The 144,179-nt window shown below is 34.7% G+C and overlaps 7 protein-coding genes and 2 pseudogenes across 9 annotated transcripts; 7 read left to right on the plus strand and 2 right to left on the minus strand.

Moving 5' to 3' along the window:
• Positions 1-21,248: 21,248 nt before the first annotated feature.
• LOC100368062 (medium-chain acyl-CoA ligase ACSF2, mitochondrial-like) lies at positions 21,249-22,964 on the plus strand. The gene has a single exon (XM_002731093.2). The coding sequence runs from the start codon at positions 21,249-21,251 to the stop codon at positions 22,962-22,964; it is 1,716 nt and encodes a 571-aa protein (XP_002731139.2).
• A 1,202-nt stretch (positions 22,965-24,166) lies between these two features.
• On the minus strand, positions 24,167-32,030 carry LOC100371561 (very-long-chain 3-oxoacyl-CoA reductase-B-like; annotated as a pseudogene). The gene is made up of 11 exons (XR_014929929.1): positions 31,945-32,030; positions 31,435-31,792; positions 28,316-28,362; positions 27,663-27,738; positions 27,248-27,417; positions 26,156-26,200; positions 25,795-25,829; positions 25,527-25,608; positions 25,196-25,260; positions 24,819-24,968; positions 24,167-24,499 (listed from the first exon to the last, which is right to left on the minus strand). The product of XR_014929929.1 is annotated as a very-long-chain 3-oxoacyl-CoA reductase-B-like (transcript).
• Positions 32,031-33,706: 1,676 nt separating this feature from the next.
• Positions 33,707-37,801, plus strand: LOC102803489 (very-long-chain 3-oxoacyl-CoA reductase-B-like). Its single transcript, XM_085501899.1, has 10 exons — positions 33,707-33,890; positions 34,453-34,499; positions 34,900-34,975; positions 35,195-35,370; positions 35,949-35,993; positions 36,145-36,179; positions 36,512-36,593; positions 36,880-36,945; positions 37,098-37,247; positions 37,688-37,801. Exons 1-10 carry the CDS (start codon positions 33,707-33,709, stop codon positions 37,799-37,801), a joined length of 975 nt encoding a protein of 324 aa, XP_085358025.1.
• Positions 37,802-40,088: 2,287 nt separating this feature from the next.
• On the plus strand, positions 40,089-45,229 carry LOC102803605 (very-long-chain 3-oxoacyl-CoA reductase-B-like). Its single transcript, XM_006814850.3, has 10 exons — positions 40,089-40,272; positions 40,802-40,848; positions 41,250-41,325; positions 41,583-41,758; positions 42,068-42,112; positions 42,254-42,288; positions 42,605-42,686; positions 42,926-42,991; positions 43,144-43,293; positions 44,090-45,229. The coding sequence occupies exons 1-10, from the start codon at positions 40,089-40,091 to the stop codon at positions 44,201-44,203; spliced, it is 975 nt and encodes a 324-aa protein (XP_006814913.1). The 3' UTR covers positions 44,204-45,229.
• Positions 45,230-45,280: 51 nt separating this feature from the next.
• LOC100371713 (very-long-chain 3-oxoacyl-CoA reductase-B-like) lies at positions 45,281-56,107 on the plus strand. Its single transcript, XM_002733457.4, has 10 exons — positions 45,281-45,497; positions 46,724-46,770; positions 47,690-47,765; positions 49,172-49,347; positions 50,605-50,649; positions 51,448-51,482; positions 52,283-52,364; positions 52,480-52,545; positions 53,591-53,740; positions 55,103-56,107. The coding sequence occupies exons 1-10, from the start codon at positions 45,281-45,283 to the stop codon at positions 55,223-55,225; spliced, it is 1,017 nt and encodes a 338-aa protein (XP_002733503.2). The 3' UTR covers positions 55,226-56,107.
• An 8,065-nt stretch (positions 56,108-64,172) lies between these two features.
• On the plus strand, positions 64,173-71,516 carry LOC100371403 (very-long-chain 3-oxoacyl-CoA reductase-B-like). Its single transcript, XM_002733455.4, has 10 exons — positions 64,173-64,418; positions 65,029-65,075; positions 65,911-65,986; positions 66,503-66,675; positions 66,914-66,958; positions 67,345-67,379; positions 67,583-67,664; positions 68,435-68,500; positions 69,884-70,039; positions 70,552-71,516. The coding sequence occupies exons 1-10, from the start codon at positions 64,253-64,255 to the stop codon at positions 70,660-70,662; spliced, it is 957 nt and encodes a 318-aa protein (XP_002733501.2). The 5' UTR covers positions 64,173-64,252; the 3' UTR covers positions 70,663-71,516.
• Positions 71,517-72,198: 682 nt separating this feature from the next.
• LOC100371253 (inactive hydroxysteroid dehydrogenase-like protein 1) lies at positions 72,199-81,051 on the minus strand. Its single transcript, XM_002733454.4, has 7 exons — positions 80,828-81,051; positions 78,237-78,359; positions 77,420-77,530; positions 76,869-76,969; positions 76,590-76,706; positions 75,869-76,090; positions 72,199-75,070 (listed from the first exon to the last, which is right to left on the minus strand). The coding sequence occupies exons 1-7, from the start codon at positions 81,036-81,038 to the stop codon at positions 74,891-74,893; spliced, it is 1,065 nt and encodes a 354-aa protein (XP_002733500.2). The 5' UTR covers positions 81,039-81,051; the 3' UTR covers positions 72,199-74,890.
• A 7,569-nt stretch (positions 81,052-88,620) lies between these two features.
• On the plus strand, positions 88,621-90,856 carry LOC144349577 (zinc finger protein 862-like; annotated as a pseudogene). The gene is made up of 6 exons (XR_014930040.1): positions 88,621-88,866; positions 89,049-89,132; positions 89,745-89,895; positions 90,008-90,199; positions 90,305-90,558; positions 90,683-90,856. The product of XR_014930040.1 is annotated as a zinc finger protein 862-like (transcript).
• Positions 90,776-91,827, plus strand: LOC146740916 (uncharacterized). Its single transcript, XM_085501900.1, has 4 exons — positions 90,776-90,856; positions 90,963-91,118; positions 91,211-91,409; positions 91,523-91,827. The coding sequence occupies exons 1-4, from the start codon at positions 90,776-90,778 to the stop codon at positions 91,570-91,572; spliced, it is 486 nt and encodes a 161-aa protein (XP_085358026.1). The 3' UTR covers positions 91,573-91,827.
• Positions 91,828-144,179: the final 52,352 nt, after the last annotated feature.

The following is a 144,179-nucleotide window of genomic DNA, read 5'->3' on the forward strand; positions in this document are numbered from 1 at the left end:
TTTTCAACATCCAGAAGGAGCTATATTTATAGCATTTTACAACAAGCAATTTAGTTATTTGAAATAACGTGGAAATTACGTGGCTTTGCACTTTTCTAAATAAAAATTATTGATGAATTATTCAAAAGAAATTAAAAAAAATATTATTTAAATAAATTATGACTGGAACAAAAACAGTGCAGCTAACGTCACGTAGTTCTTCTCAGGGTTACATGCAAATTATGTCATTATTAACAAAGCTTCACTCTGTGCAGTGCCAGCGATGTCAATAAGTTACCAGTGTTCAGACGGAAATCATCATTCAGTAGTAATCACGCATTAATCACGCAAAATAACACCTAAATTGGAACTTTACCAAGCCACAATATAATTATGAAAATCATAATATAATTAAAATAAGCAGCCTGTCGGCTGAGGTAGCTTCGCTGTTAGCAATGCACATTTCAATTAAAGAACTGAAATCATTGTAAAATGAACAATATGTATATTATTAAAAAAATTGGACTTGCTGTTTTCAACAAGAAGTCGAAAATATCACTTTCTACAAAAAATAACAGAAATATTCATCAAAATTAGAGAATTGAAGATATCGTCATGAAATGAACAAATCTGAGAACGGCCTACATGTAGTAACTATATATGAAATATCAAAGCAACCAGACTTGCGGTTTTTAACAAGAAGTCTAAAATGACAAATTTTTACCAAAAATTGCAAAAATATTCACCATTATTAGAGAATTGAAGATATCATCATGAATCTAAGAGAGGTCTACCCAAGGTACATATACACCATGTATCAAAGCATTCAGGCTTGTAGTTTTCAAGAAGAAGTCGAAAAAGTAAAACATTGACACGGACGGCGGCGACGATGACGGACGACGGACAATTACTCATATGTTCCACTCTGACAGCGGAGATAAAAATATTAGAATCAAATTAGGTTCATTTGATAATGATAAACTGACCGATGACGCCACTAGGCGCGATATAAAGGGGGCTATGATTTGGTTGACTAAACAAGTCCTAAGAATGTTTGTGTCGATAGTTAAACTAATACTACAATACGATGTACGTAATAATAATAAAAAATATATAGTCTGCTACACAGACCAGATGTTTAAGAGTAAGGTAACTGTGACGAAAACGTGTCATTGTTTGCAACCATCACCATGCTCATCTGAAACAATTAAACTGTACTTTCATTGTATAATATGGCTTTTCTTGCTTGTACTTTACCTCAAGACTGCTTTAATTGTCATTGTGTCTGGTGAAATCTAATCAAATGCGCACAATAAACATATACATATACAATATACATATCCTGGCGAGGTGAACAGGAAAGATGATTACCAGTTATTTCATGTTTATAATTAATTAATTGTAATGTTTACTACGTTTTAATTCTATTTCTGGTCGATATGCTTTGAGAATAGTCTGGTTTGTTTTCTAAGCAAACCGGGTAATTATCGTTTTTACCATAACTTGTAGTTTGGTAATGTTTAAAGGTGTGCTTGTTTGTGTCACATTATGCATATCTGTCTGTGTGATACATTCTTGGATGGGTAAGTTATCAGTCATGTACCATGACAGTTAATAATTATGAGAGATATCATTATGTCATTATATCTTTTTTAAATGTTATAATCACTTACAAAAGAACAGTTGATTATATCGATTTCAATTTCTAGAGTACAGTGACAGGCATTGTGTCTTCACAAGTTGTAGGGTTTCTTAATTGCATTGCTGGAGAGTTTGCCCATGGTCAACAGTTAGTACAACTTTACAGGGTAATAGCTGATGACTATGGTCAGCATGGCACATCAATATCATCCAAACAATATAAGTGTTGCAATTGGATTGAATTATTGGTTGGTTCAAGTTAAGTTACAACTTTGAACCTATTTTAGATAATAAGTACGATGCATTTTGATATGGATTATTTAAAATAAAAGATCAATAATTTACTATTTTCGTTTTTGTGAGATGATCTTGGCAAAGCAGCTCAATAATATTTGGAAATGTTTTCTTGGTGTGGGTCTTCATACATTCCGGAATTTACAACGAACAAATTATTAACTGGCAAGGTCGGTTTGTTAATTACTAAAGCTTCCATTCTTCAATTATTTGCTTAAAAAGGGTCTAGTGGCTTTGGTAATATCAATCGTTTATTACAACGAACATTTAATCCTGAAATTAATGGGGTTTGCCAAGCCTATTTTTAATTATCGAATAGAATATGGGTATGTAGATGAGATGTTATTAGCAATAACATGTTATATTACATAGTAAATATCATGAGTCAGTACCAGGTTATGCCGTTATTAACTGAAATCACCAAAATGGCAGTATAGTTTCAAGTAACTGTTTCAGAGTAACGCATAAAAATGATGATTACCTTCTGCAGTGGCTTGCACAACCATATATCAATGTTGACAATGAAGGGGTTTGCCATCAAATACCCGAGAACTGAGCAGACACATTATTCAATTTTCAAATATGCCCTGATTCAGTAAATAGGTGAATAACTTATGTCTATGAATATGGGTGTATAAACCTGCTCTGCTATTTTGTTTATACAATAATAAAACACCTTGCTGACAGTCTTTACATAGTAAATAGAATTTGATCTGTATTTATAATATTGTCATGCTTTTTTTGATCGGACAATGTATTCATGACTGCATTCAGTGATAACTGTTCAATATAACTGCATACATGGCATACATTAGTAAACATGTAGGAAATCTTAAACATTCGCTGAATGGAACCACCGATTTCATAGAAATGAATTCATGATGTTAATATAATCATAACGCATTTCTCTATTATTAACGTGTCTTTTGACTTGTCTTTTGACCTATACTTATACAGTGATATATTTTCACAAGGTCAGGGGGTCAAATATAGACAACTGACTTACTAACTGTTCACGTTCATGTTCTCGTAAATAAAACCAAGAAATGATCATGAGTTCAATGTATTCTTCACACATTCCCCAGAGATACATAAAATTAACCTTCAATAATCTATTCTGTTTTGTGAATATATACTTTGACATTCGACCTTTAAGCTTTATGTCTCCCGTTATATACTCAAGTAAACTGTTCACAGTGCTCATAATAATAACATGGCACATTACAATAACATGACACATTATCATGAACACCATTTAAAGCATGTATCATAAATTCGGACAATATTCCAAGACAGATAAAAATCCCTGATCACTTGAAATTCAATCTCCACTATTTATAGATACGAAACATTATCCACCTGCAAAATGTAAAACATAACGGGTCTAAGGGGTCCCAATTCTGTTAATATCAGTGTAAGATCCCCCAGTCAGACATGATAGAACATTTTCATAATTGTATGTATAATGTAACAACTATATAGTGTTACTCTCTCCAGTACCAGATGTAGATGACTAAAAATATTTTTTTAATGAGCACTATACAGAAGACACAATTTTTAAAGTTGTGTCCTGCATGGAAAGGCTGTTTTCCCCAACATATATATGATATTTTTCTAATGTTCAATGATACAGATAGACAAATATATACATAGTTATGCACATATTATGAACCTTATTTGCAATATGCAACTTTGCAGCAATTTTCGTGGTTGTTATTTGATACATTTTGAATAATATCTGATGCTGCCTATTTATTCCGTTATATATATATATATTCTTTAAAAGATTCCTCTCATTAGTAAATAGCGCACTCACTCAATAATAATTAAAATGAGTGGTTGGTCAAAAGTTTGATGAGTCAGGTGCATCTATTGGCTGAGCAAATGAGTATAGAAACCATTAATGCTGTAGGGTGTATTGGGAGGGGTGGAAGATTTCATGTTTGTAATAACTGGTTGTAATGTGCTATCTCGTTGTTTTCAGGATGTAGCCTGATATTCTTTGCTTTCTTGGTTGTTCAATTATGGGTAAAATGTGTGTGATGGGTGGAAAATGTGATTATTGGTTGTTGAGTCATTGTTTAGACACCCTGCAGCTTGAAATGGTATAATCCAAATCAAAATTTGACATGGCGGTGTCTTCTAAAAACATGCATTCAAAATGATTTATGTTTATTTATTACTGTTGTAGATCCTAAGAACTAGCCACTGAATATGATGTCGGGAATAAATGGTATTCTGAACGAGCTTTATTAATTATTGCTGGCAATATTTCAATTTGAATTGCGAGCAAACTGTGACAACAAATCTAGTCGTTGTATTGTTATGCTTCTAAAATATGTTTTTCAAAAATCTTGAAACAGATTCAAATATAAGGATATGAATTGTAAAATATTAATATGAAATGGTGTCCAACAAATTAATTTGTATATGGTAAATTTATTTTAAAGAATTCAGTGAAAATATTATAAAATAAATAAATTAAATAGAAATATGTGTATTGTTGTATGCTTGGCTGGTCCACTCAAAAATATAAAGACGCCAAAGTCGAAACTTAACAATTGACCCAACTTGGTAGTTTTCGATTTACCAAAATATGTTATTTGAACATTAATACATATAAAGTGTAAATAACTTACACGACTGTTCACCATTCATCATGTTATATTGAGAGAATAACACTGAAATTGTATATATATTATATCTAGATAGTATATAGATAATAAATTACAAAACACGATTAAATTCAGTGTCAAAAATGAGATCTCCTGTGAAACAGTATTTCACATTTCACTACAAGGCTGGACAAATGTGATCCTTTCTTTATTCATGCTTTCCGCTTTATTTTAGAAACACAAATGTTACACACATTAAGTTTACTCCGTGTGCCATCTCCATCAATTTCTGTAACTGACAATGTTAAAGATGCAACACATGTTACCTCGAAAAAAATTGTGCCAAAATTCGACAATATTACAGAGTCGCAATTCAGTCCAAACAATAAGGTATTTGATATTGATTTTTCGTTATTGAATGAAAACTATATGTATATATATATATATACATATGCAATGCGATGATCGGAAATAACTTTGTATACCTTTGGTGAACTGATTTCACACATACCTCAAACATTAAAACGTCTCAAAAATGTTTTTGCCTAACGACAGTTTAATGAATACCTGGAACCATCTGTGAAAAGAAATCTGACGATGATGAACCCTTCAAGCGAACTGAAGTTGGTACCCACTAATTACGACTTGAAACTTACTGATAACCTCACAGTGAGCCAAATAAAAGAAACAATGGTGAAGTATTTACAAACTGTTACGTACAAGTGTCAGAATGATACAAGATATGGAAAATCTGGAGACGGTGGATGGAACATTTGCATGGATGTCGGTATTCTTCCTAATAACTGCATTGTCTATTCAGTTGGGTGAGTTATATTAGCAGTAAGTCTTGTAACTTGGTAAGTAGATAACGTTGGTTAACATGTTATTCATTTCTTCACAGAAGGCTGGACTTCTTCTCCACAATCACTTTCTCACCGTGACGTTGATTGCGTTGATAACCACGAATCGCTAATAAATTCAAAATTCGAACAGTGGAGAACACGTTGACCTCATGCGCTATTTATAACGTATTGCGAAGCAATATGCTTTGTGTCGGGAACGCAAGCGATAGTGCGCCATCAACGGTGCTTATGTGTGAAGGGTGATGTCACTCCTCGTTGCGCGAGGTGTTACGTCACTCCTCTTCAAAGCAGACACCACAAAAATGTAAGTGGTTTTTCTTAGTGTGGTAAATTGTTGAAATAATACTCATTTCCCCTCCCTCCCACCCATTATTTGGCCCCACACTCAGTGACGTTAAGTTTGTCATTTGTCATTCAACAAGCTTGATTTGCTACTTTTAGTCAAGAGTTAGGGATTTTAGGAAAACTTTATTGTTTATTCAATTAACTGGATATGTTACATTGTATTCAAATTTTTTTAATAACTTTGTCGTGTATTCAAGCAATTTGTTCACTTTACCCAAATAGTTGTTGAATAGGGTGTTTGAATAAGCCGGCCACAACTGGGGTATACAAGTTGCCGTAACCCAGTTGTGGTCTATTTTTCAGGTGTATTTTATTGTGTAAATGGGTTCCAGACAGTTACACAAATGAGCAAATTATCACAGGCTTATGAGCAAAATCGTAGCGCCAAGTGCAGGACGCTGTTTGTTTACCGGGTTATAAAATTAAAAATACAAATAAAATTTTGTAATAGCAATTACCTCGCAAAATTAGGAATATAAGGGGCATGGGTTGCAAATATACATTACCTGAATCATTCCATAGGTGTGTTTCATTAATTGAGTGATTTCAAAGTGTCTACTAATCGAGCCAAACGTATATAATAATATATTTCACAAACCACGCACGCACATCTGTGGCCATGGGTGTATCTCTTTACAATTATTGTCTGCTACTCATTAACATTTAAATAATGAGGTCAAAGGTCAAATACCAATCTTCATTTGTTTTCATGGTTGCTATGATTTGCATACACTCTGACGTTGAAGGTCTTATACATGGAGAGTAACTTTACAACGTTTTCCCACAAGCAAATAATTGTATATTGTAATGGAGTTGTCAATGTTAATAATTAAAAATAAAATATTTAACGCATTTGTTACCAATCATAATCTTCAGAACTGTCATATAGTTCAGGTTACCCTGTGCACTTTGAGACGTTTTGCATACAAACACATTTTATGAGATTACTTAATAGAATCATCTGTATAAAACAGCATCAATCATTGCACTGTTCTTGCCTTTACTTCAAGGGTGCCAATACATATTTCAGGTCAAATTTCTAATTCATCTGGCATCGTGCATGAAAACGTATTTTTTTGCTGGCTTCTGATACTTTTAGACTTCATCCTTGGTATCCGATCATAAAACTTATATACTGGTGAATTACCAATAAGACAAGTTTGAACAAAGCTTGCGTATGCTTCATCGCCACATTTGTATGCATCAATTAAACTGCATCGAACATCCACTGATGCAAAAACTGCGGCTCACAGGTTGACTAAATCTGTTCCTGTTGCCCAAAAGGATTTATCCAACTGTTCTGAAAAATATCTACAATGGTTTCAACATCAGTTTCATCTTGTAGCATTCTTGTTCATGCAAGATCTTTATGTAGTGAAGTTGAAGATCAAGTTTGTGTCCCATTTCGCATTTGTGGTAATGCAGTTAGTCTATATTCAGCAGGCATAGCGTGGCTTTCTTCTCAATTTCTTGTATTATCTTAGATCGAAATTCTCGACACATTACAATTACATTTCATGTATACTTAGGCTCCTTGACAAAATATACAAATCCTAGAGGAGGATGGTTTCCCACAAAATCGTCTAACTGGATCATCATGTCGTTTCATTTCATCTTTGTGTTGTTAAATCTTTAAAGCTATGATATCTCGTTTCATTGCAAGATGTAACACTATATTCATAATGTATTCATGTTATTGTACAGCTGCACTTACCAATGTGGTCTATGTTTTGCTCTATGATTTGAAAAATACATATAAGGTAAATTCTGGAGAAAAAACATGTTTTTTATTGTTAATGTAAGTTTATTATGAGTGTTATTACTATGAAGTTATCACGAGGATACCTCGTATGCACGAAGACAATCCAGTGGGAGTATCGACCGATGCCTAGCGGAGGTCGATGCGACGGCGTACTGTTATTATACATTTTTGTTGTGTTCAAGTATACATCACGAGAATGCCAAAATCCCAAACGCTTAGAACAGATTCAGCGATCTTCTTTGTGTAGTGTCCTGTCAAACCCTGGTGGCAGCCATGTTTGTTTTAATTATTAGATACCGCATACGCGCGTAATCATTCCACATTTGAAATTCGCATTTTCTTATATGGTAGGATGAAAATACCTCGTAAAATACCGTAACAATACGGCACACTGTAACTTATGGCGTTACGGTGACAGATGTATAACAATTCATATTATTTCTGATGTTTGATGAAAATTTTCATTAATCTTACAGCTGATATTAATATTTTAGTAATGCTGATTGCAATTGAACATTATTTCATCATTTAATTTATACTTATATAAAGAATATGATCACTTCTTATTTATTTGAAATTAATAAAAATTACCGATGCTTTTATAATGCGATAGTGGTGAAGGCGCCAAAACTTACTGTATATGATCTTAAAATGAATACAATTTCACGAGGGTCATTGATGTTTGACCTTCATATATCGTGTGACGTTTAAGTTATTGGCTTTTTTGCAATTCAACTCATTGTTTGATATGAATGTATGTAATAACAAGCCAAAAGCACTAATTTGTTTTGAATTTGTAAACTAATTCCCAATCACTGTCTCCTGGAAATCTGTTATATAAAATATAAAATGGAACACAGTAATTATGGCTTACATTACCTCTGAACACTCTTATTTGTTTGAATCCGATCAGTATATAGAAAACACTAATAATATCAAGATGGAGAATTGTTATTAAAGTTTCTTAATATTGAAAATAAGATATATAAACAATATTTATTTTGATACATTTATTGCTACGAATGAATAATATTTCCGCTTAATATCAAAAATTACAAGCTGTGGCAACTGCAAATGTGTATCACTAACACTGTCATTACATTATACACGATTGAGCACATTTTATACATTTGGTGCTAATTTTATATATGTTAAGTTCATCAAAGAAACACATTATATATGTACCTCCCAATGCATGGCGCAAAAACTTCATCGTATTCTGTCCCTAATCATCATTTTAATGTATCAGCTTTTGCTAACAAATATCTGTTTTCTATCATTATAGTATTAATAATGACTGGTCGTTTGACGATGCTATCGCTAAATATGGATGCAATGTTTACTCATTTGACCCTACGTGAGTGTGTTTTTTTTTTCTTATTGAAATATAAGTATTATTGCTTACATGTGAAATGTGTACATGGACTGCAAAACTTATCCTCTCATCTTTATATGATCTCTGTCGTTTCGAAGAGATATCTCTAAACATACACAATACAGGAATCTCGAGTGATGCCATAGTTGGATTTAGCAAGGATTTAACCGCCAGCGTGACAAGCGATTCCACGTACAATCACATGGAAGATACAAATATTTCAATCAATGTCGGCACAATTTTGGTACCACAATGAGCATAGGCGTGTTGAAGCATCTTGGCAACGTTCTGCCTTTTTCTAATAGATTCTCAAAACAACATCCATGTTTACCTGAACATGCCACAAGGGGGCCACAAACGTTCTCTGTCTAAATAATCTAAATATAAGTTACAAGGTTACAAATTACCAGTGTTAATGTTCTAGATCAAAATTGATTTTTCTGGATTATGTTGATTAGTCTCGGCTCGTCTAAACTGGTATTATCAAAAATTACGATGATTATACATAGCTGAATGTGTATGTCCTCAAAGAGAACATGCCCATATTTATCACGCCCATATTTTTAGTTCCCACAAGTCAAGCGTCCAGTCTCTACTAATCGAGCCAACATTCACAAACCAGCAACAGAACTTCCACAAAATCGATACATAGTTGAACACTGTCAGGCTTCATTCCTATATCGCCTTTTTAGTGTGAGTCACCATGTCTTGAAAGCGGTGACTTCAAAATGAAGACATAAACAAGCAATTAGAAATAGATATGCCGATTTACAAGCATTTGGAAAGCAGGTTACAAAGCGTATGAATAGAAAATTATCTTCTGAAGTGTCGTAATATACTGCAGTGGGAAAATCTGGTCTGGGGTCGTGTTGTACTGTCAATCTTGTGAGTAGTCCAGCCACTGATATCAGACTCAGTCGGGAGTCGGATGATAATACATGAGGTTGCCACATTGTGAATACAAATAAGATAATAATAAGATAATAATAAGATAATAGTTTTGTTTACAAACGAAAGAAAAGGTCATTGAAAAGTAACGTTTTCTAAGTAGACAATGCTAGTGACTAAAACAGCTCAAAAAATTATGTCAGCGATACAGAACACCATACAGAGTCGGAAAGTAATGTTAATTATAGAACAAATTACGGGTATAAATACCCAGTGGTGCAATGGCCAATCGGATCATGCTATTGGCGGAGCACTTGTAGTTTAAATTAAATTTGTCAGTGCTCATGTCGTCTTGTTAGAAGTAGTAGACTTTTTGTTAACTCCATGTTATCCGGTCTATCACATGATCAAACTATTTTGGAACCGGGTCTCATAAACGCTTGCGTAAATATCACCCAGCAAATTAACAAAAGTACACGGTATCCCAACGCACACCATGTTACACAGATAAGATACATAGTAGCCACCTTTGCAAGAGTGCTGTTCAAAAGAATATTGTACTTGCATGATTGATAGACGACAATGTTTGATATAAAAGATAAAATCCAACCAGCTTCACTGTCCAATACCCACATCTCAGTTTTACATGGTTCTTATTTTGTCCAATGCGGTACATAGAAAGCCAACTTTCAGACTGTGTACATTTTAGTACATTATAAAATAAAATTGCATATATTACATGAATAACACAGATTGGCGCAAAGTGGCTTACTGGTGGTATACTTGTAGACTTAGCTATATATAGACCTAAATTGCCACCAGTTATATATATGCCACCGGTTATTATATTCAGATAATATATACATACCACAATGTATATATGATGCATCTTGCAATATTCTTACAATACAAGCATAGGAGAACCATGCCATATCATCATAATTTTTTCTTTCATAGAATGGGTTTAGAGAATCATAAACATTCAGAACGTGTCTGGTTCTATAATATTGGTCTATATGGAGATAACGTAGATAACTTACAAGTTCGTGGGAGTTACTGGAAAGCTAGAACTCTATCCTCAATAAGAGAAATGTTACACCATGGAAACGTGAGTAAATCGAGATATTAATTTCTAGTATATATGGAATCATATAGGAATATAGAAACACACTTGAATATGTATATCACACCAAAAGCCATGTTTTCTTTATATTTTTAGACAATTTAACCTTTTGTTGTTTGTTATTATATATGTTATGTTCATACATTTTTTGAAATTTTATCTCATATGGAACACGTCATACAAAATCAACGCTGTTTGTGGAATACATCACATCAGTCAATACATACACATTTTTACAGAATGTCGATATATTGATTCTATTGTTTATTTGACATTTAGAAACATAATACGTACATTGCGTCTTAGAATAGCTAGAATGAAAGAAACCATGATTTCAATTACATAAATCGGTTCTTCAAAAATTCCGAAATGGATAATTCAATGACTATTGCTGCAAAAACTGAGCCAAATACAGGTGTTATACATAACCATGATTAACTGTTTTACTCATATAGACAATTATCGACGTGCTGAAGTTCGATATTGAGGGTGGCGAATTCCTAATATTCCATCAACTGATCAGAAGTGGTATTCTCAGTGATATAAAAGTGATGGTATTTGAACTTCACTTAGCACAGATTATGGCGTCAAACGACCGAGATATGGTCTTAAACTGTTACCGAGCTCTTAAGATTGCCTTTGAACAAAATGGTTTCAAGCTATGGAGATTGCATGAAAATGAAATTATGGCGAAGAAGCACCCTGAATCGCCGTTTCGTTGGGTCGAATTGTATTGGGTCAATATGAAATTTATCAAACAAAAAAACTAAACCAAAAATGCCTACTCATGTATTGTGGAAATTCTGATGTAATGTCTAATTATTTTTATTGGTGAGATTTTACTTGTTTTGCAACGCATGCACATGTGGCCATTCATTAATAAAAAGTGCTAAACATAAGTAGAATTTGTTATTTTATTATTACTAATCTCAATGATTTTGCTATTGGCTTTTACATTTGAAACAGCATGGTTATTCCTGCTAATGGTAACACACAGGCAAAACTAAACTAAATGTTTATAACCTTCCTGACGTACAGAAAAATAAATTCAATTCCCGAGCTTTGCAATGGTTATTTGTTCAGCAGAAACCTCTCACCATGGTACCTATATTCACCACTTGTAGAATTTAAAAATGTATTGTTTGGGAGATAAATATTGAGTGTGGCGCTGTTTGCGAAACGACAACACAATAAAGCCATTCCAGAGCTGTATTTACCCATCTGGTTTAATTTTGTGCGCTTTAGAAGCATCGTCATATAAAAATAGCTAAAACTGCAAAAGTTGTATTCAGTCCATAGAAATTAGTACTTTTTACTTGATGTTCATATATGTATTATTAAATGATCACTGTATTTACATTATACCTGCTTTATGTTTAAATATGACTATTTGCAATCTAAGCGACTGTAAAATAGTACGTTTATCGAAATTATATTGAGCGTAATATCATCGTGTTCTAAATCGTCATCACAGCAATATATATCCGATATGGATACGTTATGGCTTTCGCTACCATTAGACAGGTAAACAATATAAATGTTTTTCACACAGAATAAGTTTGAAAACCAACAAATACATACATCTGCATCATTCACTGTGAATGCCAGGGGTGATATAATGTTGATCACCCCAGCTTTCATTGGCTGAGAGGAATTCATTTGCATAACCTTCAACATAGACATATCAGCATCACATAAGAATTTGTAGTTATACAAATGTTAAATTTTGTATTATTATTTCCTAATCAAATTCCGCAACATTCATATCAGCTTTATGTTGAAAATTGTTTTCAGTGAAACATTCCTCTATGTTTATTTGAACCACATTGTTTTCAGTCTTCGTTTTCGGTATACAAATAGATACAAATTATAAAAGGTATAACAGATATAGATATAATTATATAACATATAGCGCTAACGTAAAAACTCGCCTAACTAAAATACGGATTTACAAATACCGATACTTTGTTAATAACATTCTTAATTCCTTTCATTTTTTCTCCAGTCATTCTTTCCAGTAAAACTATTTAAAGAATGAGAATGAGATGGAAATATTCATGCAAATAATTAACGTCAAGGCGATGGCATCCAAAATATATCGGTATGATGACAACTGTATATTGTCTAGGAATTCACTTTTTTTGATATCGTTTTATGATAGAAGTTTCTAGTTGCATGTTTAGAGTAGAAATTCGAAAATTAATAGATTTGTCACAAAAAACAGTAAATATCGTGTAATTATTATATATAGGTATTGAATACTTCCATGCGCCAACCCGTTGAGTCTTGTTTTCATTTTAATTCATCATTGTTCATTAATACAAATTTTAATTTAAGTGAAATGAACTAGCTGTTATCAGAATAGTAAATTATTATTAATTAATATTATTTATAGCTCAATTTATTTCTTTTAAAAATGTTATACGTGAATATAGAATTGATAAATTGACTTTATTTAAGGTAGAGATGCAGGTTCGTGGGAACTTGGGAGTGAAATTTTTGTTTAGCTTTTTATTATCCAAACAGTCATGGCTATAGACTGTTAAAATTTTTTAGAATTTTGAATAGTGGAACATTCATAAAAGACGATTTTAAAATATAGATAACAGGTGCAAACATTCTCCCTTTTGAATGCTTAGCAAGATTTAGCAAGGCTGTGCATAAATAATAAAAAAGAAACATGGTGAAAAAAGTAATGATGGGATCTCCATATTATGCACTATATTTAACTTTTTACAAAACGATAATACATTTAAATTTGGAACTGTTAAAGCCATTTTAATTATGAGCATTAGCAAACTCCTTACTGAGTAAATTGTTATGCAAATTAGCAATTATCTCAGCTTCTTTTTAGTGCACATCCCAGAACTTTAAAAAAATAGCTCCTAGACGCTTTGACCTTTTATTTTGAATTTTTCACATTGATTGACAATGTGTTTATCTTCAAAACGCCGTCGGGGCATTGTTTTTGGTTGAACAGTGTTACAACAATCGTACAGACAACTAGTCTGGGTGTTAATTTATGCATAAACTTGAATTGAGCTGCTGCCCAGGAAAATTGCAACTGGTAGACAGTTTTCAAGACGGCACTTTCTTCATAACAAACATATGTACCCGTAAACCAATTTTGACAGGAAACAGAGGCATGGTTTAGAAGCTAATTTGTTTTAAATCACTTTTGACCAAAAAAGCACATTTTTGTGCATATTTCAAACTAAAGTGTCCATACAAAAAATACTTACAAAATTTTTAAATTCATACAATAAGCTTTCCGAAAATATGTAGTTTTGTGGACAAGGGAGGTCATTTTGGTTTCCTAATTAACTAATTAAACTACCTGTCAGGTAAACTGCATCTCTACCTTAATTGTAATCTGCAACTGTCGTGTCCGATAAGATACCAGCACCCATACATATGTTTTGCATGTATTGTAGCGTATGTAGCTTATGTAAAGATTGTCATGTGTAAACAATACGCAGCATTGTTGTGTGAGAATGACAGCCTGAACAAATAATAAAAAATAGGTATAAATAAATATTTCAGATTGGTATATCACGCGTGTCGCATGTGGGGGTTTGATCCAAGATCAGACATTAACTCGTATAGTAAAGCATACAATGAGTGTCAAATTGAAGCTACTTACAAAGGACAGTAATTGTATCTACAAATTGACCGAAGAAGTAATCACACATTCGATAAGCAATCAACGTCAAGGCCAGAGCTAAATTTAGCCTGTGCGAGGCTATGTTAAGAGTGGGTTATATATCACCAATTTTATGGTCGATGTGTAATAAAGTTGGCATGCTATTGGATAAATCGGAACTATTTAGTGAGTCGGGGATAAGCCCAATATGTCAAACACAATCATGAATGTTGAACCATGCGTGAATATCAGTTTATGTTGAAAGAAGGTGGTTTATATTCCTTTTCCAACTAGGACAAGATCCAGCATTGTCACCAACGACATCCTAGGGGTAACTATAAATAAAAGTATTGCAATGTCAATATTGGTCACGATTAGCGATCGAACGTGCAACATCAAGGATGCGGTAATGGCTATAATGAAAAATATACGATTTGTAATGGTCCTTTGAATGTCATGTGATATACATTGAATTACAACACACAAGTAACATGGCGTAGACATTTTGTATTAAAAACTCATTGTACTTGCTCATTGTGCTAACTTTTGCTGAATCTCTCAGCTTTATCGTTTTCAATGTACACTACTAAAATGCAACTGATAGTTTGACTAATAAGTATTCTAGTTACATTTCGCTATGATTTCACTAAAAATCCATGTCTCTTCTATCCAAATTATTCCTTTTGGTAAAAAAAGAGAAGGACATTAATACTAACACACAGTAACAGAAGTATGGCATTCCAAAATGTAGGGGAAATATTATCAAATTTTTATGATAACTGCATTAAACATGACATAGATGATAATGTTTCTATAAATGTGTTCATTAGATATTATGTTATGATTTAAGATAACATATCACACAAGGTTGTGGTTGATAAGTTATTTTTTAAACCGAAACCTACTAATCTGAGTATTTGTTAAAAATATATATATATGCTTTACAGTTGTTTACAGGCCAAACAATACTAGTCCATGCACTAGCTTGTTTAGTCTTGTTTACCTGCTGATTTATTGGTGTACAATATCTGCTTTAATTTAGGTGCTAGTAATTTCTCATAAAACAGGTAATTAATTATTCACAAAATATTATTTATATCATAATTTATTATCTTCAAAGGAATGGTATGCAAATACGATAAATACAAATTCGTTTAAATACGACTTTATTAAAGGGTATTCTACATTCGTTTGTCCGATCAGAAGCTTGCGTCTACCAATATTTTTATTATTTCGCAAGAGATAAACATTAACTATATGGAGAACAGGTGAGTAATTAGAAATTTGTATGATATCACGATATAGTGTGTGGATGACTTACATCAGATTGGTGTGTGTTGGGTAATGCATGTCGCTTGTGAGAATTATATGAGATTGGCATAATTTCACTCAGACCAGGAAAGTACAATTGATAAAAGTAATTAACATCTTCATATTGATTGTAACAAATATCTTTATATTGATGTGAAACAATTTTACTCATGCCGTATAGTTTAAAAATTGTTGAATATTCCTAATATGTGAACACAAATGACTACTCGGATGTTTCGAGTTCAGCCATTACCTTAAACAATAGAGTACTCGGATGTAAAAACGTTCTAATCCTATCTGCTTAGGGAGGCTTGATAACGTTCAGAACACCACGAACAAGGTAAACCAGTGAATACTAGATCATAAACACGTAATTAAAAATTTGTGTGTGATAATATTTGTGTGTGTTTAATGTGAAAGTAGAATTCAACAAGTTGCTTAAGAAAATGAAGTTGTCCAACCATACGGAGTAGATATCATTTCCATGCAATACGTGACCATGATAATTTGACTTTTCACTGGCGACTTACTTACTTACTTACGATCATTATGGGTCACATTGTTCATTATTGGGTTACAATGTGATGAGAAAACAACTATTTTCAGACACATGTAGACAACAAGTTTTATACTGTGTCACTTGTATACATACATTTATATTGCAAAATGTTTTAGAATTGCATTGTGTTGGATACATAATCTCAACTAGATCTGCCGTTTCCAACTTTGTTCTGCCCACAAATATGTTATAACATATACTATCATGTTATTCTTTATACACTGTGTGGTATTCTGGTATTACAAAATATGTCTTTTTTGCATCAAATAACGCACCCCCTCCCCACTGCAAAACGTATAAAAAAACATGGCCTTTATATACATTGCTTCTAACAGTGTAACGACGACGTAAAACCTTTAGGGTTGCTAAACACTTTATTACCTCGACCAAGGAGGTTATGTTTATATCAGCGTGTGCTTTGTTTGTCAGTATTCTGTCCAACAATGAATGGGTAAATAAATATCACAAACAGTATGTGAGATAACTAAGATAACGGGGAAAATATGAGGCTGTTTTAAGTACATAGTTTTCAAGAAAACGTTTGAACCTTGAATGTGACTTTAGGTTTTTGCTAGCATACAGTGGGTCGTTCGACAGATCCACTATTGAGTACGGCAATGAATGTGGATATTGACAGTTGGTTCAAAAAAGTCATTATTAGATTTTGACCATGTATTGTAGGTAACTCTTGGATATAACGTTCAAGAGTGTGTGCATAGCGTCGAAGTTTGTGGTCGAATGTTAAAATATTAGTTTGCATTTTATAAAGTTAATAAATATCTATAATGTGTAGTTTCCGGAAAAAGGCGAGAAGTGTTGGGTGTCGATAATGTGATTAACGTTTTTGCAATTTAGACAGAGGGTCAAACATACTGTTTACGTAATTGTAAGTAAGATTGTAATCATCTCAAAGTAAAACCACGATAGTCTAATTCTCTGATTGTTTAGTGAATAAACTAAGGCTCAATTTAATCACTCTATCAACAAAATTAAAGCTTATATAAATATAAGCAAAAGAAAATATATTTAGACAATAGAGTAGACGTTTGCTTTCAAGTTGTTAATATTATTTCACCTGTGTTAGCAATTCAGCTTGAACATCATTTCATATATGAACGCTACGTGTTTGTTCCGTACATGTCTTAAAATTGAAATAATGGATATTACTGGCATTTAACCTGATTATTTATATATTCATGGTATGTTTAGAATTTCTGTATTTACTATTTGAATAACGTGTTTATATATATCTGTGTTTTTATATTATCAGATTATGAAATTATATGCCAGTTTAAAACTCCAGTTAAATATAATTAGCTATAATCAACATAATATATTTATATATACAAACAAATAATTCACCATAAAACATTTCCATGCAAGCAGCCTGGAATTAATTACATTGAACACTTGTGCTGGTAAAATATATATATTTACATTACTTTTTTAATAAACATATGACTACTTGTTTAGTGAGTATATACTTTCACGATTTTTTTTTTTATTTATTGTTTCAGATTGAGAAAAATTACAATATACGAATGGCGATGGTGTGTAGTTTGCATATATCAATTTAAAAGGAAAAACTTTTTCTCCACCATTTCCCTCACGTCATAATATTCACAAAAGATTCCCGTTTATAGTCTACACTTTCCTTTAAAAGATTGGGACAAGAGTAGCCACATTTCTTGAGTAAAAAAAAAATTTTCTCAAAATTAGGGTTCATTTCCAGAAATATTGCAGAATATTTGCGTCATACGCTATCGAAAAAGAACTATTGCTCAAAATGTCAGCGCACTTGATAGCAGTACCGTGATATTGAATATGCCCAATTGAAGCAATTTTGTTGAACATTGTCACACATTAGATTTAAGTTATGACAGTTTGTTTAGTAGCTAGTGTTGAATTAGAAGCAAAATACGTCCACAAGTCAATCACGTGTAGTGTACACATTGTGCCTCGGTAAAGATACACATGTGCTATTATTAGAATGTCTGGCGAAAGTAGACACAAGTGATCTAATTTACAATTGGGAGTCTATTTTAATCATGTGATCGATCTGACTCTTGAAAGTAATTTGTGATTGTATATAAGTGTTTGCACGGTACTGAACTACGTGAGGGCGATGTTTCGTATGGTGTATATCACTGGTTGTTTATCATGTTGTACTTCTGCATTCGATGATGAATTACTACTTCTAATTTAACGGATATATACGGATACTAGTATTCAGAGCAGGGCGTCGATCCATTCTGAAAAGTGAGGGGGACACTTTTGTGTCCGCGTAAACGGCCAATGTCCTCGCTTGCGCGAACAGGGGGGTGTCTGAGAAGGGGGGACTGCCCTATGCTCCGACACCCATATGTTCCGACACACAGTATACTTGTGTCAAACTTAATCTGACTAGCCGTGCGTGACCTTTTACTACCTTGATATAATCAGGATGTCCTGTGGGTTAATACTGGAAATCCAACTGTAGTGTAGTCCGGCCATGATGCTCGAAAGTCCGTGAAGGCGGGATCTTGCATAATGTTATCAAACAAGGTTGCCCATTGTATCATTCTAATACTTCGACAATTATTTGACAATATCCGTGCCTGTTGGATGTGGTTCCAACCTTAAATCCTCCGATTGCCTAACTATCGAAGTTTTAGATCGATAATTATCGGAGAATTATTTAACCTTTTTTTATGAAAGTTGTACTTCGATATTCATCAGTCGCGGAATTGCAAGGTTGCCGTTTACATCCGGTAGCACCTTTCCAGGTTTATATACATATTAATTAAAATCATTTATTTATTATGCGAGAGATGAATAGGCACTGCGTTTAGCATTCCGTAGTGTTTGCATAAGTTTTTGAGATTGCCAAAAATACAAAGGTTTCACAATATCTCTTTCCATTTCTATATTGTGTGTTTTCGGCCAATATTCCTTGTTTACCTCCACACGTTATACGTTTTCCTATCAATCTAAGACATTGATAGGTCTCAGAGAATTAAGCCACCACCCAGCTGTAGACCCCGTCTAATATCAATCTAAAACATCGAGAATTATCAGATATTTATCCGATAATTCAAATGTACAATAGGCCGGCTTCCTCTAATGCGAGGATATTATAAGTTTATAGTACCTGCAAATTTGATGCATAATTCATCGTTCAAGGTTAAGGTCCATATTAGACAGATTTCCTTAAGGAAGTCAGAAAGCACTATTCTATTCTGTTCTTCGTTGTTCCATTGCATTGTTCTGATACATTGTATTTTACGTTTGTGTAAATTACCCAAACTTCTTTGCTACATATGTTACTTATGTAAATCTTAGGTCAGGCAACGTCTCGCCATCTATTTGAATTCCATTTTTATCTATATGTAATTTCTTGGCAGTGTAACAGCGTTCTCTTAAAAAAATAAATAAATAAATAAATAAATAAATAAATAAATAAATAAATAAATAAATAAATAAATAAATAAAAAAATAAATAAATAAATAAATAAATAAAAAAAATAAAATAAATAAATAAATAAATAAATAAATAAATAAATAAATAAATAAATAAATAAATAAATAAATAAATAAATAAATAAATAAAATATTGAGAAAGCATAAAAAGACTTATTTTCAAATAAATGAATATGTCGTGACTAATTCATTTTATCATAGACAGGATTTGCCCAGAAAATGCCATTTGATGATTTTGAATAACGTATAATAAAGTTAATGAATTAATAATGTCAATAAGTAATGGATTATACGATGTAATATTTGTACGCTACACCAATATAGCTTTAATTTGATATATAACATGATGGTGTTTTTATCCAATTTTGGCTTCCGACCACTAGCGTACATATTTCCATTGAAAATATGGCACATTCTGGCCGGCTCAGAATTTATTGGATGATTGTCGAACATAAAAGTACTAAACAATGTAATTTAGGTCTCCCCGAGTACAAGTTGTCAGGGGCCCACATGAAGACTGTCAGGTACATAGTTTATTGTTGATCTGAACGTTTGGCAATAAGTAAAAAAATAAATATTTTGCGTCTGAAGCTTGATAGGATACATCGCGTCTGAGAATATTGCCGACGATGATCACAAAAACACCTCCATGAAAGCCCATGGCCAGAAGAGTGGCAAGTATTATAATCCGGCATAGTTATTTTTTAATGTAAAGAAATGTAACATTGTGTTACAAAAGGTGGGCGTAGAATAATATTTGAAGAAGAATAATGATATTTTTTTCTTATAGTAAAGAAATAAAAACGCAGTGAAATGTCAAAAACGTTTCTAACATTTCGTAGGTGTCAGAACCTATTAGCATCTCAACATAGGGTTGTCGGAATATAGGGTTGTCGGAATATAGGAATGTCGGAACATAGGGGTGTCGGAATATAGGGATGGCGGAACATAGGGGTGTCGGAATATAGGTGTGTAACCCCCAGGAGGGATGTGCCCCCCTCAGAAGGTAGAAATTTATGAAAAATGCAACCAAAATGAAGTCATTTGGTGCATACTTGGGGATTTTCATTCTTGATCATTAAGAATACAGTACATGTACACAGAACCAAAGGCCTTACACAAACGCAGGCTTTGATATAAGCCTATTATTGATATTTGGGTAGGTCTGGAAAGTGGAGGGGACAGTTGATATTGTGTCCCCCACCCTTCAGAAAGTGGGGCGACGTGTCCCCCCCCCCCATGATCGACGCCCCTGATTCAGAGTGTATTTATTTTTGCACAGTAAGTTTCATTATCAACGTGCAATTGCAGTGAATTAGATAAACATGATTGTATATCAAATAATAGGTTATGCCTATTTTTTTTCCTACAGTACTAAATCAGCAGTAAAAATGTTGAGTGGAAAATTAAAGAAGAGTTACTATCACTCAACAACCAATGTTCCTCTAGCATCTGTTACAACTAGAGATATGTTGAACACTGTTGTAAAGAAGACACCAGACAAAGTAGCATTTATATTTCCAGTAGAAAAGATACACCTCACATTTGCTGAATTACAAAACCAAGTCACTGCCTTGGGAACTGGGCTTCTTTGCTTTGGGTTGAAACGAGGAGATACTCTGGGTATTTTTTCGTCCAGTGCACCTGAATACATATTGGTACAGTTTGCTGCTGCACTGATAGGAGTGGTATTAGCACGATTTCACATCGGCTTGCCAAATAATATGCTGAAAAATGCTATAATTAAGAGTGAGTGTGTTGCTCTGGTAGTTGGTGCCAAAAATGACGAGGTGTACAAGCAGTTGGAGGAAATTGTTCCAGATTTGAAAGCATCAGATTTTAAAATATTGCAAAATAATGGCAAATCAAAACTTCAATCAATAATTACCAACGTGGCGGCGTCTCAAGACAAATGGAAGTCTATTGATGATATCATGGATATAGGCAGAACAAACCCCGAAAAGGGTAAACGGCTACTAGAGGAAACCAGCAAAATGCTGGAGTTTGGTGACCTGTATACCATTTTCTACACATCTGGTAGTACTGGGCCATTGAAAGGCACTCTCCATACTAATGTCACAAATCAAAACATGTACATGGTATTCGCAGACAGATATGGATGGACGAATAACGACATTCTTCTGTCGGCGTGTCATTCATTATCTCATATCGCTTCAGAAATGTCTCACATTGCTCCACTCATACTGGGAATGACATCAGTCATACTTTCCCCTGGTACAAACATAGAAGATAATGTTGCAGTTATACAAGATGAACGTTGTACCGCACTATTTTCTACCTATCCTGGTCTTTATAAAATGCTACATTATGGCAACATTGATCAATATGATTGTTCATCTCTTCGCTACATTCTGACTGGTGCAAGCACAATTCCACCAGACTTTATTCGGAAAGTCAGTACAATATTCCAAGCTAAAGTACTGAATGCATATGGCTCATCTGAAGCCGGATTAGTCAGTGGGAGAGATATCATAGCGAGTGAAAATGAGGTTATTGATAAAGTTGGGCGCCCAATTGGTCACACTGAAGTTAAGATAGTGAATCAAAATGGTGGTATAGTGCCAATCAATACACTTGGTGAGCTACTCGTCCGCAGTAATTTTCTATTTCGTTCTTATATTAATGATGAAGTCAAGACAAGGCAGGTTAAAAGCGTAGATGGATGGTATAAATCAGGTGACACAGCTAAGATAAATTGTAATGGTTATATTACTATTGTTGGAAGGCGCCAAGATATCATCATAAAAGGAGGACAAACAATGTACTATTCTAGCTTAGTGGAGTCTTTATTGAGTCATCCAAACGTTATAGCAGCTTACATAGTGCCGGTGCCAGATGAAGAATTACAAGAAGACTTCTGCGCATGTGTCTCATTGATTGGCAATATTTCACTGTCTGCAGACGAGTTGAAGACCTACTACAGTAGTAACATTGGAATGTCGGATTATATTCCAAAATATGTGATCATTTTTAATGATTTTCCGAAAACATTAGTTGGTAAAATAGATCAGAAGACGCTGTGTCTCGAAGCGTTTCGTAAGTTAGGTTTGGATGAAGACTGGCTTATGCATGGAAGACAAGCATAAGTATGTGCTCACTCTAGTTTACGATCCCTAAACAGAGAAATTGTTAAGTAGAAACAATTATAATATTTTAATTTAGTTTTGAGAAAGAGATATTTCATTAAATTGTCTGTTAATTATTATATTAGAATATTCCCTGGACCTGAATAGTTCGGTAGATACACTTCGCAATTATCATGTGCTATTTTATCATTACTGAATCGCTGTGAAAAAAACACTTGGTAATTAATATTTAACATTAAATTAATTAACATTGTTGACATTGTTAATTAACATTTGGCTGAAAATGTGGCTAGAAAATTGAAAAATGTGTCGATTTCATGTGATTAAAGACATATTTGCATATAAGTAACCCATCAGGCATGTAACTCTGAATTACCAGGCAAGGCAATCACCAGTAGCTGATTTGTGAATGTATATATTGTCGTGATTTTAATCGAACATATTCTGCTGAATGCTTGGTGTTTAAATTTTGGGGGAGTTTTTGTATCAGGTGAAAAGTGTTTTTGGGAAAGTCAGTAAAGTTGGCCTGAAAACTAATAAAGCAAATTGCAAGTCAAAACATTAAAAAGATAATTTTAAAGCCGAAAATGTTCGTTTAAAGTTTGTAAAATATTGCTGACAAGTTGTAAAAGTTAGCTGAAGGAGAGTTGTTGCCTAGAAGTCAAAAGTATGTTAACAAATCGAAAAATCGTACTTCAAAATTAGCCCCTTTTCTTTCATTTCATTTTCCAATTCTTCAACTGTTTTTTATCTTGGGGGAAACTTCAGTGATATTTTCACTGCTGAGTGATCCTGGACTTATTACAACGTTATTAACACTGTTGAAGATCAGCAAACAACCCAGTATGCTGTGTATAATAAGAGGTCTGCCAATGCCGTGAAATTTTTTACGCCTAGATTGAGTAATCGCCAACAATCCAATTTATGTTATCTATCAGCTTGTTCATGGTTTTCCTGATTCCTTTCAAATTATATCAATGTAATTTATATGCTTTTTCTTATTTTGCTTTCACCACAATGAGAAAACCATTGGTCTAATACTGGGACAATGTTGGGTATATACTTTATACAAATTGACATTTTTCTTGTTGGATATACTGTCTTTATTTTGTGTTAACTCGTTTAATAGTATATTAACACTTGTGTTCTTATAAGTTACTATTCAAATAAAGTTATGAACACAATACTATTGTAATGCCAAGTCGATGTGTCTTAGAAATGTAATTGCAATAACACTACAAGTACATTGACCTTGTCTAATCAAATGTCTACCACATCACCTTTGATATGTTGCACGTAAAATGTCTGGCCAACGCGTTTTTGTGAATGGCACTGCACTATAAACCATCATTTCACATTCAACTTAAATGAATTCCATTCCCATTGACATCATCGGGTCATTGACATCATTTGCTGCTTTAATTTTTATTTTTTTGTTTTAATTCAGCTTCCTTAAAGTATGAATGAAATCGTTCCCCAGTTGCCATTACCAATTTATATTTGACCCATTCTGGTATTCTTTCAAATAACCATCCCTAAAATGAATATCAAAGGATTCATATGAAAAAGGTATATGATAAATGTTCTCAATATTTGTTCTCTATGTGCAATGTAATGCATATTTAGCTAGATAATAATATGTAGTCGTTCTCCAAACATAACTATGATTGTATAATTTAAAAAAAATATTCGCATAGAAGCGTAATACGTTGCAACTACAGGTGTTATTCACCAACTTTAACGAAATAATCTTGAACAATCTAGAAATTGTGACAATGAATTTAATCAAACGAGAATTTATAGAAGCGAGCGGCTGCAACAAATGATAGAGATAGTAAATACTGGTGACTTTACCTGTATTGAGTGAGCAAGGTAGCCATTGGTTCTGTGTTCTAAACCAACTGTCTGCAGGGCACTTTTAGTATAGTCTGTTGGCGTAGGTATCATTAGATTAGCATTACTTATACCACTCAGCTTAGTGGTTACAAAAAACGGCATTACCGACTGCAAGATAGAAGATAAAAAAAGGGTTTTGTATATGTATATTATTGCATATGCTTAATTATACATCCAAGACATGACAATATTATACCAATGATAACAATAATCATGTATGCAAATTTATGCAATGCCTCTAACTCAGGCGCGGAATTATGTTAGAGGTTCTAGAAACAGGAACGATATTCAACGATATAATGCAGAAATGTCAAATAACTAGACGTTACACTAACCTGCACTATTATGCCCGTCGAAGCATATTCTTTGTGTAGACCCAGTGAAAAAAATCCATAAACGCCTGCAATATTTCAAAGCACGTGTTACGATTTTACTATACCAAGATATATGTGAATTAAATGTTTGCATTCGGTCAAACCTTAAGAAAAATGTAAATGTCGATTACGGTGTGTAGAACGTTGTTATTTGAATTCAGGTGACAATATTCACAAAGTACTAGTATTATAAAGAAGGTATTATATGCATACATTGATTTATTGAATGGATCAAAAACCTGCATTCATGAACAACATAAAACAAATTATTCTGTACAGTTTAGAACGATACCTTAGTTGATGAATATATTAGGAGTAATGGCAAGGGATTTAATCCCGCAGCTGAAGATATGTTGATAATCACACCTTTACGCCTGTGAAGTTAATTCCAGAAATTGTGATTATTTTCCGCATAATAAAGTGATTTATACTTATAACATGAATTTTACTAAATAACAGAGAATCGTAGTATGCAGTGTAAATCAAGAACTATTTTTTTTTTGAAATAATGCCTATATCAAATTTATGTGATTCAACATGAATAAGTTTTAAATACATACCGTTTCACCATTTGTGGTAACACTATTTTTGTCATCTGAAATATATATACACTAATATTCATAATAGTAGGTTGGCATGTCTGCCAGTTGTGAAAATCTATAATGATCAGGTAGCTTTCCTATCAACCGTGATTGTTATGTTTATGTAACATACGATAAGTCCGTTATTCTGTCGCTTGGGTATTTATTTACGTGGCACGTGGTTTATAATAGAGTTGGGAGTACAGGAATACATTGCAAAAGGATAATCATTTTTCGGATCCTACACATGGTTTCACACACAACTGGGTATTTATATCACATATTGCCAAGAAAGAAAATACGACAAAATATTGAAAAGTTTGTATGTCATCGTACCTACCATAGTACAGGCTAATATATTGACATTAAGTATATCTGGTATAAACTGTTGGGAAAACAGAAAAGCCAAATATTTGTGTGATGTGCCAGTCACGATGGTCATGAACCTATGAGTCTGGTAAGCATAAAAACGGAAATTTATCGGTAGTAGCATACTCATGATGAAAAAGACATATAATTTATTAAGTTGGCAATAAAATTTTCCTTCCAGTCAAAATATAAAGATACAGTCTAAAAAAATAACATGAGGCTATTTTTCCAGAAAATGATAGTTATATTTTAGTGAATGGTGATCGATTTGTCTGAATTAAGCACTTTTATCATTGATTGAAAAAATGACACTATATCTTAAAGCGAGGGAGTAGTCACCTGCGCATGCGTCAGATGGCCATAGCGTGTCAATGTTTACAAACAAGCGTCTACCCATGAGACTTTGCGTTTTTAGCGTGTGTTGGTAACATCACTTGGTCCTGAATTATTTGATAAACCCTGGCAACAAAAGCTATTTTGCTTTAAAATAGTCTTCTATAGTATTATATTATACCAGTATTTACCCCGGCCGCTGAGGGTAGACAAATCTGTATATCGACTGCGGCTAGGTCAATATTTTTAACATTATACTGAATAAAACAAGAATTTTGTTAAACGCTGCACTGCAAAATGCCTTGTTTCCTAATGACAAAATTCATAAGTTTCACCATTCACAAGTGTTGTTTTTTTCGTCAAAACGCTAATGGTAAGTGTGCTTTTTTTATCATTTATTAATTGTTACAATTATAATTTCTGTAGGTAAAAACTTGCCATGGGCAACCGTTATGTTGAGAAGAAAATGCTACATTTTTTGACCTGTTCAAAAATTAAAGGTGATTCTCAAGGGAAATGCCGACAAACATTAACGGAATTGTTAGATTTATCATAACGTATGCGCAAGCGCAGAAGCCTTAAATAACTTCTTTGATCGACGAGAATATAAATATATATCGACCGCCAAATGAGCGAATCTGATAGGGCTATGCAGGTACAATAGTATATTACTAATATATATCATTCCAAAATATCAATGATGTAGTATAAAAGAACAGTATGTACGTACCTTGTTTGGTGAGTTTGTGAAGTATTCAGGATTACTATGGTTTGTTCCAACATTGTTGACCAAAACGCCAATGTCAAGATTATTTAACAGCTCGGCTATATGTTTATATATTTCTGGTCCACCAGTGAAATCTACTTGCAGCACTTTGGTTGTAACGTTATACCTGGACTCTAGAATATAAAATCAAACAAACAAACAAACAAATAAATAAATAAATAAATAAATAAATAAATAAATAAATAAATAAATAAATAAATAAATAAATAAATAAATAAATAAATAAATAAATAAATAAATAAATAAACACAAAAAAATGAATAAAAATCTTTTTTACACAAAATACAAGCTCGTGCTCTGACGACAGAATTGCAGTTCAGTTAAAATATAAATATAAACAACAGGCTTTTTTTCTTACCTATTTCCTGGGCAACATTTTCCAACTTGGCCAAAGTTCGGCTGAGTAAAACGATATTAAGACCTTTCTCTGCAAGCTGCAAATGTGAAACATAAAATGATAACAGTCCATATACGTGTTGATCTCAGTTCCAGCCTCAACCTTTTTTATGATGCCAACTATTTACCATCAAAATTGAGATCTGTTTTTGATAATTTTGCAATGTATATGAAGAAGGTCGGCAAGAGGTATTTTCGTAAGCTGTAATCAATTGTTTTTATTTTCGTAATAATGTTATTTAAATATATAAAAAACTTAAATTCGTAGAGATGGGCAAGGTGTAAAATGTAATCAGCTATTTTATTCGTCCGTAATTTGTACAGAGCTATTATTTTTTGAAAGCGTATGAAGCATTTTTCAAATTGAATGTCGTAATTCGTACGCAATTTCCAATTTTGATTCTTCAACTCAAATTATCGAAAACATTATAAAAATGTAAAATATAATTTATAAAAATGTAAAATGCGTTATCCATGTGTTAAATGTAAAAAAAATGTAAAAACGTAAAATGCTGTTTTTATTTCTTGTAACCTGTACCAGCTACCCACTTGCCCCCCCCCCCCCCCCCCATAAAGCATGAACCTTCAACGGACTGTACTGATACTAGGACCCACCTGCTCTGCGTAAGCTTTTCCTATTCCATCAGTGGCACCAGTGACAACTGAAAGTAATCACATACACTTATCAAACGGCGTGTGACAAAATGGTGTTAATATGTACGTAGTCCAGTGTTGAAGTCGTACTTGGAATTGAACAGTTGAATACCTGTAGCCAAGGTGTGCCACGTCAGTAAGATGACTAAAACCGCCTGCACAAACTCAATAACCGGATTAACTGGTGGTTCGGGTGGATGACGGAGATACTTAAAACAAAATCGTTAAACGTCAAGGAAACTGCAATGTTGTGTCCTGTGGTGAAATGTTCAATGTACTCCAGAAGCAAAACGTGTTTTAAATACTGTCACGCATTCAACACATATGTACTACAATGCAAGGCAAGCAAATATAGTGTTATGGTAACGAATCATCTTTAGAAACTCAACTAGAAAAAGATTCCGGTAGAACGTATTGCATATATTATTTTGTATTCCTTCTTTTAGATTTAAGCTTAGATTTTTTCAGTTAACAGTGATGTAATTTGTTTTTGTTTTAAATTTATCCATAAAGTGTGTATTCGTCTTTTTGTTAATTAAATTCATTTTCAAATTCACTGAAAAATAATAACTGTATTACTTAAAGCGGGGGTCGTCAACTGCGCATGCGTCAGATGGCTATAGCGTGTAATTGTTCACAAACAAACGTTTTTAGCGTGTATTGTTCGTCGCTGGAGACTCAATTCTCGCGCGTGCGCAGGTGACAACCCTCCCGCTTTAATTATTTTTCAAACCTACCACCCTTCCAAACTTTGATATAGACAAAGAATAACAATTTATCTATGGATTTAGGAATTGTGTTTTAACAAGATCACAATCCATCGTTGTTAAAAAGTTTTTGTTGAATTGTTTTCACATTTCACACTAATTTTGCATTATTGTATTAATTTGATTTTTTCATCTTCAAACAAAAAATCAAACTATAACTTTCATCCTTCGAATTTTGGTATTTTCATATTTTTACAAATTCTGTTATCTAAAATTTTAACATCTTCTAATACATATTATATTAAAAAAAATATCCCAAATATTAATGCTCCGGACAAATATTACAATTCATTTACTACTGAATCATCGACTACACATATGAAATATGCGAAAATGCGTAAAATGCGTTGAAAAAGCGTAAATGTTAATATTTCGAATAAAGACCATCATATTCTCTTCGAAATTAACCCAGTAACAAATTCATTTCTGCTGGGATTTCTTGTATAAATTCTTTTACTGTGTACATTTGTGAACAGTTTCCCGCAAAAGTTATGAAAAAAATCATTTGAAAATGTTAGTTTTAACTTAACAACTAACTACTCAGGTCCACAACCCAACTGTAGGGGTAGACCAATAATTTATATTACTGCCCGAATATGGGCGTTTCTGCTCGAGCGCAGGTGATCTCCTTGCGCGAAGGAACTAACGCCCGTATTCGGGCTGTAATGTTGTAACAGTTATTACATACCTTTAATAACATAAAGAATACAGGGCTTATATCTTAATGTTTAAAGGTAATTCTAATTGGTAAAAAGGTACATCGCGTTAATCAATAAGTTTGGCATAGATGATGGATATGTTTACGCATCCTGTTTACTGGCTCCCTTGACAATATGCAGACGATACTGGCTGCAGCAGACGATACTGGCTGCAGCAGACGATAATGGCTGCAGCAGACGATAATGGCTGCAGCAGACGAAATGGATATTATGCAGTGGTTGCGGTCGATATGACAGGGCCAACTTGATGAAATTCTTGAACCAGCACCAGAAAATGAAGTACCAGACGAAGTGGACGGTTTTATAAAAGCACACCAGATGCTTTAAGTACCGTTAAAACCACCGAGCGTGATGTCCGTCGCTGTACCGAGTGGCTAACTCAGAATACCGGAGAATTGCCGTGCCTCAAAGACATACCATCGGTCGAGGTGAATGAGCTTCTGGGCAATTTGTTCATCAGCATAAAGAAGAAGGACGAGGACGAATATGCCAACATGAAGTGTAGTTTGGAGCGCTATCTTTGCGAGTTATCGATTGTTTGAATTTCATTTTTGGTTATAACAAGCTCATGTATCCGATGTGAGTTGTTTTTACATTTATTGTTGTAAAAATAGATTTGTGTGCGGTTGCAAACTTGTATTAAAATATTTAATATTAACATCACCATGATTGTCCTTTTTATTTTCATTTTTAAATTTTCTCCAAGCAAACGAAAGTAATTCCGGGAATGTCTTTGATCATTGGACCTCTCTGTTGCTATTGACGACGGTCCATGGATCAAAAATCCCTGGATGTTCCTGTTCTAAAGTGTGTGTTTGATTGGCGGGCGGATGAAAGCACGTAAATAAAAACTCCAGCGGAGATCAATATTCGATTGTTTTTATGATACATGTAATTATAGAAAATGGCACTCGTACGCTTCACCAGTGTTGGCTAAGACTGGGGCGTTTCACAATTACGCTGATTACTGTAAAATGACTAATTTTCACTGGGTTTAAATTTCACCGATTTACCATTTCAGGCATATTCAGTGGGTTTTAAATTCACGATTTTATCATTTAGATAATGTGTTCTATTCTAAATTTTACATATTCACTGGGTTTTAATTTATCGCATTTTCCAGTCAGCGAAATAAGCTAAATTAAAACCCAGTGAATAATTACCCCCTTTACAGTATAATTAACCGAAATGTAGGAGCCTCCATCTGAACCTCGGAGTGAAAAAGTTAACTGTATCCCAGTTCTTGCAAAGGTCCGTTTAAAATTTAATCCAGGTAGTAAATATATGCGTTCAAAACTTAAGCATTGCGCAATTATTCTGTAACTTGTGTGGTCCGCGAGCAATGAGGAACGGCCTTTGACATAGCTGCAGTTCTGTAGCTCGCTTGGTTTCGCTGTCCGTTATTTTGTTCGTCGTGGTGTTAACGCGAAACCCAGTTCTCTAGTTCGCTTGGTTTCGCTGTCGGTTATTTTGTTTGTCGTGGTGTTAACGCGAAACCAGGGAGCTACAGAGCTGCAGCTACCTTTGACATGTCATGTGTATTTACATTGCGGGAATGGCTTGTTCATTACGATGAATATGAAATATTACTCACCAGCCCAGTTACCTAGTCCTCGCAGATCTGTAGACAGGCCAAGAGTCCCGGTCAAAACGTATGTTTTAACACCTCGCAGTACAGATAACACCAACTGTAACGAATACCAACAAACAACTACAGCGCCGACAGCTGCAAACACAGGATGGTCCAGCTGATCCAAAACTGCTGCAATGGCTGCCATGTTTAACAACGATGTGATCTGAGGTCAACGTTCACCTTTGTGTGTCAGCGGCAAGCCGTTGATTGTCGCTATTCATCCTTTACAGTGGCAAAATTTTCCGTCTTATAACAGGGAGCTCAGGAACTATGATCAACTGTATGCAGTCTCTATGAGGTGGGGGGTATCGGCTGGTATCTAGTGTAAGAAATAGACAAGGGATGAAGGCTCCAGCGAGCTCATATTTTTTAAACTGGAAAAAACAGACGAACAGAATGAAAAATAAAATCTATAAAAAATACCAGGTTGAAGAATATTAGTTGCTATTTCAAATTTCGCCAAAGCCTTACCTATATTTTACTTATCTGCAGAATAAATCAAGAAAACTACACAAATTGACTCTATTTCTGAATAATTAACGGTTGGCCCGAACGTACGGCACAGTTCAACCCTGACCCTGGCACAGTTGGAGGCGTGGCCTGTTCTAAATTTGTTAACAACCAATTATAAGACAGTTTTGTGATTGGTTCTTCGCCTCCAAGTGTGCCATGCGTTCGGGTTCGGTATTTTTTTAGATTTTATTCTTCATTCTTTTTGACTGTTTTTTTCGAGTTTAAAAAATGTGAGCTGGCTGGAGCCTTCATTCCTTGTCTATGGTATCATTGTGGTTTTGTGCTGCAGTTATTTCGTTCTAATATTTGTTCGTCGGAATACTGTTTTGTCCCGATACTGTTTTTTTCACAATGTTGCTTCTTCAAAAGTTGTTGTCACTTCGTTCTAGTAACACTAATAAAATATGTGTAATTTAAAGTATACCGTAAAACCATTTTATTTCACTCCGACATTTAATTTCATTATTTTAATGTTTTAATATAATTGTTTTTTAAGTTCGCGAACTTGGCAGGGAAACATCGAGTTATATTGTTATTTTACATGTTCACGTGGATTAAATTTGGCGTAATTTGCTCATCAGCAAAAATAGCGGATAATTAATGCATGTACACACAGTACATTTCAAATCGAAAGCTCTGCCCTCAAACAGGTTTCAAACACGTTCTCTCCTCATGGTGGTCAGCTGTGAAATAAAAGACACAGAAAGCGTGAGCCTGTTTATTATATGGAATCACTAGTCCTTGTTTAAACGTAAATCATTTGAAATCACGAGGAATGCATAATTGCAATAGTGAATCACTCAGAACCACACTGGTGTTCGGATGTCCGTTCATCTGCCTAAAGAGCGACGATCGGTCATTACCAAGTTTACTTGGAGTACACCACAGTTCACCATTAAATCAATATATGGAAGCTCGTTGCGTGCTTGTTAACTTACATCATAACACCGGGAATCAGTAGATATTTTATTTATTTATTTGTCAGTATGGTTTGATTGTTAATGATTTATTGATATTTTTTTATTTTAAAAGATTCACTTTTAATTACCATATTCTTCTCAAAAGAATCCCGTCTATGTAGTTGATCGGCTTTAATACTATGGTGGAGCAATTAATGTAACATAATATCACAATCAGTGAGTCGAGACAGATACATATTTCGTACTTTTTAAATCGCGGGGAGTTATATATATATATAACCCTCGAATTACCACAAAAATTCCGGATAATTAGAGCCAGATATATTTTATTTATACTTTAAATATACTTTAAATTATTTGATCGTAATATGTTATTGTGCTATTTTGACAAAAATTTTTCAATTTATTTTACTCGAGAGAAACATTCTTTTTAAATTGTCAGGTTAAATTGCCGTGCGTAACATAAAAATTGCTGTGATAATTTGCCTTCGATGAACTGAGACGAAACAATACCTGCGACGAAATGACTGTCCGTTATGACAGTATAATTTTAAGACATTGGATTGATAAAGCATGATGATGAGGATGTATTTTACCTTTTTTACTGTTTTTGTCAGCACACATTGTAAATAAATGTGGGTCAAAGAACTTTGGTCTGTACTCCCAACCCTGTATCTGGTAATGTAATCTGACATCTTTACGGAGATAAGTGTACGTATCAGCAAAATACGTTTTGAAAAATAAACTGCATAAGTTGACAACGCGCTTAGTAACAGTTACCAATAGAACACCTAACTAAAATGTTGCCCATTCAATTAATTCTACGCTATGCAGAAAATCGCGTTTTCACAGCCGTTGGTGCCTGTACTTTAGTTTGGTTTACACTGAAGTTAGTATTGTCGGTTTGGCGTGGTTTTAAATCTTATGTGTTATCAAGACCGCTGGGATTATCTACGAACCTCAAAAAGTTAGGTGCATGGGCAGGTATGTGAAATTAGCCTATATGGGAACAACCTGGGGGAGAAATCACTGCAAAACTGGTCCAGAATTGTTGGTAACATGTGACAACAATTTTGAACATTTATTTTGAAAACTAACTCGGTAAATGCAATTTATAGCGGCCACGAATCACGCTCCTGGGTTAAAGGTCACGTTTAATGTTAGATTGTCCTTTGTGCATTTCAAACATGAAATGAATGAACAACCTCAGAATCGGTGACATCGACAAAAAGTCATGAAATATCATCGTTGAACGATAAACATTGAAATGTTTATTAGCGTATGTTTAATTTGTTAGTTGGTTCAACGACGTTGTCTTTACTTGGTTATTCGTTGTACATTACCTGTGCATGCCATTCTATTTGAATGGTTATTTAGGACTACGATTACCAAATATTATCTTCTACCATCGGCTCGATGTCCACAATATGATTTATATGAACACTCGGAGATTATAGTCTAACCTACCCACATGACACCAAGGCCTAACTGGCTGTATGTCACACACATCAGTTCCATCTCACAAAGGCGCCCTTTCTTTTCTCAGTCGTCACTGGTTCCACTGATGGAATAGGGAAGGCATATGCAAAAGAAGTAAGTGTCTGTTGTTCTGTGTGCTTGTTTATTTCGTGTTGTTTTTTTCGAATTAACTTTCATTGTATTTTAAAATACAAGACATGAAGCTATTTTTACATTATTGTTCGAGAGAATTTGTTCCAAGGATAATCGTAAACCTGCTTTCCCATTCTCACTAAAAAATGCCTCGGGAAGTCAGAATCTTGTTTTCGCATTCAAATTATCATCATTATTGTCTTGTGATTTCCAGTAGTATTAATGTGTCAGTACGCACGGTCAGCACACAGGACCGTCACGCGAAATCCGTAACCGTAGCGTGTTCTTCATATTGTAGAAATCGTTTTAAATCCGTGTACTATATTGTATTTGTTATATTGAATCGTTTGTGCAATATATATTGTATATCTCCTGGTTACAGTTAGCAGCCAAAGGTATTAACGTTGTCCTAATCAGCAGAAGTTTGGAAAAACTGAAAAAAGTTGCGCATGAAATAGGTAAGAATTTATTGTGCATGTTTTCTGGAACCACGTGTTATATTTTCGAGACCTCTCTACCCATCTGCTGTCCACTAAAAGTTCCCTTTCAGTGCGGAAACCAGGCTGAACAAATTTATACATATATCCTGTGATGCTCTGAAGTGTGAGGTGTGATTTTAACATTAATTACATTCAGGTGCATTTGAAATACTAACCACTGAATTTGCCTTTGCTAAGAATCTGAGTACGGGGTACAGACCAAAGTGGTAGATGTGGATTTTACGGGTGGACCTGAAATATATCCAAGAATATCAAAGTCATTGCAAGGACTCGAAATTGGTACATTGGTTAATAACGTTGGAATGGGGTATAGTTTTCCTAAATTCTTTCTGGAAATTCCTAAAGCTGAAGAGGTGATTTTTTGCAATTACTATAATATTATTTTTAAAATTTCCGGAATTTTTTTTCGCGGATAGATTTTATATCCCAATAAAGTCCGAGTAGGAGGTTTTTATCCAACTTAAAACCCACCGCCCAAATCATTCAGATATATATTTTACGGAATTTTTCATACTATTGAAGACCTTCAGTGATGATGGGAGTGAGGACCATTCCATTAATTTTATATGGAATATGCTATACAAGTCCTGATATCATATAACGTTGAACACAAGTTCCGGACGATTTATAAGTGAACAAAAACATATAAGTCCAACTACATTTATGGAATAAAACTCCTAATACAATTTATGAAAACAAATGCACTTGGGAAAACGAATCAAACTCGAAAACGGGACATATAGCGAATAGTTCCGCAATGTAGCATTCGTCAATAGTAAATTGTGTTTAATAAGAGTTTGTCTTCAACAGGCATCTCCCAATGAGGCTTTACTCATATATTGTTTATAGACAACCAAAATCAACCAGAATGTTTTCATTTAATATGTTCCGTAATTGATCATAGTTGTCGACATGTTTTTATTTATTTTAGTTTCTGCCGAACATGTTGAATGTGAATATTCTGTCATGCATGATGGTAAGTTTTGATCACTATTTGATATCTGAATACAAAGTTTACAACTGTTCGTATTTATTTACTTATTGGGCAGTTTCATTACTGGTGGCGGTTACTCAAATATTTGTAATTGCATAATCAGTTATACTAAAACGTTTTGTTTTTATTTTAGATGACAAAAATCTCCCTACCCAACATGTTAGAAAGGTGTGTGCGATTTAATACGACGCAAAATAGTGGTTAATATATTGCTGCGTGCATTGTGTTATATCTCATAACATATATTGTATTACATTACAATATATACATCGAGTCACATTACATCATACCGCAACACATCACCGTGATCCTCACACCGCACCATATCAAAACATCATCCCACGGTACTGTATCACAGCCACCCAAACCACATCATTCTACTGACCCGCATCATACCTTGTTCTCACACCCCCATCAAATATAGAATCGTACCACTCACCGCTTCATCCTAGAATATCACATATCAGATTTTATAATATATACACGTTGTTTGTTTTTAGAGGGAAGGGCGCTGTTATAAACATATCTTCCTGTTCTGGTATGCAACCAGCGCCACTTATCAATATATACGCCGCCACCAAGGTATGTGATAATGCACCTATATATGAGTATTTATGCTGGTGATATAGCTATACTAGTGTGACCACCCCATCCCGCTCTCCCTTCTAACCATTGTTTAGTGAATATTATCGCGTTTTCGATGAGAGTTATGTGTTTTGTTTTACTGGACAGGCGTATTTATCGATACATCACGTAATTGGACTTCACCTATAATTAGCCGTATATAGTCATTGCAGCTTTGTTATGTTTCATATGCCTTCTCATTAACTTAAATGTATTTTGAATTTCTCTGTTATATTTCGTCTAGGTATTTATGGATTTTTTTTCAAGGGGATTGCAGGTTGAATACGGATCTAAGGGTATTATTATTCAAGTAAGTATGCCCTTTGTACTAAATATAGCCAGTTATCAAGTAGTTGCCTAGGGTGATATCATATTTCTTAGAATAATTCCACAGGGTTGTTATCATCCGATTTTATACGTGAGAAATGGGACAATTTTATGCCTGCTATTATTTATTCACAGTCGGTGTTGCCGTTCTTTGTTACAACCAAGTTAAGTAGAATCAGAAACACGAGTTTGTTCGTTCTAAATCCAACCCAATATGTGAGAAGTGCGTTAGCTACAGTTGGGTTAGAGCAGAGGACTAATGGATGTATGAGCCATTCCATCGAAGTAAGTTTTCTTATTTGACCAGTCCTGGCACTTGTCCAGGTCCATGACTTCATCTGCGGAAAACTGAAAGTGGTATAGTCCTTAACCACTATTACAAGACATTTCTAATCATTCCGAGATGGGGTTAAATTAAAATGCACATAAATAGTTTACTGAACTAGAGTCAACCACAAATCTTCCGGGTTTCCTGGGAAGAAATTGTGGGTGTCAAGATGTCTTTTTGGTTATCTTTTCTCTCCCACGGTTCTTTGTGAGACAGTACCCGCCATTGTAAAATAGTGCATCGCAAATTCCCATGGGCCAAGGTATTTATATGATTTGAAGCAATCCATCGATTTGGCTGACGTATAACTAATTAACCTGGTTGTTTTGTAAGGAGTTTGAAAAGACAATTTAATCTGTCATCGATTTTGATAATAATGATGTGTCGTTTATTCTAGGGATGGGCAGTAGAGAAAACTCCGGAGTGGCTGAAAAACAAAGCACGGATGCACATTTCCAATAATGTACGCAAATATTATCTCAAGAAATATGCAAACAAAAATAAGAAATAGTGTGAACTTGTATACAGAACACACATAGACGGGAGTATATGGTGATGGTGGTTGTGAATCATCATTATTATATATTAGTTCTGGGAAATGGGGGGTATTGATAGAATATACATTTTGTCGGATAATTCAATTTATAATAAATGTTGATCATATGTAACTATGGCATACTTAAAAATAGCTGTTATTTTGTTGGAAGTAAGCTGCTATAACAACCTACGCATCTCCTGAAAGCTTAATTATAAGTGAATGCGGTAGTACATACGCCATACCAATGATTTTTTCACTATCCCGACTGTGAAAACTTTTCAACACTTCAAGTCATGCGAATGACCAGTGAATTGCAAGAGAAGACAAATCATGATATATCAATGACAATCTCTCGAAACTCTGCTTGTTACGTTTGTTACATGAGACACAGATCGTTGAATTTGACCATGAGTAAAGTTCATCGACATTTTTCTGTTTTATTTGAGTTCTGAGAAAAGTACACTTCCATATAACTCTGCCATATGTCCATTTAACTTTTGACTTTATTTTAGGCTGCACGGTTGAAAAAATATTGGTACCGAACTACTTTTTAATAATAAATATATCAAACATCCATAAAAATAGCGATTGTTTGCCGCTGGTTTCTATGGAAAAACATCTCGTCATATCTAAAAAAAAAAGTATGATGCAACAATCATGGTTGTCCCGAATTATTGAGAAATTTTGAAGAATACAAAAATATTTGTTTTCCAATTGTCCAAATCACCCTTATATTAACAAATTTAACGTAAACATTTTACTTAAGAAAATGTACATGCTATAATGTAATATATAAATTATGTCTAAGAAAGAGTGAATGTTTACTTAAGCTTCCTCTAATTAGTCTGCAAATTGTATCATTACCTTTAAATTAGCCTTATGTACGATTTTGCATTATTTGTACTTATAGTTCCAAGCAGTTTATATGGTAAGTTTGAAAATAAACATGTCTAAAAGAGGTTATTCATATCCCATTACAAAAGAATAAATATGCAAATTATTACTGTCATTTTATTCTATTTATATGTATATTTGTTAAATTCTTAACATAGTTAATGTTTCAAGTTGATTTGATACTTTCCAAATAAATATTATATGACATGAACGAGAGAATTTCCTATCTCCACTCACGTGTTATGAATAGCTAATTAGTATGCAAATATTATACATTTGAATGTGTGATATATTTATATATTATATTGGATTGTTAATATAAAGGAATAAACTTCATTTAAAAGTGTACTATTCAAACTGGCCGGAAAACTGTGAGATCGTATATCTGTGAATACCACGACCCTTAATAATATACCTAGCGGCTACCTTATTCCCACCCTAAAAATTTTACTGCCATCAGTGTGATATCGCCCAAGGGTAGTACTGTCACATAAAACAGTCAAAGCTTTGCTAGTAAACGGGTTAAACGAACTCATTTTCTAGGTCAGTTTTGGAATAGGCTCCTGTACTAAAATGATATAACCACAATGATGTAACGTTCTTCAGTTTGCCCTAGCGCACAGTAAACATATGGTGAGGGGGGGGGGCAAGGGTTATTTTCGTTCAACGTAATTGCAATATTTTTTTGTTCGTACAACGTAAATAGAAAAAATAAATTCCGTAATTCTGTGATCACAGGCTAGACGTACAACGTAATCAATCAAATATTTTTTTCGTACACTGTAAAATGTGTCATTTTTTTCGGTACGTACAAGAATTTACATCCAAATAAAAACATCGTAAAAAAAATCCAGGGAAATTACATTTCAGAAACTGTAAAACGACTAGATGACACAATTCACTACAAAATTGAATGTCCAAGACGTAAAAAGTCCTCTAACCGAATGAAGAGCATTACGAGGGTAATATGCGCATGCGTCTCTACACACGGCGCAGTAATGGCGGAGCATTTGAGTCGGAGAGCTCTTTGAACCATTCAATGTACCATTTTTTAACATTGTAAACTGTAAAAACGTCTTTTTTTCCTTGTAAATTGTAAGAAAAGCCCTTTTTATTTCCCGTAAAACCGTACCAGCTACCCCCTTACCTCCCCTCTATGGTAATTCAGTGGTAAGTATGGTAGTATGTGAATCACAGACTGAACTTTGGTCTGCCCTTTCAACCCTGTATCTAGTAATGTAATCTGACATACTTTACGGAGATGAGTGTACGTGTCACTAAAAATACATTTTCAAAATTAAACTGTATAGGTTGACAACGCGTTGAATGTTACAGGTAACAGTTCCCTGTGCAACATCTGACTAAAATGTTGCCCATTCAATTATTTCTACGCTATGCAGACAATCGCGTTTTCACAGCCGTTGGTGGCTGTACTGTAGCTTGGTTTTCGCTGAAGTTGATATTGTCGGTTTGGCGTGGTTTTAAATCTTATGTGTTATCAAGACCGCTGGGATTAGCTACGGACCTCAAAAAATTGGGTGCATGGGCAGGTATGTGAAATTAACCTACATGGCAATAGCCGGGACAGAAATCACTGTTAAACTAGTCCGGAATTGTGGGTAACACGTGACAATTATGAACATTCATTTTGAAAACTAACTCGGTAAATACAATCAATAGCGGCCATGAATCACGCTCTTGGTTCAAAGGTCACGTCTATGGGTTGTTCGCCCTTAACGTTTAACATGTGCAAACATGGAATGAATGAACAACCCCTGAATTGGTGAAAATGACGAGAAGTCATGGAACATTAACATTGAACGATAAACATCTAAATATTTATTAGCATATGTTATTGTTAGTTTGTTCAACGACGTTGTCTTTGCTTGGGTTATTTAGTTGTACAATCTGAATATATCCTGGGCATTCTGATTTTGGGTCGATGTCCACAATATGATTTATATGTACGACTCGAAGATTGTAGTTTAACCTGCCCACGTGACACAACGGTCTATCATGTTGTACGTCATATACTAGTACATCAGTTTCATCTCACAAAGGCGCCTTTTCTTTATTCAGTCGTCACTGGTTCCACTGATGGAATAGGGAAGGCATATGCAAAAGAAGTAAGTGTCTGTTGTTCTGTGTGCTTGTTTATTTCGTGTTGTTTTTTTTCGAATTAACTTTCATTGTATTTTAAAATACAAGACATGAAGCTATTTTTACATTATTGTTCGAGAGAATTTGTTCCAAGGATAATCGTAAACCTGCTTTCCCATTCTCACTAAAAAATGCCTCGGGAAGTCAGAATCTTGTTTTCGCATTCAAAATATCATCATTATTGTCTTGTGATGTCCAGTAGTATTAATGTGTCAGTAAACACGGTCAGCGCACAGGACCGTCACGCGAAATCCGTAACCATAGCGTGTTCTTCATATTGTAGAAATCGTTTTAAATCCGTGTACTATATTGTATTTGTTATATTGAATCGTTTGTGCAATATATATTGTATATCTCCTGGTTACAGTTAGCAGCAAAAGGTATTAACGTTGTCCTAATCAGCAGAAGTTTGGACAAACTGAAAAACGTTGCGCATGAAATAGGTAAGAATTTATTGTGCATGTTTTCTGGAAACACGTGTTATATTTTCGGGACCTCTCTACCCATCTGCTGTCCACTAAAAGTTCCCTTTCAGTGCGGAAACCAGGCTGAACAAATTTATACATATATCCTGTGATGCTCTGAAGTGTGAGGTGTGATTTTAACATTAATTACATTCATATATTACGTCGGGTAAACCTACAGATTATTAATTTCAGGTGCAATTGAAATACTAATCACTGAATTTGCCTTTGCTAAGAATCTGAGTACAGGGTACAGACCAAAGTGGTAGATGTGGATTTTACGGGTGGAACTGAAATATATCCAAGAATATCAAAATCGTTGCAAGGACTCGAAATTGGTACATTGGTTAATAACGTTGGAATGGGGTATAGTTTTCCTAAGTTCTTTCTGGAAATTCCCAAAGCTGAAGAGGTGAGTTTTGTGATTACTATATATATATATATATATATATATATATATATATATATATATATATATATATATATATATATATATATATATATATATATATATATATATATATATATATATATATATATATATATATATATATATATCATATATAGTCGATTCGCAAGATCTGTATAACGATCAACTAGATGGGTTTTAATGGAAATGCATCTCCTAATGCGGCTCAATGCTCAATATTACCAAATAACGTGTACCCGACAGACAACCAGAATCAACCTGTTTTGATTTTTTTGTGTTTTTTTTTCTCAGTTTTTCCCGAACATATTAAATGTGAATATTCTATCATGCATGATGGTAAGTTACGGTTACGGTTTGATATCTGAATACAAAGTTTACAACTGTTTGTATTTATCTATTTGGCTGTGCCATTACTGTTGAAGGTTATTTGTATTTGCATAATCTGTTATATACTGAATCATTGTGTTCTTTTTTAAGATGACAAAAATCGTTCTACCCAACATGCTAGAAAGGTGAGTGCAATTTAATGGACGCAAATTAGTAGTTAATATATTACTGTACTGTGTGCATAACTGACTGTATTAAACCATATAACCTGTAATCTATATTATTTATATTACATTACAACACGTCTCGTCGCATCGCAACACATCATCATATCACCGTACTGCATCACAGCTCAGTACAGTACATCACATCGTTATACTTCGTCGCACCATACCTCGTAATTATATTCCATCATATCTGAAACCGCATCACTCGAAGCCAAGTCGTAGCATATAAAATTTCAGCATAAACGTCCCTATGATATATATTATTTGTTTTTAGAGGGAAGGGTGCTATTATCAACATAGCTTCCGCTTCCGGTATGCAACCAGCGCCACTTATCAATATATACGCCGCCACCAAGGTATGTATCATATACATTCATACATGTGTATTTATAATATTGATGTATTTGACTATACTAGTTGGCTGTTGTAAGCATTTGTATCTCCATGCGCGAATTCCTCCGCCATTGTTTATAAACATAAGAGTTGACATAACGTGACTGGGCTACACTTATCGTTGGTATTATAACCTTCGGCTCTTTGTTATGTCTCCCACTAACGTAAATACATTTTGACTTAACTGTTATAATTCGTCTAGGTATTTATGGACTTTTTTTCAAGGGGATTGCAGGTTGAATACGGATCTAAGGGTATTATTATTCAAGTAAGTACGCCCTTTGTACTAAATATAGCCAGTTACCACGTCGTTGCTTACGGTGATATCATCTTTCCTAGAACAATTCCACAGGATTGTTATCATTCGATTTTATAAGTGCGAAATGGGACAATTTTATGCCTGTTATTATTTATTCACAGTCGGTGTTGCCGTTCTTTGTTACAACCAAGTTAAGTAAATTTCGAAAGACGAGTCTTTTCGTTCCCAATCCAACCCAATATGTGAGAAGTGCGTTGGCTACAGTTGGGTTAGAGCAGAGAACTAATGGATGCATGAGCCATTCCATTAAAGTAAGTTTTCTTATTTGACCATTCTTGGCATTTATCCCAGTTCTTGACGTCATCCGCGGAAAAATAATAGTAGTGGTCTGTTCTTCGATCACTATTCCAATCAATTTCTAGTTATTCCGAGATGGGGGTCAAAGAATTAAAATGCATATAATGAGGAGTGGGCAATAAATAGATATTTGCTAACGTAGAGTTAACAAAGATTCTTCCCGGTTTCTGGAGAAGAAATTTGAGGGTTCCGAGAAGTGTTTGTGGTTATCTTTTCTATTCAAATATGAAATCAGACATAGAATGGTTCCTTGTTTATTTCATGTTTGTGCAAAGAAAATGTGCCGAATCTTCGATGTCTTGATTTTTACAAATAGATATTTTCATTAAACATATTTTCCCCTTTCCATTTGTAGGATATGTGCACTAATTTTTAATTTTGTTTACATTTGTGATTTTTACCCGTTGTCATCATTCCTGGAATTTGATTTTAATTTTTTTTCGAATATTGTTTTAATTAGACTATTTCTGTGTTTTCAGTCTTTCAAAACGTGTTTTAATTTCTTATATTTAGAACATATTTTGTTCTTAAACCCAGTTTTGTATTCCATCATAATGATTGTCTATGCTTGTTTGATAGGCTCCTTGAGTCGGTGTGTTTTTTGACATTGTGTTATATAATTCATCATTTGTTTGATGCCTGGCAAAATAAGTGTATACAACGAATTTTAATCCCTATTGTTATGCAGAGATTCAAACTTGGACATTTAATCTGTCATCGTTTTTGATAATCATGTGTCGTTCCTTCTAGGGATGGGCAGTTGAAAGAGCTCCAGAATGGTTGAAAAACAAAGCACAGTTGCAAGTTGCCAATAATGTACGCAAATATTATCTCAAGAAATATGCAAACAAGAAAAAGGAGTAGCGTGACAGCACATGGGGGGGGGGGGGGTGTACGTGGTTGCGGAGTATCATCGTTATATGTTACTTCTGGGAAGTGGGAGAATTTATAGAATACACTCCTTGAAACATGATTTTCTCGGATAATTTAACTTGTAATTCTGTTTAACTACTTTTTTTAAAATATTTGGTTTAAATTGATTATTAATTTTTTTCTAAATTCAAATATTGAGTGGAATAAATTTTATTTAGCCAGTCATGTGACGCTCTTTATTTTCATTGTTGTATAGTTGTAGCCAAAACTTTCGGATGTCATTATAGTGGGGGAATTTATAAAATATACTTAATAATTAATAACGTAACATATATAATAAAAGATTGATGTTGAAGCATGCTACTATAACAACTATAACCTGAAATCTTCGACATAGACGAACTTGAACGCGGTAGTGCATTTGCTTCCAATTTCGTTATTGTGATTTTTTCACTATTCCGACTATTAAAAACAGTGTTTTTTAACACTTCCAGTCACGCGAATGACCCGTGAATTACACATGACGTTCATAACGCTGTAGGCTAGACGATGGCGTATCAGTTTCACTTCACCTGCATTTGTTCTTGTTACGACAAAATAATTACAGAGATGCTATTGACAATCCATTAATATTAATTCAGTTGAAATATGACAAATGTTTATTCATAGTTCATTTTTGAAAAAAGTGAAAGTGGATAATAAGAGAGTTCATTTATTTATACTTCCGCGGCCTGAGTAGTGAATTCAACAACAAGATTGATTTTTACTGTTTTGAAACAGCGCATGTATGTAAGGAAAATCCTGCTTTATCAATGACGATACTTAAATGTATTCTTGTTAATTTTTTTTACGTAAGACACGGACTGTTGAATTTGACCGTGTGTATATTTCATCGAGATTTTACCGGATTTTTCGATTTCTGAGAAAAGCTAAGTAGACTTGCGCTTTACTTGACCATATTAAGTTGAAACTTCAATATCTGTATATATTACAAAAATAATAAATTATGGAAATTTATGCATTTCTGAGTAAGCTTCTACCTAGGGGGTCGAAAGTATAGTCCTTATAATGTTAGGGGGCCCTCTGACCCCTGAATCCAAGATGGCAGGCTTGCGAAGTTTCATCAGTCAATTCAACAGTCAAGCGCTTGCAATCATCGGCGCACTGACTGTCGGATACATCTCTCTCAAGCTACTATTATCGGTGCTACGTGGGATAAAGCTGTATGTGTTATCCCGGCCGCTGGGATTAGCAACGAACTTAAAAAAACTAGGCGCTTGGGCAGGTAAGGACAATGCGAGGCACTGCCGGGGTCTATTGTTCTGGGCATGTAGGTCGCACGTTGTTAACGCCGGTAAAGATAGGTCAAACGGTGAAATGCCGGTTGGAGTTTACGCCAAGTTGTGGTGCATGAAATTACTCCAACGTGCCCCTGATGCATGCAACATAGAATATTCTTCTCCCATAACTTGACTCGGAATATTTATTCATATCATTCGATTTTTAACCACGCCCTCACGTCAGACCTACATTCAGACTACTAAAGAACAGACTAGCAACCTGGCTCAAAATGTCAGCTTCCTACTGAATATTCAATGACTTTAATCGCTTAGTTGCATGAGCATATCAATTACGAAGCGTCCACACAAAGGAATACTGTCAACACCAACACTGCCATTTAACCTTAGAGAAAGTTTGACAAATTCTCAGAAAAGTCTACTATAAATTTTCTCACTATATATTAATAAATATCGTGGTCGAAAAATATTAAAAATGCCGTAAGTCATCCAAAAATTGGTCAATTTGAACAAAAACAATAATCGAAAGATCATAGTAAATAATCTATAGGTGACCAAAAATAGATATAATAGATCAGTCTCCATTGGCAACAGGTACATGGATGTATCAGTAACCCCATTGGAATGCAAATGACACAAGATTATATTATGGGATGTCTTGCAACCAGCCTCTGCTTCATTTCTCGCTGTATCACACTAACACTTCGTGATTTGGTACAGTCAGATATTGACGCAAAGGTTTTTAAATGACTGGTATAGTACATTACAGTGCTATGAACAGGGCTATATATATACACACACACCGGTGTATATTTATATATATATATATACTTGGAAAGTAAGAAATGTATGTAAACTTGGTTATTCCTTTTTAAATTTGCTAAAAAACAATGAAGTAACAGATTTGTCAGTGACATGGAATTGTTATTGCAGGAAGGCATAAATGTTTAAAAAAAAAAAAAATCTTATAATTTATGCCATAAGACTCTTGCACTTCATTCAGATCCAAAAAATACTCTTTCTTTGGCTAAGCCATTTAGTACCGGTAGTGCTCATTACCCACAAGTCTTTGCGAGTCCTTTCAGTCATTGGACAATTCACAGCTTAAGGCATTTTAAATTTATAAAACATTTATTAATATTCTTTAAAATTACTTGTTTGTGTTAAATCTACTAATAACACTAAATATATTACTCATTGTATATTTATTCAGTCATTACTGGTGCTACAGATGGCATAGGAAAAGCATATGCCCAGCAGGTATGTGTGATTACATTTAGTATTCTTAAAGGGGCACCTTCCAGTTAAGATTAATTTTACAACAAATTTACTTTCTGGATTAAAATAACAATGGATAACAAAAGATAGATTAACATTGTAAACAACATAAACAATAGTGAGTGTCCCATGATTCTTTGGTGCAATCCATGGGATTGAGCGGTTCCCCTTTAAAGTACATTTTTATTCCCATTCAAAATAGATTGTGATTAACCTTTTCATAAAATACCCTGGTAGTCCCATTTATAGTCTGCACTTTCCTTCAGAATATTGGGACAAAAATAGCCAATTTTTTTTAGTAAAAACCAAAAAAATTACTCAAGTTTTGTCTGTTGGCTCCAAAATTAAGGTTCATTTTCAGAAATATTGAAGAATATTGGAAAAAAAAAAAGTGCAAAAAAAATGTTGACGAGAAAGCCGGGTGGTGAAAATGCACATTCCACAAATGCACATTCCAACTCATCATGCAGATTACATGAAGGGGGAAGATGGCCACTGCAATTAGTATGCTAATCCGAAACAAGCCGCTCACAACAGGGCGGGAGCTCCGGGAAATGTGCCATTTACGTTGTTTAGAGATCAAGCTGTGATTCCAAATACATTTTTACGGGGGCATGAATATGTACGCTAGCGATTACACTCATCTGGTTGGGCTTTTGATGTATAAATGTTGTTTTCGGTCGAAATTTGCCGCGACAAGTAAAAATCGTGAGTTTAAAATGGCGTCTAATGTATGCAAAATGCTTGCCAATCACAGTTTGAGTACGCTAGCATAATAAGCATTCATTTAATTAGTGGACAGAGGCGGAGTTATTTACCCATGAGCACATAGTGCAATCCATGGGATTGAGAGGTTCCCCTTTAAGCAATCATTTACTACTATAACAATTTGTTTTTGCAGCTTGCAGAAAAAGGAATTAATATTGTTCTTATTAGCCGCACACTTGAGAAGTTGCAGAATGTAGCACAAGAGATTGGTGAGTTAGTGAGAACAATTATTTGTACTCAAATGCTGTATGGATTATGTGAATCTAATTTACGTTTTTCCTAACTACACCCATCTTCACCACCCAAGGTATATTAATTTAACTGTCACCTCAACATTATACCTTGGGATACCATATTCCAATTATAAACCAGTATTAGAAAAGAGACTTTGTGATGGTTTTCCTTCGCGGTCAGTTCTGTTGACCTTTTATAACTGGCTTGGCAATTGGCAAGAGATAGTGTCATAGCTTTTTGGCTCATTTTTAACAATTTAAAAATCACTGTGGATAATTTTGCTTATAGTGTGTTTATATATTTTAGTACATACATAAACCTCGCCAATTAAATATTAGTAAGAGAATTTATTATATAACATGGACTGAAGAAAGCATTGATTTCCCTTGTCATAATTAGGCATTTTTCCTATACTTGTACCTTCATACAGGAATCCTAATAAATGATTTTGCAATATTAGGGGCTGTAGGATTTGTTTGCAAATATTGTATTCACTGACATTTATTTTGTGGAGTCCATATATCTTTAACTATGTAGATTGTTTTTTGCAGATTAACTTATTTGTTCTTGGACTTGTAAATTTCCCTTTATGACTTTCGTACAATAGCAGTTTAAAAAGTATGTTATTTCCACATAGCAGTATATTGTTTCCAGCATGATTGTAATGTAAATTTTATTCATTAATGTTGTATGTTGACTATCTTCCGGGGATATCGGTACAATCTTGAGAGCAATCTGTCAGCCCTCACTGTCAAACGCGATATTATTTCACATGTAAAAATTGAGTACCACAAATGTACTCGCATTACATCGAAATGAACACTTTCGAATCATCTTTAGCCATGAGTGATGTAATCAAATTTATAAAAATGTTAGTGAACATTGCTACAATCAAATATTTGATTTTTGCCCAATCTTCTACGTTTTTTCAATAATATCAGTAATTCAGTCCAGCAGTTAGAATATTTGTCAGAGAGTTATTCATTAGGGACTTCTTAAGAACCCAAATCTGGGATGTAAATCACTGTGGTATCGACGACAACGAAAAATCTGCAATAATTAATAGCCAAGGGTGTGAGGGAGTGAATTTCACCGGTATATACATGTAGAGTATGTATACAACTATGACATGATATTGGATGACAGTTATTTTAAATTTGAAATTGATTTGAGTTGTTGTTACAGGAACGTTGATTAGCACAGCCAATCAAATCATACAATTCAAGGGATGTCAAATACAGCATTTCGTAACGTGATTGGTGGGAATGTGGGCTTCGCCAAAATTGTGCACATTTGATAATGGACTACACAAAAATTCGATGTTTGACATTGCATTCTATTCATTCAAAATTAGCAGGCAATTTTTTTTTTCCATTCAAAGAAACCCAGTATAAAGTGAAAACCAAAGTAATAGCAGTTGATTTCACCAAAGGTGTGGAAATCTATGAAGAGATCGAGAAAGAGCTGAAGGGGTTGGAAATTGGTACATTGGTTAATAATGTTGGTATGTCGTACAGTTATCCTGAATACTTCCTGGAAATACCAAACGTAGAAAAGGTGAGTTTATGATGTACCCTGTTCCGTAATGAATCAAAGAATAATGTCAGTGTAATGCCTGCTCATTGCAATTGAGAGGGCCACCCACAGAACTCACACTGGTCAGAGGGTTCTTTCACTGCTAGTATTGGGTAGACAAGACAATAGTACTGGAATTGAAATACACATACAACAAAATATCAAGTTAAAACTCCTGGTTTTAATACCTCTCAGAAACAAAGCACAGAAAAATGCAATACATAAAGTCATTAAAATAGGGATTGCCTAGGGAAGTGTGATAACTCACAGTTCCACGATGTAGAAATTGACAGCAATCAATGGTTTCTGAAACACAACAACGAAGAAATACAGGGTCTTGCTTGCAGAGGAACGGTGTTATTCTGCTAAAAGCAGTAGATCATAGAGCAGTTCATACAAGTCTCACAGAACGAGGGTTGAAGCCTGTATCACTTGTCTCGCAATATCGCTGAAGCAACACACGGGTACACAGTAGAAACGATGGACCCAACTGTCCTCAGTCTAGCCTATTTATAGGCATAAATGGTCCAGGTTCAGGGACATCACCTGGGTTTCCACAGTAACCAATCAGAATGTGGTCTTGCTATAAGCTGTCTCACATACATTATGTAGGCAAGCCAGTAGATCATAAACATCCTTTGTTATGCAAATCACAAGCACACCTGGTAGATTCAAATTGTCCTTCCAGAGTTGTAAACAATTATGACCTATCAATCACCTTTATGACAGTTATCACACGGCAATGCACACTGTTTCTTCCCATAATTCCATGCACACTTCTGTTTTCAGGGTTTGAGGTAATATGACAAAAATATAGGATAAAGGATGCTGACAAAGGACAATTTGCAATTTAACTTTTTGTGTATCTGTTCATGTTTCAGTCATAAAGTTGGAAATTGACAAGATTGAATTTCAATTACTTTTTCAATCAATTCAATTTTTTGCATGGGAAAAGTTTTTTCAAGATTTTAATAAAATTTCAAGTTTAGAATTAAGACAAAAATTGAGCTTAAGAATAAAATGCTCTTCTGATAGAGTAAAATTTGGTAAAGTGTAATTCAGTGAACATACATGGCTGTAATATTCAAATCTGTTAATTTAAGGCCAACAAAAATGTCATCTTACAAACCTCAGTTGCAAGTTCATTGCTAAAACATTTTGTGCTTTTTTCAAATTTGTGTATTTGGAGTATAATTATTCCTTATTTTGACTAATTTATTGTTCTTTTTTTAAATATAGTTTATTCCTGATATAATAAACTGTAATACATTGGCTTGCACAATGGTAAGTATACTATATAGCTTAGAGCAGTAGATAAGTTTTGAATATAATTTAAATAGTGGTATCGGGGAGATTCTACCTTGTTGAATTTATACATTGGTTTTTCTGGTTCCTGATCATGGCAAAATCATGGCTTTGTGCAAATAAAATTGTAACATTTTTACTCGAGAGTGCACAACTTTTTAAGGTAACAATGAAACTCAATACTTGCTTATCTATTGTATAACATTATATTATTCAAGAAGCAGAATTTGGTACAGTACACTTGCTGTATAAATTGTTTAGTTTTCACTATTGCTGCTAGATTATGATTTAATGACATTCGTGGAAAAACAACTTTCTTAGACTCTTTCGGCCTTTAGTGGAAGTCACTGTGTCTACTTAGATCTCTAGTGAAAGTCCATTTGACTCCTTAGGACCCCAGTAAAATTTTCATTGGGAAAAGTTTGTCTTCTCAAAATTAAATCATCCGACAGTGTATGATGATTTGATGTGAATGCACATTTTATTTTTTAATTGCTAATATACAAATGTACATACTTTTTCTTTGAGTGATTCAGTTAAATTTGGCTCATTGATTTATGAAAACATGTACCTCCAAAGTATTTTAATACCTTCATGTATGAAAGAAACAGACTGTAAACTCTTGAAACATTGCTGCAAGATATTATTGCAAAAGTAACTGATTCTTTCTGTGAATTCAGTTCACGGTATATTTTTTTTTAACCCACATTCGAGTGATGATTAGAAATTGTCATAGATCCATCTTCTCTGATTCAGAAATGATTTTTTGTTCTTTAGATGACAAAGGTTGTGTTACCAGGGATGGTTGAAAGGTGAGTGTTGCACCTAAACATAAAGTGATGCAATAACTCCATGTCACTGACAAATCTGCTACTTCATCGCTAGTCTTGTTTTTGTTTTTTTTTATCTTACATTTCTGATTCAATGTATAGTTGGATTGATTGATATTTTTTTACGTCATTGTTCATAACATTGAAATTGACATATGTTACTGATAAATTACATGGTTGTGGTGTAATATGTGTTCTTTATGGATAAAGTGCTGCTGCAATTGTAATTGGAAATAAAAAATGATTGGTTATAACCATATTTCTCCTATTAGTAGCACATGTGCTTTAGACGTGAATGCCAGCGGTGTGTCTATGGTCAAAATAGGTCATATTTCTATGTGCTTCTATTAGAAGTGTGCCTCTAATAGATGATATACAGTATTCCGACAATGAATAATTGCACAACCGAATGCAATAAAAGAAAGCATTACTTAAAACACTGGAGGACATGACCTATTGAAAACACATGTCTGACACATGTTAAAAAATTACTGGGAAATAAGACTAATAACGACGAACATAAATCAGATTATTAGAAAATACATTCATTAATGTTTAAAAAGAGTTGTTTATTTTATTATTGAATTCTGTTTAATTCGCATTGGTACATAAGTTAGCATATGCATTAATTTGTCTGAAAGATAATTCAATGAACAAATTGGAGGTGGGGGGGGGGGACTAAAAACTGTTTTTGCTGAATCTATTATGTGTCTCTGTGATTTACATTGTGTATTTCATAGTGTACATTCATGTATAATATAAATGAGTTTGGTTATTTTTAGGCGTAAAGGAGCTGTTATTAATATTTCCTCTGCTTCGGGTATGCTTCCAGGACCACTCACTACTCTCTATGCTGCAACTAAGGTATGTAAGTAGCAGTTGAACACTGTGCACAGTGCAGTGAAAGCCCCCTAATCTTTCTATTTGATATACATATGTAATAAACAATAATGGCAATCTCATAAATCTTTGTTTATAGGTTTACATGGACTTCTTTGCCAGAGCATTACAAATAGAGTATGCTTCTAAGGGGATAATTGTTCAGGTAAGGACATAGCATTGTATGTATAAGTGTGTGCGTGTGCATGTATATATTACATACTCCATTATAAATATTCCATATTTGGTTATATTAGGGGTACATTACTTGTGGTTTGCAAGTAGCGTGACATGATACCAAAATCCTGTTTCACTCTCACTCTCGCATAAGCGTTCCCAACTCAGAACAACGCGAATGCGCATGCCCAAGATAGCTGCTCACGATATGATGGATTATAATAACTATATTTTCTGTACATTTTTGATGTATTACATGTTTTCCCTATGGTAGTTGTAAGACGTGTTTTATTAAAAACCTTGAACATTGATATGTCAGGTTGTAGCATCAGTCTCGCTATCTACGAGATGAGACTTGAATGGGATCTTGACATTATGTCACTATACAGAACTATGGAAGTTGCAAACCCTAAGTAATGTACCTTTGGTTATATATATTCCAGGTTTGGTTATGTATATTCCATATTTGGTTATATATATTCCATATTTGGTTATATATATTCCATACTTGGTTTTATTCATATTCTACATTTGGTTATATATATATATTCCATGTTTGGTTATACATATTCCTTATTTGGTTATGTATATTCCATATTTGGTACTAGTGTTATATCACAGTCTTCCATTTATAATAGTAGATTTATGTGCTCTCTTTTTTGTATGCATTGGCTTAGTACAGTGTTGTCTACCTTTTTATGTCAAAATTTCATATAATCCTATTGTAGTGTTAAGTATATATGGTGACTAGGCACGTAGCTTTGTGTTCAATTTCCATCACATGCTACTATTTTGGTATATTGGATGAAAACAAATTCAAATGTGGAAGGCACTTAGTAACACATTTGAACACATTCGCATGTGTTCATGGGATGGTTTGCACTGCTAGCTTTATAATAACGGAAATTATTACCTGTATATTCTTAATAAAAATACAGAGAAATAGACCTGATATATAATAACTGTTACACCTTCTTCACTATGTTTATATTCTTGGATATATATATAATTATATATTTTTGTTTACATTGCAGTCTGTGTTGCCATTTTTTGTGACAACCAAGTTGAGCAGGATTCGTCATACAAGTCTCTTCACCCCTAACCCTACCCAGTATGTGCGAAGTGCATTAGGTACAGTCGGGTTAGAACAGAGAACTAATGGTTGCTTGAGTCATTCCATTCAGGTAAGGAATTTATACAAGGAAAAAAAGCTTAAGGGCTGGCATGGTGACAACATGTCAAAAACAATCACTTCAACTCTCTAAAGCTGTGTTATGTCCTGTATTTTTTTTTTTTTGGAAGCCTTTAACCTTTTTATCACCAGTTCTCTTTTTTCATCACAAATTTACAAAATAGTCCTGTTTATAGTCTACACTTTCTTTCAGAAGATTGGGACAAAAATAGCCACAATATTTTGAGTAAAAACTGAAAATTGACTCAAACTTTCTGATCTTTCCTAACTCTCTTGTGATAATTTGAATGATTTGTTGATAATATATGCTCTTTTACTTGTTTGAAATACTGCATTAAATCATTTGCATTCTTTATTTCCATGTTGTCATTATTCATAACATACATGCATAAATTTTGTTGTAAGTTTTGATATAAATCAGGAAATAAAATCTGTTCAAAATAAAGTTTCAAAAATTGTAAAAAAAATTTAAATTGCTGTATTATTATTGTGTAAAAGATTTTGATAATGTTTATAAATTTTTAAATGTTCGCACTTTCAAGTATGAACATGGTAGGTGGCTTGATGTGCTTCAGTTTACTTATTTTGTAAATTAATTCAAAATGGCCAACTGGTGACAGATTGCATACAAAAAAACACCATTTGACCATGTCATCCAAAAAACACACCAAAAACAACATTTGACTATGCATTCCAAAAGGAAAATGCCAAAAACCAACATTAGACCATGTCCTCCAAAAAAAACACACCAAAAACAACATTTGACTATGTCATCCAAAAAAACACACCAAAAAGAACATTTGACTATGTCATCTAAAAAAAAAAAACACCAAAAACAACATTTGACTATGCATTCCAAAAGGAAAACGCCAAAAACCAACATTAGACCATGTCATCCAAAAAAAAAAAAAAACACCAAAAACAACATTTGACTATGTCATCCAAAAAAAAAAAAAAACACCAAAAACAACATTTGACTATGTCATCCAAAAAAACACATCAAAAAGAACATTTGACTATGTCATCTAAAAAAAACAAAACACCAAAAACAACATTTGACTATGTCATCCAAAAAAACACACCAAAAAGAACATTTGACTGTCATCTAAAAAAAAAAAAAACACCAAAAACAACATTTGACTATGTCATCCCAAAAAAAATCACCAAAAACAACATTTGACTATGTCATCCAAAAAAAACACACACCAAAAACCAACATTAGATCATGTCATTTGTCCTTCATTTATGCTACACTGCATAAAATTGTATTTTGCTTGCAGTGATCTAGTTCAGAGCTCACTAGTGAACTAAAGAGTTACATTCTATAAGTTTTCCTCTCTTCACCCTCCAACAGGGTTATATTAACGAGTTGGCCCCCGAGTGGTTATACTACCTTGTACAGGGCACCATGTTTCGAAATGTAAGGGCACTACATTACAAGAAAATGCAAAGAGAAGCAAAGAAAAAGGAACAATGAGTATCAGAGTGATATGAGAAATGAAAGATTTTTAATTTATCTCATCACCACATACATTCCCAATGAAAATTTTAATGCATTGTTCTGTAATTTTTTCTGATTAAACAGATATTAGATTGCTGATTTCGCTCAAAATATATGATGAAGATTTTTACAGTATAATTGTGATTGCCTTTATTTCATAATCAATGTGTATCTGCTTTAATCTTTTGCATCTTTCATTGACAAGATCAATTTCACAACTAGAAATACAGATACACTCGTATTTTTTTTTTCAGTAATACATTTATGAAATTACCATGGATTAAAATGAGTTTTTTGTAAATCGTTTTGAATATTTAACTCTTCACTATGCAACATTTTTGTATTCAAGCTTAAATTTAATTTGTTAAAATCATAATTTTATAATGATAATTTTGAGTTTGGGTATATCTAGTGATACATTTTAAGTGTCGTTGTTGTATGATGTTTTTCAGAATTTATTGTACAATTCTCATGAGAGTATGTGCAATCAATTTGTTTTACAAAAACAGTTGGCCTATAAGACGTAGACATTTGATTGTAACAAACTTGAGTTCTTCGTTACCGGTAGCTTTAAACACAGTAAACAAAAATGGCATGCACAACTCTAGTTTTAGAATGATTGATTATCTTTCCCCTTTTTCGCAATCTCTCACCAGCAAAACATCTTACTGTAGAGGGAAGGAAATGTGTCAACTGAGGAAGTTTAAATGTCATTTGATCATAGAATAAACGCATGTTGTATATTGAATATTGTGAATTATCTCTTAGTGGGTCCAAACAGTGGCATATGCAAGTAGTTATAGAAATGATAATAAACTTGGTTCTCGAAGACTGCTTTCTTTCAGATAAAATACAGAAGCTGATTGACATTAATTAATGTTGTATTTTTGTTTAGTGATGTGAAATCTTAATTAATGTGTAATGGTGGTTGTGTAATTAAAACAAGCAGCCTATCGGCTGATATAGCTCCGCTGTTAGCTATGCACATTTCAATTAAAGAACTGAAGACATCATTAGAAAATGAACAAGATGTATAGTATCAAAGCAATTGGACTATAGTTTTTAACAAGAAGTCGAAAATATCACTTTTTACCAAAAATGACAAAAATATTCATCAAAATTAGAGAATTGAAGACATCATCACAAAATGAACAAATCTAAGAAAGGTCTACATGTAGTATCTATATATGTAATATCAAAGCAATTGAACTATTGATTTTTAACAAGAAGTCGAAAATATCACTTTTTACCAAAAATTACAAAAATATTCACCAAAATTAGAGAATTGAAGATATCATTACAAAATCAACAAATCTGAGAGAGATCCACATGTAGTACCTATATATGTAATATCAAAGCAATTGGACTATTGATTTTTAACAAGAAGTCGAAAATATCACTTTTTACCAAAAATGACAAAAATATTCACCAAAATTAGAGAATTGAAGATACACTGTATCATCATGAAATGAACAAATCTGAGAGAGGTCTACCCAAGGTACATATACACCAAGTATCAAAGCATTCAGGCTTGTAGTTTTCAAGAAGAAGTCGAAAAAGTAAAACATTGACACGAACGACGACGGACAATCACTCCTATGATAAGCTCCGCTCGACAAAGTCGACAGTGGAGCTAATAAAAAGACAACAATTCAAGGTGTGAATAGAAATGATTTGATGAGATTATACCATATTTGGTATGAAAGAAAGAACATTGAATGTTTGTTTTCTATGGCTACAATTTAAAATTACATCCAATTCAGTAATAGAATATTTCATTCCATATTCTATATTGACAGCTTGGTTGGCTACAAACTCAAATCAAGAAAAAACATAGCCATAATATTTATAGCAACCACTAGAATGGCGGCATAAAATTTAACACTTCTATATCACAAGTGTGTACTAATAGATGATTTTAAGTACTTCCAAGTGATCTTGTGTTATGTGCGAATGGGACGGACTGAACATCTGCCACAAAAATCTGATCATTTGATTTAGAGCTTGAATTTTTTTTATAGTTCAATGTCAAAATAACAATCTGCAGAAGACGCCGCGTTGTTAGAATACCTTTATTTTGCCTGATCAAATGTGTATATGCCACATTCTTAAGGTGAAAATAAGTGGAATTCTATGCAATGTAATCATTGCTACAATGCTATGACCTTCCAGTTTTTGTGTTCGACTTCACGCATAAGACAGGATCTCGTAGTGAAAGAAAAATTGTCCATTTCAATCTTGTATTGAGACCACTACATAATTAAGAGCTCTTGTAATTGTGATTGAGAAAGCTGGCTCAACATTTAGGTTTCTATGTAGAAAGTGTTTAGCATCCATCACAGATGACAGAGCAGTTCATATAGGTGATTGTCTGACAGTCTACTATTCTATTTTCAAATTCCCCTTGAAAACTACCAGCTCAATACTTTTTGCTTTGATACTTTTTTTTTCATTTTTTTTTTCGTGAATATTTTTGTTAAAAAAGGCTATTTTCAACTTTTTGAGAACTACCAGCTCAATTGCTTTTATACTTGATCTATAGATACCTTGGGTGAAGTTAAATTGACATGTTTTCATCAGCCAGAACCAAACTACTGTAAAGGGCTTAATTATTCACTGGGTTTTTGCTTATTTCGCCGACTGGAAAATGCGCTAAAGTAAAACCCAGTGTATATGTAAAATTGAGCATAGAACACATTATCTAAATGATAAAATCGTGAATTTAAAACCCACTGAATACATGTATGCCTGAAATGGTAACAATGTAACACATCAGAACCTGAATATATTTACTTCACTGTCATTTTGACTTAAAACCACCAAGCAATTGTCATTGAATTTATTCAGCGAAATTTAAACCCAGCGAAAATTAGTCATTTTACAGTACATTGTTGTGGGTTAACCACATTTTGTCTTATTGGTGTGCATTGCTCATCTTGGCAATCACAATGTTCTTGTAGAACAGCGGAGCTATTTCGACCATCAGGTCATTTGTTGATGTATTTTCAAACAAACATAATTTCCTATATGCTACAGGTATAAACCAGAAAATAAACTAACTATATGACTGCATTATAGCCTAGTCTGTGGTTGGGTTTGGTTGGCCACATTCCAACTTGAGATAGGACTTCAACAGAACAACTTAAACTTGAAAACTCACGAATCACTTGTTCAACAAATTTACAAGTGTAAACTTCTAGTAGTTACAGAGACTTATAGAATGTCATAAACTTAAACATTCAATAAACAGATGAATTAACTAACCCACAGTTGAGCACGGGCTGAACTAGAATAGAACTACCGTTAAACTTTAAAAGGGGAATCAAACATTAAGGCGTTTTCCCATGCAGACAGAAGTGGATGTGTACTAAACTAATAATGGAATATCAGCCAAAAAGGAATGATGGAATGTTTTCGATTAATTTCTATATAAACTGAAGCAGAATAATTATAACATCTATAAACACATTACTCAGAATTACTCATTAAATTGGAACAAATTACATAGATCAATAAATATATAGAAATTATCAACATCAAAACACGCACTTATTTTGGTTTCAATGATAAAGTCATTGGACTAGTAATGTCAATGTTCTTGTTAGCAGTGATTGGAACTATCTTATTATTACAGTGAACTGGCATTTTTGAAATGTGTGATGTATTTTCAGCATCACAACAAATATCAAGACGATGGTATTGTGTCATGGTGTTTTCGTGGTATGCATCTACATGTACTGTGATATATTTTATGGTGTCATGAGTTTATGGTGTATCACGCCCTCTATAGAGGAAATGTGTGTATATAAGATGCAGAAAATATCAAAATGTCCTAATTGTTCTTGTAGGGTTGGTTTAAGGAGTTCTCACCATGGCTGTTCATGGCTTACAGAATGCCAACTGTTAAGAAGAGTCGTGAAATTTATCTACAAACAATGAGACACTCCAAGATGGAGTGATCATGCCTTTAGAAAACAAAATCTGATTTCCAAACATTGGTCTCGGGGATACTTCCATAGTCGTCTTATGTACTTGGTGTTTTATGTTTGTTACCTAATAGTGAAATTATATATTGTAATTTGATTGATATTGTTTTTTTATAATATTACTAATAAAAGAGTAGTGAATGATTTTAGTAGTAGATGTTAGTCGTGAAAACAGTAAATGCAAGTCCGAATCCAAGCTGCAATCTGGTACCAAAACTACTAGTACTTGCTTCAAAATGATGATGAATACGGACTTGCCATAAGTTGTTGACTGTATGGTTTTAATTCTGTGTGTGCATTGAATTTTATTTTTTACATTACATTTTATGTTCCTAGTCAGTATCAGGATTAAACGAGAAAATCCATGGTGTAATAGTTGTTTTGAAATGCTTTGGAATTTTCCATTGTTGTGATTATGTATACATTTTCATCTTATTGGAACCAGTGCCATCTTAAGTTCATTATAGAAAATGCTTTTGTTTGATCTTTGTGAGAAGTCATTGTATGGTAATTAGATCTGGTCAAGGTTTATATTCAAGCTCAGTTGTCAACAATTGCTAGAGCTTTGTACTGTCACCAGTACAACACATTCTTTTAGTTTGTTAAACTACAGTCATGAGGGACTGTGGTTGAACATTATAAGATAGTATTCTACTGTAAGCAGTTGTACTCAGTACTAGTCCTCATTGTTCAGTGAGTTACAAACTATGTGCAATGAGTTTTGTAAAGTTGATACTGTACATGTACACTATTAAGTTATGTCCCGGAGTTCACATAAGATAATTATACTATAAGTTGCTATAAAGCATATTCAGTATTCTTCAGTGCAATAAGTTTTCTAAAGTTATTACTGTACAATCAGTTATATCCTATTAAGTCACATAAGATAATTATACTATAAGTTAGCATATATAGTAGTTGTTAACTGAGCTGTATTTGCTAATATCCAGACTATTAAGTTAACTTTGCACAATTATATAAGTGTCATTCCAATATTATTATTATATAGAATGCCTCAACCTAAGAAAAGAGTTTTAGACTAAAACGCAAACAAAATCGTAAAGTGAAATATCTTCAAATGTAATGCAATTACTAAATCAGTTTCACCTGTATCAAAAGAATATTGTGAGTATTGATTGATTAGATGTTATATGGACTCCCTGGTGCTGGTTTACATAAACCTTGTTATCAAAATGTTATTATACATGTATTAATACATATTCCAGCATTTGCAAGCTACATTCTTACCAAATCCATCAATGCAAAATAAATAAAACACCATCTTGTTTGTTATGTGAATGGGAATCATTTATAATCCAGATGTATTTGGGTGACAACAGTTTTAATAGTGCAGCATGGTTACAGAAATGCATTGAAAGTACAGAATTATTCATTAAATTATTAATTGTGGAAAATGATGCCCATGCGTTTCTTGTGCTTATATTTGATATATTAGAACAATATGACGTAAACAGTAATAATATGCCAGTACATATTTTACAAAATATATTCATGGGTATCTATAATAATAAATATAAATCAAAACACTGTGCATATCAGAATGTTAGACTTGAACCATTTACTGTTTTACAACTTCCTATCACATATTCTAGTAATAATGAACCAGTTTCTATTTCAAATTGCCTTAATGATTATTTTAGTGAAGAAACAATACATGAATATTTGTGTAGTCGTTGCAACAAAGATCATGACATTGTAATAAATGTGACTAGTCAATTATTACCACCTTACCTTGTTATACAGTTGAAATGTTTTTTTTTTCAAATTTGGAGAATAAAATAGAGACATAAACAGTTACTATAGTAATACTTCATACAAGTTATATGGTGTAATAGTACATCAGTCTAATCCATTACATTACTATGCCTGTATTAAAGTATCTGATAATAACTGGTATAAATTCAATGATGATAGCGTAACACTTATTGATATGGAAAAAGTTTTAAAAGAACAAGGCTGGCCTACATGTTATTTTATCAGTTGATAGAAATAAATAGTAATTTTTATGAATCCACCAATTACAGTCACCCTTTCACCAAATGTATAACTTAGAGTGATATTTGGTAGAAAGAAATGAAAATTATGTTATAAAAATTCACTATTTCAAGAATTTAGCCAATTTTTGGTCTCAACTTAACCAGTTGTATAAACTATTCCCTTGCGGGCAAGGTTTCAATAGTTTTGCTATGTTTAATAAAGTATAAAACATTTAATCGAGGTGTTCAATGGGGATTAATCCTATATATTTGTTGCTCACCAATACAAAAGTTCATCACATCAGAACCTACCTTACATACATGGAACCTGAATATATTTACTTCGCTGTCATTTGACTCAAAACCACTAAGCAAGCTGGAGACTTTAGCTTTAGTGAGCTTTCATTGCTAAGTCGTATCGCTCACTGCCCTGAGATTCATGTAACAAACAATTTTGTCAAAGTTTGCACCGACTTCCGTTTGTGGATAGTGTTGGCATTTCGCACTGTCTATTAGAGGGAGGGGGGTAGTCTGCCATCATCACTTTTTAATATACAAAATATACATTAGGTACATGGTTTATGTGTATATTTTTATAATTTCATTTCACAACTTGAATTTAACAAAGCCTGTTACAATACAATGTTTAGCATTAACTTCAAGTTGGCTCATGGTTTAGTATGCGTGCATGCAAACCTCTGATCAAAAGATGCCTGACTGCTTGACAATTTTAATTGTTAAAAAAACAAACAGTAAAATCAGATATTTTGACTGGAACAAGATATCAAGCCATGTGTTATCCAATTCAATTCAAACTTAGTTGAAGAATTTAATATTATGGGTAGTTGACCCCAGAAGGCCGATTGACAGCCATTTTGTTTTTGAAAAAATGTATTACAGACAGACGTGTATATCTTTGAGCATTTCACTTCAAACTTTATACGTAGACTTCCCATGGCACACACATAAATATTGTTGTTATCTGATCAAAGACAGACGACAAAACAAACGTTAAAATTAGGTATTTTAAACAAGATCTTGGGTTGGTGGAAGCAGAGACATTACTGGAGGTTTTGCACATCACTTCGTCTACTCAAGATTGTTGACTATCCTTCTATCAGATTACTCAATTACTGCATCATCACGCACAGATTTAGAGGGAGGCGTACAATCCCCCCCCCCTTCAGCCCGCAAAAGAAATTGACAAATCAATTCACAAACCCAACCCACCGGAGGTCTCCTTCGGCCACGTCAATAGGAGGCCCCCCCCCCCCCCCTACCGAATTATTGGAGCCGCCAGTGATCATCATATGCGCAATTCTTGAAGCTATAAAAATGTAGAAAATGTTTACTAGGAGTTAATTATCCTTAAATGTATATAGTTTTGAGATTGAAAAAGTATTTTGTTATTACTATATAACGTACACCAGAGTTCACCATGCTTTTGGTCTGTAAGATTAAGCTCACACCTGGGAATGTGCATTGCAAAATGTTTGTTAAAATGTTCTGTTGAGATTCAGATTTTAGAATGTATAATTTAAGGGGGTCAAATTACGGTAATATCAATTTGAGGTGCGTCTTTGTCTGGTTCAAATACTGGTTGATCTCTAACTGGTTAATAACGAAAGTGCATGCCTCAATAATGATAGTAGACATAAATGGGCGACTGCACTAGTTTTTTTTTTTATTATATCTTGTTCATACATGTGCACATCGAATTTCTTTAAATTTAATACTGAGCTGAGCACAGCCTTCAGTGTCCAGGATAAAAACTCCTCTAATTACTTTATTGGCCGGTTGGATTTTGTATAGTTTAAGCATAGTTTTATTGCTTGATGTGTTTTCTGAAATAAATTGCCCTCTCATGGCTAAAGTTGGAGAGTCTTTCGGGAATAGTAAGCAAATAACACCGAATAAACGGCAAGGTAAAGACTATGTCTAATTATAGTAAACACATACTGCGTGCGTGACTCGAACCGGCGCTCGCGTACGGAACCTAATCGCCTCGCTTCACGCCACCACACGTCTTCCCCTCGGCCACCGGGCATCCAACAAAAAGGATGCTTAATAACCGAGCTTATTACGTGCAGAGAACATGAAACCCGTCCACGCGATCCGCGCCACACAGCGTGGCCAGAATGCGGCAAAGGCCTTCAGATCTGGCTGTAGTAGGATGGTGAAAGTAATGGTACAGCATTGTAAACGGTTGTTAGGGGCATTAGGACCTTTCAATTAACAAACAATTTGCTGTGTGGTTGTTGATTGTGACACCACTTTTGTTGTGAACTAATCACTAGTACAAGAAAGAAAATGTCGAACTTGCCAGAATGGAGAGATTGAGGATGAAAAACATTTCCTCCTAATGTGTTCACACTATGATGCATTAAGAAAAGACTGCCTAAACAAATTTCTTGCAACACCGACCAATCAAAACAAAGAAGAAAAACTAGTAAATATACTTAAAACAAAAGCCAAAAATATGTTAATTAATTTAGGCAAATTTGTATAGCAAGGCTTCTTAATTAGAGAAAACTTCATTAAAATCAAAATTACCAGCTGCCTCTGCCTATTTTTTTCTCTTATTGTTTTTTTCATTTCATTTTAACTTTCAACATTTAACTTTATTGTACTACGAACAATATCTCAATTAAGGATACGATTATGAATAAAGATTATTATTATTATTACTAGTATGTGTGGGATCGAATTTACTCATTTATGCTGGACCATTGATGCATGTATGGCTTGTGTGTGGTTTTAATTATTCTTTGTTTTGAGTAAATAAAATGTATCTGTTTTGTGCGTGTACGTGGAGTATGCGCGTTCGTGTTGACTCTTTATATCTGCTTTTGATAGCGCCCTCTATTTATACCCTGATATTTAATATCACTCATTATACAGAGGGCGTTTGCTCCCAGCTTTGAGCATGCTCGGTAAAGACCCGGTAAGACCGAAGGTTATGCCAACTTAGTTACTAAATCCGTGAAATTATCCTGCCTTGTACTATAGTTGGTATTGCAATGATGGAGCCTATCTATAACACGATTCTGAGAGTTATCGGGGCGGTCACCGTGGGATATATTTCATTCAATTTGCTATCGAATATTCTCCGTAGTATCAAGGTCTATTTCCTATCCGGTCCGCTTGGATTGGCCACAGATCTGAGAAAACTTGGACAGTGGGCAGGTAAGAGACGGGACGCTGTTGTCCACTACAGAAAGTTCTTTTAATTGTGACCGTGAAAGATGTCTGAATCATATGATAGCAACTCAGTTCAATATGCGTACAGCTTTTCTATCCGCTCAGTTACCTAGCTCAGTGTGTCGTAGATATAGATTAGTGATATTAATATTAGTGGTATGTCCATTATTGGCCGTTGGCGTCGTACTCCCTCAATCTGTAGCTTGGGGGGAAATTAGTTGCTGAGCTAAAAATTTTTTCCCTGAAATATTTTTTGCACAAAAAGTTCTTGAAGTTCCCAGGGTTATTAAATTTAAAAATACTACATGTACGTATTGAGGTGAAACTATAATAATCTTGTTTTTAGTTTTGTGACTATCGGTATATGATATTGCTGGTTTTTTTAAAGAAGGAATATAAACTGGTTCTTTAATGCAATGTCAAGCACATGAACAGACTAATTGTACGATAAGTGTCTCTGGAATAGTCTGAACTGAAAAATCTAATTATTTCATTTATTAATGTTTATTTTTGTTTGTTTATTGTCTTTGGAGTGAGACATTATTCATTTATTTCTTTATTTATTGACAAACAAGTCTGTATTTTTATTCTCTAGTTGTGACAGGCGCTACAGATGGAATTGGTAAAGCATACACAAAACAGGTATGTTGTTCTGTTTAAAGCAACTGTATCTGTAACTATCCATCTTTTCCCTAATTTTTAACATTTAATATAACATTTTCTTGTCACAAACCTCAATTTGTAACAACCATCACTGAAATGTAGACAATGAAAGCATGTACGCTATCACAGTCCCTCCATAGTCTATAGAGGGACTATATACCAATGTTGTCCTTTAAATCACTTGTAAGAGGTTTGAAATTAATTGTAAGTCTATGTATGGTCACAGACAAGGGACTGCTATTTTTCATATCGATAAAGATTTTAGACAGGCACTATATTTCCTGGCTATAACCCTAGTCTCTGGAGGGTGCCATCTATTGAAATCCAGGTTTGTGGAGCAAACCTTGGGGGATTGAGGTACAAGATGAACTTATGGGGGGCCCTAAGCAAAATGTCGATAATGTGTTATATATACCAGACAATAGACTTTGTGGTGTGAAACATATTAAATTGTAATAGAAAAAATAAAATAAAATAGAAAACATGTTTCACATGTGTGGAACATTTTTTTAATGTTTGTACAACAAAAAACGCAAATACTACATATAGTGTCACTGCGTTATAAACTGTATAATGGTTTATACAGCCAAAAATAACAATATCTTCCATGTGGTGATGTTCCAGTTTTTAAAGCTAGTGCCAGAAATCTATCGCACTAGTAAATTACGTGCTGCTTTGGTGTTCAAAAGTTATGTGCGGTAGTTGTGAAACTATATTGTGAAGACTACATCTGTACAGAAATGTACATTATTTGCATTGAGCACATGTTTCCCCATTATTTTAATTTTATGATGTGTATATTTCTTGTTTACAGCTGGCTGCCAAGGGTATCAATATTGTTTTAATCAGCAGAACATTGACCAAGTTACAGAGTGTTGCCATGGAAATAGGTACGAGTACAATGATCGATTTCATAAATCATTATCATAATTAAAAGACATAGCTTTACATTATCTTGCGATAATGTGAATCTCTCTTTGTAAGTAAATTATTTCAACCAAAAAACCCCAAATTTAAGTGTGAATTTGTTTAAAATTCTGATGGTGATGATTTATAATAACAATAATGAATTCCTCACAGCCCCATATTGGAATTGCAGAATGATCTAGATGCGATAATGTGTTTGACTTTCTTCACACATACAATATGGCATTGTGAGAAATTCATTATTGTTTAAATAATGAAAACAATATTTGTATTATTTTGTAACACATGTGTTGATGTAAATGAAGGATGTACTGTTGTTTGTGCTCACTTCATACCACTATATGAAACACTGAAATATTGTGTAAACAAGTATAATATTTTCCAAATGTTGTATGAATCGTATGAAACCCATATGAAATGTAACTCTGTGGGATGACTGGCATTTTTCATTATCAGCTTTGTTTAATTGGTGTTCTCAGAATCACAGTACAAAGTCAAGACGAAGGTGATTGCTGTGAATTTTTTTCAAGGAGTTGAAATATATCAGGAGATTAAAGAAGGATTGGATGGGTTGGAGATCGGAACGTTGGTTAATAACGTAGGAACAAGCAGCTTACCCGATTGTTTCCTAGATATCCCAAATTTGGATAAGGTAAAGTTTATTCCTTTCAAAACTGTCAGGAATTGAATATTGTTTAAGTCATACATCATCTCCCAGTCCAGTATATCATGCATTATTGCACAATATTTATGGTCTGGATACGGCTTTTGTGGCCAAAGGTCGTGCAGCAGAAATGTCAGTTGCATCCACCTTTTCTAATACACAGTATGTTGTGGTGTGGCATTTAGTTACAGACAAAAAACTTACAAATAATATTTTTCTTTCTCAGCATATTCCAGAAATACTTAACTGTAACGTGTTGTCATGCACAATGGTAAGAAGTACATGCATTAAATTCATATATTTTTGTATCGGTGTATATTTCATCTAATCAAACGCACTTTTCATTGTTGTAAAATTAATCAAGCACTTTCTAAATTTGATTTTGAGATTCAGGATATGATTTCACTTGAACTGTACAAAATCCAAAGCCTTTATGATTCTTTCAGTAAGCTAGCATTAATACATATTAAGGTACAAGTTTGTGATTGATGGCAAACAAATGTTTATCTTTTCTTGAATCGCTAAGAAATCATAATTATTTTGTCTACTTTATAGTCATGTTTTGGTTGTGGGTATGTATAAATTGATTGTTTTTTGCTTATATTGGAAATATTCTGTACCTGTTATCTGTATAAAGCACTCTGTTTTTTATTTCAGATGACAAAACTAGTATTACCACAGATGGTAAAAAGGTACGTACACAGAATACATGCACTTTACTATATAAAATTAAACTTCTAAAACATGTAAACTCTGATCAATATCTGGGATCATGACTATGGATTCTTGGTGTGGATAGATGACTGGTGCAGCTCATTTTAGATGTCAATGAAAGTAAATAGTGGACAGGGACTATGTCATCACTGACAATGACATGCTTTCATTTGAACTACAGAAGTAAAGGTGCTGTTATAAACATAGCGTCAGTAGCGGGATATCAGCCGAATCCATTCAGTGTCGTATACTCATCAACAAAGGTATGTTCTGGCCACTAATATAAAGGGATGTAACAGTCAGTTTTATGATCTGCTCCATGTGGCATGTATTCGTCCCAACGAGTATTTTGAACATGCCCAAACCTATCAAATTCAAAATTCACACGTGTCTCATACATATTGAGATATACACTTCCATTTGTTTCATGTTCCGATTCATTTCATTTTAATTACTGCATTTCCAGAGCCATATTTCTGACTGGCCGTAGCCAATCACAATTATAGAACAGTATAACATGAATTGTATGAAAGTTATTAGTACAGCAGTATACCTAAGTAAAATTTAGAGGGGAAAATACTGGCTCTCGCTTTGATGAGAAAAGTAATTTGAGGCTGGGAAGAATGCTTTATATTACGAAAGTAACATATCTAATAACATATCTTAGTGAGAATATTATTGATATCTGGTTCTCATAATCAGCATTATTAATTTGGTGCACTTATTTCTATGTTTAAAAAATGTTTTTATTGTAGCCTAATTAAAAATTAAAAATTGAATTTAGTTGACATTTATTATGATTGATTAAATTGCAAAATTTGAAGATGATCATAAACAAATTGCTTGAAGAAGATAATTTGAAAAAAAAAGATTTTACAACACAGACAAAAATTGAATTGGTTGAATAACAACTATTTGAGTTATTTTCTGTTTGTGCATGCAAACAAAAAAAGTGACCCATTAAAAGTTTCATTAAAACATTAGAACATGTAAACCTTGTGCTCAGCTATTTAAATGAACTCTCTCTTCATAGGCCTATGTTGATTTCTTTTCACGAGGATTACATGAGGAGTATTCATCAAAGGGAATATTTGTGCAGGTTGGTATCAATGTCGATTGTATCTTTACTTTGTATATAACACTGTGAATGCATATGAATTTGAGAGTTGTTTATGTATTATTAGTGTTACCATACTTTTAAATATTTAGGCTGGAATTAATTTCGTTGAAAAAAAGTTTTTTTGATGTTCAATGTTTAATATAGGACAAAAAAGCATATTTTATTTTCACTGGATCAACCCTTCAGCAAAATAAAATAAATAAATTCTGAGCAAAATTAAGTCTTTTTAACCTGACAAAACTTTTTAATGATACTGTTATTACATTAATGTTTATCTTGCATTCATATTGCAAATATTTTCCAAATAACTAATCAAATCCCAGCTAAATAACTAATCAAACCTTTGCCAAATAACTGATCAAATCTTAGCCAAATAACTAATCAAATCTTTTTCAAATAACTAATCAAATCTCAGCTAAATAACTAATCAAACCTTTGCCAAATAACTAATCAAATCTCAGCTAAATAACTAATCAAACCTTTACCAAATAACTAATCAAATCTTTTCAAAATAACTAATCAAATATTAGCCAAATATCTAATCAAATCTTAGCCAGATAAGTAATCAAATCTTAGCCAAATAACTAATCAAAACTTGGCCAAATAACTAATCAAATCTTAGCCAAATAACTAATCAAATCCCAGTTAAATAACCAATCAAACCTTTACCAAACAACTAATCAAACCTGTCAAACAACTAATTAAACCTTTTGCCAAATAACTAATCAAATCTTAGCCAAATAACTAACCAAACCTTTGTCAAATAACTAATCAAATTCCAGCTAAATAACTAATCAAACCTTTACCAAACAACTAATTAAACCTTTTGCCAAATAACTAATCAAATCCAAGCTGAATAACTAATCAAATCTTTTCCAAGTAACTAATCAAATCTTTTCCAAATAACTAATCAAATCTCAGCTAAATAACTAATCAAATCTTTGCCAAATACCTAATCAAATCTTAGCCAGATAAGTAATCAAATCTTAGCCAAATAACTAATCAAATATTTACCAAATAACTAATTGAACCTCCCCCAAATTAAAATGGCCATTAGGAGATTTGAAGGTGGATCCAATTACAACTCTATGTTTCTGCAATGGAAAGCAAAAACTGGATGGATGAATTAATAAATAAATAAATACATAACAAGGGATAAGAAACGTGACAAAATACGGTGGAATAATAAACAAAGTTATGTTGTGATTATGGGAAACCAAAGCATGACTAACCTGCTTGCATTGAATAAGCATTATGATACCAGAAGGCTTCTTAGAAATGTGCAAATAGTTAAGGACCCCCTAGCATTGTTCTGTATCATACATGATCATTACATGTAACAAATTATAATTGTCATTTCAGTCTGTGTTGACATTCTTTGTCGCAACAAAATTAAGTGGAATTGATAAAAGTGAGACCAGTTTTTTTGTTCCACTACCAGAAGACTTTACTAAAAGTGCCCTTGGTACTGTCGGGCTGCAGAGCCGAACACATGGTTATTTCTCACATGCATTACAGGTATGGAATCTACTGCTTTTAATATGAATGAGAACATTTTTGTGAATCATGGAAAAACCACATTGTTTTTTTAAGTACATGTAGTTCATTTGACAAAGGTCTTTCAGAAAAGCCTGATTACCTTGTGTGGGTCTTCTCCACAGTAGCTTTGTAAGGTCGCCTCAGCCTGCATGGACATTGATTTTATGAACAATTGATGATAGTTTTATGTTTGCGCTGTATCAACTGATAGTTGCTATAGAAACAATGCTGTGGGACTGCTCCATTCTTGTGACATTCCTATAAATTTACACATTAGACAAGCAAAATCAAGGCAACATTTCTTAATTTGTGGAGAGGACCCAGAAAACAAATACCAGGCTATATCTAAGACGAGGATTTGTACATTTGTTTGCTCCTAATACATAAAATCACAAAAATTGGAGCATTAGAAATTAATAGCTATGTTTCATCTACTTGTAATAAACATGACAAATGTTCATTCTAACTGACTGTGATACTTGTTTATTTAGGTGTGGCTCGTGAATCTCTTGCCACGATGGTACATTACACACCTCACAGAGAAGATGTTCATGGACATGAAAAATAAAGCATTGAAGGAAATAGCCCAGAAAAAAAAATGAAATATTCTCGCTACTTAATGTCAAAATGTAGTAATAAATAAGCTCTTTTGAAAATGTGTTACCAAGGCAACCTTGATTGCATGGATTTATTTATCATTGTGACAATGTATTTTCAATGACACAATGCTGGAAGAGGATTCTATGCTACATTGTGTGCCAGTCATATGGAACATGGTGCAGACTTCAATAGTATTTACAATGTGTCTCAAGCCTAGGGTGGTATCACTGAGAGTTGATATTTAGACTAGTTTGCAAGCAGTTTGTAAAAAAAAAAAGTGGAATTTTGATGCATGTATATTCTTCTATACATTGTAGTTCATAATTCCAGTCCTGAAAAAAACATGTACATGTAATTTTATAGTGAATCGTAATGTCTGATAATGTAAAGCATTGATGTCAAATATGGGCAATGGTATTTATCAAAACCTGTCTGAACTGAACATCTGAAGGACTAAGAATGGTTTAAGGTATAGATATTCGTACTATTGGGAATGGAAAGGAAAGGAAAGTTTCCAGACGGGAGTATATTATACGTTATTGAATACAACAAAACTCATAATTCTTGACTAAGTATTTTTATTACATAGATTTCTTTCAACAAGTTCCATGCTTGGCTATTACTGTACCAAGTATAAAATACTGTATAGTAACTATCCAAATGACATTTCTGGCTGAAAATGGCCAATGTTTGGCCTTGGCAATAATAAATAAGAGTGTACATATGAAATAAATAAATATTTTTGTGAAAGGCATTTTAAGTTCGGCAATGTGAGAGCTCTCTTGAAAAAAAAGGGAAAATTTTGTATTCTATATTTTTTCTTTCTAGTCTACATTAAAACTTTAGTACCATATAATTATGATTGATATCTAAAATTACACTGTTGTGTACTCTACTAGGTAGATAAGAATGTGTCCTACATACATGTAACCTTGACTTAACACTGTACAATAATTATCATAGTCCTAGACCATATTAAATCAGAATGTGCCAACCAATGAATGATTGAAGATCGTCAGGGCGATGGACTGGGTTACAGGAATCATGTGAGGTGGCTTTTCCTATCTTAAGTAGAGAAGCGTACAAGAACTGCAAGGGAACTTAAATCGCTAAAAGTTGTTGCGCCACATTTAGGATCAATGGTGACCAATGCAACATTTCCCACAAACACAACCCCCCTCCAACAAGCTGCGTATTAATTTTGATGATAAGTAAAATTAAATGGTTTGACAGTACTAAGATCCAATTTACATCTCTAAAACGAGGGTCCCAGCAATATGGCAATGGACAAAACAAAATGGAGGGATTGTGAAATGCCACAAAGGGTGCACTTAAATTTGCTGACTATAATCTGATGAAGATATTTAGTGAGACAATATGGCCCAATAAATGAACCTTGGCTGGTGAAGATAGTGTAATTGCATCTCATAGTTAATGGGTATTCGTATTATTATTGCACCTCATAGGTAATGATAAACCTGGTATCTCCGCACAATTTTTTTTTTTTTTTTTTGAATACTATTCAAACACACATAACATGATGTTTAATGTAGATATAATGACAGTACTATATCTGCAGTGATATTTTGCACTAAATGTTACAACAGTTAAAGATATGCACCATAACTATGTGATAAAATATGAATTACATTTGAGTTAAAAAATTAAGTTTAATACTTCAGGCTAAAAATCACTATGATGGCAGTCATTTTGATTTGAAAAACACACTGGATGCCTCAGTAAATATAATCCTATTTTGGCAAATAAATATAATACAATAGGAGGACAAATTCAACTTTTTATGATAATATTACATAGATAAGACTACTATTGCACTTAACACACATGTCAAATGTGAAGTTTTTTTTCTAAGAAATCCATCCAGTCTTTATTTTTGTAGGGGTCACGCACGATTTCATAGATATACTCTCAATTATAAAGACATTGTGCTGTGTTCCGATATGGGTCCAAAATGTGATACAGTCAATGCATGTAAAATATATTGTGCTTACAGAAAATTCGAACGAGTGCTGCGCAACATTAAGGTTACAATAACATAGCTTGCTATGCGTAGATCACTATAACGACCCCAACCCCATACATCGCTATAACGACTCCAACCCCATTTATCGCTATGACGAGTCCAACCCCATACATCGCTATGACGAGTCCAACCCCATACATCGATGAGTCTAACCCCATACATCGCTATAACGACTCCAACCCCATAAATCGCAATGACGAGTCCAACCTCATACATCGATGAGTCTAACCCCATACATCCCTATGACAAGTCCAACCCCATACATCGCTATGACGAGTCCAACCCCATACATCGCTATGACGAGTCCAACCCCATAAATCGCTATGACGAGTCCAACCCCATACATCGATGAGTCTAACCCCATACATCGCTATGATGAGTCCAATCCCATACATCGCTATGACGAATCCAACCCCATACATTGCTGAGTCCAACCCCATACATTTCCTGTGACGAGTCCAACCCCATACATCGCAGAGTCCAACCCCATACATCGATGAGTCTAACCCCATACATCTTCATGACGAGTCCAACCCCATACATCGCTATGACGAGTCCAACCCCATACATCAATATGACGAGTCCAACCCCATACATCAATGAGTCCAACCCCATACATCGCTATGACGAGTCCAACCCCATACATCGCTATGACGAATCCAACCCCATACATTGCTATGAGTCCAACCCCATACATCGCTAAGTTAACCCCATACATTCCCCGTGACGAGTCCAACCCCATACATTCCCTGTGATGAGTCCAACCCCATACATCGCTGAGTCCAACCCCATACATCGCTGAGTCAACCCCATACATTCCCTGTGACGAGTCCAACCCCATACATTCCCTGTGACGAGTCCAACCCCATACATTCCCTGTGACGAGTCCAACCCCATACATTGGTATGATGAGTCAACCCCATACATCGCTATGAGTCAAACCCCATACATCATTATGACGAGTCCAACCCCATACATCAGTATGATGAGTCAACCCCATACATTGCTATGACAAGTCCAACCCTATACATCGCTATGATGAGTCAAACCCCATACATCGCTATGATGAGTCAACCCCATACATCGGTATGATGAGTCAACCCCATACATTGCTATGACGAGTGCAACCCCATACATCGCTATGATGAGTCAAACCCCATACATCGCTATGATGAGTCAAACCCCATACATCGCTATGAGTCAAACCCCATACATCGCTATGACGAGTCCAATCCCATACATCGGTATGATGAGTCAACCCCATACATCGCTATGATAAGTCAAACCCCATACATCGCTATGATGAGTCAAACCCCATACATCATTATGACGACTCCAACCCCATACATCGGTATGATGAGTCACCCCATACATCGCTATGATAAGTCAAACCCCATACATCGCTATGATGAGTCAAACCCCATACATCGCTATGAGTCAAACCCCATACATCGCTATGAGTCAAACCCCATACATCGCTATGACGAGTCCAATCCCATACATCAGTATGATGAGTCAACTCCATACATTGCTATGATAAGTCAAACCCCATACATTGCTATGATGAGTCAAACCCCATACATCATTATGACGAGTCCAACCCCATACATCGGTATGATGAGTCAACCCCATACATCGCTATGATAAGTCAAACCCCATACATCGCTATGATGAGTCAAACCCCATACATCATTATGACGAGTCCAACCCCATACATCGGTATGATGAGTCAACCCATACATTGCTATGACAAGTCCAACCCCATACATCACTACAAGTCAACCCCATACATCGGTATGATAAGTCAAACCCCATACATCGCTATGATGAGTCAAACCCCATACATCATTATGACGAGTCCAACCCCATACATCGATATGATGAGTCAACCCATACATTGCTATGACGAGTGCAACCCCATACATCGCTATGATGAGTCAAACCCCATACATCGCTATGATGAGTCAAACCCCATACATCATTATGACGAGTCCAACCCCATACATCGGTATGATGAGTCAAACCCCATACATCATTATGACGAGTCCAACCCCATACATCGGTATGATGAGTCAACCCCATACATTGCTATGACAAGTCCAACCCCATACATCGGTATGATGAGTCAAACCCCATACATCAATGAGTCCAACCCCATAGTTAGAACACAATTATCCCCACTATCCCTACACAGTATTATCTGTTCCTGGACTTATCCCGCTTAGATCTGGCAGTCTTGGTAGTTTTTCTCGCAGCCTAGCCTCACGCTGTTGTAATGTAAGTTGAGCCTTTCTTCTTATTGCACTGTTCAGTCGACTAGATCCCCACATCCAAAACCATTCCGGTAACATAGTAGACACCCACAACTGTAGAAAGAATTACATTAGATGTGGTAATCACAGTAACATACACAAGTGTTTGACAAGTTAAGTTTAAATGATCACTATCTCAAACACAGACAGTCATGTTATTTTAAACTTCAGGAGTTGATGAATTAGTAATTTTTCGATAAAAAAATGCTTAGAGAGCATACGAACATTTCCCTGTCTTACTGTATACTTTGTTCGTGACAAATTTTCCATGATGCAACAGTGGAAATGTACGAAAGACACAGATGTATTTGAGGTATGGTACTAAAATAACTGTGAACCTCTTAATTATTGCAGATAGAAATATTAGCGATTTGACGATTTTATATCATTAGGTATATCAAAAAGACCAAATTTAGAAGAATTTACTAACATTTTATGTCGTAGGAGCACAGAGAAATTGTCATTGCCAAAAAAAAAAAATTTCACGATTCATGAAAATAAAGCTATTCACAGTACTTTGTGTCCTAATTATCAAATCATTCAGACGTATAACCTTGGAGGGCAACTTTAACAGATTTCAGATTAACATAATCATTTTAAATAGCTTTGTCAACTTGCGTTTCTCAGGCTGACACAACTATATATATCATGGTGGGAAAACATTCCTACAAATTGTATATTTTTTAAAACTGTCACTTTAATACAATATGTTTGATCTCGTATCCACAGAGGCTTCACTAAAGACTTGCAAATTATTGCTGCCAATAAATCAATAAAATCAGTAATTACATTTCTCATTACTGTTTTTGCTGCCCTAATTTTAATCGGCCCTTGATATCAGCCTATTTTTACCTGTAGCGTATGAGGCCAGTATCCTGTGGTCCTTGAGGTGACTCCTAGCGTAGACACGGCATGCCTCGCATAGACACCAGCCGAGGGAATCAACAAAGCCGGACTGCCATCTGTGTACTCTGTCATCCTTGTTGCAACGTAGGATGGTAATAAACTCTGTACCGTGATGCCATGGTCTTTGTACTCGTACTGTAAAGATCTGGAGAAATAATCCAGATATGTCTGCAAGAAAATTAACGTTTTGTTTAAACTGTTTCGGCAAACGGAGACATATTCTGCAACTCAATCTTCTCATCATCATCATCGTGAGAAGTGAAAACAGACATTAAAAATTCCAACACAACAGACCCTTTTCTTAAGTCTGGAGCCGTCACGGTTTTTTGTAGGAGAGGCCTTTCAGGTAAACAAAGAACAGGAGACTTGTGAAGCCATGTCTTTGCATCATGTACAGCCATCAAAAAGCACTCTTTCAAAGGTTTTAAATTTAACCCATAAGTGTGTTAAATTATGATACCAGTTGATCAAAATAGGTTTCTATGGCAATTAACTGAGAAAATCATAATAACATACATTTATGGGTTAAATTAAAAAAACAAGAAGTTTAAACATGAACAAATCATAACAACATATCACTGGTGTATATTGAGAATAAAGCATATCACTTATGACAAATATATATAGATGTGGGATGCAGTTTGGTGAATTCTAGGTATATACATACCTTAGTTGCTGCATAGACAGTCATCTGCGGCGTGGGATGCAGTGCAGTGTTGGAAGACATATTAACAATGGCACCTTTACCTCTCTCAACCATTTGAGGTAATACTAAATGAGTCATCTGAAATGAGACAACACATCATCAGAACACACCAGCAAAGGAACTGTAATAGACTGAAATGTACAAGTATGTGCTAGACATGCTGCTTTAATAAGACAGAAAACAGACTTAACCCTTTAAAGGTTGACAATGTAGCAAAGGTATATACATGTATATACTTACCATAGTAGCTGCTGCAATGTTTATATTGATTAACTGCCACAGCCTATCCATCGACACATCAACAAAATACTGTGGGTAGTCGTATACGCCAACATTATTTACTGTGAAAGAAATATAAAAGATATTATTATATATTTACTACCATAACCTATGGAGTTTCATCAGAATATTATTTTCCATTCGTATGCAAATAAATAATTATGCAAATTTGACCTTTTGCCCTCATCACACAAAAAACATCTTTTAATCTTTTTATCTGAAATACAATTTTCGTACATGTATATATACAATTGGGACATCTCTCCCAGAATGCTTTGCACATATGATCAGTAGTGTAAAATTAGAATTTTCTTTGCCAATGCAATGCAGATATGTGCAGTAACTTTATCAGTAGTGCGAAATTTGGATCAAATTTATCTAGTGATAATGGATTCACAAAGCCTTAGGAATCAAAATACAAAGTGACCCACTAATTATCTGCCATACTACACATTACAAAAAACTTAACACTCCCTGTAGAGTGGTCAGTATTAAATCATCGTCAGTCTTACCAAGGATGCCAATTTCTTTATCTTTTATTTGTTGTGAAATAACATCATAGATTTCACTTCCTTTGCTGAAATCAGCTTTTATTACAAATGTTTTAACTCCAAATGTAGACTCTGTAAAATGGAAAAAAAAAAAAAAGAATAAAATAAGAGACTGTCTCATACGACTTATTTACTACTTTCGTGTCACTGAGAATGTTCTAGAACCGTACTGTGTCTGGGTGGAATATTCTAAATTTCTTTTTAGAGACTGGTTGAATAGGTAATATAACACTGTAGAAGGCAATAGAAGGTAATGGAACATTCTAGATATTTGTAGGAAGTGCCAGACTCATTATGTATGCTGATGTAATGGTCTATTTATAGACAGTGTGGGTATATATAGGGGAGTTGTTCAGCACTGAGTTCAGATCAGAGATCTTGTTGAATTGTATTGGAGTTTAAGTATCTAGTTATTGGAGGTTTGGAGTTTTACCGCGTTATTGTACTTGATGTTTGCAGAGTATAATAATACCAGTACCAGTTGAAACCTCATCTGTTGGCTCCGTGTTCGTATTTTATCATCGCCGCCAGGGAAGTCTTTCTGTTACTGTTGCCATTTTGGTATTTGGTAATATTACGTTGCGTGTGACAGAGACGAAGATGACAATCTTCATCACTTACATCAAGATGCATGGTTAGCACGTCCTAGGTTTAAAGTAAATTTGTCACAAACTGAATGGAGATGGTGTATCAGGTTGGCTGATACTCAGATTTGTACATAAAGTTAATGTTCATGGAGTGGATTTCAATTGACTTTTATCAGTAATGCATACTGTACCTATATCCTTGGCTACTTTCTTAAGTTTCTCCATAGATCTACTGATGAGTATAATATTAACTCCATGACTGGCTAACTCCTGGGCATATGCACGTCCAATACCATCAGTAGAACCTGTAACAACTGAACAGGAATACTGTTAGTGATATGAACCATTATGTATATATTATTGATGGATGGGTCAGTGAATTAGTGTTACCCATTAAGAACAAAAACGCTCAGATGATGTCACTTGACTGTATATGGTTATTAAATACTGTTGAATACTTTATTTTCGCTTGAAAATAATTTTCACTTTTTTCGCTGAAGGAATGATTCAGTGAAAATAAAATCTAGCGAGTATACCTTTTTTCCTATATTTTACATTCAACTTGTCAATAATCAGTGAAAATAAATTCCATACAAAACACCCAAAAAGTCTTTTCAGTGAAAATTAATTCCAGCTAAAATAAAGTATTTTACAGTATGTCGATCAAATTGTGTATCCAATGTCTTCAATAAAGCAATGGTTACTGGCTAAATGTTTTTATTTGCACTCGTGCCCTAGATATGTAAACTATGGCCATGTGACCTCATTACAGATTGACACACTATTGCTAGTAACCACAATACCCCCCAACCGGCAATGTGCAAGGGATAATTACAACAAATCACAGCACGTACTGATTGTGAGTTGACAAGCATGCTATTCATAGGCATATTGTGATTACCGGTATCATGAGTGAGATAGAGGATCCAATTGAAGTGATTATCATGAGTGAGATAAGGAGTCTAATTGAAGTGTTGATTCACCTTTAAAAAAAAATTAAAGTTTAATGTTTCGTGCAGATTACTATATATACTAAAGTCAGCAGAGGCACGTATTATTTTTCATTTAAAATCTCATTCAAATCCAAATGAAATGATTGGATTGGCGTAACATGCAGCACTATGCATTATGTGAATTCATACATTATTTATAGCATACATGCCTTTGCTGACTTATATTGCTTTAATTTAAAATGTTTGTGAAACCACACTCACTTGAGGGCTGGAAATCTAAATATATCAATGTGTACTATTTTATATATTATTAATTTCTCTTTTTTTTAAAAAACACAATTGGTATTTTTGTAAAGAAAAAGAGTTGACAATGAAATGAAAAAAATTCAATCACAGAGAAAAAACAATGACCTACGGTATTACCTAAATGTGTTAATTGAATTTAGGTAAGATTAGAATAGTAGATTACATCAGTAGATAGTGGTGTCACAGTTCCTGCTGGTGGTATGAGTGTAGAACCAAAACATTCTCAGGCTGTCATACAGACATAATACAATCTGGAGCCAGTTTATTTGTACATTTTCTGTGTAATTGTGTTGAATAAGATCGGTCAAGGTACTAGTATGCCCTGGAACAGCATTCATTACAACAAAATAGCCATCAGTTTGAATCCAATTTGAAAAAAATATTATAAACATGAAGGTCTCATCATGTTCAATGTATGTACCAAATGTGAATGAAATATTTCCATCAATGTGCAAGATCAAGTTCAAGAACGGCAGAAATGCTTGAATTTGATATATTTTACACATTAAAGTGGTTGCTTTAATTGGATCATAAAACAAATACATGATAGTTTCAGCTTAATGAATATTCATGAGGCATATTTAAATGAAACCAATATTAACCAATATTGAAGATTCATTACGGTCCTGCTGTTATTACCAGTAGATATATCAAATTTATTGAATAGTTTCATTAAATTATTCTGTAATATGAGTTCTTAAAGGGCAGTAGGGTGCATGCGTATGTGTTGATAAACACTGATTTTCCCACAATCCAATGCGCTCATCTAATGGAAATCACAAGTATGAGGTTTGACCTGGGCGCAACTTGTACTAATTACTGCCAGTGAGTCTTTCGATACTTTCCAATCACCTAGAAAAATACCTAATTAGAGCTTGGTAACTTCTCAGTTTGTACTCGTTGATCTGCGCAACAGTCAACGCCATCTTTATTTATATGAGACGCATATATCTTGCGCATACGTGGCGCGACGACTACCGCACTTTAATAAAACTTGTAATTTGTTGTTAATGCAACTGATAAGCATTCTGGGTCATATTTGGCAAGGCATTAAATTGTTCATTGTCAGACATATAGTGTTTCATCAAACTTTGACTAGTCTACATATATCAAAAATATATTCATTTAGGCTGAAAATATTAAATTAATCAGATACATCAAATGATTTTTTACGGGAGAAAACAGAAACTGGTGTCAAGTTTGGTCAAGTTGTGTTCAACTACATGACATATAAATATTCATGGTGCTATCCAATATATCGGATATATACATGTATGATTTTCTCAGGAAAACACCATTGAATGCATGACGGGCGTCAATATATCGTCAATATTAATCGAGTAAATTTCACGCCCTTGGGTTGTCAAAATCGACACCTAGATCTGTCTCCCCATTTGGTGAATTCTTCAGATTTTAAGATGGTATACGTTTTGGGTGAAAGTGTCAAGCTGACATACATACATGTATGTATAATGATGGAGGTAGAAAAGAGATATAAAGGAACCGTATTTAAATACATGTACCTGCCCAGGGCCCGAAACAATTCACAAAATGCTGATTTTTTCGTACTCTGGCTGCCAGATGTACCTTGATGGCATCATGTATTCCAAGTACTGTAGTTACCGTCTTCTTCGCTACATATAATGCACCGAACAGAGCTAAAACTTCGTTGTATGCAGTCAACGTTTTGCCAAGCTCTCGAAATAAGAAATCGAACCTGTCGACGGCAGCCATCTTGAATGACCTGACCTAAATAAATTCTTTATATTATTGTTACCCATCGTGCAACGCGGTGCACTCAACTTTCATGAAGATTGTATTGCAAGTACAAAAAACGGTTCTTTCTTGATAAATCTTCCGAATCTGCCTGGGGCTTTCCGCCAATGTAGTAGACCTCGAGACAGGAAAGTGAAGTATAGGAAGGTTGGCTGAATCAAAGCTACTTGTTGTTTTGGATATTCCGACCATTTCCCGGTCACTGCCGGGGGTCACTGTAGCTTTCAACGAGTAGAAGAAATGAATAACTTGAGTACCTCTGGAAAGTAGCCTATGTGCAGGATCTGAGAATTCGACTTTTATGGCTGTGGTTGGCATAATCTAATGGGCAATCTGATTCAGAAATCCAGAGTGGTGGGCATTTTTTTGTAAATCCTCCAGAAATAAGGATCTCGGAAAATACATTCGAAAGATTGTAGTCAGCTGGCGTATAATATTTAATATGTGGGAGCTGTCATTTTGAATAAGGCTCGAAACTAAGTCTATTAATTCCCATATAAGTAAATTAATCGCATTTATTGTATTATCACATGGACGCCAGCTGACTGTGGGAAAGATGTACCCCCCCCTCTCCGAATATACCTCGCGAGGACTGGTAGGCATCAATGGGATAAGCGCCCCCTGGGTGGGAGGATTTGGTTAGCCCTTCGTTTTTAAAAACAATGGCGACTTGCACGATTGGCCTCGCTGTTTTATTCCTTTGTTATTTCGTTGTTGTCCCTTCTGTATTATGCAACGGAAATCGTGATTCAGTGTCAAGTGTTATTAACGCATTTGTGGTTCCACATAGCCACATGGATGTCGGATGGGTATACACAGTAGATGTAAGTATTATTAAGTTTGACATGACCTTTTTAAATCTGAAGACATCATGCGATGAAGTGTGATTTCGTAATGATATATCGTGTACTGTTGACTTGACTGAAAATTAAGGTCTAATTTAATAAAAAATCGTCGATTGCCTTTAAACATCCCTGTTCCAGGGTGACGTGATCACAGTCGAATAGAAATGCTGGATGTATAGCACTGCGTTTTCACTCGAAAGTGGACATCTGATACCTTACCTGAGATTCCTGATAATTCTCAAAGCTCCATAGAGCAAACCATTATAATAGCGGGGGTGATGCGGTGTATGATAGGATAGACGTTTCTGTATCAGGAAAAGATGTTTATTTTCATATGAGGGAATTCAAGATATCATATTTGTAGATATTAAATGACAGCATGGACAAATTAATTCCAGCTAAAATAAAGTATTTAACAGTACTTCTTTCATTGTGGCCCTGGTATGTTCTGTCAAGTATTCTTTGGTGAGACAAATTCCATGTAATATACATATACATGGGGTGCAGTAGGCACATTTGTTTTTATTAGTTCCTGAGTAGGCAGAAAAGTTGTGTAGAATGATGAAAAATTTATATGAAGTTGGTAAAGTTGTCTAGGAATGCAGAAAAAATGTATAGAAATTGAAAGCACGAAAGGAAAGTTATTTTGTAAGCATAAAAGTTGTTTGAGAAGTTGGCAAAGTTGTCTAGGAATGCAGAAAATTTGTTGGAAGTCTGGGAATACAGAAAACTTTTCTGAGTTCTGCTTGAAAGTTGTTGTTTGTGAAGACAGGAAAGTTGCTGAGAAAGTGAAAAAAGTTGTCTTAGTAGAAAAGTTATCTGAGAAGGTATGAAAGTTGTCTATGATGACCACCGTAGTAAAGTTGGTTGAGAAGAGGAAAAGTCGTCTAATTGCTTATTATATTTACAGGAAAGTATGGTGGCCTATACAGCCAATGTATATACATCAGTTGTCAGCAATTTGGTAAAAAATGGCAAAAACCGATTTATAGCTAAAGAACAGGAATTCTTTTGACTATGGTGGGAAAATGTTACTGATGTGACTCAACAAGTTAGTACCTACATGTACATTGTACATTAATTTTAGAGCCACCCATTTTGGGGAGGCGAGCTTGAATGAGTTTCAGGAAAAAAGTTCTAGAAAATATGATTTTAAATAGTTCATCCTTCAATTCCTAATTCCCAAATTCCCAACAGATGCTATGTAATTGTATTTGCATATATGTAACCTGCCAGGCAAGGGTATATATAGGACAGAAATATAAGATGTTGAAAGAACAAATTATAGACTCGTGAACCCAGAAGAAATCAGCAGCATATTTGAAGTTTTTAAAAGATAGTGGAGTGAGTGTGGGTGGGTACAAAAGGGGAAACTTGAAGAATGATATAATACAGTTGAGAAACATACATTACCATGGATTACACAACAGCCAGAAATAATTTAAATGTTTTTTGCTTATAGACAGAATAGTGAGTTAGTTAACAGATGGCGGCATTTTTATTGGAAAGTATTTTTTACGCTGCCAGTTACTGCAACTCTGCATGTGTGGTACGTTTGAAATATTTCCTACCTTCCGGTTTGTTGATCTCAAGTTACGCAATATGTGCCAGTGCACAAATGCTATCAATTTGGGAATCAGGAATTGTGTGAGAAAATGACATAAATGACATATGACCTTTGATGTGTTGTTACTTAGCAACAAGTGCATGAGTTGTTACAAAATGGTCAGTTAGAGTTTATTATTGGTGGTCAAGTAATGAATGAAGCCGTCACTGAAACCTGAATACCAATATTCAACAACTTACTGGTAAGTGCTCTTATACATGTTTGTATCTGTTGTTGTTAGGTTCTTTACGTCGGCCACATTCCAACATGAGTTAGGACTTCAAGGGAACAACTTGAACTTGCAAAACTCACAAATCACTTGTTTAACATAGACTGCATTTTTTAGTGATCAAAACACTTCAAGCGAAAGTGTAAACTTCTGGTAATTATGGAAACTTTTAGAATGCCATAAAACATGAATGTTGCACAGTAAACAGATAAACTAACTGACCCACAGTTGAACATGGACTAAACTAGAACAGACCTACCATTTTTTAAAAAGGGGAATGGAACATTACGGTGTTTTCTGCGCAATCGGAGGTCAACCAATCAGTGACTGCATCCTAAATTAATAATGGAATATCAGTCAGAAAGGAAGGAGAGAATGTTTTTGATTGATTTCTATACAAACTGGAGCAGAATAATAATCAATGAATATATAGAAATTATCAACATCAAAACACACCTATGGCTTATTATGGTTTCAACAATATTTGTATTTGAACTAGAAGACAAACTCACACCGGGGGGGGGGGGGGGTCAGTTCTCTGGTTGATCATAATGTATGATTAATATCTCTTCTATTGTGGCAATCGCAACCGATTGAAAACTCTCAAAAAATGTACTCTGGGCAAGTTGTTGAGACTCTCATGAACAGTGTAACAATTAAGTTTACCCCTACATGTGTAATATATATGTATATGGTTGCACAGAATAGCTTCAAAGTTGCGTTTGTGCTGTTTCCTTGGCTTGTTTTCATCAGCTCCCCGATTGGCATTCCACAGTAGCTTGCACAAAGCCCATAGAAATACATGGTATAGTTGCTGTAGCTGCACCCAGAAAATAAGTAATAATGATACCAATCACCATCATAGCATAGAAATTGTTTCACCAGATCATGGATTCAAGTTTGACTACCATTAAGCAGACAGTCCCCTCCTACCCTGTGGGAGTATGCCACTGACTTACTTGGACCTCAAAAATAAATCAGTCATACATTTATAATACATTGATCCGAGTATCCTCTTTTTCCTGTCTAGAGAGTCATTCCTTTATTTATGATACATTTGGAGTTCTCAGTTCTCATGGCATGTTGATCCATTCGATGCTACTGCGACCACACCAGCATTATTTGCTATGGCTGCCTTTAATTCACATCTCATTTCAAGAATTGATTATGACAAGAAAGATGCCGTGCAGAAAAAATAGGTGGGTCACTTTGGTCTTGGTTGTATATAGCACAATTGTGATTTTAGTATTTTTATGATGAAATTGTTGATGAAGATGTTTTATATAATATTTTTTATTATTTTGGGCCAACTAGATGTGATTCCCCATTGGCTACAGATCTTGATCAAATTTGTAAGAATTAGAAAATGTTATACAACTTGTAAATTAATGCCGGAAAGCAGAAATTGTTTGGTGAATTTTGTTCATTAATGCTGTATAATCATAATATCTTCTATAGACTTACCTGTGATTCAAGGCCAAAAATTTGTTTTTCATCCAATCTTCTATGAATTTTTGATAAGGTCACTAATTCAGTTTTGTAATTAATTACTAGATTATTTATGAGAGATGCCCAGAGAACGAATATTTTGGTGACAAAACATCAGCTATAAGGGAGGGAGTGAGGAACTGCATTTAAAAACATATTTTATATATAGGGTTAGACTGGCACAGTCGGGGCGATTAATTTGTTTTTGTAGTTTAAATAAAATAAAAAAATTTGCGAAATGGAGGTGTTAGCGCGAAATCCCCTGTAACTGCGAAATCACCCCGACTGATTTATTCTGCATGGCCATCTATCGACATTGCATGAACCGATTTTTCAATGGGTAATTATGTTAATGAGTGTTCTAATTGACAATCTTCTAAGCCAATCACAACGTCTCTTCAACTGACCTCTGACCGAGGAGACGTCGACTGATTGTACCAGCCGATTTTTTTTCAATTCTACAACTTACATTTTTACACATTGTGATGAATAAGAAACGACGACTACGACAAACTCGAATTTCAACATGCCGCCATGTTGGGTCTGCAGTGTGACCTTTACCAAGTTGACCTCATTGTGCACGTATTTCTGCGCCTACTTCATTATAATATGTGCTCATGAATATTTAATAGTAATGAATTTTCCGCAGAATAAACCAGTCGGGGTGACCTCCATTTGGCGAATTTTTTTATTTTATTTAAACTACAAAAACAAATTAATCACCCCAACTGCACCAGTCTAATATAGGGTATATATATAACAATGAAATTTGCATATGTATGCACACTGATTGTTTTAATATGTGCATAACAAGCACTGAAAATGCATATTAGGTTTTTTTAGTCACCCTTCAAACACAGTTCTAAAACAAGGACTTATGTTTTGACCTCCGAGTGCGAGCGTGCGTCCATGCGTGTGTGCGATCGGACCTGTATCTTAGAAATGCCTGGACTAATCACAATCAAACATACCTCATACATGATATTATACATATAGACATCAATTTGTTTTCACGATCTGATTCAAGATGGCCGAATGCTGAAAATCATCAAAATCAATTCAGATGGATTTTGTTCAAAATTAGTATATACGTTAGACATTATAGGACCTTGATGCACATCATTTTTTTTTTCAGATAAGATTTAAAATGGCCGACTGGTGGCCATTTTGTTTTAATGAATGTGGTTCTAGTGCCATATCTCTGACTTGCTTTGACTGATTATGTTCAAATTTTAAATATTCATTATAGATCATGTCATAGATATACAGATATATTGGTTTGACGATTCTATTAAAAATGGCCGAATGGTGGCCATTTTTGTGCTAAAAAATCATCAAAATCAATCATTTCTTAGCTGTTTACAGATGGATTTGGTTCAAACCCTGTATATACGTTGGACATTGTAGGACCTTAATGCACATCATTTTGTTTTACGATCTGATTCAAGATGGCCGAATGGCGGCCATTTTTGTGCTAAAAAATCAAGCATTTCTCGGCTGTTTACATATAGATTTTGTTCAAACCTTGTATATACGTTGGACATTAAAGTACCTTAATGCACATCATTTTGTTTTACGATCTGATTCAAGATGGCCGAATAGCGGCCATTTTTGTGCTAAAAAATCAAGCATTTCCCGGCTGTTTACAGATGGATTTTGTTCAAACCTTGTATATACGTTGGACATTATAGGACCTTAATGCACATCATTTTGTTTTACGATCTGATTCAAGATGGCCGAATGGCTGCCATTTTTGTGCTAAAAAATCAAGCATTTCTCGGCTGTTTACATATAGATTTTGTTCAAACTTAGTATATACATTGGACATTATGGGTGCAAACAATTTTATTTTTCAGATCGGATTCAAAATGGCTGACTGGCAACCATTTTGTTTTAATGAATTGGCTTCTATACCCATATCTCTGACTTGCGTTGACTGTTTTAATATTCATTATACATCATGTTGACGATCCTATTCAAAATAGCCGAATGGTGGCCATTATTGTGCTAAATAAATCATCAAATATCAAGCATTTCTGGCATTTTTGGATGAATTTCGTTCAAACTTGGTACATACATTAGACATTACGGGTTCCTGATGCACATCATTTTATTTTTCAGATCGGATTCAAAATAGCTGTCTGGTAGCCATTTTGTTTCAATGAATGGGCTTCTAGACCCATATCTCTGACTTGCTTCGACTGATTATGTTCAAATTTTTAATATTCATTATACATCATGTCATAGATATACAGATATACAGTCTACAAGTTTACCGCCCTCCCGTTCGGTCTGTGCACGGCACCGTATGTCTTCACTAGAGTGTTAAGACAGGTAACCCAGCTGCCACACTGGCCGTCGGTCAATCTGAACCCATACCTCGACGACTGGTTAATACACAACCGAGACAGGGAGGTCTTAGTGGAGCATGTGCGGTTGACGCTCCTACATGACTTGGGCTTTTTAATAAATATTGCCAAGTCCAACCCAATACCGTTCCACAGCCTGGTTTTTCTGGGTATGCAGTTCGAAATAGAGCAAGGGTGCGTTCGCCCCTTTCAGAATCAATGCGGCTCTCTTGTGGAGCTCGCCAGCCAACTCTGGTCGACGGGATCGGCTCTCCGGTCTTGTCCGATTCAGAGGTGCTTACTGGACTACAGAGTCCACATGTGGGACTTGACGTTCAGCGCTCAACTGTCGGATCAAACGATGGCGGCCCTCCTTTGGTGGCACGACGCACAGAACTTGGAAATGGGTGTACCCCTAGATCGGACGACTCCCTCGCTGACTCTCATTACAGATGCGTCGCTCCAGGGATGGGGTGGTCATCTGATGGACCTTCAGTTCCAGGGGATGTGGCAGCCCGAGTATTGGGCCCGCCACATTGGTTGGAGTTGCAGACCGTCTTACTGTCTCTGAAACATTTTCAGGAAGTCGCACACTACCACAGAGTCCTGCTTCAGACAGACAACACCTCAGTAGTACATCAACAAGGAGGGGGGACACGTTCCCCCACGTTGTCGAAGCTAGCGGAGGAGATTCTCCTTTGGTGCCTGGAGAACCAAGTGGAGCTATCGGCTCACCACCTTCCGGGGATATGCAACAGCACTGCAGACTCCCTCTTGAGACATATTTGGTTCCTGAACACCAAGTGGCAGATCCCCCACTGGGTGGCGGACCGTCTTTTTCGTCTCTAGGACAGGCCCCGAATAGATCTGTTTGCCAATCACCAGAACGCCAAGCTCCCGATGTATGTGTCACTCCTCCCAGAGACGAGCACATTCGCCGTGGACGCTCTATCGATCTCTTGGAGCCACATAGACGTTTACGCATTTCCACCCTTCCAACTGGCCACCAAGTGTTGGAGAAGTTATGACTCAAGCCCACCTGTCTTCTGACGTTAATGGCGCCCAATTTGCCAGTGAAGATCTGGTTCCCATTGTTGCTGGAACTTCTAGTCGAGTCGCCTGTCAAGCTGCCGGATCTTTCGGATCTGTTATCCCAGTCGGACGGCACGCTACCAATGAGCCCCGTGCTATTCCATCTTCACGCGTGGAGGCTATCGATAAACTCGTGCAAGCGCAAGGCTTTTCATTTGGATTTCTAAGTTTCATCAGCGTAAACAAATGTGACCCCATATCACGTGTCACAACAAAACGCCATTTAATTTCAAGTGTTAAGGCGACGGAAACTAAAAATGATCAGTCATATTCATATTATTTGTGGTGATATTTTCACGATGAATTCATTCATTCAGTCAGTCAAGAAATTATTTGTGTTTTTTTTATTTTCCTGAATAGAGATGTTATATGCGCCGTCTGCATGAAGCATGGAGTGAGACTGAGGAACAGGTCGAATGTATGGACGAAGACGCCGTGTACAGCGTTAGAGAAACAAAGTATAACCCGACACTTAAAAACAGATATGCATAGAATGGCAGTAAAAAATGAAATGGATTCAAAATTGGCTGAAGTTAATGGTGGCATCGTGTCAGCAGTTGAACGTCACATCAGTTTAGAGCGACAGGCCTTTATAGATGCACTTCATTGCATGTATTGGATTTGTAAACACAAGATTGCACATACGACAAATTTTAGGTCTTTGCTTGAGGACCTTGGCTGCTCATATTTTGAGCACCTTTCAAGGGTGAGTGTATATTTATATTGTTGTTTATTCAATTTATTCATTTAAATACTGATGAATATCTGTTGAATTTTATACAGGTAATTTTCCCTCTTTCCAGGGTGGCAATGCTAATTACCGTTCATAGAGAACTATGCAAGAAATGGTTGATGATTTAAGAGCCAGTCCTTTCTATAGCCTTTTAATGGACGAGACCACTGATGTTGCCATATTGATCATGTATGCCAAATACATAGACAAACATGCAAACATGAGCATTTTATATCATTTTAAAATCTGTACAGTGTATGTGTTTTTCAACCCAGTGTGACTTACTGTGCTATAATTATTTTATTATCTCCTCTTTATGTTAGATTAAGACCTCATTTCTCAGCATTGCTGACATTGTGAATGGGAAGGCAGAGACAATAGAGGCTTCAACAGTTGCCTTCTGTGAAGAAAAATCTCTGACGATTAATCCCAATATGGCTGCTCTTGGGTCTAATGGTGGGAAGGAAGACTGGGGTAGGTATCCACTTGCTTTTATTACCTATGAATTTATACATTTATTGTTTTAATGAATACAGATCAATTATAAATCTATCGCTGCTTACTTACATTGCATTTACATTTTTAGGTTGCAACCCGAATAAAAGAAAGAAATTCAATGTTGATGAATATACACTGTGTTGCTCACCGCCTTGCTTTGGCTGCAGCACAATCCATGGACAAGATAAAGCATTTGCATAATGTATAAACCACACTCCAGCAACTTTACCATTATTACCAGAATTCTGCTGTCAGGATGTCAGGTTTAAAAGAGATTGAGGTATAGTTGATTGTATAACTTCAGTTTTTCTGATTGTTGTTTTATATATATTTTTTTATAACTTTCTTGTGTTTACCTGTGGTTGAAAAGCAATTTTTTTTCCAGTCTATACTTCAGGAACCACAGTTGAAATTGAAGGAGGCCAAATCAGTGAGATGGTTTGTCTCATCACAGAGCTGTTGATGCTATGCGAAGAGAATTGCCGTCTGTCATCACTAGTTTGGAAAGGGAAGCAGAGGAAAGAGGAGATGCCACTGCCCATGGACTATCAATTTGTTAAAAAATATGATTTTATTGCATCAATCCACATGTTATCAGATGTACTACCTCATCTTTCTAGACTGTCATTGATATTTCAGGTAAGCATCATTTACCCTCATGCAGTGCTGCATATCACAAAGAAATATACATTACAATGTAATTTGTTATCATTAATGCTATGGAAAATACACTATCATAGTATGATTGTTTACTCTTTTCCAGAAAAATAACATTGACTTTACACTGATTGAACCAGTTCTGCATAGTACTGTCACAACCCTGTAAAAAGAAAACCCTGGACTTCACATGCAAAGCATGGATGAGCGCTTCACTAGTGACCTTTCCATTCATAACATTACAGTCACTGATCAGATGAAAAAGGAATTCAAAACAAGGGTTAGTTAACAACATATAGCTCTGTAATCAGATTACTGGTGAAGTAAAATGAGGTTGTTTTTCAACTTTCAATAATTATAATCAATATTTTATATCATTTTAACAGATATATAACAAGTACATTGATGCAGTGGTGACCAACCTACAAGATAAATTCCCTGATGTGGAACTGTTACAGGTTTTCAGTGTTTTTGACCCCAATGGATTACCCCAGAATGGTGATGAAACAGTGGATGATGCTGTTCAGAAGCAACATCTGCAGGTAATTAATCCAGTCTTCTGACTCTTAATCTTAGAATATTTAATTAACACTTATGATTTTTTTCACACATATTTTGTTATTTTGTATTTCAGAAACTCAGTGATCATTACAATCCAATTTTGACAAGTGACATTACTACAGAGTGGGATATGCTCAAAAATATTATGATACAAAATAAGGATTTATCACATAGAGCCATGATGGAAATGATTATAACAAGTTATAAAGAAGTGTTTCCAAATATGTACAAGCTAGCTGCCATTGGCCTCATCATTCCAATGAGCACAGCAGGTAAGTTATACAACAAGCAATGGCATGCATGCATTCAATACAGCCAATTTCAACTTATTGCTATTTTATAGCAATTATTAATCAAGTAACCACATTGTTTGCTTTTTTCACAGACTGTGAAAGAGGGTTCTCGTCTGTCAAAAGGATTAAGAGCACACTCTGAAACAGAATGAACCAGAAGACACTGTTGAATCTCTTGATGATTAGTTTAGAAGGTCCAGGAGAATTAGCTTTCAATTGTGACAAGGCAGCAGATTTATGGGCAGCAAGAAATAAGCGAAGATTGCACGTTTCTAGTTAGACATATTAAACATTCTAGATAATAAAGCTGGAAAATTGAATTGTAAATAAGATACATATGTACATATTGGTATTCCTTGTTAGAAAAATCACAATTATGAAAAAAACTGTAAGAGTATTATTGTTGCATGAAGACTGATATGCAAATTAGTATGCAAATTATTACGTAAATTTTATGCAAATTAGCCAAGGCGCTATCAGTTTTTTCTGGGGAGAACCCTGAAGCGCTAGCGTGATAGTGTCTTCAGTCGAAACCAGCCTCTTTTGCTTGACGCTACCGGTCTCGTTCAGCGCTATCGAACCCTAGCAATATACTGTTTCGATGCATTAAAATTGTTGGGGGCCTTATTTATTGTTTAGTTGACCAGCATTAGTAGCCTCCCTAAATTGGGGAGGGGGGTCTACCCTCGAGAGTCGCCAAAGTGGTTTTATCCTGGGACTAGACTCCTTGTTGGTGAGTAGCTTTAGATTTCTCAGTTTTTTTTTTGACCTTCCTTTTTAGTGTCGAATAATATACATTTCAGCCGCCGGAGCTTCCCCACCCCCGGTGAGCGTGCTACTCTGCCTAGGAGTAATAAATAGAATTTATTATTTCCACAGACTTTCTGGTAGGTATGATTAGCTAAACAAATGGGTTTGTACAACCCTAATACTTCATGCTTTTCGTTCTAACTATATTGCTATAAACAAAACTATATATCTTAAATTTGAAAGCTAACGTGGACTGTGTCATGCATGGCTTGTTTCTTTAAGATTGCTTTCTATTTCAGACAACTAAGAAAATTGTAATAATTGTCTGAGATTACAATTATATATATTCATTAAAAATAATATTTGTATCATCTAATACGCTTGGAAAGTTCATGGTATTTAAGTGTGAATCCTTAGACTGGCAGCTGAGGGTGAAAAAACACATTCGTCTTGTTCATGGATTTGACCTCCTACTACCTGCCATGACCTAGTCCGATTGACATAAGTCATGGTGGGTGAATGATGCACGTCATTTTTCTATCGTTATTCGATACAAAATGGCAGACTGGTGACCATTTTGTTTTTTACGAGCTCTGCTCATTTTACAGAGATCATTGTACAGAGATCATTGTACAGATTTGGGATAATTTTTGTACAAAAGCAAGATATAATGGGTAAAATGTTGTTTTCAGTTAATTTTCATTTTCATCGAAATTTAGCCGATTAAAATAAAATTGAATAAAATCACAAAATTCAAACATGTCATCAACCGCTTCTTGGACATGCCTTGTGACCTTTTTTTTTCAAACTTGGCATTCATGATTGACATCAGCCATAGTGGGTTACTGATTAACGTCATTGTTTTTCGTGATTTAATTCAAAATGATGGACTGGTAGTGCTCTGCTCATTTTATAGAGAAGATGATTGTAGTTTTATTTTGTTGACCTTCAATTGACAGCAATTAATTGTCCCAAAAATCAACATTTGTACACGTCATTAACAGTTTCAGGGGCATGTCTTGTCCAATGTCATTCAAACTTTGTTTTTATACCTGTTTCATGCACATTTGTAGTAAAAAGGCTAAATACGATCCCAATACTTAAACATAATCTGACTGCTTTTCATTCTTTGACAAAGTCACTAAAAACATGACTTGTTTTTTATTGTGAGTTCATATTCACAGCGCTACTACCAATGCCAGTGATGCTTTTTTGGTCCCTGTTCAGACGCAGTCCGAAAACGAGGACTTATATTTTGACCTCTGTGCGTTGGTGCGTCCGTGCTTCCATCCATGCATGCGTGCGACCGGTCCTGTATCTTAGAAATGCCTGGACCAATCACAATCAAACTTCACACATACATCATACATGATATTATACATATACACATCAATTTGTTTCACGATCTGATTCAAGATGGCCAAATGGTGGCCATTTTTGTGCTAAAAAATCATCAAAATCAAGCATTTCTCTGCTGTTTACAGATGGATTTTGTTCAAACTTGGTATATACGTTGGACATTATAGGACCTTGATCCACGTCATTTTGCTTTTCAGATAAGATTCAAAATGACCGACTGGCGGCCATTTTGTTTTTATGATTGTGGTTCTAGTGCCATATCTCTGACTTGCTGAGACTGATTATGTTAAAATTTTAAATATTCATTATACATCATGTCATAGATATACAGATATATTCGTTTGATGATCCTATTAAAAATGGTCGAATAGTGGCCTTTTTTGTGTTAAAAAATCATCAAATATCAAGCATTTCTGGCATTTATGGATGGATTTCGTTCAAACTTGGTACATGTATTAGACATTACAGGTTCCTGATGCACATCATTTATTTTTCAGATCGGATTCAAAATGGCTGTCTGGCGGCCATTTTGTTTTAATGAATGGGCTTCTAGACCCATATCTCTTACTTGTTTTGACTGATAATATTTTCAAAATTTAAATATTCATTATTCATCATGTCATAGATAAACAGATACATTGGTTTGACCATCCTATTCAAAATGGCCGAATGGTGGTCATTTTTGTGCTAAAAAATCATCAAATATCAAGCATTTATGGGTGGATTTCGTTCAAACTTGGTACATACATTAGACATTACGGGTTCCTGATGCTCGTCATTTTTTTCAGATTGGATTCAAAATGGCTGACTGGCGGCCATTTTGATTTAATGATTGGGCTTCTAGAGCCATATCTCTTAAATGCTTTGACTTATTATATTTAAATTTTATATATTTGTTATACATCATGTTATATATATACATGTATTCAAAATGGCTGATTTTGAATGCTGTTCCAGAGCAATATCTCTCAATATGGACAAGTACTTGTTTGACGATCAGATACAAATGTCAATGATTTTCATGTTAAAAAATCATATTCCTGACATGGTTATATTCCAGTTATATTACTATAAACAAAACTATATATCTTAAATTTGATAACTAACAGGGACTGTGCCATGCATGGCTTGTTAAATAATAACACGTGTTGTGAGGGCCATCTTGAATTTTCAAGGTGAATGTTCCGGTGAAGCACTCCACTATCACCTTGAAGTATTTCATTAGGACTATGTGTATGTGACAATGCCCTTACAGTTTAGAATCAGTTTATCAACAGACAATTATATTGCTTCTTTCATCAACCCGCTTGGCCAAGCTATCAAAATCCTCAGGCGGAGCTAAGTCACAAGACACTATTAAACACGCGCACCACTCTACCATGTATTTCTATGTATGGGCTCTGCGCGAGATGCTGTGGAACGCCGGTTGACAAGCCTGCAAAAACAGCTAAAATTGGGAAAACAGCACAAACTTAACTTTGAAGAAATCCTAAACAACCAAATTTAAATATGTTGCATATGTAGGGGTAATTTTGTTGCACTGTTCAGGGGAGCGTCAACAACCATCCCAAAGTACCGTTTTCTGAGAGTTTTTGGCTTTTGTTTTCACCATGATGGTTGCGAGGCAATGAAAATGCCTGTCCCGAAAATAAATGTCTCTGTGCACAGTGGAAGCAGTGTTGGCTTGGATGTCAAGACAATACAGCGACGATACTCATACATCATGCATCTCACATACATTCAGACCAAAGCTATTCAAGCTACTTAGTTCCGAGTCTGATGTGTTCGTTTTTAGTCGCACTGGGAATGGTAAATCAATATTGCTGGGAAAGGATGGACCAGCTTTGTTGTTAGTCCAAGAAATTTCTTCAGCTTGGAATGTGTCTGAACCCCTCATTAGTATGCAAGAATGTAGGAATGTACCAAGAAATTGTTTTTCTGGAGTAAACTGTAGTGTATTTTATGAAAGGTCAAAAAGTGCATGGAGATTTTATGAAAATGTGTGGATGTTAACAGAATGATGTTGTTTGGTCACAGTTGTGCAATAAATGATGGACTATTTTGGGTGTAGCTATAAAATGTGTCACCGAAGTACTCACACGTGTGCACGATTCCAATAGTTTGTGCTGTGAAGAAACTCCATTAGAAAATAAGTATTGTGTAGTTGTAGTGAGAATGTATTCAAATAAATTTATGTTTATGAATCTTGTTTCTTGTCAAACTGTATTTATATATTTAATAACAATTCTTTATGAAAAAGTTTTTTCATACTTTTTCGATGGTTTGAATTTACAAATGATGAGTTATTTTGTTATACCACCACTCGAATTACGTTTTACGAATTTCTGATAGTTTAGGCATTGTGGTCTTGCGAACGGGAAGACATTTACTTGTGCACAGTGGATATCGATAAAAGATTTTCGAAAGTTGTGAAATCATGGTACTGCTTTGGCATTATACAACTTGCAGTTCCCTTTTGATGGATTTTATGTGACTGGCCATGTTATCGAACTGTAATATTATGTAAATCTACCCCGGGAAAATCTGCAAGCAAAGTTTAAATTGCCATTTCCACACTGCGTTATAATGTGGAGTCATCTAAGTATGCACAATTGTTCGTCTCGTGTTCCCCAAGGCATTTAAAAATTCCTTTTGAATTTGGGGGACTTTGTGTGACTGACCGTGGTGTTTGTAAACTTTAGTCGAACTGGAGTAATGTGTAAATCTGCCACAACGTGGAGTTGCCATAGTCTCTTGTTTACCAACTCATTTACGTTGGTGCCTCAACAGAACTGAAAAGTGATTTCCATTTACTTCGTCTGTTATACATCTACTGTATTAGCTTTCTTCGAACTTCCTATTGCCATCGGGATTATGTCTACTACACTCGCCGGTGTAGTGCGTATCGATCTTCTTGTATGAAACGCACCTTGTTTCTGACCACAGTACGCTTGACTATGAATTTACACACACCCACGCTCATGGGAATAGTGCATTGTGGGTAATACTATTGATCGAAATGAAACAAACATGGCTGCCGTAATGCCTGTTCGACTAATCGCTCATGTTTCTCTCCCTGTATTATAGTTCCCTGTTTTTATTTTTTATTTTTTTTTTATTTCAATAAAACAGCGATTTGGCTGTGCCCATGCATTTAGTCATTGTCGACAGTTTTTTCTCGAATTTCATAGTAACATACGCTAAGTACAATTAAACGTCCCGAGTTCAACATTAGTCATTTTTAAGGTTCAAAATAAACAAACATGATTATTTAGTTTAATTAATTGCGTTTCCAAAATAAATAAATAATAATAGCTACCCTCATGTATACTTCAAGTTTTCATTAAAACAAAGTCAAAGTTTTTGAAATTGCTTTTCTGCCTGTTCACCAATCCATTGCTCCAAAAAATCACCTTTAAATACTCTTATTTTCCCAGCATCGAGATGGCTCTGCGAACTCTTGTGTTATTACGCTTTTCCGGTCTTGCGACCATCGAGTGTGGTAATAGTGTTTTCGCCACTGTTGAGTATTATAGGAAAGTGTTATACCTTAAAGCTCATGATGTCACTGCAACATATATTGGCAGAAATGAAGCCAAAGATGAAGGCATCAGAAATGCAAAACCCCAAGCGCTTTTCGACAGTCATTGTAACAAAGCTTTTTATTGGTCGGTAAACTTTCTATTGCACAACCACGTGACATACACAGTTATGAATGGAGTTATTGCACAGGGTTGTAGAGGGAGGAATGTCCGAACGGAACAACATCGTGCAGGCGGACAATGGTGAGGGCAAAATGATGATTTGTTGCCTGCTCAAGGGATGGTGGTCAGGAAAATAGTATTGATGGTGCCAGAGACAAAGACGAGGGCATCATCATTATTATGGTCATGACCAACAGCGGGCTATATACCATTTAATATCCACTTTTATTCAATGTCATATGGCTGAGTCTCAACCAATCACAGTATGCGTAACAACAGTGAAGTGTGATAATGGTGTTTATTTCACCTTATATGCAAAGTGGGCATTTTAAAAATGAGGTGGGCGGAGCTTACACAGTGCCTGCAAATTATAAACTCAGCGGTTTTAAAACCTATTTCCTTGGTAAAAGTAAATGGTCTAGCTTTCAAATTGACTAATATTTTTATTTATACCTTCCCTGAACATTCATGGCACCATTAACGTCTGAAAAATAGAAAACATAATGCAATGAATCACTGTTTTTGTGTTTTATTCACCGTAGACTCCACCTGTGCCTGTTTATATGCCACGACGGTGTTTAAAATTATTGGTGCTCAGTGCTGAGCTGATTGTAATTCCAATTTCCTAAAGGTCTGTAGCAGCAGATTTGTTCATAATATTAATTTTTTTCAATAACACTTTTGATTTTTAGTCAAAGAATCTTAATTTTATTTTGCCATGTAAGTTGTTTACACTTTAGATAACTAAGCCATTTTTAACTTCCGTTCACTTATTGGAAAATCAAATGTATATGTGCAAACAAGTGGATTTAGGAGGTTTCATATTTGATAATGGCAAGAGCATCTGTTACACATCAATGACTTAATGCTGGAGTCAATGCAAGTCTATTTACAAGACTCTACCTGATTGGCTACCCAACTCTAACACTTAACAGTCAGACCAATCAGAAAGCAGCTTGTTTGTTGACAGATTTTTTCAATGTATCAAATTCTACCTTGTATATATGCTTTGACTCAAATGTAATGCAGTAATGTTTTAGTGCATACCTTGCAGTACTTACATATAAAGTTCATGTGGCTAGAGACAGTGTAGTGGAAATATCTGACATGTAGTGCATTCTGGATATTGATGCTATGAAATTCTGTCTTGGTGATGTCCTTATGTGGTTTGCACTACTTTATCATTACAGCAGAACTTAATAGGATATGGCATCATTGAATACCATAATAACCTTATTATTATACATCTTTTCCTCCTAGGAATACATCATGGGAATGCTGAAATACAAAACGCTTAGAACAGAATCAGCGAACTTCTTTGTGTGGAGTCCGGTCAAACCCTGGTGGCAGCCATGTTTGTTTTTATTATTGGGCCATTCCAGTTTATATCTGCACCCCCCTGTTGATGAGGTTGTGTGTTTACTTCATACATTGTATAATTTTTGTATAAGTCATACAAAGTTTTATTCCCAAATCACCATTCACCATACAGTAATGGAAATCCAAAACTATCGCTCCTACTTATGGTGTTGATGAGTTCCTTTGTGCCACCATACAGAGTAGGTTTCCAAATATAACTCTCATCATATGCTAATTTACCAAGTTCAAAATTTTATATTTAATAACGGAAATCAAACTAGTCCTGATTCACGGTGTTGATGAGCTCATTCATGCCACCATACAGAGTAGGATTTCCAAATATAACTCTCGTCATATGATGCCAATTTTCCAAGTTCAAACTCCAGCTGCGGTAAAGGGGCAGGACATCATATTAGTCACAGAATTTTTAAAACAACCATAGCTCTGCTGTTAGCAATACACATCTCAATTAAGGAACTGAAGATATCATTAGATAATGAACAATATGTATAGTATCAAAGCAAACAGATTTTGACAAGAAGTCGAAAATATCACTTTTAACAAAAATAATCATTAAAATTAGAGAATTGAAGATATCATCATCAATTGAACAAATCTGAGAGAGGTATACTTATAGTACCTATAGCAAAGCAATCAGACTTGCGGATTGTAACAAGAAGTTGAAAATATCACTTTTTATCAAAAATGTCAAAAATATTCACCACAATTAGAAAATTGAAGATATCATCATGAAATGAACAAATGTCAGAGGTCTACCCAAGGTACATATAGGAAGTATCAGAGCATCCAGATATATTGGTTTGACTATTCAAAGTGGCCGAATGGTTGCCATTTTTGTGCTAAAAAAATCATTAAATATCAAGCATTTCTGGATGGATTTGGTTCAAACTTATAACATACATGTACATTAGACATTACAGGTTCCTGATGTACGTCATTTTATTTTTCAGATCGGATTCAAAATGGCTGATTTTCGGCCATTTTGATTTAATGAATGGGCTTCTACGACATGATATGACTGAATATGTTCAAATTTTATATATTCATTATACATCATGTTATAAATATATACATGTATTCAAAATGGCTGATTTTGTTTTAATTAATGCTGTTCCAGAGAAATATCTCTCAATGTGGACATGTACTCGTTTGATGATCAGATACAAATGTCAATCATTTTAATGTTAAACAATCATCATAATCATATTCCTGACATGGTTATATTCCGGCTATATTACTATAAACAAAACTAAATATCATAAATTCGATAACTAACAGGAACTGTGCCATGCATGGCTTGTACTTGGTGTCTTGAAAAATGTCTTCAATTTCCATTGGATCTGTTTCCTGTTGAGCTATCAATCTATAACAGTATATCTTTACTCTGCTAAATAGATATTAGGGTGCGTACCTCTTCGTCAAACCAGAATTTACAAACTATGTTGTCTCCGCCATAATTGAAATTAGTGGTTACTTGAAGAAGACATTTAAGGCCGTGATTTCGGCTCTTATAGTTGGGTCCTGAAGCTTATACACGGAGCCATGTTGGGGCTCGATAGTTGCCACGGTTGGACGACTGAGGCAAGATCTTCACAGCCATTCATTTTTGAGGTGACGGAGGCATTGGTCACTACCTTGTAAGCACCATTGGCGGTACTTTCTCCAAGTGTGGAGTCAGTTTCTCCGTGCGTTAATACCGAGGCGGGCATGCATCGTTCCACCACTTTTGCCAGGGGAACGCAGTTGCCAATCACCGCGGATACCGACATCGGTATACAGCGTAATCCTACTTGGGTGCAGACATTGATGCCAAGTATCTAGGTGGGATTGGTAAAGCCCTTAGGAGCTGAACCGGTCCAATCCACTGAGACTTCATCGCTACCTACGCAGCCTGAGTTGCTTGCGCAAGTACAGAGACAGACCTTGTTGTATTTCCTTACCGATGTTAGTCAGGGTGAAAGGGGCTCCTCCCATGGTGATGAGATGACTTAGAAGGCCTAGACGTTTAATCTAGCCTCCAAAGTGAACTCCCTTCTGCAGTCATGGGGTATGACGCAGAAGGTCTAGGGGTGGGGTGCGGGTGGTCGTGCTGTGTGTCCCCCTCCGTCAGGATTTGGGTCAGATGTGTCCCATCTTTTTCTTTGATCTCTCCTTATCAAGGGGGACAACTCACTGGGAAAGGGAGTGTCCACTTCTATCGAGGGGGCCCCCTTTTGGACCTATGCACTCTCCGCAAATTTTTCCACACCTCCCTCAGGCACAGACGGAGCAGGCTTTGTTACCTTTACTTCACCAGGCTGTGCAGAGTGCCCCTACTTGTTACTCTGCACAGGGGGGGTACCCCTGTGCAGGGTGGTACGCAGCCCCCATGGGGTCGCAGCTACCACTTCCTCGGCAAAGGATGGCGAGTGCCTCATCTCTCACCCCTTATTTGTTGGGACAAGCACAGGCTACCCAGCCAACTGGAGCCCAGCTGACCCTAACCATTATGCGGTTAAGGACGCAGCTTGTGAACAAGGCAGTGCTTGATGTGAGACTTTTGCATTTTCCACATTTTAGTACCATTGCATTTTGTCCTTGGTTGCTTTAACTGTAATTAATTGTTCACACTTTTATAAACTTCAACAAGCATGTCACGATTCTTGGACATCTCTAGTGTTTGTAGTCCAGCACGTTCCAATAACGTTTGATAGCTGTACTGATGATCGTTGTACACAAATTGAAACATCACCAGGTGAGGGCACACGAGAAGTGTGCAGAGTAGCCAACTTTTTGGTTTTGATGTCTGGTGTCTTCCTCAAACGGGTGCTCAGAACGGGGTTCTGGAGTTCTCAGAATGTCTTCATTAACTATTACCTGAGAGACCTCCAAGCTTTGGAAGAGGGTCTCTACAGGTCGGGACCAGTGGTGATGGGTCAGACAGTATTCGTGGACCCAACCCGCACCACCATGGGGCCCCGTGGCATCAGCCGAAACCAGCCTCTTTTTGCTTGGCGCTGCTGGCTTTGATCTGCGCTATTGAACCCAACCAATATACTGTTTTAATACATTAAAATTGTGTGGGCCCTATTTCATTGTTCAGGTGGCCGGCTTTAGTAAGCCTCCCTAAATTGGGGGAGTTTACTCTTGAGGCACCCTGTCCCTGAACAGTCACCTGATTGGTTGCATCCCAGGACAAGACTCTTTGTTAGCGAGTAGTTTTAGATGTCTCTGTTTTTTGACCATTTCTGCCTTTTGTGTCAAAAAATGTGCATTTCAGCTGTCGGAGCTTACCCACCTCCGGTGAGTGTGCTACTCTGCCTAACGAGTGAATGAATGAAATTTATTATTTCCACGGATTTTTTGGTAGGTGATGTAGTAAACTTTTAGGGTTATATCTACCAGAAAATCTGTGGAACCCGCCCACCTGCTCACAAGCTGTGGCGCACCAGAAACATTTGTAAGAATGAAACTATATAAATCTTGGGTGCGTGATCGCCCTGGGGGTGACACCAGGCCTTTTTTAGCTTTGCTGTCGACTTTGTTGAGCGGAGCTTATCATATGACTGATTGTCCATCGACATCTGTCGTCTGTGTCAATGTTTTACTTTTTCGACTTCTTCTTGAAAACTACAAGCCTGAATGCTGTGATATCACATGTATAGGTACTACATGTGAACCTCTCTCAGATTTGGTCAATTCGTGATGATATCTTCAATTCTCTTATTTTGATGAATATTTTTGTCATTTTAGGTAAAAAAGTGATATTTTCGACTTCTTGTTGAAAACCGCAAGTCTGATTTCATTGCTTTGATATTACATAAATAGTTGCTACATGTGGACCTCTCTCAGATTTGGTTATTTCGTGATGATATCTTCAATTCTCTAATTTTGATGAATATTTTTGACATTTTTGGTGAAAAGTGATATTTTCGAAAACAGCAAGTCAGCTCACAAGTCTTGTTTTACTGCACTATATGTACTCATTCTCCAAGCCTTGACTGATTTCTGCCATTGGTTGTGTGGTAGAGGGTTCAGAATCAGTTTCTGCCACATTTTACACCTCAATCTGAGAGATTACATGTTTTTTTCAAATACACTATATTACTCACTATAATACTCATTTAGTAATGTGTGATCAGAATGTCAAATTTACCTAAAAGTCTGGTGAATAACAAATTTATAGCAATCATCCACATATCAACTAGCAGCTAATGTGTATATTTCTTTGTTTCATCCATTCATCTTTTCAGACAGGTGTTTTGGATTTCTGGTTTACTGTTGACAACAAAAATGCATGTTTTCAAAATGTATAAAGCAGTATCCAAAGGTGGTTGTGAGCTGGTGACGATTATCAATCTTTTAACCACCAACATATCTTAGTACACACCATATAGGATTGTGGGTAATCAGAGAATGTGTGTGTAGGATATTTGCATTATACATGTGCTTTGTTCTTTTCCCTTGCAGATGAGTACAGTGTCACATTAAACCCTAAAGATATCAAAACATACTTCATGGAGATTCAGAAACCTGGACTCGACAATAAAACAACTTAAGATAACTGCACTTCCACCTACTCATAACAATCTGCATATTCAATATGCACTTCAACTATGTGCAATAATTTATGTATCTTTGTATGATGTTTTATATTGATGATAAATATATTAAAATAATATATACTTTTATAATTATATAATAAAGTGTGTGATTGCATTTTTTTAATACTATTCCATTATAATTATTAAAGTAGCTGTATTAAAGTAAAAGCCTTAAAGCGTATTTTCAGACAGAATTGTTTTTAAGTATTATAAGTGAATCTGTTTTTGGTACTTTTAATTATCGTTATGGTTCAGTTAAAATTATTATTTTATTTTTACAATTTACAGACTTTACAGATTACAGATTGATTCACAGATTTAATGGTGTGCTTATATAATTTTTATAACTATCAAAATCGTGTTCACATATTTTGTAAAAGGAAAAAAATGTAAACAAAAAGCTGTGTCCATATTCTAAAATTTGAATACACAATGTCACCCTGTAGTAAAGTAAATTGGCCATTCATGTTTCACCCATGATTTTTGCCAAATTTTCCTCAGCGCATGAATGCCCCATAGACTTGCATGTCAAAATTGGTAAGTGTGATGTAAGACAACTTTCCATACTGTAAAAGGGTTAATTATTTGCTGGGTTTTAATTAGTCTGAAAGGGGACTTTATGAATCAGGTTTTGTCAAATGTCCATATTTCATTTTCCGCTTTTCGTCTCCAACATTTTCTCAGAAATTTTACAGCAAATATCAGTGAAACTTGGCAGGTTGATGAACAAGTCTCTGCCGAGTACGTAATTTTTTCATCCAGATCTGAAAATTCCAAGTGGGTCTTTTTCACGATTTTCATAAAAAATCACCTGTCCTGGCAACATTGACAAAACGACTGCGCATGTTCAGAATAAATTAATTACTGTAAAATACTTTATTTTCACGTGCAACTTCTTTCGCTATTTTTGCTGAAGGAATGTTTCAGTTAAAATAAAATTCAGCGAATATACCCTTTTTCCTATATTTTACATTCAACTTGTCAAAAATCAATGAAAATAAATTCAATACAAAACACCCTGCTAGTACTGTTTTTGCACAAATTTGCACAACATTTCACAGTAAGTTAACAGCTAAAAACGCACTATGTGCCGTCAGCATCAACAAGTTGTTTTTTTGAAAATAATAGAAAAATTGAAAAAACTTTTCATGAATTTGAAAAAATAAATAAATTTCCATGTCTTTCTACTATAAATAATTGACATCACAATAAAAAAAGATGCAAGAACGTTGCCTCATATCTTTGACATGTGTGTGATGAACAAAAAAAAATTTCTCCATCTAGGTCACTCAAGAAGTCTCCCATGCAACTACTAACCACGCCCGATTGAGCTTAACTTTAGATTTTGTTCGATTACTTACCCACACTACTGCTTAAGTAATTTGAAATTGGCCTGAATTGGCGGCTATTTTATGTTTGAAACTGTTTCAAAATTGATAGCGTTTGCACAAGTAACTTCTTGAATTCACCTATGACTTGTACATGCTCCCAGTAACACGACGCTACTTTAACGGCATTTTAAGAAATATTTATTCACGTTTTCGAAGTTTTAACTATGGGACCTGTCAATATAATATCTTATGTACCAATTCCAAACGAATCTACAAACTTTGCAATCGCTTTTCACAACTTTGTAAGCAGTTTGTCCTCGAATTTTTGGTTCGCAGTTGCGATAATATGCTTATATATGGGGCATTTTCTAGACATTTACTCAATGATTTCTGAATTTAACTGCGGGGTTGTCATTCCAATGACTTAGGTTAAATATAGAAGCAACTCCGCCAACGTTTCGAACGTTTTTACCAACTTTTCACGCTGTTTTCTATCAATTTTAAAGTCAGTCAGCTCATGTGATACTCTGGTAATATAGACTGCTTTTATCTGGCTTTTATTCATTTTTTGATTTTACAACTGCCGTTTTTTATGTGCAAACAACTTAGGTCAAACATACAAATAAATCTACAAACTTTGCAATCACTTTACACAACTTTGAATTCACTTTACCCAACTTTTCAGGCTACGTTAACAGCTAAAAACGCACTATGTGCCGTCAGCATCAACAAGTTGTTCTTTGAAAATGATAGGAAAATTGAAAAAACTTTTCATTAATTTGAAAAAATAAATAAATTTCCATGTCTTTCTACTATTAATAAATGACATCACAGTAAAAAAAGATGCAAGAACGTTAACTCATATCTTTGACATGTGTGTGATGAACAAAAAAATTTCTCCAGCTAGGTCACTCAAGAAGTCTCCCATGCAACTACTAACCACGCCCGATTGAGCTTAACTTTAGATTTTGTTCGATTACTTACCCACACTACTGCTAAAGTAAATTGAAATTGACCTGAATTGGCGGCAATTTTATGTTTGAAAGTGTTTTAAAATTGATAGCGTTTGCACAAGTAACTTCTTGAATTGACCTATGACCTGTACATGCTCCCAGTAACACGACGCTTCTTTAACGGCATTTTAAGAAATATTTATTCACGTTTTCGAAGTGTTAATTATGAGACCCGTCAATATAATATCCTATGTACCGTTTCCAAACGAATCTACAAACTTTGCAATCGCTTTAAACAACTTTGTAAGCAGTTTGCCTTCGATTTTGCGGTGCGCAGTTGCGATAATCTGCTTATATATGGGGCATTTTCTAGACATTTACTCAATGATTTTTCTGAATTTAACTGCGGGGTTGTCATTCCAATGATTTAGGTTAAATATAGAAGCAACTCCGCCAACGTTTCGAACGTTTTTACCAACTTTTCACGCTGTTTTCTATCAATTTTAAAGTCAGTCAGCTCATGTGATACTCTGCTAATATAGACTGCTTTTATCTGGATTTTATTCATTTTTTGATTTTACAACTGCCGTTTTTTATGTGCAAACAACTTAGGTCAAACATACAAATAAATCTACAAACTTTGCAATCACTTTACACAACTTTGAATTCACTTTACCCAACTTTTCAGGCTACGTTAACAGCTAAAAACGCACTATGTGCCGTCAGCATCAACAAGTTGTTCTTTGAAAATAATAGGAAAATTGAAAAAACTTTTCATGAATTTGAAAAAATAAATAAATTTCCATGTCTCTCTACTATTAATAAATGACATCACAGTAAAAAAAGATGCAAGAACGTTGCCTCATATCTTTGACATGTGTATTATGAACAAAAAAAAATTTCTCCAGCTAGGTCACTCAAGAAATCTCCCATGCAACTACTAACCACGCCCGATTGTGCTTAACTTTAGATTTTGTTCGATTACTTACCCACACTACTGCTTAAGTAATTTGAAATTGATCTGAATTGGCGGCTATTTTATGTTTGAAAGTGTTTTAAAATTGATAGCGTTTACACAAGTAACTTCTTGAATTGACCTATGACCTGTACATGCTCCCAGTAACACGACGCTACTTTAACGGCATTTTAAGAAATATGTATTCACGTTTTCGAAGTTTTAACTGTGCGACCCGTCAATATAATATCCTGTGTACCGTTTCCAAACGAATCTACAAACTTTGCAATCGCTTTTAACAACTTTGTAAGCAGTTTGCCTTCGATTTTTCGGCTCGCAGTTGCGATAATCTGCTTATATATGGGGCATTTTCTAGATATTTACTGAATGTTTTCTGAATTTAACTGCGGGGTTGTCATTCCAATGACTTAGGTTAAATATAGAAGCAACTCCGCCAACGTTTCGAACGTTTTTACCAACTTTTCACGCTGTTTTCTATCAATTTTAAAGTCAGTCAGGTCATGTGATACTCTGCTAATATAGACTGCGTTTATCTTTATCTGGCTTTTATTCATTTTTTGATTTTACAACTGCCGTTTTTTATGTGAAAACAACTTAGGTCAAACATACAAATAAATCTACAAACTTTGCAATCACTTTACACAACTTTGAATTCACTTTACCCAACTTTTCGCGCTACGTTAACAGCTAAAAACGCACTATGTGCCGTCAGCATCAACAAGTTGTAGGAAGTTATAGGAAAATTGAAAAAACTTTTCATGAACTTGAAAAAATAAATAAAATTTCATGTCTTTCTACTATTAATAAATGACATCACAGTAAAACAAGATGCAAGAACGTTGCCTCATATCTTTGACATGTGTGTGATGAAAAAAAAAAATTCTCCAGCTAGGTCATTCAAGAAGTCTCCCATGCAACTACTAACCACGCCCGATTGAGCTTAACTTTAGATTTTGTTCGATTACTTACCCACACTACTGCTTAAGTAATTTGAAATTCATCTGAATTGGCGGCTATTTTATGTTTGAAAGTGTTTTAAAATTGATAGCGTTTGCACAAGTAACTTCTTGAATTGACCTATGACCTGTACATGCTCCCAGTAACACGACGCTACTTTAACGGCATTTTAAGAAATATTTATTCACGTTTTCGAAGTTTTAACTATGCGACCCGTCAATATAATATCCTGTGTACCGTTTCCAAACGAATCTACAAACTTTGCAATCGCTTTTAACAACTTTGTAAGCAGTTTGCCTTCGATTTTTCGGCTCGCAGTTGCGATAATCTGCTTATATATGGGGCATTTTCTAGATATTTACTGAATGTTTTCTGAATTTAACTGCGGGGTTGTCATTCCAATGATTTAGGTTAAATATAGAAGCAACTCCGCCAACGTTTCGAACGTTTTTACCAACTTTTCACGCTGTTTTCTATCAATTTTACAGTCAGTCAGCTCATGTGATACTCTGCTAATATAGACTGCTTTTATCTGGTTTTTATTCATTTATTGATTTTACAATTGCCGTTTTTTATGTGCAAACAACTTAGGTCAAACATACAAATAAATCTACAAACTTTGCAATCACTTTACACAACTTTGAATTCACTTTACCCAACTTTTCACGCTACGTTAACAGCTAAAAACGCACTATGTGCCGTCAGCATGAACAAGTTGTAGAAGTAATAGGAAAATTGAAAAAACTTTTCATGAATTTGAAAAAATAAATAAATTTCCATGTCTTTCTACTATTAATAAATGACATCACAGTAAAAAAGATGCAAGAACGTTGCCTCATATCTTTGACATGTGTGTGATGAAAAAAAAATTCTCCAGCTAGGTCACTCAAGAAGTCTCCCATGCAACTACTAATCACGCCCGATAGAGATTAACTTTAGATTTTGTTCGAATACTTACCCACACTACTGCTTAAGTAATTTGAAATTGACCTGAATTGGCGGCTATTTTATGTTTGAAAGTGTTTTAAAATTGATAGCGTTTGCACAAGTAACTTCTTGAATTGACCTATGACCTGTACATGCTCCCAGTAACACGACGCTTCTTTAACGGCATTTTAAGAAATATTTATTCACGTTTTCGAAGTGTTAATTATGAGACCCGTCAATATAATATCCTATGTACCGTTTCCAAACGAATCTACAAACTTTGCAATCGCTTTAAACAACTTTGTAAGCAGTTTGCCTTCGATTTTGCGGCTCGCAGTTGCGATAATCTGCTTATATATGGGGCATTTTCTAGACATTTACTCAATTATTTTTCTGAATTTAACTGCGGGGTTGTCATTCCAATGATTTAGGTTAAATATAGAAGCAACTCCGCCAACGTTTCGAACGTTTTTACCAACTTTTCACGCTGTTTTCTATCAATTTTAAAGTCAGTCAGCTCATGTGATACTCTGCTAATATAGACTGCTTTTATCTGGATTTTATTCATTTTTTGATTTTACAACTGCCGTTTTTTATGTGCAAACAACTTAGGTCAAACATACAAATAAATCTACAAACTTTGCAATCACTTTACACAACTTTGAATTCACTTTACCCAACTTTTCAGGCTACGTTAACAGCTAAAAACGCACTATGTGCCGTCAGCATCAACAAGTTGTTCTTTGAAAATAATAGGAAAATTGAAAAAACTTTTCATGAATTTGAAAAAATAAATAAATTTCCATGTCTTTCTACTATTAATAAATGACATCACAGTAAAAAAAGATGCAAGAACGTTGCCTCATATCTTTGACATGTGTGTGATGAACAAAAAAAAAATTCTCCAGCTAGGTCACTCAAGAAGTCTCCCATGCAACTACTAACCACGCCCGATTGTGCTTAACTTTAGATTTTGTTCGATTACTTACCCACACTACTGCTTAAGTAATTTGAAATTGATCTGAATTGGGGCTATTTTATGTTTGAAAGTGTTTTAAATTTGATAGCGTTTGCACAAGTAACTTCTTGAATTGACCTATGGCCTGTACATGCTCCCAGTAACACGACGCTACTTTAACGGCATTTTAAGAAATATTTATTCACGTTTTCGAAGTTTTAACTGTGCGACCCGTCAATATAATATCCTGTGTACCGTTTCCAAACGAATCTACAAACTTTGCAATCGCTTTTAACAACTTTGTAAGCAGTTTGCCTTCGATTTTTCGGCTCGCAGTTGCGATAATCTGCTTATATATGGGGCATTTTCTAGATATTTACAGAATGTTTTCTGAATTTAACTGCGGGGTTGTCATTCCAATGACTTAGGTTAAACATAGAAGCAACTCCGCCAACGTTTCGAACGTTTTTACCAACTTTTCACGCTGTTTTCTATCAATTTTAAAGTCAGTCAGCTCATGTGATACTCTGCTAATATAGACTGCGTTTATCTTTATCTGGCTTTTATTCATTTTTTGATTTTACAACTGCCGATTTTTATGTGAAAACAACTTAGGTCAAACATACAAATAAATCTACAAACTTTGCAATCACTTTACACAACTTTGAATTCACTTTACCCAACTTTTCACGCTACGTTAACAGCTAAAAACGCACTATGTGCCGTCAGCATCAACAAGTTGTAGGAAGTTATAGGAAAATTGATAAAACTTTTCATGAACTTGAAAAAATAAATAAATTTTCATGTCTTTCTACTATTAATAAATGACATCACAGTAAAAAAAGATGCAAGAACGTTGCCTCATATCTTTGACATGTGTGTGATGAAAAAAAAAAATCTCCAGCTAGGTCATTCAAGAAGTCTCCCATGCAACTACTAACCACGCCCGATTGAGCTTAACTTTAGATTTTGTTCGATTACTTACCCACACTACTGCTTAAGTAATTTGAAATTGACCTGAATTGGCGGCTATTTTATGTTTGAAAGTGTTTTAAAATTGATAGCGTTTGCACAAGTAACTTCTTGAATTGACCTATAACCTGTACATGCTCCCAGTAACACGACGCTACTTTAATGGCATTTTAAGAAATATTTATTCACGTTTTCGAAGTTTTAACTATGCGACCCGTCAATATAATATCCTGTGTACCGTTTCCAAACGAATCTACAAACTTTGCAATCGCTTTGAACAACATTGTAAGCAGTTTGCCTTCGATTTTTCGGCTCGCAGTTGCGATAATCTGCTAATATATGGGGCATTTTCTAGACATTTACTCAATGTTTTCTGAATTTAACTGCGGGGTTGTCATTCCAATGACTTAGGTTAAATATAGAAGCAACTCCGCCAACGTTTCGAACGTTTTTACCAACTTTTCACGCTGTTTTCTATCAATTTTAAAGTCAGTCAGCTCATGTGATACTCTGCTAAAATAGACTGCTTTTATCTGGATTTTATTCATTTTTTGATTTTACAACTGCCGTTTTTTATGTGCAAACAACTTAGGTCAATCATACAAATAAATCTACAAACTTTGCAATCACTTTACCCAACTTTGAATTCACTTTACCCAACTTTTCACGCTACGTTAACAGCTAAAAACGCACTATGTGCCGTCAGCATCAACAAGTTGTAGGAAGTAATAGGAAAATTGAAAAAACTTTTCATGAATTTGAAAAAATAAATAAATTTCCATGTCTTTCTACTATTAATAAATGACATCACAGTAAAAAAGATGCAAGAACGTTGCCTCATATCTTTGACATGTGTGTGATGAAAAAAAAAATTCTCCAGCTAGGTCACTCAAGAAGTCTCCCATGCAACTACTAATCACGCCCGATAGAGATTAACTTTAGATTTTGTTCGATTACTTACCCACACTACTGCTTAAGTAATTTGAAATTCATCTGAATTGGCGGCTATTTTATGTTTGAAAGTGTTTTAACATTGATAGCGTTTGCACAAGTAACTTCTTGAATTAACCTATGACCTGTACATGCTCCCAGTAACACGACGCTACTTTAACGGCATTTTAAGAAATATTTATTCACGTTTTCGAAGTTTTAACTATGCGACCCGTCAATATAATATCCTGTGTACCGTTTCCAAACGAATCTACAAACTTTGCAATCGCTTTTAACAACTTTGTAAGCAGTTTGCCTTCGATTTTTCGGCTCGCAGTTGCGATAATCTGCTTATATATGGGGCATTTTCTAGATATTTACTGAATGTTTTCTGAATTTAACTGCGGGGTTGTCATTCCAATGACTTAGGTTAAATATAGAAGCAACTCCGCCAACGTTTCGAACGTTTTTACCAACTTTTCACGCTGTTTTCTATCAATTTTACAGTCAGTCAGCTCATGTGATACTCTGCTAATATAGACTGCTTTTATCTGGCTTTTATTCATTTATTGATTTTACAATTGCCGTTTTTTATGTGCAAACAACTTAGGTCAAACATACAAATAAATCTACAAACTTTGCAATCACTTTACACAACTTTGAATTCACTTTACCCATCTTTTCAGGCTACGTTAACAGCTAAAAACGCACTATGTGCCGTCAGCATCAACAAGTTGTTCTTTGAAAATAATAGGAAAATTGAAAACACTTTTCATGAATTTGAAAAAATAAATAAATTTCCATGTCTTTCTACTATTAATAAATGACACCACAGTAAAAAAAGATACAAGAACGTTGCCTCATATCTTTGACATGTGTGTGATGAACAAAAAAAAATGTCCAGCTAGGTAACCCAAGAAGTCTCCCATGCAACTACTAACCACGCCGGATAGAGATTAACTTTAGATTTTGTTCGATTACTTACCCAAACTACTGCTTAAGTAATTTGAAATTGATCTGAATTGGCGGCTATTTTATGTTTGAAAGTGTTTTAAAATTGATAGCGTTTGCACAAGTAACTTCTTGAATTGACCTATAACCTGTACATGCTCCCAGTAACACGACGCTACTTTAATGGCATTTTAAGAAATATTTATTCACGTTTTCGAAGTTTTAACTACGCGACCCGTCAATATAATATCCTGTGTACCGTTTCCAAACGAATCTACAAACTTTGCAATCGCTTTTAACAACTTTGTAAGCAGTTTGCCTTCGATTTTTCGGCTCGCAGTTGCGATAATCTGCTTATATATGGGGCATTTTCTAGACATTTACTCAATGTTTTCTGAATTTAACTGCGGGGTTGTCATTCCAATGACTTAGGTTAAATATAGAAGCAACTCCGCCAACGTTTCTAACGTTTTTACCAACTTTTCACGCTGTTTTCTATCAATTTTAAAGTCAGTCAGCTCATGTGATACTCTGCTAATATAGACTGCTTTTATCTGGATTTTATTCATTTTTTGATTTTACAACTGCCGTTTTTTATGTGCAAACAACTTAGGTCAAACATACAAATAAATCTACAAACTTTGCAATCACTTTACACAACTTTGAATTCACTTTACCCAACTTTTCACGCTACGTTAACAGCTAAAAACGCACTGTGTGCCGTCAGCATCAACAATTTGTTCTTTGAAAATAATAGGAAAATTGAAAAAAACTTTTCATGAATTTGAAAAAATAAATAAATTTCCATGTCTTTCTACTATTAATAAATGACATCACAGTAAAAAAAGATGCAAGAACGTTGCCTCATATCTTTGACATGTGTGTGATGAACAAAAAAAAATTTCTCCAGCTAGGTCACTCAAGAAGTCTCCCATGCAACTACTAACCACGCCCGATTGAGCTTAACTTTAGATTTTGTTCGATTACTTACCCACACTACTGCTTAAGTAATTTGAAATTGACCTGAATTGGCGGCTATTTTATGTTTGAAAGTGTTTTAAAATGAATAGCGTTTGCACAAGTAAATTCTTGAATTGACCTATGACCTGTACATGCTCCCAGTAACACGACGCTACTTTAATGGCACTTTAAGAAATATTTATTCACGTTTTCGAAGTTTTAACTATGCGACCCGTCAATATAATATCCTGTGTACCGTTTCCAAACGAATCTACAAACTTTGCAATCGCTTTTAACAACTTTGTAAGCAGTTTGCCTTCGATTTTTCGGCTCGCAGTTGCGATAATCTGCTTATATATGGGGCATTTCCTAGACATTTACTCAATGTTTTCTGAATTTAACTGCGGGGTTGTCATTCCAATGACTTAGGTTAAATATAGAAGCAACTCCGCCAACGTTTCGAACGTTTTCACCAACTTTTCACGCTGTTTTCTATCAATTTAAAAGTCAGTCAGCTCATGTGATACTCTGCTAATATAGACTGCTTTTATCTGGCTTTTATTCATTTTTTGATTTTACAACTGCCGTTTTTTATGTGCAAACAACTTCGGTCAAACATACAAATAAATCTACAAACTTTGCAATCACTTTACACAACTTTGAATTCACTTTACCCAACTTTTCACGCTACGTTAACAGCTAAAAACGCACTAAGTGCCGTCAGCATCAACAAGTTGTTCTTTGAAAATAATAGGAAAATTGAAAAAACTTTTCATGAATTTGAAAAAATAAATAAATTTCCATGTCTTTCTACTATTAATAAATGACATCACAGTAAAAAAAGATGCAAGAACGTTGCCTCATATCTTTGACATGTGTGTGATGAACAAAAAAAAATTTCTCCAGCTAGGTCACTCAAGAAGTCTCCCATGCAACTACTAACCACGCCCGATTGAGCTTAACTTTAGATTATGTTCGATTACTTACCCACACTACTGCTTAAGTAATTAGAAATTGACCTGAATTGGCGGCTATTTTATGTTTGAAAGTGTTTTAAAATTGATAGCGTTTGCACAAGTAATTTCTTGAATTCACCTATGACCTGTACATGCTCCCAGTAACACTACGCTACTTTAATGGCACTTTAAGAAATTTTTATTCACGTTTTTGAAGTTTTAACTATGCGACCCGTCAATATAATATCCTGTGTACCGTTTCCAAACGAATCTACAAACTTTGCAATCGCTTTTAACAACTTTGTAAGCAGTTTGCCTTCGATTTTTCGGCTCGCAGTTGCGATAATCTGCTTATATATGGGGCATTTTCTAGATATTTACTGAATGTTTTCTGAATTTAACTGCGGGGTTGTCATTCCAATGATTTAGGTTAAATATAGAAGCAACTCCGCCAACGTTTCGAACGTTTTTACCAACTTTTCACGCTGTTTTCTATCAATTTTACAGTCAGTCAGCTCATGTGATACTCTGCTAATATAGACTGCTTTTATCTGGCTTTTATTCATTTATTGATTTTACAATTGCCGTTTTTTATGTGCAAACAACTTAGGTCAAACATACAAATAAATCTACAAACTTTGCAATCACTTTACACAACTTTGAATTCACTTTACCCAACTTTTCACGCTACGTTAACAGCTAAAAACGCACTATGTGCCGTCAGCATGAACAAGTTGTAGAAGTAATAGGAAAATTGAAAAAACTTTTCATGAATTTGAAAAAATAAATAAATTTCCATGTCTTTCTACTATTAATAAATGACATCACAGTAAAAAAGATGCAAGAACGTTGCCTCATATCTTTGACATGTGTGTGATGAAAAACAAATTCTCCAGCTAGGTCACTCAAGAAGTCTCCCATGCAACTACTAATCACGCCCGATAGAGATTAACTTTAGATTTTGTTCGAATACTTACCCACACTACTGCTTAAGTAATTTGAAATTCATCTGAATTGGCGGCTATTTTATGTTTGAAAGTGTTTTAAAATTGATAGCGTTTGCACAAGTAACTTCTTGAATTGACCTATGACCTGTACATGCTCCCAGTAACACGACGCTTCTTTAACGGCATTTTAAGAAATATTTATTCACGTTTTCGAAGTGTTAATTATGAGACCCGTCAATATAATATCCTATGTACCGTTTCCAAACGAATCTACATACTTTGCAATCGCTTTAAACAACTTTGTAAGCAGTTTGCCTTCGATTTTGCGGCTCGCAGTTGCGATAATCTGCTTATATATGGGGCATTTTCTAGACATTTACTCAATGATTTTTCTGAATTTAACTGCGGGGTTGTCATTCCAATGATTTAGGTTAAATATAGAAACAACTCCGCCAACGTTTCGAACGTTTTTACCAACTTTTCACGCTGTTTTCTATCAATTTTAAAGTCAGTCAGCTCATGTGATACTCTGCTAATATAGACTGCTTTTATCTGGATTTTATTAATTTTTTGATTTTACAACTGCCGTTTTTTATGTGCAAACAACTTAGGTCAAACATACAAATAAATCTACAAACTTTGCAATCACTTTACACAACTTTGAATTCACTTTACCCAACTTTTCAGGCTACGTTAACAGCTAAAAACGCACTATGTGCCGTCAGCATCAACAAGTTGTTCTTTGAAAATAATAGGAAAATTGAAAAAACTTTTCATGAATTTGAAAAAATAAATAAATTTCCATGTCTTTCTACTATTAATAAATGACATCACAGTAAAAAAAGATGCAAGAACGTTGCCTCATATCTTTGACATGTGTGTGATGAACAAACAAAAATTTCTCCAGCTAGGTCACTCAAGAAGTCTCCCATGCAACTACTAACCACGCCCGATTGTGCTTAACTTTAGATTTTGTTCGATTACTTACCCACACTACTGCTTAAGTAATTTGAAATTGATCTGAATTGGGGCTATTTTATGTTTGAAAGTGTTTTAAAATTGATAGCGTTTGCACAAGTAACTTCTTGAATTGACCTATGGCCTGTACATGCTCCCAGTAACACGACGCTACTTTAACGGCATTTAAAAAAATATTTATTCACGTTTTCGAAGTTTTAACTGTGCGACCCGTCAATATAATATCCTGTGTACCGTTTCCAAACGAATCTACAAACTTTGCAATCGCTTTTAACAACTTTGTAAGCAGTTTGCCTTCGATTTTTCGGCTCGCAGTTGCGATAATCTGCTTATATATGGGGCATTTTCTAGATATTTACTGAATGTTTTCTGAATTTAACTGCGGGGTTGTCATTCCAATGACTTAGGTTAAATATAGAAGCAACTCCGCCAACGTTTCGAACGTTTTTACCAACTTTTCACGCTGTTTTCTATCAATTTTAAAGTCAGTCAGCTCATGTGATACTCTGCTAATATAGACTGCGTTTATCTTTATCTGGCTTTTATTCATTTTTTGATTTTACAACTGCCGATTTTTATGTGAAAACAACTTAGGTCAAACATACAAATAAATCTACAAACTTTGCAATCACTTTACACAACTTTGAATTCACTTTACCCAACTTTTCACGCTACGTTAACAGCTAAAAACGCACTATGTGCCGTCAGCATCAACAAGTTGTAAGAAGTTATAGGAAAATTGAAAAAACTTTTCATGAACTTGAAAAAATAAATAAATTTTCATGTCTTTCTACTATTAATAAATGACATCACAGTAAAAAAAGATGCAAGAACGTTGCCTCATATCTTTGACATGTGTGTGATGAAAAAAAAAAAATCTCCAGCTAGGTCATTCAAGAAGTCTCCCATGCAACTACTAACCACGCCCGATTGAGCTTAACTTTAGATTTTGTTCGATTACTTACCCACACTACTGCTTAAGTAATTTGAAATTGACCTGAATTGGCGGCTATTTTATGTTTGAAAGTGTTTTAAAATTGATAGCGTTTGCACAAGTAACTTCTTGAATTGACCTATAACCTGTACATGCTCCCAGTAACACGACGCTACTTTAATGGCATTTTAAGAAATATTTATTCACGTTTTCGAAGTTTTAACTATGCGACCCGTCAATATAATATCCTGTGTACCGTTTCCAAACGAATCTACAAACTTTGCAATCGCTTTGAACAACATTGTAAGCAGTTTGCCTTCGATTTTTCGGCTCGCAGTTGCGATAATCTGCTAATATATGGGGCATTTTCTAGACATTTACTCAATGTTTTCTGAATTTAACTGCGGGGTTGTCATTCCAATGACTTAGGTTAAATATAGAAGCAACTCCGCCAACGTTTCGAACGTTTTTACCAACTTTTCACGCTGTTTTCTATCAATTTTAAAGTCAGTCAGCTCATGTGATACTCTGCTAATATAGACTGCTTTTATCTGGATTTTATTCATTTTTTGATTTTACAACTGCCGTTTTTTATGTGCAAACAACTTAGGTCAAACATACAAATAAATCTACAAATTTTGCAATCACTTTACCCAACTTTGAATTCACTTTACCCAACTTTTCACGCTACGTTAACAGCTAAAAACGCACTATGTGCCGTCAGCATCAACAAGTTGTAGGAAGTAATAGGAAAATTGAAAAAACTGTTCATGAATTTGAAAAAATAAATAAATTTCCATGTCTTTCTACTATTAATAAATGACATCACAGTAAAAAAGATGCAAGAACGTTGCCTCATATCTTTGACATGTGTGTGATGAAAAAAAAAATTCTCCAGCTAGGTCACTCAAGAAGTCTCCCATGCAACTACTAATCACGCCCGATAGAGATTAACTTTAGATTTTGTTCGATTACTTACCCACACTACTGCTTAAGTAATTTGAAATTCATCTGAATTGGCGGCTATTTTATGTTTGAAAGTGTTTTAACATTGATAGCGTTTGCACAAGTAACTTCTTGAATTAACCTATGACCTGTACATGCTCCCAGTAACACGACGCTACTTTAACGGCATTTTAAGAAATATTTATTCACGTTTTCGAAGTTTTAACTATGCGACCCGTCAATATAATATCCTGTGTACCGTTTCCAAACGAATCTACAAACTTTGCAATCGCTTTTAACAACTTTGTAAGCAGTTTGCCTTCGATTTTTCGGCTCGCAGTTGCGATAATCTGCTTATATATGGGGCATTTTCTAGATATTTACTGAATGTTTTCTGAATTTAACTGCGGGGTTGTCATTCCAATGATTTAGGTTAAATATAGAAGCAACTCCGCCAACGTTTCGAACGTTTTTACCAACTTTTCACGCTGTTTTCTATCAATTTTACAGTCAGTCAGCTCATGTGATACTCTGCTAATATAGACTGCTTTTATCTGGCTTTTATTCATTTATTGATTTTACAATTGCCGTTTTTTATGTGCAAACAACTTAGGTCAAACATACAAATAAATCTACAAACTTTGCAATCACTTTACACAACTTTGAATTCACTTTACCCATCTTTTCACGCTACGTTAACAGCTAAAAACGCACTATGTGCCGTCAGCATCAACAAGTTGTTCTTTGAAAATAATAGGAAAATTGAAAACACTTTTCATGAATTTGAAAAAATAAATAAATTTCCATGTCTTTCTACTATTAATAAATGACACCACAGTAAAAAAAGATACAAGAACGTTGCCTCATATCTTTGACATGTGTGTGATGAACAAAAAAAAAATCTCCAGCTAGGTCACTCAAGAAGTCTCCCATGCAACTACTAACCACGCCCGATAGAGATTAACTTTAGATTTTGTTCGATTACTTACCCAAACTACTGCTTAAGTAATTTGAAATTGATCTGAATTGGCGGCTATTTTATGTTTGAAAGTGTTTTAAAATTGATAGCGTTTGCACAAGTAACTTCTTGAATTGACCTATAACCTGTACATGCTCCCAGTAACACGACGCTACTTTAATGGCACTTTAAGAAATATTTATTCACGTTTTTGAAGTTTTAACTATGCGACCCGTCAATATAATATCCTGTGTACCGTTTCCAAACGAATCTACAAACTTTGCAATCGCTTTTAACAACTTTGTAAGCAGTTTGCCTTCGATTTTTCGGCTCGCAGTTGCGATAATCTGCTTATATATGGGGAATTTCCTAGACATTTACTCAATGTTTTCTGAATTTAACTGCGGGGTTGTCATTCCAATGATTTAGGTTAAATATAGAAGCAACTCCGCCAACGTTTCGAACGTTTTTACCAACTTTTCACGCTGTTTTCTATCAATTTTAAAGTCAGTCAGCTCATGTGATACTCTGCTAATATAGACTGCTTTTATCTGGCTTTTATTCATTTATTGATTTTACAATTGCCGTTTTTTATGTGCAAACAACTTAGGTCAAACATACAAATAAATCTACAAACTTTGCAATCACTTTACACAACTTTGAATTCACTTTACCCATCTTTTCACGCTACGTTAACAGCTAAAAACGCACTATGTGCCGTCAGCATCAACAAGTTGTTCTTTGAAAATAATAGGAAAATTGAAAACACTTTTCATGAATTTGAAAAAATAAATAAATTTCCATGTCTTTCTACTATTAATAAATGACACCACAGTAAAAAAAGATACAAGAACGTTGCCTCATATCTTTGACATGTGTGTGATGAACAAAAAAAAAATCTCCAGCTAGGTCACTCAAGAAGTCTCCCATGCAACTACTAACCACGCCCGATAGAGATTAACTTTAGATTTTGTTCGATTACTTACCCAAACTACTGCTTAAGTAATTTGAAATTGATCTGAATTGGCGGCTATTTTATGTTTGAAAGTGTTTTAAAATTGATAGCGTTTGCACAAGTAACTTTTTGAATTGACCTATGACCTGTACATACTCCCAGTAACACGACGCTACTTTAACGGCATTTTAAAAAATATTTATTCACGTTTTCGAAGTTTTAACTGTGCGACCCGTCAATATAATATCCTGTGTACCGTTTCCAAACGAATCTACAAACTTTGCAATCGCTTTTAACAACTTTGTAAGCAGTTTGCCTTCGATTTTTCGGCTCGCAGTTGCGATAATCTGCTTATATATGGGGCATTTTCTAGATATTTACTGAATGTTTTCTGAATTTAACTGCGGGGTTGTCATTCCAATGACTTAGGTTAAATATAGAAGCAACTCCGCCAACGTTTCGAACGTTTTTACCAACTTTTCACGCTGTTTTCTATCAATTTTAAAGTCAGTCAGCTCATGTGATACTCTGCTAATATAGACTGCGTTTATCTTTATCTGGCTTTTATTCATTTTTTGATTTTACAACTGCCGATTTTTATGTGAAAACAACTTAGGTCAAACATACAAATAAATCTACAAACTTTGCAATCACTTTACACAACTTTGAATTCACTTTACCCAACTTTTCACGCTACGTTAACAGCTAAAAACGCACTATGTGCCGTCAGCATCAACAAGTTGTAAGAAGTTATAGGAAAATTGAAAAAACTTTTCATGAACTTGAAAAAATAAATAAATTTTCATGTCTTTCTACTATTAATAAATGACATCACAGTAAAAAAAGATGCAAGAACGTTGCCTCATATCTTTGACATGTGTGTGATGAAAAAAAAAAAATCTCCAGCTAGGTCATTCAAGAAGTCTCCCATGCAACTACTAACCACGCCCGATTGAGCTTAACTTTAGATTTTGTTCGATTACTTACCCACACTACTGCTTAAGTAATTTGAAATTGACCTGAATTGGCGGCTATTTTATGTTTGAAAGTGTTTTAAAATTGATAGCGTTTGCACAAGTAACTTCTTGAATTGACCTATAACCTGTACATGCTCCCAGTAACACGACGCTACTTTAATGGCATTTTAAGAAATATTTATTCACGTTTTCGAAGTTTTAACTATGCGACCCGTCAATATAATATCCTGTGTACCGTTTCCAAACGAATCTACAAACTTTGCAATCGCTTTGAACAACATTGTAAGCAGTTTGCCTTCGATTTTTCTGCTCGCAGTTGCGATAATCTGCTAATATATGGGGCATTTTCTAGACATTTACTCAATGTTTTCTGAATTTAACTGCGGGGTTGTCATTCCAATGATTTAGGTTAAATATAGAAGCAACTCCGCCAACGTTTCGAACGTTTTTACCAACTTTTCACGCTGTTTTCTATCAATTTAAAAGTCAGTCAGCTCATGTGATACTCTGCTAATATAGACTGCTTTTATCTGGCTTTTATTCATTTTTTGATTTTACAACTGCCGTTTTTTATGTGCAAACAACTTCGGTCAAACATACAAATAAATCTACAAACTTTGCAATCACTTTACACAACTTTGAATTCACTTTACCCAACTTTTCACGCTACGTTAACAGCTAAAAACGCACTAAGTGCCGTCAGCATCAACAAGTTGTTCTTTGAAAATAATAGGAAAATTGAAAAAACTTTTCATGAATTTGAAAAAATAAATAAATTTCCATGTCTTTCTACTATTAATAAATGACATCACAGTAAAAAAAGATGCAAGAACGTTGCCTCATATCTTTGACATGTGTGTGATGAACAAACAAAAATTTCTCCAGCTAGGTCACTCAAGAAGTCTCCCATGCAACTACTAACCACGCCCGATTGTGCTTAACTTTAGATTTTGTTCGATTACTTACCCACACTACTGCTTAAGTAATTTGAAATTGATCTGAATTGGGGCTATTTTATGTTTGAAAGTGTTTTAAAATTGATAGCGTTTGCACAAGTAACTTCTTGAATTGACCTATGGCCTGTACATGCTCCCAGTAACACGACGCTACTTTAACGGCATTTTAAAAAATATTTATTCACGTTTTCGAAGTTTTAACTGTGCGACCCGTCAATATAATATCCTGTGTACCGTTTCCAAACGAATCTACAAACTTTGCAATCGCTTTTAACAACTTTGTAAGCAGTTTGCCTTCGATTTTTCGGCTCGCAGTTGCGATAATCTGCTTATATATGGGGAATTTCCTAGACATTTACTCAATGTTTTCTGAATTTAACTGCGGGGTTGTCATTCCAATGATTTAGGTTAAATATAGAAGCAACTCCGCCAACGTTTCGAACGTTTTTACCAACTTTTCACGCTGTTTTCTATCAATTTTAAAGTCAGTCAGCTCATGTGATACTCTGCTAATATAGACTGCTTTTATCTGGCTTTTATTCATTTATTGATTTTACAATTGCCGTTTTTTATGTGCAAACAACTTAGGTCAAACATACAAATAAATCTACAAACTTTGCAATCACTTTACACAACTTTGAATTCACTTTACCCATCTTTTCACGCTACGTTAACAGCTAAAAACGCACTATGTGCCGTCAGCATCAACAAGTTGTTCTTTGAAAATAATAGGAAAATTGAAAACACTTTTCATGAATTTGAAAAAATAAATAAATTTCCATGTCTTTCTACTATTAATAAATGACACCACAGTAAAAAAAGATACAAGAACGTTGCCTCATATCTTTGACATGTGTGTGATGAACAAAAAAAAAATCTCCAGCTAGGTCACTCAAGAAGTCTCCCATGCAACTACTAACCACGCCCGATAGAGATTAACTTTAGATTTTGTTCGATTACTTACCCAAACTACTGCTTAAGTAATTTGAAATTGATCTGAATTGGCGGCTATTTTATGTTTGAAAGTGTTTTAAAATTGATAGCGTTTGCACAAGTAACTTTTTGAATTGACCTATGACCTGTACATACTCCCAGTAACACGACGCTACTTTAACGGCATTTTAAAAAATATTTATTCACGTTTTCGAAGTTTTAACTGTGCGACCCGTCAATATAATATCCTGTGTACCGTTTCCAAACGAATCTACAAACTTTGCAATCGCTTTTAACAACTTTGTAAGCAGTTTGCCTTCGATTTTTCGGCTCGCAGTTGCGATAATCTGCTTATATATGGGGCATTTTCTAGATATTTACTGAATGTTTTCTGAATTTAACTGCGGGGTTGTCATTCCAATGACTTAGGTTAAATATAGAAGCAACTCCGCCAACGTTTCGAACGTTTTTACCAACTTTTCACGCTGTTTTCTATCAATTTTAAAGTCAGTCAGCTCATGTGATACTCTGCTAATATAGACTGCGTTTATCTTTATCTGGCTTTTATTCATTTTTTGATTTTACAACTGCCGATTTTTATGTGAAAACAACTTAGGTCAAACATACAAATAAATCTACAAACTTTGCAATCACTTTACACAACTTTGAATTCACTTTACCCAACTTTTCACGCTACGTTAACAGCTAAAAACGCACTATGTGCCGTCAGCATCAACAAGTTGTAAGAAGTTATAGGAAAATTGAAAAAACTTTTCATGAACTTGAAAAAATAAATAAATTTTCATGTCTTTCTACTATTAATAAATGACATCACAGTAAAAAAAGATGCAAGAACGTTGCCTCATATCTTTGACATGTGTGTGATGAAAAAAAAAAAATCTCCAGCTAGGTCATTCAAGAAGTCTCCCATGCAACTACTAACCACGCCCGATTGAGCTTAACTTTAGATTTTGTTCGATTACTTACCCACACTACTGCTTAAGTAATTTGAAATTGACCTGAATTGGCGGCTATTTTATGTTTGAAAGTGTTTTAAAATTGATAGCGTTTGCACAAGTAACTTCTTGAATTGACCTATAACCTGTACATGCTCCCAGTAACACGACGCTACTTTAATGGCATTTTAAGAAATATTTATTCACGTTTTCGAAGTTTTAACTATGCGACCCGTCAATATAATATCCTGTGTACCGTTTCCAAACGAATCTACAAACTTTGCAATCGCTTTGAACAACATTGTAAGCAGTTTGCCTTCGATTTTTCTGCTCGCAGTTGCGATAATCTGCTAATATATGGGGCATTTTCTAGACATTTACTCAATGTTTTCTGAATTTAACTGCGGGGTTGTCATTCCAATGATTTAGGTTAAATATAGAAGCAACTCCGCCAACGTTTCGAACGTTTTTACCAACTTTTCACGCTGTTTTCTATCAATTTAAAAGTCAGTCAGCTCATGTGATACTCTGCTAATATAGACTGCTTTTATCTGGCTTTTATTCATTTTTTGATTTTACAACTGCCGTTTTTTATGTGCAAACAACTTCGGTCAAACATACAAATAAATCTACAAACTTTGCAATCACTTTACACAACTTTGAATTCACTTTACCCAACTTTTCACGCTACGTTAACAGCTAAAAACGCACTAAGTGCCGTCAGCATCAACAAGTTGTTCTTTGAAAATAATAGGAAAATTGAAAAAACTTTTCATGAATTTGAAAAAATAAATAAATTTCCATGTCTTTCTACTATTAATAAATGACATCACAGTAAAAAAAGATGCAAGAACGTTGCCTCATATCTTTGACATGTGTGTGATGAACAAACAAAAATTTCTCCAGCTAGGTCACTCAAGAAGTCTCCCATGCAACTACTAACCACGCCCGATTGTGCTTAACTTTAGATTTTGTTCGATTACTTACCCACACTACTGCTTAAGTAATTTGAAATTGATCTGAATTGGGGCTATTTTATGTTTGAAAGTGTTTTAAAATTGATAGCGTTTGCACAAGTAACTTCTTGAATTGACCTATGGCCTGTACATGCTCCCAGTAACACGACGCTACTTTAACGGCATTTTAAAAAATATTTATTCACGTTTTCGAAGTTTTAACTGTGCGACCCGTCAATATAATATCCTGTGTACCGTTTCCAAACGAATCTACAAACTTTGCAATCGCTTTTAACAACTTTGTAAGCAGTTTGCCTTCGATTTTTCGGCTCGCAGTTGCGATAATCTGCTTATATATGGGGCATTTTCTAGATATTTACTGAATGTTTTCTGAATTTAACTGCGGGGTTGTCATTCCAATGACTTAGGTTAAATATAGAAGCAACTCCGCCAACGTTTCGAACGTTTTTACCAACTTTTCACGCTGTTTTCTATCAATTTTAAAGTCAGTCAGCTCATGTGATACTCTGCTAATATAGACTGCGTTTATCTTTATCTGGCTTTTATTCATTTTTTGATTTTACAACTGCCGATTTTTATGTGAAAACAACTTAGGTCAAACATACAAATAAATCTACAAACTTTGCAATCACTTTACACAACTTTGAATTCACTTTACCCAACTTTTCACGCTACGTTAACAGCTAAAAACGCACTATGTGCCGTCAGCATCAACAAGTTGTAAGAAGTTATAGGAAAATTGAAAAAACTTTTCATGAACTTGAAAAAATAAATAAATTTTCATGTCTTTCTACTATTAATAAATGACATCACAGTAAAAAAAGATGCAAGAACGTTGCCTCATATCTTTGACATGTGTGTGATGAAAAAAAAAAAATCTCCAGCTAGGTCATTCAAGAAGTCTCCCATGCAACTACTAACCACGCCCGATTGAGCTTAACTTTAGATTTTGTTCGATTACTTACCCACACTACTGCTTAAGTAATTTGAAATTGACCTGAATTGGCGGCTATTTTATGTTTGAAAGTGTTTTAAAATTGATAGCGTTTGCACAAGTAACTTCTTGAATTGACCTATAACCTGTACATGCTCCCAGTAACACGACGCTACTTTAATGGCATTTTAAGAAATATTTATTCACGTTTTCGAAGTTTTAACTATGCGACCCGTCAATATAATATCCTGTGTACCGTTTCCAAACGAATCTACAAACTTTGCAATCGCTTTGAACAACATTGTAAGCAGTTTGCCTTCGATTTTTCTGCTCGCAGTTGCGATAATCTGCTAATATATGGGGCATTTTCTAGACATTTACTCAATGTTTTCTGAATTTAACTGCGGGGTTGTCATTCCAATGATTTAGGTTAAATATAGAAGCAACTCCGCCAACGTTTCGAACGTTTTTACCAACTTTTCACGCTGTTTTCTATCAATTTTAAAGTCAGTCAGCTCATGTGATACTCTGCTAATATAGACTGCTTTTATCTGGATTTTATTCATTTTTTGATTTTACAACTGCCGTTTTTTATGTGCAAACAACTTAGGTCAAACATACAAATAAATCTACAAATTTTGCAATCACTTTACCCAACTTTGAATTCACTTTACCCAACTTTTCACGCTACGTTAACAGCTAAAAACGCACTATGTGCCGTCAGCATCAACAAGTTGTAGGAAGTAATAGGAAAATTGAAAAAACTTTTCATGAATTTGAAAAAATAAATAAATTTCCATGTCTTTCTACTATTAATAAATGACATCACAGTAAAAAAGATGCAAGAACGTTGCCTCATATCTTTGACATGTGTGTGATGAAAAAAAAAATTCTCCAGCTAGGTCACTCAAGAAGTCTCCCATGCAACTACTAATCACGCCCGATAGAGATTAACTTTAGATTTTGTTCGATTACTTACCCACACTACTGCTTAAGTAATTTGAAATTCATCTGAATTGGCGGCTATTTTATGTTTGAAAGTGTTTTAACATTGATAGCGTTTGCACAAGTAACTTCTTGAATTAACCTATGACCTGTACATGCTCCCAGTAACACGACGCTACTTTAACGGCATTTTAAGAAATATTTATTCACGTTTTCGAAGTTTTAACTATGCGACCCGTCAATATAATATCCTGTGTACCGTTTCCAAACGAATCTACAAACTTTGCAATCGCTTTTAACAACTTTGTAAGCAGTTTGCCTTCGATTTTTCGGCTCGCAGTTGCGATAATCTGCTTATATATGGGGCATTTTCTAGATATTTACTGAATGTTTTCTGAATTTAACTGCGGGGTTGTCATTCCAATGATTTAGGTTAAATATAGAAGCAACTCCGCCAACGTTTCGAACGTTTTTACCAACTTTTCACGCTGTTTTCTATCAATTTTACAGTCAGTCAGCTCATGTGATACTCTGCTAATATAGACTGCTTTTATCTGGCTTTTATTCATTTATTGATTTTACAATTGCCGTTTTTTATGTGCAAACAACTTAGGTCAAACATACAAATAAATCTACAAACTTTGCAATCACTTTACACAACTTTGAATTCACTTTACCCATCTTTTCACGCTACGTTAACAGCTAAAAACGCACTATGTGCCGTCAGCATCAACAAGTTGTTCTTTGAAAATAATAGGAAAATTGAAAACACTTTTCATGAATTTGAAAAAATAAATAAATTTCCATGTCTTTCTACTATTAATAAATGACACCACAGTAAAAAAAGATACAAGAACGTTGCCTCATATCTTTGACATGTGTGTGATGAACAAAAAAAAAATCTCCAGCTAGGTCACTCAAGAAGTCTCCCATGCAACTACTAACCACGCCCGATAGAGATTAACTATAGATTTTGTTCGATTACTTACCCAAACTACTGCTTAAGTAATTTGAAATTGATCTGAATTGGCGGCTATTTTATGTTTGAAAGTGTTTTAAAATTGATAGCGTTTGCACAAGTAACTTCTTGAATTGACCTATAACCTGTACATGCTCCCAGTAACACGACGCTACTTTAATGGCACTTTAAGAAATATTTATTCACGTTTTTGAAGTTTTAACTATGCGACCCGTCAATATAATATCCTGTGTACCGTTTCCAAACGAATCTACAAACTTTGCAATCGCTTTTAACAACTTTGTAAGCAGTTTGCCTTCGATTTTTCGGCTCGCAGTTGCGATAATCTGCTTATATATGGGGAATTTCCTAGACATTTACTCAATGTTTTCTGAATTTAACTGCGGGGTTGTCATTCCAATGATTTAGGTTAAATATAGAAGCAACTCCGCCAACGTTTCGAACGTTTTTACCAACTTTTCACGCTGTTTTCTATCAATTTTAAAGTCAGTCAGCTCATGTGATACTCTGCTAATATAGACTGCTTTTATCTGGCTTTTATTCATTTATTGATTTTACAATTGCCGTTTTTTATGTGCAAACAACTTAGGTCAAACATACAAATAAATCTACAAACTTTGCAATCACTTTACACAACTTTGAATTCACTTTACCCATCTTTTCACGCTACGTTAACAGCTAAAAACGCACTATGTGCCGTCAGCATCAACAAGTTGTTCTTTGAAAATAATAGGAAAATTGAAAACACTTTTCATGAATTTGAAAAAATAAATAAATTTCCATGTCTTTCTACTATTAATAAATGACATCACAGTAAAAAAGATGCAAGAACGTTGCCTCATATCTTTGACATGTGTGTGATGAAAAAAAAAATTCTCCAGCTAGGTCACTCAAGAAGTCTCCCATGCAACTACTAATCACGCCCGATAGAGATTAACTTTAGATTTTGTTCGATTACTTACCCACACTACTGCTTAAGTAATTTGAAATTCATCTGAATTGGCGGCTATTTTATGTTTGAAAGTGTTTTAACATTGATAGCGTTTGCACAAGTAACTTCTTGAATTAACCTATGACCTGTACATGCTCCCAGTAACACGACGCTACTTTAACGGCATTTTAAGAAATATTTATTCACGTTTTCGAAGTTTTAACTATGCGACCCGTCAATATAATATCCTGTGTACCGTTTCCAAACGAATCTACAAACTTTGCAATCGCTTTTAACAACTTTGTAAGCAGTTTGCCTTCGATTTTTCGGCTCGCAGTTGCGATAATCTGCTTATATATGGGGCATTTTCTAGATATTTACTGAATGTTTTCTGAATTTAACTGCGGGGTTGTCATTCCAATGATTTAGGTTAAATATAGAAGCAACTCCGCCAACGTTTCGAACGTTTTTACCAACTTTTCACGCTGTTTTCTATCAATTTTACAGTCAGTCAGCTCATGTGATACTCTGCTAATATAGACTGCTTTTATCTGGCTTTTATTCATTTATTGATTTTACAATTGCCGTTTTTTATGTGCAAACAACTTAGGTCAAACATACAAATAAATCTACAAACTTTGCAATCACTTTACACAACTTTGAATTCACTTTACCCATCTTTTCACGCTACGTTAACAGCTAAAAACGCACTATGTGCCGTCAGCATCAACAAGTTGTTCTTTGAAAATAATAGGAAAATTGAAAACACTTTTCATGAATTTGAAAAAATAAATAAATTTCCATGTCTTTCTACTATTAATAAATGACACCACAGTAAAAAAAGATACAAGAACGTTGCCTCATATCTTTGACATGTGTGTGATGAACAAAAAAAAAATCTCCAGCTAGGTCACTCAAGAAGTCTCCCATGCAACTACTAACCACGCCCGATAGAGATTAACTATAGATTTTGTTCGATTACTTACCCAAACTACTGCTTAAGTAATTTGAAATTGATCTGAATTGGCGGCTATTTTATGTTTGAAAGTGTTTTAAAATTGATAGCGTTTGCACAAGTAACTTCTTGAATTGACCTATAACCTGTACATGCTCCCAGTAACACGACGCTACTTTAATGGCACTTTAAGAAATATTTATTCACGTTTTTGAAGTTTTAACTATGCGACCCGTCAATATAATATCCTGTGTACCGTTTCCAAACGAATCTACAAACTTTGCAATCGCTTTTAACAACTTTGTAAGCAGTTTGCCTTCGATTTTTCGGCTCGCAGTTGCGATAATCTGCTTATATATGGGGAATTTCCTAGACATTTACTCAATGTTTTCTGAATTTAACTGCGGGGTTGTCATTCCAATGATTTAGGTTAAATATAGAAGCAACTCCGCCAACGTTTCGAACGTTTTTACCAACTTTTCACGCTGTTTTCTATCAATTTTAAAGTCAGTCAGCTCATGTGATACTCTGCTAATATAGACTGCTTTTATCTGGCTTTTATTCATTTATTGATTTTACAATTGCCGTTTTTTATGTGCAAACAACTTAGGTCAAACATACAAATAAATCTACAAACTTTGCAATCACTTTACACAACTTTGAATTCACTTTACCCATCTTTTCACGCTACGTTAACAGCTAAAAACGCACTATGTGCCGTCAGCATCAACAAGTTGTTCTTTGAAAATAATAGGAAAATTGAAAACACTTTTCATGAATTTGAAAAAATAAATAAATTTCCATGTCTTTCTACTATTAATAAATGACACCACAGTAAAAAAAGATACAAGAACGTTGCCTCATATCTTTGACATGTGTGTGATGAACAAAAAAAAAATCTCCAGCTAGGTCACTCAAGAAGTCTCCCATGCAACTACTAACCACGCCCGATAGAGATTAACTTTAGATTTTGTTCGATTACTTACCCAAACTACTGCTTAAGTAATTTGAAATTGATCTGAATTGGCGGCTATTTTATGTTTGAAAGTGTTTTAAAATTGATAGCGTTTGCACAAGTAACTTCTTGAATTGACCTATAACCTGTACATGCTCCCAGTAACACGACGCTACTTTAATGGCACTTTAAGAAATATTTATTCACGTTTTTGAAGTTTTAACTATGCGACCCGTCAATATAATATCCTGTGTACCGTTTCCAAACGAATCTACAAACTTTGCAATCGCTTTTAACAACTTTGTAAGCAGTTTGCCTTCGATTTTTCGGCTCGCAGTTGCGATAATCTGCTTATATATGGGGAATTTCCTAGACATTTACTCAATGTTTTCTGAATTTAACTGCGGGGTTGTCATTCCAATGACTTAGGTTAAATATAGAAGCAACTCCGCCAACGTTTCGAACGTTTTTACCAACTTTTCACGCTGTTTTCTATCAATTTAAAAGTCAGTCAGCTCATGTGATACTCTGCTAATATAGACTGCTTTTATCTGGCTTTTATTCATTTTTTGATTTTACAACTGCCGTTTTTTATGTGCAAACAACTTCGGTCAAACATACAAATAAATCTACAAACTTTGCAATCACTTTACACAACTTTGAATTCACTTTACCCAACTTTTCACGCTACGTTAACAGCTAAAAACGCACTAAGTGCCGTCAGCATCAACAAGTTGTTCTTTGAAAATAATAGGAAAATTGAAAAAACTTTTCATGAATTTGAAAAAATAAATAAATTTCCATGTCTTTCTACTATTAATAAATGACATCACAGTAAAAAAAGATGCAAGAACGTTGCCTCATATCTTTGACATGTGTGTGATGAACAAAAAAAAATTTCTCCAGCTAGGTCACTCAAGAAGTCTCCCATGCAACTACTAACCACGCCCGATTGAGCTTAACTTTAGATTATGTTCGATTACTTACCCACACTACTGCTTAAGTAATTAGAAATTGACCTGAATTGGCGGCTATTTTATGTTTGAAAGTGTTTTAAAATTGATAGCGTTTGCACAAGTAATTTCTTGAATTCACCTATGACCTGTACATGCTCCCAGTAACACTACGCTACTTTAATGGCACTTTAAGAAATTTTTATTCACGTTTTTGAAGTTTTAACTATGCGACCCGTCAATATAATATCCTGTGTACCGTTTCCAAACGAATCTACAAACTTTGCAATCGCTTTTAACAACTTTGTAAGCAGTTTGCCTTCGATTTTTCGGCTCGCTGTTGCGATAATCTGCTTATATATGGGGCATTTCCTAGACATTTACTCAATGTTTTCTGAATTTAACTGCGGGGTTGTCATTCCAATGACTTAGGTTAAATATAGAAGCAACTCCGCCAACTTTTCGAACGTTTTTACCAACTTTTCACGCTGTTTTCTATCAATTTAAAAGTCAGTCAGCTCATGTGATACTCTGCTAATATGGACTGCTTTTATCTGGCTTTTATTCATTTTTTGATTTTACAACTGCCGTTTTTTATGTGCAAACAACTTAGGTCAAACATACAAATAAATCTACAAACTTTGCAATCACTTTACACAACTTTGAATTCACTTTACCCAACTTTTCACGCTACGTTAACAGCTAAAAACGCACTATGTGCCGTCAGCATCAACAAGTTGTTCTTTGAAAATAATAGGAAAATTGAAAAAACTTTTCATGAATTTGAAAAAATAAATAAATTTCCATGTCTTTCTACTATTAATAAATGACAAGACAGTAAAAAAAGATGCAAGAACGTTGCCTCATATCTTTGACATGTGTGTGATGAACAAAAAAAAATTTCTCCAGCTAGGTCACTCAAGAAGTCTCCCATGCAACTACTAACCACGCCCGATTGAGCTTAACTTTAGATTTTGTTCGATTACTTACCCACACTACTGCTTAAGTAATTTGAAGTTAACCTGAATTGGCGGCTATTTTAAGTTTGAAAGTGTTTTAAAATTGATAGCTTTTGCTCAAGTAACTTCTTGAATTGACCTATGACCTGTACATGCTCCCAGTAACACGACGCTACTTTAACGGCATTTTAAGAAATATTTATTCACGTTTTCGAAGTTTTAACTATGCGACCCGTCAATATAATATCCTGTGTACCGTTTCCAAACGAATCTACAAACTTTGCAATCGCTTTTAACAACTTTGTAAGCAGTTTGCCTTCGATTTTTCGGCTCGCAGTTGCGATAATCTGCTTATATATGGGGCATTTCCTAGACATTTACTCAATGTTTTCTGAATTTAACTGCGGGGTTGTCATTCCAATGACTTAGGTTAAATATAGAAGCAACTCCGCCAACGTTTCGAACGTTTTTACCAAGTTTTCACGCTGTTTTCTATCAATTTAAAAGTCAGTCAGCTCATGTGATACTCTGCTAATATAGACTGATTTTATCTGGCTTTTATTCATTTTTTGATTTTACAACTGCCGTTTTTTATGTGCAAACAACTTAGGTCAAACATACAAATAAATCTACAAACTTTGCAATCACTTTACACAACTTTGAATTCACTTTACCCAACTTTTCACGCTACGTTAACAGCTAAAAACGCACTATGTGCCGTCAGCATCAACAAGTTGTTCTTTGAAAATAATAGGAAAATTGAAAAAAACTTTTCATGAATTTGAAAAAATAAATAATTTTCCATGTCTTTCTACTATTAATGAATGACATCACAGTAAAAAAAGATGCAAGAACGTTGCCTCATATCTTTGACATGTGTGTGACGAACAAAAACAAATTTCTCCTGCTAGGTCACTCAAGAAGTCTCCCATGCAACTACTAAGCACGCCCGATTGAGCTTAACTTTAAATTTTGTTCGATTACTAACCCACACTACTGCTTAAGTAATTTCAAATTGACCTGAATTGGCGGCTATTTTATGTTTGAAAGTGTTTTAAAATTGATAGCGTTTGCACAAGTAACTTCTTGAATTGACCTATGACCTGTACATACTCCCAGTAACACGACGCTACTTTAATGGCATTTTAAGACATATTTATTCACGTTTTCGAAGTTTTAACTATGCGACCCGTCAATATAATATCCTGTGTACTGTTTCCAAACTAAACTACAAACTTTGCAATCGCTTTTAACAACTTTGTAAGCAGTTTGCCTTCGATTTTTCGGCTCGCAGTTGCGATAATCTGCTTCTATATGGGGCATTTTCTAGACATTTACTCAATGTTTTCTGAATTTAACTGCGGGGTTGTCATTCCAATGACTTAGGTTAAATATAGAAGCAACTCCTCCAACGTTTCGAACGTTTTTACCAAGTTTTCACGCTGTTTTCTATCAATTTTAAAGTCAGTCAGCTCATGTGATACTCTGCTAATATAGACTGCTTTTATTTGGCATTTGTTCATTTTTTGATTTTACACCTGCCGTTTGTTATGTGCAAACAACTTAGGTCAAACATACAAATAAATCTACAAACTTTGCAATCACTTTACACAACTTTGAATTCACTTTACCCAACTTCTCACGCTACGTTAACAGCTAAAAACGCACTATGTGCCGTCAGCATCAACAAGTTGTTCTTTGAAAATAATAGGAAAATTGAAAAAAACTTTTCATGAATTTGAAAAAATAAATAAATTTCCATGTCTTTCTACTATTAATAAATGACAAGACAGTAAAAAAAGATGCAAGAACGTTGCCTCATATCTTTGACATGTGTGTGATGAACAAACAAAAAATTCTCCATCTAGGTCACTCAAGAAGTCTTTCATGCAACTACTAACCACGCCCCTTTGAGCTTAACTTTAGATTTTGTTCGATTACTTACCCACACTACTGCTTAAGTGATTTGAAGTTGACCTGAATTGGCGGCTATTTTAAGTTTGAAAGTGTTTTAAAATTGATAGCTTTTGCTCAAGTAACTTCTTGAATTGACCTATGACCTGTACATGCTCCCAGTAACACGACGCTTCTTTAATGGCACTTCAAGAAATATTTATTCACGTTTTTGAAGTTTTAACTATGCGACCCGTCAATATAATATTCTGTGTACCGTTTCCAAACGAATCTACAAACTTTGCAATCGCTTTTAACAACTTTGTAAGCAGTTTGCCTTCGATTTTTCGGCTCGCAGTTGCGATAATCTGCTTATATATGGGGCATTTTCTAGATATTTACTGAATGTTTTCTGAATTTAACTGCGGGGTTGTCATTCCAATGATTTAGGTTAAATATAGAAGCAACTCCGCCAACGTTTCGAACGTTTTTACCAACTTTTCACGCTGTTTTCTATCAAATTTAAAGTCAGTCAGCTCATGTGATACTCTGCTAATATAGACTGCTTTTATCTGGCTTTTATTCATTTTTTGATTTTACAACTGCCGTTTTTTATGTGCAAACAACTTAGGTCAAACATACAAATAAGTCTACAAACTTTGCAATCACTTTACACAACTTTGAATTCACTTTGCGCAACTTTTCACGCCACGTTAACAGCTAAAAACGCACTGTGTGCCGTCAGCATCAACAAGTTGTTCTTTGAAAATAATAGGAAAATTGAAAAAACTTTTCATGAATTTGAAAAAATAAATAAATTTCCATGTCTTTCTACAATTAATAAATGACATCACAGTAAACAAAGATGCAAGAACGTTGCCTCATATCTTTGACATGTGTGTGATGAACAAAAACAATTTCTCCAGCTAGGTCACTCAAGAAGTCTCCCATGCAACTACTAACCACGCCCGATTGAGCTTAACTTTAGATTTTGTTCGATTACTTACCCACACTACTGCTTAAGTAATATGAAATTGGCCTGAATTGGCGGCTATTTTATGTTTGAAAGTGTTTTAAAATTGATAGCGTTTGCACAAGTAACTTCTTGAATTGACCTATGACCTGTACATGCTCCCAGTAACACGACGCTACTTTAACGGCATTTTAAGAAATATTTATTCACGTTTTCGAAGTTTTAACTATGCGACCCGTCAATATAATATCCTGTGTACCGTTTCCAAACGAATCTACAAACTTTGCAATCGCTTTTAACAACTTGTAAGCAGTTTGCCTTCGATTTTTCGGCTCGCAGTTGCGATAATCTGCTTATATATGGGGCATTTTCTAGACATTTACTCAATGTTTTCTGAATTTAACTGCGGGGTTGTCATTCCAATGACTTAGGTTAAATATAGAAGCAACTCCGCCAACGTTTCGAACGTTTTTACCAACTTTTCACGCTGTTTTCTATCAATTTTAAAGTCAGTCAGCTCATGTGATACTCTGCTAATATAGACTGCTTTAATCTGGGTTTTATTCATTTTGTGATTTTACAACTGCCGTTTTTTATGTGCAAACAACTTAGGTCAAACATACAACTAAATCTACAAACTTCGCAATGACTTTACACAACTTTGAATTCACTTTACCCATCTTTTCACGCTACGTTAACAGCTAAAAACGCACTATGTGCCGTCAGCATCAACAAGTTGTTCTTTGAAAATAATAGGAAAATTGAAAAAAACTTTTAATGAATTTGAAAAAATAAATAATTTTCCATGTCTTTCTACTATTAATAAATGACATCACAGTAAAAAAAGATGCAAGAACGTTGCCTCATATCTTTGACATGTGTGTGACGAACAAAAACAAATTTCTCCAGATAGGTCACTCAAGAAGTCTCCCATGCAACTACTAAGCACGCCCGATTGTGCTTAACTTTAGATTTTGTTCGATTACTTACCCACACTACTGCTTAAGTAATTTGAATTTGACCTGAATTGGCGGCTATTTTATGTTTGAAAGTGTTTTAAAATGGATAGCGTTTGCACAAGTAATTTCTTGAATTGACCTATGACCTGTACATGCTCCCAGTAACACGACGCTACTTTAAAGGCATTTTAAGAAATATTTATTCACGTTTTCGAAGTTTTAACTATGCGACCCGTCAATATAATATCCTGTGTACCGTTTCCAAACGAACCTACAAACTTTGCAATCGCTTTTAACAACTTTGTAAGCAGTTTGCCTTCGATCTTTCGGCTCGCAGTTGCGATAATCTGCTTATATATGGGGCATTTTCTAGACATTTACTCAATGTTTTCTGAATTTAACTGCGGGGTTGTCATTCCAATGACTTAGGTTAAATATAGAAGCAACTCCGCCAACGTTTCGAACGTTTTTACCAACTTTTCACGCTGTTTTCTATCAATTTTAAAGTCAGTCACGTCATGTGATACTATGCTAATATACACTGCTTTTATCTGGCTTTTATTAATTTTTTGATTTTACAACTGCCGTTTTTTATGTGCAAACAACTTAGGTCAAACATACAAATAAATCTACTAACTTTGCAATCACTTTACACAACTTTGAATTCACTTTGCGCAACTTTTCACGCTACGTTAACAGCTAAAAACGCACTGTGTGCCGTCAGCATCAACAAGTTGTTCTTTGAAAATAATAGGAAAATTGAAAAAACTTTTCATGAATTTGAAAAAATAAATAAATTTCCATGCCTTTCTACTATTAATAAATGACATCACAGTAAAAAAAGATGCAAGAACGTTGCCTCATATCTTTGACATGTGTGTGATGAACAAAAAAAAAAATCTCCAGCTAGGTCACTCAAGAAGTCTCCCATGCAACTACTAACCACGCCCGATTGAGCATAACTTTAGATTTTGTTCGATTACTTACCCACACTACTGCTTAAGTAATTTGAAGTTGACCTGAATTGGCGGCTATTTTAAGTTTGAAAGTGTTTTAAAATTGACAGCGTTTGCACAAGTAACTTCTTGAATTGGCCTATGACCTGTACATGCTCCCAGTAACACGACGCTACTTTAACGGCATTTTAAGAAACATTTATTCACGTTTTCGAAGTTTTAACTATGCGACCCGTCAATATAATATCCTGTGTACCGCTTCCAAACGAATCTACAAACTTTGCAATCGCTTTTAACAACTTTGTAAGCAGTTTGCCTTCGATTTTTCGGCTCGCAGTTGCGATAATCTGCTTATATATGGGGCATTTTCTAGACATTTACTCAATGTTTTCTGAATTTAACTGCGAGGTTGTCATTCCAATGACTTAGGTTAAATATAGAAGCAACTCCGCCAACGTTTCGAACGTTTTTACCAACTTTTCATGCTGTTTTCTATCAATTTTAAAGTCAGTCAGCTCATGTGATACTCTGCTAATATAGACTGCTTTTATCTGGCTTTTATTCATTTTTTGATTTTACAACTGCCGTTTTTTATGTGCAAACAACTTAGGTCAAACATACAAATAAATCTGCAATCACTTTACACAACTTTGAATTAACTTTGCGCAACTTTTCACGCTACGTTAACAGCTAAAAACGCACTATGTGCCGTCAGCATCAACAAGTTGTTCTTTGAAAATAATAGGAAAATTGAAAAAACTTTTCATGAATTTGAAAAAATAAATAAATTTCAATGTCTTTCTACTATTAATAAATGACATCACAGTAAAAAAGATGCAAGAACGTTGCCTCATATCTTTGACATGTGTGTGATGAACAAAAAAAAAATTCTACAGCTAGGTCACTCAAGAAGTCTCCCATGCAACTACTAACCACGCCCGATTGAGCTTAACTTTAGATTTTGTTCGATTACTTACCCACACTACTGCTTAAGTAATTTGAATTTGACCTGAATTGGCGGCTATTTTATGTTTGAAAGTGTTTTAAAATTGATAGCGTTTGCACAAGTAACTTCTTGAATTGACCTATGACCTGTACATGCTTCCAGTAACACGACGCTACTTTAACGGCATTTTAAGAAATATTTATTCACGTTTTCGTAGTTTTAACTATGCGACCCGTCAATATAATATCCTGTGTACCGTTTCCAAACGAATCTACAAACTTTGCAATCGCTTTTAACAACTTTGTAAGCAGTTTGCCTTCGATTTTTCGGCTCGCAGTTGCGATAATCTGCTTATATATGGGGCATTTTCTAGACATTTACTCAATGTTTTCTGAATTTAACTGCGAGGTTGTCATTCCAATGACTTAGGTTAAATATAGAAGCAACTCCGCCAACGTTTCGAACGTTTTTACCAACTTTTCATGCTGTTTTCTATCAATTTTAAAGTCAGTCAGCTCATGTGATACTCTGCTAATATAGACTGCTTTTATCTGGCTTTTATTCATTTTTTGATTTTACAACTGCCGTTTTTTATGTGCAAACAACTTAGGTCAAACATACAAATAAATCTGCAATCACTTTACACAACTTTGAATTCACTTTGCGCAACTTTTCACGCTACGTTAACAGCTAAAACGCACTATGTGCCGTCAGCATCAACAAGTTGTTCTTTGAAAATAATAGGAAAATTGAAAAAACTTTTCATGAATTTGAAAAAATAAATAAATGTCCATGTCTTTCTACTATTAATAAATGACATCACAGTAAAAAAAGATGCAAGAACGTTGCCTCATATCTTTGACATGTGTGTGATGAACAAAAAAAAAATCACCAGCTAGGTCACTCAAGAAGTCTCCCATGCAACTACTAACCACGCCCGATTGAGCATAACTTTAGATTTTGTTCGATTACTTTCCCACACTACTGCTTAAGTAATTTGAAGTTGACCTGAATTGGCGGCTATTTTAAGTTTGAAAGTGTTTTAAAATTGACAGCGTTTGCACAAGTAACTTCTTGAATTGGCCTATGACCTGTACATGCTCCCAGTAACACGACGCTACTTTAACGGCATTTTAAGAAACATTTATTCACGTTTTCGAAGTTTTAACTATGCGACCCGTCAATATAATATCCTGTGTACCGCTTCCAAACGAATCTACAAACTTTGCAATCGCTTTTAACAACTTTGTAAGCAGTTTGCCTTCGATTTTTCGGCTCGCAGTTGCGATAATCTGCTTATATATGGGGCATTTTCTAGACATATACTCAATGTTTTCTGAATTTAACTGCGGGGTTGTCATTCCAATGACTTAGGTTAAATATAGAAGCAACTCCGCCAACGTTTCGAACGTTTTTACCAACTTTTCACGCTGTTTTCTAACAATTTTAAAGTCAGTCAGCTCATGTGATACTCTGCTAATATAGAGTGCTTTTATCTGGCTTTTATTCATTTTTTGATTTTACAACTGCCGTTTTTTATGTGCAAACAACTTAGGTCAAACATACAAATAAATCTACAAACTTTGCAATCACTTTACACAACTTTGAATTCACTTTGCGCAACTTTTCACGCTACGTTAACAGCTAAAAACGCACTGTGTGCCGTCAGCATCAACAAGTTGTTCTTTGAAAATAATAGGAAAATTGAAAAAACTTTTCATGAATTTGAAAAAATAAATAAATTTCCATGCCTTTCTACTATTAATAAATGACATCACAGTAAAAAAAGATGCAAGAACGTTGCCTCATATCTTTGACATGTGTGTGATGAACAAAAAAAAAAATCTCCAGCTAGGTCACTCAAGAAGTCTCCCATGCAACTACTAACCACGCCCGATTGAGCATAACTTTAGATTTTGTTCGATTACTTACCCACACTACTGCTTAAGTAATTTGAAGTTGACCTGAATTGGCGGCTATTTTAAGTTTGAAAGTGTTTTAAAATTGACAGCGTTTGCACAAGTAACTTCTTGAATTGGCCTATGACCTGTACATGCTCCCAGTAACACGACGCTACTTTAACGGCATTTTAAGAAACATTTATTCACGTTTTCGAAGTTTTAACTATGCGACCCGTCAATATAATATCCTGTGTACCGCTTCCAAACGAATCTACAAACTTTGCAATCGCTTTTAACAACTTTGTAAGCAGTTTGCCTTCGATTTTTCGGCTCGCAGTTGCGATAATCTGCTTATATATGGGGCATTTTCTAGACATTTACTCAATGTTTTCTGAATTTAACTGCGAGGTTGTCATTCCAATGACTTAGGTTAAATATAGAAGCAACTCCGCCAACGTTTCGAACGTTTTTACCAACTTTTCATGCTGTTTTCTATCAATTTTAAAGTCAGTCAGCTCATGTGATACTCTGCTAATATAGACTGCTTTTATCTGGCTTTTATTCATTTTTTGATTTTACAACTGCCGTTTTTTATGTGCAAACAACTTAGGTCAAACATACAAATAAATCTGCAATCACTTTACACAACTTTGAATTAACTTTGCGCAACTTTTCACGCTACGTTAACAGCTAAAAACGCACTATGTGCCGTCAGCATCAACAAGTTGTTCTTTGAAAATAATAGGAAAATTGAAAAAACTTTTCATGAATTTGAAAAAATAAATAAATTTCAATGTCTTTCTACTATTAATAAATGACATCACAGTAAAAAAGATGCAAGAACGTTGCCTCATATCTTTGACATGTGTGTGATGAACAAAAAAAAAATTCTACAGCTAGGTCACTCAAGAAGTCTCCCATGCAACTACTAACCACGCCCGATTGAGCTTAACTTTAGATTTTGTTCGATTACTTACCCACACTACTGCTTAAGTAATTTGAATTTGACCTGAATTGGCGGCTATTTTATGTTTGAAAGTGTTTTAAAATTGATAGCGTTTGCACAAGTAACTTCTTGAATTGACCTATGACCTGTACATGCTTCCAGTAACACGACGCTACTTTAACGGCATTTTAAGAAATATTTATTCACGTTTTCGTAGTTTTAACTATGCGACCCGTCAATATAATATCCTGTGTACCGTTTCCAAACGAATCTACAAACTTTGCAATCGCTTTTAACAACTTTGTAAGCAGTTTGCCTTTGATTTTTCGGCTCGCAGTTGCGATAATCTGCTTATATATGGGGCATTTTCTAGACATTTACTCAATGTTTTCTGAATTTAACTGCGAGGTTGTCATTCCAATGACTTAGGTTAAATATAGAAGCAACTCCGCCAACGTTTCGAACGTTTTTACCAACTTTTCATGCTGTTTTCTATCAATTTTAAAGTCAGTCAGCTCATGTGATACTCTGCTAATATAGACTGCTTTTATCTGGCTTTTATTCATTTTTTGATTTTACAACTGCCGTTTTTTATGTGCAAACAACTTAGGTCAAACATACAAATAAATCTGCAATCACTTTACACAACTTTGAATTCACTTTGCGCAACTTTTCACGCTACGTTAACAGCTAAAACGCACTATGTGCCGTCAGCATCAACAAGTTGTTCTTTGAAAATAATAGGAAAATTGAAAAAACTTTTCATGAATTTGAAAAAATAAATAAATGTCCATGTCTTTCTACTATTAATAAATGACATCACAGTAAAAAAAGATGCAAGAACGTTGCCTCATATCTTTGACATGTGTGTGATGAACAAAAAAAAAATCACCAGCTAGGTCACTCAAGAAGTCTCCCATGCAACTACTAACCACGCCCGATTGAGCATAACTTTAGATTTTGTTCGATTACTTACCCACACTACTGCTTAAGTAATTTGAAGTTGACCTGAATTGGCGGCTATTTTAAGTTTGAAAGTGTTTTAAAATTGACAGCGTTTGCACAAGTAACTTCTTGAATTGGCCTATGACCTGTACATGCTCCCAGTAACACGACGCTACTTTAACGGCATTTTAAGAAACATTTATTCACGTTTTCGAAGTTTTAACTATGCGACCCGTCAATATAATATCCTGTGTACCGCTTCCAAACGAATCTACAAACTTTGCAATCGCTTTTAACAACTTTGTAAGCAGTTTGCCTTCGATTTTTCGGCTCGCAGTTGCGATAATCTGCTTATATATGGGGCATTTTCTAGACATTTACTCAATGTTTTCTGAATTTAACTGCGAGGTTGTCATTCCAATGACTTAGGTTAAATATAGAAGCAACTCCGCCAACGTTTCGAACGTTTTTACCAACTTTTCATGCTGTTTTCTATAAATTTTAAAGTCAGTCAGCTCATGTGATACTCTGCTAATATAGACTGCTTTTATCTGGCTTTTATTCATTTTTTGATTTTACAACTGCCGTTTTTTATGTGCAAACAACTTAGGTCAAACATACAAATAAATCTGCAATCACTTTACACAACTTTGAATTAACTTTGCGCAACTTTTCACGCTACGTTAACAGCTAAAACGCACTATGTGCCGTCAGCATCAACAAGTTGTTCTTTGAAAATAATAGGAAAATTGAAAAAACTTTTCATGAATTTGAAAAAATAAATAAATTTCCATGTCTTTCTACTATTAATAAATGACATCACAGTAAAAAAGATGCAAGAACGTTGCCTCATATCTTTGACATGTGTGTGATGAACAAAAAAAAAATTCTACAGCTAGGTCACTCAAGAAGTCTCCCATGCAACTACTAACCACGCCCGATTGAGCTTAACTTTAGATTTTGTTCGATTACTTACCCACACTACTGCTTAAGTAATTTGAAATTTATCTGAATTGGCGGCTCTTTTATGTTTGAAAGTGTTTTAAAATTGATAGCGTTTGCACAAGTAACTTCTTGAATTGACCTATGACCTGTACATGCTCCCAGTAACACGACGCTACTTTAACGGCATTTTAAGAAATATTTATTCACGTTTTCGAAGTTTTAACTATGCGACCCGTCAATATAATATCCTGTGTACCGTTTCCAAACGAATCTACAAACTTTGCAATCGCTTTTAACAACTTTGTAAGCAGTTTGCCTTTGATTTGTCGGCTCGCAGTTGCGATAATCTGCTTATATATGGGGCATTTTCTAGATATTTACTCAATGTTTTCTGAATTTAACTGCGGGGTTGTCATTCCAATGACTTAGGTTAAATATAGAAGCAACTCCGCCAACGTTTCGAACGTTTTTTACCAACTTTTCACGCTGTTTTCTATCAATTTTAAAGTCAGTCAGCTCATGTGATACTCTGCTAATATAGACTGCTTTTATCTGGCTTTTATTCATTTTTTGATTTTACAACTGCCGTTTTTTATGTGCAAACAACTTAGGTCAAACATACAAATAAATCTGCAATCACTTTACACAACTTTGAATTCACTTTGCGCAACTTTTCACGCTACGTTAACAGCTAAAACGCACTATGTGCCGTCAGCATCAACAAGTTGTTCTTTGAAAATAATAGGAAAATTGAAAAAACTTTTCATGAATTTGAAAAAATAAATAAATGTCCATGTCTTTCTACTATTAATAAATGACATCACAGTAAAAAAAGATGCAAGAACGTTGCCTCATATCTTTGACATGTGTGTGATGAACAAAAAAAAAATCACCAGCTAGGTCACTCAAGAAGTCTCCCATGCAACTACTAACCACGCCCGATTGAGCATAACTTTAGATTTTGTTCGATTACTTACCCACACTACTGCTTAAGTAATTTGAAGTTGACCTGAATTGGCGGCTATTTTAAGTTTCAAAGTGTTTTAAAATTGACAGCGTTTGCACAAGTAACTTCTTGAATTGGCCTATGACCTGTACATGCTCCCAGTAACACGACGCTACTTTAACGGCATTTTAAGAAACATTTATTCACGTTTTCGAAGTTTTAACTATGCGACCCGTCAATATAATATCCTGTGTACCGCTTCCAAACGAATCTACAAACTTTGCAATCGCTTTTAACAACTTTGTAAGCAGTTTGCCTTCGATTTTTCGGCTCGCAGTTGCGATAATCTGCTTATATATGGGGCATTTTCTAGACATTTACTCAATGTTTTCTGAATTTAACTGCGAGGTTGTCATTCCAATGACTTAGGTTAAATATAGAAGCAACTCCGCCAACGTTTCGAACGTTTTTACCAACTTTTCATGCTGTTTTCTATAAATTTTAAAGTCAGTCAGCTCATGTGATACTCTGCTAATATAGACTGCTTTTATCTGGCTTTTATTCA

This window comes from Saccoglossus kowalevskii, chromosome 7 (assembly GCF_978046115.1).
Source record: "Saccoglossus kowalevskii chromosome 7, keSacKowa6.1, whole genome shotgun sequence".
NCBI classification, from domain to species: Eukaryota; Metazoa; Hemichordata; class Enteropneusta; family Harrimaniidae; genus Saccoglossus; species Saccoglossus kowalevskii.

Bases quoted from the DNA above. Each gene is read 5' to 3' on its own strand.
- LOC100371403 (XM_002733455.4), top strand. From the start codon at position 64,253: ATGATGGAGCCTATCTATAACACGATTCTGAGAGTTATCGGGGCGGTC. The intron at 67,380-67,582 runs GTACGTACACAG...TTTGAACTACAG, and splicing joins TTACCACAGATGGTAAAAAG to AAGTAAAGGTGCTGTTATAA. The intron at 67,665-68,434 runs GTATGTTCTGGC...CTCTCTTCATAG, and splicing joins TCGTATACTCATCAACAAAG to GCCTATGTTGATTTCTTTTC.
- LOC146740916 (XM_085501900.1), top strand. From the start codon at position 90,776: ATGGATGAGCGCTTCACTAGTGACCTTTCCATTCATAACATTACAGTC. The intron at 90,857-90,962 runs GTTAGTTAACAA...TCATTTTAACAG, and splicing joins AAAAGGAATTCAAAACAAGG to ATATATAACAAGTACATTGA. The intron at 91,119-91,210 runs GTAATTAATCCA...TTTGTATTTCAG, and splicing joins TTCAGAAGCAACATCTGCAG to AAACTCAGTGATCATTACAA.
- LOC100371253 (XM_002733454.4), bottom strand. From the start codon at position 81,038: ATGGCTGCCGTCGACAGGTTCGATTTCTTATTTCGAGAGCTTGGCAAA. The intron at 77,531-78,236 runs GTACAGTATGCA...TCCATTTTACAG, and splicing joins GAAAGTAGCCAAGGATATAG to AGTCTACATTTGGAGTTAAA. The intron at 76,707-76,868 runs GTAAGTATATAC...GTCTCATTTCAG, and splicing joins ACATTGCAGCAGCTACTATG to ATGACTCATTTAGTATTACC.
- LOC102803605 (XM_006814850.3), top strand. From the start codon at position 40,089: ATGTTGCCCATTCAATTATTTCTACGCTATGCAGACAATCGCGTTTTC. The intron at 42,113-42,253 runs GTAAGTTACGGT...TTCTTTTTTAAG, and splicing joins ATATTCTATCATGCATGATG to ATGACAAAAATCGTTCTACC. The intron at 42,992-43,143 runs GTAAGTACGCCC...ATTTATTCACAG, and splicing joins CTAAGGGTATTATTATTCAA to TCGGTGTTGCCGTTCTTTGT.
- LOC100371713 (XM_002733457.4), top strand. From the start codon at position 45,281: ATGTTAGGGGGCCCTCTGACCCCTGAATCCAAGATGGCAGGCTTGCGA. The intron at 49,348-50,604 runs GTGAGTTTATGA...TTTTAAATATAG, and splicing joins AAATACCAAACGTAGAAAAG to TTTATTCCTGATATAATAAA. The intron at 52,546-53,590 runs GTAAGGACATAG...TTTACATTGCAG, and splicing joins CTAAGGGGATAATTGTTCAG to TCTGTGTTGCCATTTTTTGT.
- LOC100368062 (XM_002731093.2), top strand. From the start codon at position 21,249: ATGTTGAGTGGAAAATTAAAGAAGAGTTACTATCACTCAACAACCAAT.
- LOC102803489 (XM_085501899.1), top strand. From the start codon at position 33,707: ATGTTGCCCATTCAATTAATTCTACGCTATGCAGAAAATCGCGTTTTC. The intron at 35,994-36,144 runs GTAAGTTTTGAT...TTTTTATTTTAG, and splicing joins ATATTCTGTCATGCATGATG to ATGACAAAAATCTCCCTACC. The intron at 36,946-37,097 runs GTAAGTATGCCC...ATTTATTCACAG, and splicing joins CTAAGGGTATTATTATTCAA to TCGGTGTTGCCGTTCTTTGT.